Below are 143,695 nucleotides of genomic sequence, written 5' to 3' on the forward strand. Positions count from 1 at the left end.
GTGTGTGTCTGTACCTGTGAGTGTCTGTACCTGTGAGTGTCTGTACCTGTGTGTGTCTGTACCTGTGAATGTCTGTACCTGTGTGTGTCTGTACCTGTGTGTGTCTGTACCTGTGTGTGTCTGAACCTGTGTGTGTCTGTACCTGTGTGTGTCTGTACCTGTGAGTGTCTGTACCTGTGTGTGTCTGTACCTGTGTGTGTCTGTACCTGTGTGTGTCTGTACCTGTGTGTGTCTGTGCCTGTGAGTGTCTGTACCTGTGTGTGTCTGTACCTGTGTGTGTCTGTACCTGTGTGTGTCTGTACCTGTGTGTGTCTGAACCTGTGTGTGTCTGTACCTGTGTGTGTCTGTACCTGTGAGTGTCTGTACCTGTGTGTGTCTGTACCTGTGTGTGTCTGTACCTGTGTGTGTCTGTACCTGTGTGTGTCTGTGCCTGTGAGTGTCTGTACCTGTGTGTGTCTGTACCTGTGTGTGTCTGTACCTGTGCGTGTCTGTACCTGTGAGTGTCTGTACCTGTGTGTGTCTGTACCTGTGTGTGTCTGTACCTGTGCGTGTCTGTACCTTTGTGTGTCTGTACCTGTGTGTGTCTGTACCTGTGTGTGTCTGTACCTGTGTGTGTCTGTACCTGTGAGTGTCTGTACCTGTGTGTGTCTGTACCTGTGTGTGTCTGTACCTGTGAGTGTCTGTACCTGTGTGTGTCTGTACCTGTGAATGTCTGTACCTGTGTGTGTCTGTACCTGTGTGTGTCTGTACCTGTGCGTGTCTGTACCTGTGCGTGTCTGTACCTGTGTGTGTCTGTACCTGTGTGTGTCTGTACCTGTGTGTGTCTGTACCTGTGTGTGTCTGTACCTGTGTGTGTCTGTACCTGTGTGTGTGTGTACCTGTGTGTGTGTGTACCTGTGTGTGTCTCTTCACAGTCTCCGCTGTTCCACAAGGTTTATTTTTACCAGTTTTTTTCTCATCTGATTCTACTGCTGATGTGGAATAGAGTTCCATGTAGTCATGTTTCTATGTAGTACTGTGGAATAGAGTTCCATGTAGTCATGGCTCTATGTAGTACTGTGGAATAGAGTTCCATGTAGTCATGGTTCTATGTAGTACTGTGGAATAGAGTTCCATGTAATCATGTTTCTATGTAGTACTGTGGAATAGAGCTCCATGTAGTCATGGCTCTATGTAGTACTGTGGAATAGAGCTCCATGTAGTCATGGATCTATGTAGTACTGTGGAATAGAGTTCCATGTAGTCATGGATCTATGTAGTACTGTGGAATAGAGCTCCATGTAGTCATGGATCTATGTAGTACTGTGGAATAGAGCTCCATGTAGTCATGGCTCTATGTAGTACTGTGGAATAGAGCTCCATGTAGTCATGGATCTATGTAGTACTGTGGAATAGAGTTCCATGTAATCATGGCTCTATGTAGTACTGTGGAATAGAGCTCCATGTAGTCATGGCTCTATGTAGTACTGTGGAATAGAGTTCCATGTAGTCATGGCTCTATGTAGTACTGTGGAATAGAGTTCCATGTAGTCATGGTTCTATGTAGTACTGTGGAATAGAGTTCCATGTAGTCATGGCTCTATGTAGTACTGTGGAATAGAGTTCCATGTAGTCATGGCTCTATGTAGTACTGTGGAATAGAGTTCCATGTAGTCATGTCTCTATGTAGTACTGTGCACCTCCCATAGTCTGTTCTGGACTTGGGGACTGTGAAGAGACCTCTGGTGACATGTCTTGTGGGGTATGTATGGGTGTCTGAGCTGTGTGCTAGTAGTTTAAACAGACCTCTGGTGGCATGTCTTGTGGGGTATGTATGGGTGTCCGAGCTGTGTGCTAGTAGTTTAGACAGACCTCTGGTGGCATGTCTTGTGGGGTATGTATGGGTGTCCGAGCTGTGTGCTAGTAGTTTAAACAGACCTCTGGTGGCATGTCTTGTGGGGTATGTATGGGTGTCCGAGCTGTGTGCTAGTAGTTTAAACAGACACCACGGTGCTTTCAGCTTGTCAACACTTCTTACAAAAACAAGTAGCAGTGAAGTCAATCTCTCCTCCACTTTGAGCCATGAGAGATTGACATGCATATTATTAATGTTAGCTTTCTGTGTACATCCAAGGGCCAGCCGTACTGCCTTGTTCTGAACCAATTTCAATTTTACAAAGTCCCTCTTTGTGGCACCTGACCACACGACTGAACAGTAGTCCAGGCGGGACATAACTAAGGCTTGTAGGACCTACTTTGTTGATAGTGTTGTTAAGAAGGTAAAAACTAGAGCCTGTAGGACCTGCCTTGTTGACAGTGTTGTTAAGAAGGCAGAGCAGCACTTTATTATGGCCAGACTTCTCCCCATCTTAGCTACTGTTGCATCAATATGTTTTTGACCGTGACAGCTTACAATCCAGGGTTACTCCAAACAGTTTATTCACCTCAAGTTTCTAAATTTTCACATTATTCATTATAATATTTTGTTGAGGTTTAAGGTTAGGTGACTGATTTGTGCCAAATCCCATGGTTTTAGTTTTTGAAATATGTAGGACTACTCCTTGCCACCCATTCTGAAACTAATAGCAGCTCTCTGAGCAAAGTGTTGCAGTCATTACAGTCGCTGTGGAAACTGTATAGTGTTGATTCATCCGCATACACAGACACACACTGGCTTTACTCGGAGCCAGTGGCATGTCATTAATAAATGTTGAAAAAAAGTAATGGGCCGAGACAGCTGCCCTGGGGAATTCCTGATTCTATCTGGATTATGCTGGAGAGCCTTCCATTAAAGAACGCCCTCTGTTCTGTTAGACGGGTAACTCTTTATCCACAATATAGCAGGGGGTGTAAAGCTATAATACATAAGTTTTTCCAGCAGCAGACTATGAGGGCGGCAGGGTAGCCTAGTGGTTAGAGTGTTGGACTAGTAACCGGAAGGTTGCGAGTTCAAACCCCCGAGCTGACAAGGTACAAATCTGTCGTTCTGCCCCTGAACAGGCAGTTAACCTACTGATCCCAGGCCGTCATTGAAAATAAGAATTTGTTCTTAACTGACTTGCCTGGTTAAATAAAGGTAAAATAAATAAAAATCGATAATGTCAAAAGCCGCACTGAAGAACAAAACAGAACAACAAAATTTGTATCATCAGTTTGTGCTGTGCTTGTTGAATGTCCCCTATAAAGTCTGTTGTTAATTTGTTTACTGTAAAATAACATTGTATCTGGTCAAACACAATTTATTCTCAAAGTTTACTAACAGGCTGATTGGTTGGATATTTGAGCCAATAAAGGGGGCTTTACTATTCTTGGGAATTACTTTTGTTTCCCTTCAGGCCTGAGAGCACACACTTTCCAGTAGGCTGAGATTGAAGATAAGGCAAATAGGAGTGGCAATATTGTTCGCTATTATCCTCAGTAATATTCCATCCAAATTGTCAGACCCCGGTGCCTTGTTATTGTTGATAGACAACTTTTCTTTTTTTTTTACCTCTTCCACACTCACTTTAAGGAATTCAAAATGACAACGCCTTTCATAATTTGGTCAGTTATACTTGGATGTGTAGTGTCGGCGTTCGTGGCTGGCATGTCATGCCTAAATTTGTTAATCTTGCCAATGAAAAAAATCATTAAATTAGTTGGCAATATCAGTGGGTTTTTGTGATGAACGAGCCATCTGATTCAATGAACGACGGAGCTGAGTTTGCCTTTTTGCCCAAACATTGAATCAATTGAAGGTGCTTCAAAGCTCATTGCTATCATTCTTTATATAATTTATCTTTGTTTCATAGTACAGTTTATTTGTCTTATTATTCAGTTTAGTCACATGAGTTCTCGAATTTGAAGTACGTTTGACAATTAGTTGTGCAGCCAGACTTATTTACCATTCCTTTTCTCCTCATCCCGCTCAACCATAACATTTTGGAATTGCTCATTAAACCACAGGGGATTTAACACTTTTTTTTACAGTAATTTTCTTAATGGGTGTAATCTTATTAAATAACTGGAATAATAATATAATAATATTATTTCATAAATGTGTCAAGTGCAGCGTCTGGTTGCTCCTCATTACACGCCACAGACCAGCAGCGTCTGGTTGCTCCTCATTACACGCCACAGACCAGCAGCGTCTGGTTGCTCCTCATTACACGCCACAGACCAGCAGCGTCTGGTTGCTCCTCATTACACGCCACAGACCAGCAGCGTCTGGTTGCTCCTCATTACACGCCACAGACCAGCAGCGTCTGGTTGCTCCTCATTACACGCCACAGACCAGCAGCGTCTGGTTGCTCCTCATTACACGCCACAGACCAGCAGCGTCTGGTTGCTCCTCATTACACGCCACAGACCAGCAGCGTCTGGTTGCTCCTCATTACACGCCACAGACCAGCAGCGTCTGGTTGCTCCTCATTACACGCCACAGACCAGCAGCGTCTGGTTGCTCCTCATTACACGCCACAGACCAGCAGCGTCTGGTTGCTCCTCATTACACGCCACAGACCAGCAGCGTCTGGTTGCTCCTCATTACACGCCACAGACCAGCAGCGTCTGGTTGCTCCTCATTACACACCACAGACCAGCAGCGTCTGGTTGCTCCTCATTACACGCCACAGACCAGCAGCGTCTGGTTGCTCCTCATTACACGCCACAGACCAGCAGCGTCTGGTTGCTCCTCATTACACGCCACAGACCAGCAGCGTCTGGTTGCTCCTCATTACACGCCACAGACCAGCAGCGTCTGGTTGCTCCTCATTACACACCACAGACCAGCAGCGTCTGGTTGCTCCTCATTACACGCCACAGACCAGCAGCGTCTGGTTGCTCCTCATTACACGCCACAGACCAGCAGCGTCTGGTTGCTCCTCATTACACGCCACAGACCAGCAGCGTCTGGTTGCTCCTCATTACACGCCACAGACCAGCAGCGTCTGGTTGCTCCTCATTACACGCCACAGACCAGCAGCGTCTGGTTGCTCCTCATTACACGCCACAGACCAGCAGCGTCTGGTTGCTCCTCATTACACGCCACAGACCAGCAGCGTCTGGTTGCTCCTCATTACACGCCACAGACCAGCAGCGTCTGGTTGCTCCTCATTACACGCCACAGACCAGCAGCGTCTGGTTGCTCCTCATTACACGCCACAGACCAGCAGCGTCTGGTTGCTCCTCATTACACACCACAGACCAGCAGCGTCTGGTTGCTCCTCATTACACGCCACAGACCAGCAGCGTCTGGTTGCTCCTCATTACACACCACAGACCAGCAGCGTCTGGTTGCTCCTCATTACACGCCACAGACCAGCAGCGTCTGGTTGCTCCTCATTACACGCCACAGACCAGCAGCGTCTGGTTGCTCCTCATTACACGCCACAGACCAGCAGCGTCTGGTTGCTCCTCATTACACACCACAGACCAGCAGCGTCTGGTTGCTCCTCATTACACGCCACAGACCAGCAGCGTCTGGTTGCTCCTCATTACACGCCACAGACCAGCAGCGTCTGGTTGCTCCTCATTACACGCCACAGACCAGCAGCGTCTGGTTGCTCCTCATTACACGCCACAGACCAGCAGCGTCTGGTTGCTCCTCATTACACGCCACAGACCAGCAGCGTCTGGTTGCTCCTCATTACACGCCACAGACCAGCAGCGTCTGGTTGCTCCTCATTACACACCACAGACCAGCAGCGTCTGGTTGCTCCTCATTACACGCCACAGACCAGCAGCGTCTGGTTGCTCCTCATTACACACCACAGACCAGCAGCGTCTGGTTGCTCCTCATTACACGCCACAGACCAGCAGCGTCTGGTTGCTCCTCATTACACGCCACAGACCAGCAGCGTCTGGTTGCTCCTCATTACACGCCACAGACCAGCAGCGTCTGGTTGCTCCTCATTACACGCCACAGACCAGCAGCGTCTGGTTGCTCCTCATTACACGCCACAGACCAGCAGCGTCTGGTTGCTCCTCATTACACGCCACAGACCAGCAGCGTCTGGTTGCTCCTCATTACACGCCACAGACCAGCAGCGTCTGGTTGCTCCTCATTACACGCCACAGACCAGCAGCGTCTGGTTGCTCCTCATTACACGCCACAGACCAGCAGCGTCTGGTTGCTCCTCATTACACGCCACAGACCAGCAGCGTCTGGTTGCTCCTCATTACACGCCACAGACCAGCAGCGTCTGGTTGCTCCTCATTACACGCCACAGACCAGCAGCGTCTGGTTGCTCCTCATTACACGCCACAGACCAGCAGCGTCTGGTTGCTCCTCATTACACGCCACAGACCAGCAGCGTCTGGTTGCTCCTCATTACACGCCACAGACCAGCAGCGTCTGGTTGCTCCTCATTACACGCCACAGACCAGCAGCGTCTGGTTGCTCCTCATTACACGCCACAGACCAGCAGCGTCTGGTTGCTCCTCATTACACGCCACAGACCAGCAGCGTCTGGTTGCTCCTCATTACACGCCACAGACCAGCAGCGTCTGGTTGCTCCTCATTACACACCACAGACCAGCAGCGTCTGGTTGCTCCTCATTACACACCACAGACCAGCAGCGTCTGGTTGCTCCTCATTACACGCCACAGACCAGCAGCGTCTGGTTGCTCCTCATTACACGCCACAGACCAGCAGCGTCTGGTTGCTCCTCATTACACGCCACAGACCAGCAGCGTCTGGTTGCTCCTCATTACACACCACAGACCAGCAGCGTCTGGTTGCTCCTCATTACACGCCACAGACCAGCAGCGTCTGGTTGCTCCTCATTACACGCCACAGACCAGCAGCGTCTGGTTGCTCCTCATTACACGCCACAGACCAGCAGCGTCTGGTTGCTCCTCATTACACGCCACAGACCAGCAGCGTCTGGTTGCTCCTCATTACACGCCGCAGACCAGCAGCGTCTGGTTGCTCCTCATTACACGCCACAGACCAGCAGCGTCTGGTTGCTCCTCATTACACGCCACAGACCAGCAGCGTCTGGTTGCTCCTCATTACACGCCACAGACCAGCAGCGTCTGGTTGCTCCTCATTACACGCCACAGACCAGCAGCGTCTGGTTGCTCCTCATTACACGCCACAGACCAGCAGCGTCTGGTTGCTCCTCATTACACGCCACAGACCAGCAAATATTCTTTACATCATCAACTTAGGAATCACTGCAAAACGTATTGAATGACCTCTTATACACAATATTAGGCCCAGGCTTTGGAACTGTGGTTTTCCTAGATATGGCTGTTATATTGTGATCACTGCATCCGATGGATTTGGATACTGCTTTAAAGCACATTTCTGCAGAATTAGTAAAGATGTGATCAAACCATGTTGATGATTTCCTTCCTGTGCTGTTTGTAACTACCCTGGTAGGTTGACTGATAACCTGAACCAGGTGGCAGGCACTGGTTACAGTTTTAAGCTTTTTTCTTGAGTGGGCAGCTGGATGAAAGCCAGTCAATATTGAAATCACCCAGAAAATATGCCTCTGTTGATATCACACACATTATCAAACATCTCACACATGTTATTCAGATATTGACTGTTAACACTTGGTGGTCTACAACAGCTTCCCACGATAATGGGTATTAGGTGAGGCAGATGAACCTGTAGCCATATTACTTCAACAGTAGTATTTAACACGAGATCCTCTCTAAGCCTTACATGAATCTGGTTCTGAATATAAACCGCAACACCTCCCCCATTGGCATTTCTGTCTTTTCTGTAGATGTTACAACCATGTATTGCTACCACTGTATCGTCAAATGTATTATCTAACGGAGATTCAGAGATGGTCAGAATATGAATGTCATCTGTTACTGGCAAGTTATTGATTTCATGAACCTTGTTTCTGAGGCAACATATGTTAATTAACGTGGGCTATTTTTTAAACACTTTTATGGGATGCTTGTTTGTTTTTCTTTCTTTACTGATGAAGCTTCGCAGAGGTAGACATGCTCATGTTGTTTATGTTAGTCCAGGGTGAGCTGCACACAGTGGACTTCCTACCAGGTGTAATGGTTTTCCTCCTCTTCGTCTGAGGAGGAGAAGCGAGAAGGATCGGAGGACCAATATGCAGCGTGGTAAGTGTCCACGGTTGTTTATTTAAACACATAAACTGAACACTATGAATACAGAAACAATAAACGTAACGTGAATAACCGAAAGCGAAAACAGTACCGTGTGGTGTAAAACACAGACACGGAAACAATCATCCACAAAACAAACAGTAAAACCCAGGCTACCTAAGTATGATTCTCAATCAGAGACAACTACCAGACACCTGCCTCTGATTGAGAACCATACTAGGCCGAACCCAGAAAACCAACCTAGAAACACAAAACATAGAATGCCCACCCAACTCACGTCCTGACCCATTCAAACAAACAAATTACACAAATACTAGGGTCAGAACGTGACACCAGGGCACACCGCCTCAGTGCTGACAGGATAACTGTGGTTCATAGGTACATGATTACTGAATACAATAGCTGTTTTAAGAGAGTCTACATGGTTCCGGTGCCATTTGGGATGTAGACACTCTGATTAGACAGTCTGCATGATATTTCCCATGAAATTCTTCACCCTTAAGTGCTGCTGCTGAAGGTGAATGATACTGTAACAGAAAAATTATAATAATATATATATAAATAAATTACATCTACTTTTTTATCAACACACAGGTTATAAAATCTCCATGGAGTGAGGTTAAACTGTAACTACCATGCTACCATGGAGTAAGGTGTAACATATCATACTGTAACTACCATGTAGTGAGGTGTAACATATCATACTGTAACTACCATGCTACCATGTAGTGTGGTGTAACATATCATACTGTAACTACCATGTAGTGATGTGTATCACCTTCCTTACCTGCCTGCCTCCCTCCCTCCCTCGCTCCTTCCTTGACTGCCTGCCTCCCTCTCTCCTTCCTTACCTGCCTGCCTCCCTCCCTCCCTCCTTGCCTGCCTGCCTGCCTGCCTCCCTCCCTCCCTCCCTCCCTCCCTCCCTCCCTCCCTCCCTCCCTCCCTCCCTCCCTCCCTCCCTCCCTCTCTCCTTCCTTGTCTGCCTCCCTCCCTCTCTCCCTCTCTCCTTCCTTACCTCCCTCCCTCCCTCTCTCCTTCCTTCCTTGCCTGCCTCCCTCTCTCCTTCCTTGCCTGCCTCCCTCCCTCTCTCCATCTCTCCTTCCTTACCTGCCTCTCTCCCTCTCTCCTTCCTTCCTTGCCTCCCCCCCTCTCTCCTTCCTTGCCTGCCCAACTCCCTCCCTCCCTTTTAATGTAAATAGCCACTGAACCAATCAGACACTGAACCATTCATGTGTGAAAGCCTCTACCTCAGCATCTGATCAGCTCAGGTTCAGGTCAGGTCACCTCATATATCACGTTGATTCAGCCGTGCAATAACACACCAAGTAATCCCCTTAATTCAGATAATGGCCATACATGACTTTCCTCAGCACAGCTTGTCAATAGCAGCATGATCTGACATATTAAAACGCCCTATTGGAGGGAGCTGTAGAGAATGATATGGCCTGATCTGAGGCACTAAGTCACGACTATATACATGACTGTACGTTTAGATCCAGGCATCCAGCTGGGTAAGGTCTACATTTGTACTATTTCCTACACTGTAGAATAATAGTGAAGACATCAACACTGTGAAACAACACATATGGAATCATGTAGTAACCAAAAAAAGTGTTAAATCAAAGATATTTGATATTTGAGATTCTTCTTTAGTAGCCACCCTTTGCCTTGATGACTGCTTTGAACACTCTTGGCATTTTCTCAACCAGCTTCATGAGGTAGTCACCTGGAATGCATTTCAATTAACACGCCTTAAAAGTTAATTTGTGGAATGTTTTCCTTCTTAATGCGTTTGAGCCAATCAGTTGTGTTGTGACAGGGTAGGGATGGTATACAGAAGATAGCCCTAGTTGGTAGAAGACCAAGTCCATATTATGTCAAGAACAGCTCAAATAAGCAAAGAGAAATGACAGTTCATCATTACTTGAAGACATGAAGGTCTGTCAATCCTTAACATTTTCATAACTTTGAAAGTTTCTTCAAGTGCAGTCGCAAAAACCATCAAGCGCTATGATGAAACCGGCTCTCATGAGGACCACCACAGGAAAGGAAGACCCAGAGTTACCTCTGCTGCAGAGGATAAGTTCATTAGAGTTAACTGGCTCTCATGAGGACCGCCACAGGAAAGGAAGACCCAAAGTTACCTCTGATGCAGAGGATAAGTTCATTAGAGTTACCTGTCTCTCATGAGGAAGGAAAGGAAGACCCAGAGTTACCTCTGCTGCAGAGGATAAGTTCATTAGAGTTACCAACCTCAGAATTTGCAGCCCAAATAAATTCTTCACAGAGTTCAAGTAACAGACGCATCTCAACATCAACTGTTCAGAGGAGACTGTGTGAATCAGGCCTTCATGGTTGAATTGCTGCAAAGAAACCACAACTAAAGGACACCAATAATAAGAAGAGACTTGCTTGGGCCAAGAAACACAAGCAATGGACATTAGACCAATCTGTCCTTTGGTCTAATGAGTCCAAATGTAAAATTTTTGATTCCAACTGCCGTGTCCTTGTGAGACGCAGAGTTGGTGAACGGATTAACTCCGCATGTGTGGTTCCCAACGTGAAGCATGGAGGAGGAGGTGTAATGGTGCTTTGCTGGTGACACTATCAGTGATTTATTTAGACGAATTCAAGGCACACTTAACCAGCATGGTTACAGTATCTTGACCCAGCTGGGGTACTGAGTCATAGTTACAGTATCTAGACCCAGCTGGGTACTGAGTCATAGTTACAGTATCTAGACCCAGCTGGGGTTAGATGGTTAGACCCAGCTGGTTAAGGTGAGTCATGGTTAGATGGTTAGACTCAGCTGGTTAAGGTGAGACCCAGCTGGTTAAGGTGAGACCCAGCTGGTTAAGGGGAGACCCAGCTGGTTAAGGTGAGACCCAGCTGGTTAAGGGGAGACCCAGCTGGTTAAGGTGAGACCCAGCTGGTTAAGGTGAATCATGGTTAGATGGTTAGACCCAGCAGGTTAAGGTGAGTCATGGTTAGATGGTTAGACCCAGCTTGTTAAGGTGAGTCATGGTTAGATGGTTAAACCCAGCTGGTTAAGGTGAGACCCAGCTGGTTAAGGTGAGACCCAGCTGGTTAAGCTGAGTCATGGTTAGATGGTTAAACCCAGATGGTTAAGGTGAGTCATGGTTAGATGGTTAAACCCAGCTGGTTAAGGTGAGACCCTGCTGGTTAAGGTGAGACCCAGCTGGTTAAGGTGAGACCCAGCTGGTTAAGGTGAGACCCAGCTGGTTAAGGGGAGACCCAGCTGGTTAAGGTTAGACCCAGCTGGTTAAGGTGAGTCATGGTTAGATGGTTAGACCCAGCTGGTTAAGGGGAGACCCAGCTGGTTAAGGGGAGACCCAGCTGGTTAAGGGGAGACCCAGCTGGTTAAGGGAGACCCATCTGGTTAAGGTGAGACCCAGCTGGTTAAGGGGAGACCCAGCTGGTTAAGGGGAGACCCAGCTGGTTAAGGGGAGACCCCCTCCTCTGCCCTTGTACCTCCTGGTGGTGGTTCACATCCTGTTTTGCTTCATGGAAGATGAAAACACACGGACAACAAATAGACAGAGTGACTACAGTAGAAGCAGGAAGGTCTGGAGAGAATCTAGAGATATAGGTCAAAGGTCTGTGAGGCTGGAGGAAGAGGGAGCAGACAGTGTGACTACTAGAGATATAGGCTACCGTGGGGTCAAAGGTCTGTGAGGCTGGAGGAAGAGGGAGCAGACAGTGTGACTACTAGAGATATAGGCTGGAGGAAGAGGGACCAGACAGTGTGACTACTAGAGATATAGGCTACCGTGGGGTCAAAGGTCTGTGAGGCTGGAGGAAGAGGGAGCAGGGGGAACAGTGTTCTACCCAGAATGGTTCTGAGAAGCTCTCTGCAGTCCAGTAATAGGTGCTTGTCTGAATGTGAACATCGTTTTGGGTTTCATACAGTAACATGTTTGTGACTCTGCAGCCCCTCCGTCATTCGGTGTTTCTGTTTTTATAGAAGGACACGCCCCGACCTACACAACCGCTCTGACGTTTGCTGCAGATCAAATCAAATCAAATGTATCTATAAAGCCCTTCTAGTATCAGCTGGTGTCTCGAGGGTGCAGCAGGTCAGCAGGTCAGCAGGTCAGCAGGTCAGCAGGTCAGCACGTCAGCACGTCAGCAGGTCAGCACGTCAGCAGGTCAGCAGGTCAGCAGGTCAGCACGTCAGCAGGTCAGCAGGTCAGCAGGTCAGCACGTCAGCACGTCAGCACGTCAGCAGGTCAGCAGGTCAGCAGGTCAGCACGTCAGCACGTCAGCACGTCAGCAGGTCAGCAGGTCAGCACGTCAGCAGGTCAGCAGGTCAGCAGGTCAGCAGGTCAGCACGTCAGCACGTCAGCACGTCAGCACGTCAGCACGTCAGCAGGTCAGCAGGTCAGCAGGTCAGCAGGTCAGCACGTCAGCACGTCAGCAGGTCAGCAGGTCAGCAGGTGAAACTACTCACAGTCGTAATATGGCAGTTTTATTATACACTACAGACAAACCCAGCTATATACAACTACCATGAGGCCAGAGAGATAGATGTGTGATGATTCATTTAGACAACTATCACGAGGCCAGATAGATAGATGTGTGATGATTCATTTAGACAACTACCACGAGGCCAGAGAGATAGGTGTGTGATGATTCATTTAGCCAACTACCACGAGGCCAGAGAGATAGATGTGTGATGATTCATTTAGCCAACTACCACGAGGCCAGAGAGATAGATGTGTGATGATTAATTTAGCCAACTACCACGAGGCCAGAGAGATAGATGTGTGTCACCTCTTTTGGAGCTGTAGAGAATGAGGGTCCCAGATGGAACCCTATTCCCTGTATAGTGCACTACTTTAAACCAGAGCCCTATTCCCTATATAGCACACTACTTTAGACCAGAGCCCTATTCCCTATATAGCGCACTACTTTAGACCAGAGCCCTATTCCCTATATAGTGCACTACTTTAGACCAGAGCCCTATTCCCTATATAGTGCACTACTTTAGACCAGGGCCCTATTCCCTATGTAGTGCACTACTTTAGACCAGAGCCCTATTCCCTATGTAGTGCACTACTTTAGACCAGAGCCCTATGGAGAATAGGGTGCCATGTGAGGACATCATGTGCCAGATTGACTGTAAATGGCTGAGATGATCCTGGGCTTTACTATGGGGTCAAAAATACAGATCATAGAGCTGTGGATGGGGATCCAGTCCTCTGACTCTCTCTCTGTCTGTTTCTCCCTCTCTGCCTCTCTCTGCTCTATGTCTCTCTGCTCTATATCTCTCTGCTCTATATCTCTCTGCTCTATATCTCTCTGCTCTATATCGCTGTGGATGGAGATCCAGTCCTCTGACTCTCTCTCTCTGTCTGTTTCTCCCTCTCTGCCTCTCTCTGCTCTATATCTCTCTGCTCTCTCCCTCTCTGTGCTCTCTCTCTCTGCTCTCTCTTTACGTAGCTCCCTCCCTTGCTCTCTCTATGTCGCTCTCTGAGTCTCTGAGTCTCTCTCTGAGTCTCTCTTTGTGTCTCTCTGAGTCTGAGTCTCTCTGAGTCTCTCTCTGTGTCTCTCTCTGTGTCTCTCTCTGTGTCTCTCTCTGTGTCTCTCTGAGTCTCCCTCTGAGTCTCTGAGTCTCTCTGTGTCTCTCTCTGAGTCTCTGAGTCTCTCTCTATCTCCCTCTCTTGCGTTCTCTCCATCTCTTTATATCTCTGTCTCTCCCTCTCCCTTTTTTCTCAAATGTTATACCTTCCCTCCTTACTGACACCTACTGGAGACATGCTGTGTTGCAGCGATGATTCTGTGTCGACCGTGTAGCAGGAATCCCTGGACATGTTGTTACCTCAGACACTTCTGCCTCAGACACTGGTTGCTACTGTACTGCTCACCTGTTTAACTATTGACTGAAGGATTTAACTGGTGTTAGATATGAGATCCTGGGATTATGTTTCCTCCTATTAGAAACGGGTGCCTTGTTGCTTCATCCTTCTACAGTATGAGAACATTTTAAAATGATGAAGTGTCTTGTGGTCCATGATCACAGTCCCCAAAAAGCTGTGTTTGGTCAGGGGTTAACCTCCGTCTGTTGTCGAGGTTACTCTCCTACACAGGCCAGCACTAACATGATTAGCAAACATGATTAGGGTTGATCTATTGGCATTCTCCTTCCTATAATGTTACCATCTGGTCTGTCATCCAGACATATTAACCTCTATAATGTTACCATCTGGTCTGTCATCCAGACATATTGACCTCTATAATGTTACCAGGTTGGTCTGTCATCCAGACATATTAACCTCTATAATGTTACCATCTGGTCTGTCATCCAGACATATTAACCTCTATAATGTTACCATCTGGTCTGTCATCCAGACATATTAACCTCTATAATGTTACCATCTGGTCTGTCATCCAGACATATTAACCTCTATAATGTTACCATCTGGTCTGTCATCCAGACATATTAACCTCTATAATGTTACCATCAAGTCTGTCATCCAGACATATTAACCTCTATAATGTTACCATCTGGTCTGTCATCCAGACATAATAACCTCTATAATGTTACCATCTGGTCTGTCATCCAGACATATTAACCTCTATAATGTTACCATCTGGTCTGTCATCCAGACATATTAACCTCTATAATGTTACCATCTGGTCTGTCATCCAGACATATTAACCTCTATAATGTTACCATCTGGTCTGTCATCCAGACATATTAACCTCTATAATGTTACCATCTGGTCTGTCATCCAGACATATTAACCTCTATAATGTTACCATCTGGTCTGTCATCCAGATATATTAACCTCTATAATGTTACCATCTGGTCTGTCATCCAGACATATTAACCTCTATAATGTTACCATCTGGTCTGTCATCCAGACATATTAACCTCTATAATGTTACCATCTGGTCTGTCATCCAGACATATTAACCTCTATAATGTTACCATCTGGTCTGTCATCCCCATCTGGTCTGTCATCCAGACATATTAACCTCTATAATGTTACCATCTGGTCTGTCATCCAGACATATTAACCTCTATAATGTTACCATCTGGTCTGTCATCCCCATTTGGTCTGTCATCCAGACATATTAACCTCTATAATGTTACCATCTGGTCTGTCATCCAGACATATTAACCTCTATAATGTTACCATCTGGTTTACCTCAGAACAGATTTAATGACTCATTGTTTTCCTATTACAGGACTAAAGGGGATTGACAGTTTTATGATGAGCATGTAAACAATTGGCTGTATGAAAACACCACGACAGAAGTTCAGTTATTTAGCTAATTCATTTAATATGATAAATGTCTGCTAGAAGTAAATAGAAAAATGTGTGACCCCCCCAAGCGCTATGGAAGATATTTGATGTTTCTGAATAACAAACTGAATGTGTGTAACAGGATTCTTCCTGGGAAGGAGAGGAGGATCAAAATGCATCGTGGTTATCTTTATACATATTTAATGAAGATGATAAATGAACAATATACAAAAACAAGAACCGTGAAAACCCGAAACAGCCCTATCTGGTGTAACAAACACAGAGACAGTCCTATCTGGTGTAACAAACACAGAGACAGGAACAATCACCCACAAAACCCCAACACCAAACAGGCTACCTAAATATGGCTCCCAATCAGAGACCATGACTAACACCTGCCTCTGATTGAGAACCATATCAGGCCCAAACACAGAAACAGACAAACTAGACACACAACATAGAATGCCCACTCAGATCACACCCTGACCAAACAAAACATAGAAACATACAAAGCAAACTATGGTCAGGGTGTGACAGTGTACCCCCCCCAAGGTGCGGACTCCGGACGCAAAACCTGAACCTATTGGGGAGGGTCTGGGTGGGCTTTTGTCCGCGGTGGCGGCTCTGGTGCTGGACGTGACCCCCACTTCACCATAGTCTTAGTCCGCCCCATTGTCCGCTTCCGTGGCCTCCTAACCACGGCAACCCTTCTAAATGACCCCACTGGAAAGATGGGCAGCTCGGGACAGAGGGGCAGCTCGGGACAGAGGGGCAGCTCGGGACAGAGGGGCAGCTCGGGACAGAGGGGCAGCTCGGGACAGAGGGGCAGCTCCGTACTGGCTGGCGGCTCTGGCAGATCCTGGCAGACTGGCGGCACTGGCGGCTCAGGACAGATGGGAGACTCCGGCAGCGCTGGAGAGGAGGGAGCACCTGTAGGTATGAGACGGAGAGACAGCCTGGTGCGGGGGGCTGCCACCGGAGGGCTGGTGCGTGGAGGTGGTACCGGATAGACCGGACCGTGCAGGTGCACTGGAGCTCTTGAGCACCGAGCCTGCCCAACCTTACCTGGTTGAATGCTCCCGGTCGCCCTGCCAGTGCGGCGAGGTGGAATAGCCCGCACTGGGCCATGCAGGCGAACCGGAGACACACAGCGCAAGGCTGGTGCCATGTAAGCCGGCCCAAGGAGACGCACTGGAGACCAGATGCGTAGAGCCGGCTTCATGGCACTTGGCTCAATGCCCACTCTAGCCGGGCCGATACGCAGAGCTGGAATGTACCGCACCGGGTGCACTGGGGACACTGTGTGCTTCACAGCATTACACGGTGCCTGCCCGGTCTCTCTCGCCCCCCGGTAAGCACAGGAAGTTGGCGCAGGTCTCCTACCTGGCTTCGCCATACTCCCCTGAGGTATACTATAGGTAGACATAGAAAGAGAGGTATACTATAGGTAGAGATAGAGAGAGAGAAATAGCACGAGAGAGAGAGATAGACAGAGAGAAGGACCGAGGTAGGGAGGAAGAGAGAGACAGAGGGAGTAGGGAGACAGAAAGAGGGGGGGACACACACACAGAGCGAGAGAGAGAGAGAGAGACATGGAGAGAGAGAGAGAGAGAGAGAGAGAGAGACATGGAGAGAGACATGGAGAGAGAGAGAGAGAGAGAGACATGGAGAGAGAGAGAGAGAGAGAGAGAGAGAGAGAGAGCCAGAGAGAGAGAGCCAGATGTTGATCAATATCCCAGGTTGAGATGATCCAAATTCATTTCTGTTCATTCATTCAATATAAACCATTTGGTATTACATATCTGTACTTGATGAAACTGAAATGAGTCATTACATATCTGTACCTGATGAAACTGAAATGAGTAATTACATATCTGTACCTGATGAAACTGAAATGACTATCCTCATTGTTTTGCTTCTGTTATTGATTTCATTACCCCGGGGAGACCTACGACAGATTCTCATATTCATATTCTGAAGAGCCGTGGGCCATTTTTTTTATAGCATTAAAGCCTCAAACTGCCCCGTCGACTGAGTCTAATTGAGTTTTTTTTTTTAAATAGTAATTTTAATCATGTTTGACCTCCCGTCTGCCACAGTGTCATTAAACGGAACGCGCTGCATCAAACCGTGCCGTATTTGATTTCAGACTGAAATGAGTTAAGATGTCGGAAACCGGTGAGCTGAATTTCAATTGGAGCACAGCTAGGGGAGATGCCAACGAGCAGTGGAGGACACCCACCTGGCTGTCAATACAGAAGAGGCAAATGTTGAATATGCATGTTAGAATTGGTCATTGTTTTAACATGCTTTCTGGAGCAGCAAGAGGAACTTCCTCTCCCCTACCTTCAGGCTTATGTTCAAACCCTACACCCCAACCAAGCACTCCGTTCTGCCACCTCTGGTCTCTTGGCCCTCTCACCCCTACGGGAAGGCAACTTCCTCTCAGCCCAGTCCAAGCTCTTCTCTGACCTGTCACCCCTATGGGAGGGCAGCTCCCTATCAGCCCAGTCCAAGCTCTTCTCTGTCCTCTCACCCCTACGGCAAGGCAGCTTCCTCTCAGCCCAGTCCAAGCTCTTCTCTGACCTGTCACCCCTATGGGAGGGCAGCTCCCTATCAGCCCAGTCCAAGCTCTTCTCTGTCCTCTCACCCCTACAGGAAGGCAGCTTCCTCTCAGCCCAGTCCAAGCTCTTCTTTGACCTGTCACCCCTATAGGAGGGCAGCTTCCTCTCAGCCCAGTCCAAGCTCTTCTCTGTCCTCTCACCCCTATAGGAGGGCAGCTTCCTCTCAGCCCAGTCCAAGCTCTTCTCTGTCCTCTCACCCCAATGGTGGAACCAGCTTCCCCCTGAAACAGGGACAGCAGAGTCCCTGCCCATCTTCTGAAAACATCTGAAACCACACGTCTTCAAACAGCATCTTAAATTATCCCCCCCCCCCCCCCCTTCATCGTGAACATTCATGAACTCTTGACCCCCCCCCCCCCCCCTTACTAGCTCTGACCCAGCTGATAGTTACCTGAATGAGGAAAAATGTACTTACTATGACAGTGATATGTGGTTGTCCCATCTAGCTATACCTTAAGATTAACTCTAAGCCTCTCACTAACTGTAATTCTCTCACTAACTGTAATTCTCTCACTTCTCTCACTAACTTTAAGTCTCTCACTAACTGTAATTCTCTCACTAACTGTAAGTCTCTCACTAACTGTAAGTCTCTCACTAACTGTAAGTCTCTCACTAACTGTAAGTCTCTCACCAACTGTAAGTCTCTCACTAACTGTAAGTCTCTCACTAACTGTAATTCTCTCACTAACTGTAAGTCTCTCACTAACTGTAAGTCTGTCACTAACTGTAAGTCTCTCACCAACTGTAAGTCTCTCACTAACTGTAAGTCTCTCACTAACTGTAATTCTCTCACTAACTATGTCTTTCACTAACTGTAATTCTCTCACTAACTGTAATTCTCTCACTAACTGTAAGTCTCTCACTAACTGTAATTCTCTCACTAACTGTAAGTCTCTCACTAACTGTAATTCTCTCACTAACTGTAATTCTCTCACTAACTGTAATTCTCTCACTAACTGTAAGTCTCTCACTAACTGTAATTCTCTCACTAACTGTAAGTCTCTCACTAACTGTAAGTCTCTCACTAACTGTAAGTCTCTCACTAACTGTAATTCTCTCACTAACTGTAAGTCTCTCACTAACTGTAATTCTCTCACTAACTGTAAGTCTCTCACTAACTGTAAGTCTCTCACTAACTGTAATTCTCTCACTAACTGTAAAGTTTCTCACTAACTGTAAGTCTCTCACTAACTGTAATTCTCTCACTAACTGTAAGTCTCTCACTAACTGTAATTCTCTCACTAACTGTAAGTCTCTCACTAACTGTAATTCTCTCACTAACTGTAAAGTTTCTCACTAACTGTAAGTCTCTCACTAACTGTAATTCTCTCACTAACTGTAATTCTCTCACTAACTGTAAGTCTCTCACTAACTGTAATTCTCTCACTAACTGTAAGTCTCTCACTAACTGTAAGTCTCTCACTAACTGTAATTCTCTCACTAACTATGTCTTTCACTAACTGTAATTCTCTCACTAACTGTAATTCTCTCACTAACTGTAAGTCTCTCACTAACTGTAATTCTCTCACTAACTGTAAGTCTCTCACTAACTGTAATTCTCTCACTAACTGTAATTCTCTCACTAACTGTAATTCTCTCACTAACTGTAAGTCTCTCACTAACTGTAATTCTCTCACTAACTGTAAGTCTCTCACTAACTGTAATTCTCTCACTAACTATGTCTCTCACTAACTGTAATTCTCTCACTAACTGTAATTCTCTCACTAACTGTAATTCTCTCACCAACTGTAATTCTCTCACTAACTGTAAGTTTCTCACTAACTGTAATTCTCTCACCAGCTGTTGATAGCGTTCAGGGCTCGGGCACAGCTCTAGGAGGAAATGCCACTTTACATCCATGGGGGGGGGGGCACAACTAGTATTGCTTTAGAGCCCTAAAAACGCAAGATAGATTGTTCCTTCTGCTGTTCAAATGTACAAAAATGGGGTCCCCCCCCCCACTACACCATACAAGCGTATCCAAAACTCTACACATACGTTGCTCCTACCAACACACACAGATCAGCTAGACAGGATGAGCACCGCCAGGCTATCAGAGATTCTTACAGGCTTCATAACTTCCACTAGACAGGATGAGCACCGCCAGGCTATCAGAGATTCTTACAGGCTTCATAACTTCCACTAGACAGGATGAGCACCGCCAGGCTATCAGAGATTCTTACAGGCGTCATAACTTCCACTAGACAGGATGAGCACCGCCAGGCTATCAGAGATTCTTACAGGCTTCATAACTTCCACTAGACAGGATGAGCACCGCCAGGCTATCAGAGATTCTTACAGGCTTCATAACTTCCACTAGACAGGATGAGCACCGCCAGGCTATCAGAGATTCTTACAGGCTTCATAACTTCCACTAGACAGGATGAGCACCGCCAGGCTATCAGAGATTCTTACAAGCTTCATAACTTCCACTAGACAGGATGAGCACCGCCAGGCTATCAGAGATTCTTACAGGCTTCATAACTTCCACTAGACAGGATGAGCACCGCCAGGCTATCAGAGATTCTTACAGGCTTCATAACTTCCACTAGACAGGATGAGCACCACCAGGCTATCAGAGATTCTTACAGGCTTCATATCTTCCACTAGACAGTAGATCTATTTAGTAAATATTTTCTTAACTCTTCTTGAACTGCACTGTTGGTTAAGGGCTGGTCAGTAATCATTTCACAGCAAGGTCTACAGTGTTGGTTAAGGGCTGGTCAGTAATCATTTCACAGCAAGGTCTACAGTGTTGGTTAAGGGCTGGTCAGTAATCATTTCACAGCAAGGTCTACAGTGTTGGTTAAGGGCTGGTCAGTAATCATTTCACAGCAAGGTCTACAGTGTTGGTTAAGGGCTGGTCAGTAATCATTTCACAGCAAGGTCTACACTGTTGGTTAAGGGCTGGTCAGTAATCATTTCACAGCAAGGTCTACACTGTTGGTCAAGGGCTGGTCAGTCAGCATTTCACAGTAAGGTCTACACTGTTGGTTAAGGGCTGGTCAGTCAGCGTTTCCATGGTAAAGTCTACACTGTTGGTTAAGGGCTGGTAAGTCAGCATTTCACAGTAAGGTCTACACTGTTGGTTAAGGGCTGGTAAGTCAGCATTTCACAGTAAGGTCTACACTGTTGGTTAAGGGCTGGTAAGTCAGCATTTCACAGTAAGGTCTACACTGTTGGTTAAGGGCTTGTAAAGTCAGCATTTCACAGTAAGGTCTACACTGTTGGTTAAGGGCTGGTAAGTCAGCATTTCACAGTAAGGTCTACACTGTTGGTTAAGGGCTGGTAAGTCAGCATTTCACAGTAAGGTCTACACTGTTGGTTAAGGGCTTGTAAAGTCAGCATTTCACAGTAAAGTCTACACTGTTGGTTAAGGGCTTGTAAAGTCAGCATTTCACAGTAAGGTCTACACTGTTGGTTAAGGGCTTGTAAGTAAACATTTCACAGTAAGGTCTACACTGTTGGTTAAGGGCTGGTCAGTCAGCGTTTCACAGTAAGATCTACACTGTTGGTTAAGGGCTGGTCAGTCAGCATTTCACAGTAAGGTCTACACTGTTGGTTAAGTGTTTCACAGTAAGGTCTACACTTGTGTATTTGGCGCATGTGACAAATAGTTTGATTTGATTTAGTATATTAATATTTGCACATAAAGGCATTTCTCACATAATTAATTTTACCAACACAAAAAGATCCCACCTTGTCTAGTGTAAGTAACAGTATAAATTTAGAGCGTCCCCTCGCCCATAACCGGGCGCGAACCAGGGACCTTCTGCACACATCAACAACAGTCACCCACGAAGCGTTTTTACCCATCGCTCCACAAAAGCCACGGCCCTTATAGAGCAAAGTGGAACCACTACTTTAAGGTCTCAGAGCAAGTGACGTCACTGATTGAAACGCTATTTAGCGCACACCGCTAACTAAGCTAGCCGTTTCACATCCGTTACACTAGCATATTTAGTTTAGTTGACATTTGGAGAGCTTGTGGTTTCCATCAGGCCTGTTTGTGAAGAAAAATGATCCGACATCCGTACTTTACTTACATAAAAAGGTTGGATGTAAAACCTGTTTAGTGAGAGTGTCGAATTTGGTCAAGAAAAAACTGCAATGGCTTATTTGCTATTTGAGGTTTATTTGATAGAATATACGTTTCGAACTTTGTGAAAAACACTTCTGGTTGCGTTCGTAAATTCACGCTGGCTATTTACTCTGATTTCAGAGCACTCTTGTCTGAGTGTGCCAGAGCGCTGAATAACTGATGAATTTACGAACACTCAACACCCGTTGAAAATGGCCAGTGTCAGTAAACATCGGCAGAAAAAAAGCGTAATGAAATTATTGCCAGCAGCACAGTTACAGTCACCAACACTCTGGATAACATGAAAACACCATAACCATCTCAGCCAGGGTGAGTAAAATGGTCAGAGTGAGATTTTCTCTCATTTGTGTCTGGAAGTAGCTAGCCAGATAGCTTGGGTGCTTGACTGCCTTTGTGAAGTCCGAACGACCGGATCAACCGTACTCCTCGGCCAGAGCATCCGGTGTGCGCTCCGAGAGCGAAACGTCTGAATGTAGGACAATCTGACAACGCCCTGAATTCTGAGTGCACTCTGACACTCCAGATTGAATTTACGAACACACCCTATCGGAGATGTCTGGAGATGGCTATGCATATTCATGATCTGAAGGCTATTAGCATATCATTTTTCTACATTTGAATTACAGGCGGTTGACGTCAACAACCCTCATTGAGTATTGAAATATGCATAAATAATTAACCCGCCATGCCGCTTTGTGGACAACAACTCCCATTGTTTGGACGGAGAGAGACCGGTGTTGTCAGGAAATATTATCAGTTTATCCGTCTTCGGTTTAGCTATTTAAAAAAAATATTATATGAAGTTTAGCTAGCCCAACGTTGCCATGACATCGCCTGCAAGGGTGATCGGGGGTTTGGTCCTTATCCATAAAACGTTACAATACATTGCAGAGTGTTCGATTTGGCTGCTGGGGAGCAAGGAGACCAACAGCTCCGCTAAAACTATTAATAATAACAATTATTTATTGCATTTGTAAAGCGTTTTTAGTAACACAAGAATAATCTCAAAGCGCATAAAATAAAAGTTAAAATAGAACAAGTTTAAAGGATGGGTAGGCCAGCCGATAAAGGTGAGTCTTAAGGCCTGCTTTAAAAGCTCAAACACTGAACAGCCCTGCAGTTGTCAGGAAGGGACTTCCAGCCGCGTGGTGTAAAATGCACGGTCCCCCATCGTTCTGATCCGGGTCCTCGGTGCAAGCAGTTTGGCTTCATGCACCTAGAAAACTATGTGCCGTTTTCAAGGAATTGTTAAATAAATGTTAACTACGCTATTTGAATGTTAATATCATCACTGAATAACATATAACTACAAATGTCCTATTATTATATGCAAAACAATTGCGCACATCTAGCTGAATTACCATCAGCGTTATAGGCCTACAGCAAGTAAACTATATGCTTTTCATGATCAGTAAACATCCATTGATCTTGCAATTTCAGATAGGTGAAGGTTGCCTCACCATAATGTCCCAATATTGCCCACATATTCTACACCGGCATTGCTTGTTGTTTGGGGTTTTAGGCTGGGTTTCTGTACAGGACTTTTTGACATCAGCTGATGTAAAAAAGGCTTTATAAATACATTTGATTGATTGACCCTTAATTGGATATGAGTGATATAAAATAAAAGTGAACTATACCTGAAAAGTATGTGTGGTTTAGGTTAATTTAGCATCCTTCGTGGGCTCTGCCTGTCAAGCAGCTGAAGGGCGCATTTGCCGATGTAACGTTACTGTTTGTTGACTAAACATAGTGGTATGTAGACCTAATGTACCCCACAAGACATGCCACCAGAGGTCTCTTCACAATCCCCAAGTCCAGAACATTCTATGGGAGGCCCACAGTACCACATATAGCCATGTCTACATGGAGCTCTATTCCACATCAGCAGTAGAATCAGATACAAAAAACACAAGGTAAAACTACACCTTGTGGAACAGTGGGGACTGTGAAGAGGCACACGCATACACACTCAAACGCTAGAACACGCATTCAACACACGTACATTGTAATATTGTTGTATGGTGGTATTATTTATTTTGTATTGTAGATATGTAGTGGTCTAAAAATGTTTATATGATGTACTGTTTTATATTGTGTTTTATATGTAAAGTGTCTTAATGTGTTTGGTCCCCAGGTTGAGGTAGCAGGTCATGAGGAGCCTTAATAAATACAAATACATCGCGAGACTTGACGAAACGCCTGAGAAACAGACCAGGCCGGGATTTGAGGAGTCATTGAGAGAAGTGACAAATTCTTCATTAGTTGTACATTTTCTCGAAATCTAAAAGCACAACGTAGATTCAAGCCACGTTCTTAAGTAGTTGAACATGCCATTACTCCAACCTAATTAAAGGGACAAACTGACCCGTTTTAATTTTCGTAAAAAACAACTTTATATCGAAGGAGTGCCTTTGAGTTGACGGACTGCACATGCGCAGTTCGGCAGGAGACGACCACCCCGATTGACTTGCTTCTCCGCATGAGTTTAGCTAGCCAACGCCGCCATGACATCACCTACAAAGTGTGATCGAATATTTCTGTTGGATAAAGCAGTTTTAGTCCATCTTCTCTGGTACTATCTTTGATTGAGGTTTCTCAGACGACCACCACCGTTAAACGGTCATCACTAGTTACCACAGCCACAAAGTCTTCATTATGGCCTTAAACCTTAAATGAAGACCAAAAAAAGCAAATGTTTGTTTTCATATTAAAATGTTGGTTTTTACGATATAGCCAAGTTTTACTTTATGGCTGTGGTAACTAGTGACAACACAGACAAACTCACTAGTCTGGTCCTTCCCCACTATAACAAACTCTGAACTTTGACCCCCCCTCCAGTAGCGAACTCATCTGGTTCTGCAGCTCCTCCTCTCTGCAGCGCAAAGTGAGATCTCCATTCAAACACATCCAAAAACTCCGCACAGGATGAGACTAAATTCTCTGCTATTCAGCCGCTGATCATCACTTCGCTCCATCGAAAGGAAAGTGACAGTGGAAACTGAATCGATTTCAATCGTTTAAGAGAAGCAAATAGCTAAATAAAGTGGATAAGAATTTCCGCTCCGTGATACCGACTGGTGGTTGCTAGCAGGCTACTCCAACAGACTGCAAACATGGCGAGCGCCTCGTACCATATCTCTAATCTATTGGAAAAAATGACATCAAGCGACAAGGATTTCAGGTAAATACAATATTCTAACAATCTAGGCATTTGAAATGACGCTGTGATTCTACACTTTGACTCAAACCGGTATATCGTCCCGTATGAAAACCCTGCAAGTTAGCTAGTTTAGGCCTCAAATCAATTCTGTCGTTTGGCTAGTCTGCTAACGTTCGCTAGCTAGCTAGCTAAATAACAATATTAGCCACTCGCTATAAACACATTCTTGCGAGGAACCCAGATTAACATGTTGACATTATATTTCTAATTTGTCAGTTTTGCAAAGTATATATAGCTAGCTAGTTACATTTAACACTGTCATGTTGCTAGCTAGCTGGCTAACTCGCTCTGACAGTCATTACTGTCAACGCTAACAAGCTAGGAAACTAGCTAACGTTTTGAGGTAGCAAAAGTTATCGAATTTGGCTAGCTAACTCAAGTAAGTGGACTACACTAGTTAGCTAGGTTGTTAACTAAGTAGTTAGCTAGAAAGGCATTGCACATATCCTAGCAGTCTACAGATGCCATATGAATGATTGCTTAGCTAACGTTAGCTAACTACAGTACATCCCATAACATAATTCAGCCTGCATGTTTGTTGTTGGCTGACCGGGGAGTCAAAGTGTAGTTAATTTAGTTAGCTGATTAGTTAGCTTTGAAGCATACCACTACCTCACTGTCAGGTGTTTTATATTAACCATACCAAACACACAATCATAAACAACTTGATTGACTTCCAACCCAAACCGTGAATTAGTCTGCAGCCATATCAACTCCTCATTAGAGAAACAGTTGTTTTTTTCAGAAAATATGATGATGTAAGCCAGCATTCTGCTCTTCACAATTCTGTTACAGTTGTCATGAACTTACATGTATAACTAACTACATAGTGGTAATCTACCACCTAATAAATGTTGCCGTTTTTTTTCCACTATCATCTTAGATGTGTGCACCTGTGGGTGTCCAGTGCTGTGTTCCTGTAGTCTTGTTCTGGTGTTTTCCAGTGTTTCTCACACCTGTAGAGAGAGAGAGGTAGACACAAAGTAATTTGTCACTGACATTTGCTCTGAAATGTCAGATGTTACAACTATAAAACATATGGAATGTAACCAGTCCCCTGACATACTGAGTGTGCCTCAATAATATGTAATATCTGTCCTGCCCGTCTCCGAAACGGTTTACCTTAACCATGCATTAACCTCACCCCCGGGCTCAATTAGAGTGAGCTAGAGTGAGCCGTCTGGTTGGATGAGATTTCCGATGTACGTGTGGGAACTCCTAGCATCTCTTCTTATCAACTTACGCTGCTTCCCAGATTCTCAGTCTTGCCAATAACTCTACAGATCCCAGACTATTTCAGGTTCATAACAATGACTGACGGTGGCTTGTGTTCTGTGGTACCTGGGGTGGAACGGTGAGAAATGGTACAGGACTATTGTACAGGGAGCCTGTTCCACTGTGTGCCCCCATTGCCTTGTAGTTTTGAGGGATTGCCTATGCAGCTGCCAAAAGCACGACTTGACACCAGCACAATGGGTTATCCGTCATGGTTGAGTAATATTTTACATCCACCTCTAGATTCTAAACTCTGAAGTGAGTCAGTCAAGAAGTAGCTGTTGAGAGTTTAGGTCTAACCTCTGAGTCTGGAGATGGGGGTTGAGTCTGGAGATGGGGGTTGAGTCTGGAGATGGGGGGGTTGAGTCTGGAGATGGGGGGGTTGAGTCTGGAGATGGGGGGGTTGAGTCTGGAGATGGGGGGGTTGAGTCTGGAGATGGGGGGGTTGAGTCTGGAGATGGGGGGGTTGAGTCTGGAGATGGGGGGGGTTGAGTCTGGAGATGGGGGGGTTGAGTCTGGAGATGGGGGGGTTGAGTCTGGAGATGGGGGGGTTGAGTCTGGAGATGGGGGTTGAGTCTGGAGATGGGGGTTGAGTCTGGAGATGGGGGGGTTGAGTCTGGAGATGGGGGGGGGTTGAGTCTGGAGGTGGGGGGGGTTGAGTCTGGAGATGGGGGGGGTTGAGTCTGGAGATGGGGGGGTTGAGTCTGGAGATGGGGGGGGTTGAGTCTGGAGATGGGGGGGGTTGAGTCTGGAGATGGGGGGGGTTGACTCTGGAGATGGGGGGTTGACTCTGGAGATGGGGGGTTGAGTCAGAGGTAGGCCTATTTGAGTTCTAACATCACATTATAGAGGGAGTAAAGCGGTGCTCCTTGCTTCTGCACGTTTGCATGATGACATCATTATTGGCAGGGGAAATCAATGGCCTTTCACATTTGAGTGGGAGGTCTAATGTTATCCACTCTGTCATGTTTGTGTAGGTGTGAGTCTTGTTGTCCTCGTCTAATTTAGGGCCCTAATAAAATGAGGGTGGTGGAGAACGAGGACAGAATCCAGACATTAAATGGGTTCATTTGCACAAGATTATCATAAAATATGAACAAAATGTATCGGTGGTTTGTATTTTCCATCAGCTCGGGAATACCCCTGTCTGTGTGTACACATATTGTCTACCACTAAGTGTAGCCGTTAGCGATGATGCTAATAATGACAACAGTCTTCTGGTAGATGGAAAGGCTTTCACAAACACCTTCTCAATTAAGTGTTAACTACAAAGTAGCTTATCTGGCAAAATTATATACACTGCTCAAAAAAAATAAAGGGAACACTAAAATAACACATCCTAGATCTGAATGAATGAAATATTCTTATTAAATACTTTTTTCTTTACATAGTTGAATGTGCTGACAACAAAATCACACACAAATTATCAATGGAAATCAAATTTATCAACCCATGGAGGTCTGGATTTGGAGTCACACTCAAAATTAAAGTGGAAAACCACACTACAGGCTGATCCAACTTTGATGTAATGTCCTTAAAACAAGTCAAAATGAGACTCAGTAGTGTGTGTGGCCTCCACGTGCCTGTATGACCTCCCTACAATGCCTGGGCATGCTCCTGATGAGGTGGCGGATGGTCTCCTGAGGGATCTCCTCCCAGACCTGGACTAAAGCATCCGCCAACTCCTGGACAGTCTGTGGCGCAACGTGGCGTTGGTAGATGGAGCGGGACATGATGTCCCAGATGTGCTCAATTGGATTCAGGTCTGGGGAACGGGCGGGACAGTCCATAGCATCAATGCCTTCCTCTTGCAGGAACTGCTGACACACTCCAGCCACATGGGCCAACCGCACCAGCATATGGTCTCACAAGGGGTTTGAGGATCTCATCTCGGTACCTAATGGCAGTCAGGCTACCTCTGGCGAGCACATGGAGGGCTATGCGTCCCCCCAAAGAAATGCCACCCCACACCATGACTGACCCACCGCCAAACCGGTCATGCTGGAGGATATTGCAGGCAGCAGAACGTTCTCCACGGCGTCTCCAGACTGTCACGTCTGTCACGTGCTCAGTGTGAACCTGCTTTCATCTGTGAAGAGCACAGGGTGCCAGTGGCTAATTTGCCAATCTTGGTGTTCTCTGGCAAATGCCAAACGTCCTGCACGGTGTTGGGCTGTAAGCACAACCCCCACCTGTGGATGTCGGGCCCTCATACCACCCTCATGGAGTCTGTTTCTTACCGTTTGAGCAGACATATGCACATTTGTGGCCTGCTGGAGGTCATTTTGCAGGGCTCTGGCAGTGCTCCTCCTGCTCCTCCTTGCACAAAGGCGGAGGTAGCGGTCCTGCTGCTGGGTTGTTGCCCTCCTACGGCCTCCTCCACGTCTCCTGATGTACTGGCCTGTCTCCTGGTAGCGCCTCCATGCTCTGGACACTACGCTGACAGACACAGCAAACCTTCTTGCCACAGCCTGCATTGATGTGCCATCCTGGACGAGCTGCACTACCTGAGCCACTTGTGTGGGTTGTAGACTCCGTCTCATGCTACCACTAGAGTGAAAGCACCGCCAGCATTCAAAAGTGACCAAAACATCAGCCAGGAAGCATAGGAACTGAGAAGTGGTCTGTGGTCCCCACCTGCAGAACCACTCCTTTATTGGGGGTGTCTTGCTAATTGCCTATAATTTCCACCTGTTGTCTATTCCATTTGCACAACAGCATGTGAAATTTATTGTCAATTAGTGTTGCTTCCTAAGTGGGCAGTTTGATTTCACAGAAGTGTGATTGACTTGGAGTTGCATTGTTGTTTAAGTGTTCCCTTTATTTTTTTGAGCAGTGTATAATGATTGTTAATAATTTATGCAAATCACGTGTACTACAGAAACACCGCTAACCAAACAAGTCTCTTGCTGGTGCCACAGAGTTAAAGGGTATCTACACCCCAAAATGAGCATTTCTTAGATTTGACCCATACCCGTGGTTTAACCATTGTTGTGGACTTAACATCACATTTAAAAAAATGTACGTGTGATATTTGACAGGAAAATCTGAAAAACAATTGAACATAGAAAATGGAATTTGGGGAAAAATACAGTATTTTATAAGGTTCTACTGATGTTTATCTAGTGCGGTGGTGGTACCGTGGTAGTGAAGATTGATTTCCACTATAGAAGATCATTCCCTGGTAGAAAGTGTTTTCCCATGCACCAGTTTAGAGAGAGAGGAGTGTGGGTGCTCCAGCCCATTACCTCATGCCGTGGGGCTGTCGCTCAGTGAGTGTGGGTGCTCCAGCCCATTACCTCATGCCGTGGGGCTGTCTCTCAGTGAGTGTGGGTGCTCCAGTCCATTACCTCATGCCGTGGGGCTGTCTCTCAGTGAGTGTGGGTGCTCCAGTCCATTACCTCATACCGTGGGGCTATCTCTCAGTGAGTGTGGGTGCTCCAGTCCATTACCTCATGCCGTGGGGTTGCCTCTCAGTGAGTGTTGGTGCTCCAGTCCATTACCTCATGCCGTGGGGTTGCCTCTCAGTGAGTGTGGGTGCTCCAGTCCATTACCTTATGCTGTGGGGCTGCCTCTCAGTGAGTGTGGGTGCTCCAGCCCATTACCTCATGCTGTGGGGCTGCCTCTCAGTGAGTGTGGATGCTCCAGTCCATTACCTTATGCTGTGGGGCTGCCTCTCAGTGAGTGTGGATGCTCCAGCCCATTACCTCATGCTGTGGGGCTGCCTCTCAGTGAGTGTGGGTGCTCCAGTCCATTACCTTATGCTGTGGGGCTGCCTCTCAGTGAGTGTGGGTGCTCCAGCCCATTACCTCATGCTGTGGGGTTGCCTCTCAGTGAGTGTGGGTGCTCCAGTCCATTACCTCATGCTGTGGGGCTGCCTCTCAGTGAGTGTGGATGCTCCAGTCCATTACCTCATGCTGTGGGGCTGCCTCTCAGTGAGTGTGGGCCATGGACCTCATGCATTATTCATTGTCTTTCCTCTCTTCCTTCTCGCTGTCCCTCTTGTTTAAAAAGCTTCTTGCGTTCCGATGAGGGGGGGACACACACGTCAGAGATGATCAGTGTTGAGAAGCATAGTATTTAGGAAAAGGTCTTTGTTGAATCACACCAGGAGTTCTGTGATGTGTTAAGATGGAGACAAGATGGTGTCTTAAAGCTGATCGTGTGTGATGTATTAAATTGGATATGATGGTAAGTTAACCCCCCCCCCCCACACACACACACACACTCTTAAGAGATCAGAGCTGGTCTGTCTGGTATCTTCCAATGCTTTAGGCTTCAAGCGTTCCTCTCCTCGGAGATTTTAGCTTGATCTTTGTACTAGTGTTGATTTTGCTTTGGTTTCTAATGTCAGAGCACTTGACTTGTTAACTTCTCTCAGCTCAGTGGTGTTAAAACCCTTCGGAGGGTTTCCTTCTCTTAGCTCAGTGGTGTTAAAACCCTTCGGAGGGTTTCCTTCTCTCAGCTCAGTGGTGTTAAAACCCTTCGGAGGGTTTCCTTCTCTTAGCTCAGTGGTGTTAAATCCCTTCGGAGGGTTTCCTTCTCTCAGCTCAGTGGTGTTAAAACCCTTCGGAGGGTTTCCTTCTCTCAGCTCAGTGGTGTTAAAACCCTTCGGAGGGTTTCCTTCTCTCAGCTCAGTGGTGTTAAAACCCTTCGGAGGGTTACCTTCTCTCAGCTCAGTGGTGTTAAAACCCTTCGGAGGGTTTCCTTCTCTCAGCTCAGTGGTGTTAAAACCCTTCGGAGGGTTACCTTCTCTCAGCTCAGTGGTGTTAAAACCCTTCGGAGGGTTTCCTTCTCTTAGCTCAGTGGTGTTAAAACCCTTCGGAGGGTTTCCTTCTCTCAGCTCAGTGGTGTTAAAACCCTTCGGAGGGTTACCTTCTCTCAGCTCAGTGGTGTTAAAACCCTTCGAAGGGTTTCCTTCTCTTAGCTCAGTGGTGTTAAAACCCTTCGGAGGGTTTCCTTCTCTCAGCTCAGTGGTGTTAAAACCCTTCGGAGGGTTTCCTTCTCTCAGCTCAGTGGTGTTAAAACCCTTCGGAGGGTTTCCTTCTCTCAGCTCAGTGGTGTTAAAACTCTTCGGAGGGTTTCCTTCTCTCAGCTCAGTGGTGTTAAAACCCTTCGGAGGGTTTCCTTCTCTCAGCTCAGTGGTGTTAAAACTCTTCGGAGGGTTTCCTTCTCTCAGCTCAGTGGTGTTAAAACCCTTCGGAGGGTTTCCTTCTCTCAGCTCAGTGGTGTTAAAACCCTTCGGAGGGTTTCCTTCTCTCAGCTCAGTGGTGTTAAAACCCTTCGGAGGGTTTCCTTCTCTCAGCTCAGTGGTGTTAAAACTCTTCGGAGGGTTTCCTTCTCTCAGCTCAGTGGTGTTAAATCCCTTCGGAGGGTTTCCTTCTCTCAGCTCAGTGGTGTTAAAACCCTTCGGAGGGTTACCTTCTCTCAGCTCAGTGGTGTTAAAACCCTTCGGAGGGTTACCTTCTCTCAGCTCAGTGGTGTTAAAACCCTTCGGAGGGTTTCCTTCTCTCAGCTCAGTGGTGTTAAAACCCTTCGGAGGGTTTCCTTCTCTCAGCTCAGTGGTGTTAAAACCCTTCGGAGGGTTTCCTTCTCTCAGCTCAGTGGTGTTAAAACCCTTCGGAGGGTTACCTTCTCTCAGCTCAGTGGTGTTAAAACCCTTCGGAGGGTTTCCTTCTCTTAGCTCAGTGGTGTTAAAACTCTTCGGAGGGTTTCCTTCTCTCAGCTCAGTGGTGTTAAAACTCTTCGGAGGGTTTCCTTCTCTCAGCTCAGTGGTGTTAAAACCCTTCGGAGGGTTTCCTTCTCTCAGCTCAGTGGTGTTAAAACCCTTCGGAGGGTTTCCTTCTCTTAGCTCAGTGGTGTTAAAACCCTTCGGAGGGTTTCCTTCTCTCAGCTCAGTGGTGTTAAAACCCTTCGGAGGGTTTCCTTCTCTCAGCTCAGTGGTGTTAAAACCCTTCGGAGGGTTTCCTTCTCTCAGCTCAGTGGTGTTAAAACCCTTCGGAGGGTTACCTTCTCTCAGCTCAGTGGTGTTAAAACCCTTCGGAGGGTTACCTTCTCTCAGCTCAGTGGTGTTAAAACCCTTCGGAGGGTTTCCTTCTCTCAGCTCAGTGGTGTTAAAACCCTTCGGAGGGTTTCCTTCTCTCAGCTCAGTGGTGTTAAAACCCTTCGGAGGGTTTCCTTCTCTCAGCTCAGTGGTGTTCAAACCCTTTGGAGGGTTTCCTTCTCTCAGCTCAGTGGTGTTAAAACCCTTCGGAGGGTTTCCTTCTCTCAGCTCAGTGGTGTTAAAACCCTTCGGAGGGTTTCCTTCTCTCAGCTCCGTGGTGTTAAAACCCTTCGGAGGGTTTGACCGGTGTGTCTTTCCTTGGCTCTTTGTGCTCTAGCGACTCCTTGTGACAGGGCCGGGCGCCTGCAAGCTGAACCCGGTTGCCAGTGGAACTGTGTTTTCTGCGACACGTTGGTGCGGCTGACATCCGGGTTAAGCAGGCGGTGTGATAAATAGGTAGGCGGACAGGTGGGTCTTGTTTTTGGAGGACGCATGACTTGGCCTCTCCAGCGCCCTTTGAGGAGTTGCGGGGGGGACTGGTGATCTTCACAAAATAGATGGCATCATGAGGAAAGGACAATGATGTGGATATATTGAAGCAACTTCTCAAGACACCAGTCAGGAAGTTAAAGCTTGGTTGCAAGTGGGTCTTCCAAATGGAGGTTGATCCCAAGCATACTTCCAAGTTGTGGCAAAATGGCTTAAGGACAACAAAGTCAAGGTATTGGAGTGGCCATCATAAAGCCCTGACCTTAATCCTATATGTGTGGGCAGAACTGAAAAAGTGTGTGTGAGCAAGGAGGCCTACAAACCTGACTCTACAAGCCTGACTCAGTTACACCAGCTCTTTCAGGAGGAATGGGCCAAAATTCACCCAACTTATTGTGTGATCCCGAAACGTTTGACCCAGGTTAAACAATTTAAAGGCAATGCTACCAAATACTAATTGAGTGTATACTTCTGACCCACTGGGAATGTGATGAAAGAAATAACAGCTGAAATAAATCATTGTCTTAACTATTATTCTGACGTTTCACATTCCTAAAATCAAGTGGTGATCGTAACTGACCTAAGACAGGGAATTTTTACTAGGATTACTAGGGTAGGGTAGCCTAGTGGTTAGAGCGTTGGACTAGTAACCGGAAGGTTGCAAGTTCAAATCCCCGAGCTGACAAATCTGTCGTTCTGCCCCTGAACAGGCAGTTAACCCACTGTTCCTTGGCCGTCATTGAAAATAAGAATTTGTTCTGACTTGCCTAGTTAAATAAAGGTAAATATAACATCATAACCCTGTTGGTCTAACTGGGTCGTCTTTCTCCCTGTGTGTTCCTGTAGATTCATGGCCACCAACGACCTGATGTCAGAGCTGCAGAAAGACTCCATCAAGCTGGACGATGACAGTGAACGCAAGGTGGTCAAGATGATCCTCAAGCTACTGGAAGACAAAAACGGAGAGGTCCAGAATCTGGCCGTCAAATGGTGAGAGATCTCTTCTTCTCTCTGTGTGTGTGTGTGTGTGTGTGTGAGGGTTTCCATTCTAAGCTGTTCCATATGTGACAGAAATGTACATCTCTGTTAGAAACTTAGAACAAGGGGGAGATCTAATGATGCAACAACTATCATGGGTTGTTAATATGAGAGATGGCATAGTGGTGGATCCAATAGAACAGGAGAGAGATGACATAGTGGTGGATCCAATAGAACAGGAGAGAGATGACATAGTGGTGGATCCAATAGAACAGGAGAGAGATGGCATAGTGGTGGGTCCAATAGAACAGGAGAGAGATGACATAGTGGTGGGTCCAATAGAACAGGAGAGAGATGACATAGTGGTGGATCCAATAGAACAGGAGAGAGATGACATAGTGGTGGATCCAATAGAACAGGAGAGAGATGGCATAGTGGTGGGTCCAATAGAACAGGAGAGAGATGACATAGTGGTGGATCCAATAGAACAGGAGAGAGATGACATAGTGGTGGGTCCAATAGAACAGGAGAGAGATGACATAGTGGTGGATCCAATAGAACAGGAGAGAGATGGCATAGTGGTGGATCCAATAGAACAGGAGAGAAATTACATAGTGGGGGGTCCAATAGAACAGGAGAGAGATGACATAGTGGTGGGTCCAATAGAACAGGAGAGAAATGGCATAGTGGTGGGTCCAATAGAACAGGAGAGAAATGGCATAGTGGTGGATCCAATAGAACAGGAGAGAAATGGCATAGTGGTGGATCCAATAGAACAGGAGAGAAATGGCATAATGGTGGGTCCAATAGAACAGGAGAGAGATGACATAGTGGTGGGTCCAATAGGACAGGAGAGAAATGGCATAGTGGTGGATCCAATAGAACAGGAGAGAAACGGCATAGTGGTGGATCCAATAGAACAGGAGAGAAATGGCATAGTGGTGGATCCAATAGAACAGGAGAGAGATGACATAGTGGTGGATCCAATAGAACAGGAGAGAAATGGCATAGTGGTGGATCCAATAGAACAGGAGAGAGATGACATAGTGGTGGATCCAATAGAACAGGAGAGAGATGACATAGTGGTGGATCCAATAGAACAGGAGAGAAACGGCATAGTGGTGGATCCAATAGAACAGGAGAGAAATGGCATAGTGGTGGATCCAATAGAACAGGAGAGAGATGACATAGTGGTGGATCCAATAGAACAGGAGAGAGATGACATAGTGGTGGATCCAATAGAACAGGAGAGAAACGGCATAGTGGTGGATCCAATAGAACAGGAGAGAAATGGCATAGTGGTGGATCCAATAGAACAGGAGAGAGATGACATAGTGGTGGATCCAATAGAACAGGAGAGAAATGGCATAGTGGTGGATCCAATAGAACAGGAGAGAGATGACATAGTGGGGGAAATTGTTTTTACCTGTTCCACGAATATGCGCATATGAAAATCATAACTGACATGCAGAATAGTGGGATAAATTGTATGCTTCCCCAAACTTGAAACTCAACGTGCTGCCTATGAAGTCTTCAAACACTGAACAAAAATGTAAACACAACAATTTTACTGAGTTACAGTTCATATAAGGAAAACGGTAAATTTAAATAAATTCATTAGGCCCTAATCTATGGATTTCACATGACTAGACAGGGGTGCAGCAATGGGTGGGCCTGGGAGGGCATAGGACCAGCCACTGGGGAGCCAGGCCCAGCCACTGGGGAGCCAGGCCCAGCCAATCAGAATTCGTTTTTTAACCCCACAAAAGGGTGTTATTACAGACAGAAATACTCCTCAGTTTCATTAGCTGCCCGGTTGGCTGGTCTCAGACAATCCCGCAGGTGAAGAAGCCAGGTATGAAGGTCCTGGGCTGGTGTGGTTACACGTGGCCTGTAGTGGTGAGACCGGTTAGATGTACTGCCAAATTCTCTAAAACAATGTTGGAGGAGGCTTATGGTAGAGCAATGAACATTCAATTCTCTAGCAACAGCTCTGGTGGATATTCCTGCATTCAGCACGCCAATTGCACGCTCCCTCCAACTAGAGACATCTGTGGCATTGTGTTGTGAAAAATTGCACATTTTAGTGGCCTTTTGTTGTCCCCAGCACAAGGTGCACCTATGTAATGATCTTGCTTTTTTTAATCAGCTTCTTGATAGGTCACACCTGTCAGGTGGCTGGATTGTCTTGGCAAAGGAGAAATGCTCACTAACAGATGTAAACTCTTTTGTTTACACTACAAAGCTTTTTTTTTTTTAAACTGAATTTCTGGGATTTTTAATTTCAGCTCATGAAACACTTGTTACATGTTGAGTTTATTTTTTTGTTCGGTGTAAAATAATTGCCTCCACCTTTCCATGGATTTAGACTAGGTTACTCTTTCCATGGATTTAGACTTTAGGTTACTCTTTCCATGGTTGGATTTAGCCTTGGTTACTCTTTCCATGGTTGGATTTAGACTTGGTTACTCTTTCCATGGTTGGATTTAGCCTTTAGGTTACTCTTTCCATGGTTGGATTTAGCCTTTAGGTTACTCTTTCCATGGATTTAGACTAGGTTACTCTTTCCATGGATTTAGACTAGGTTACCCTTTCCATGGATTTAGACTAGGTTACTCTTTCCATGGATTTAGACTTGGTTACTCTTTCCATGGATTTAGACTAGGTTACTCTTTCCATGGATTTAGACTTTAGGTTACTCTTTCCATGGATTTAGACTAGGTTACTCTTTCCATGGATTTAGACTTTAGGTCACTCTTTCCATGGATTTAGACTTTAGGTTACTCTTTCCATGGATTTAGACTTTAGGTTACTCATTCCATGGATTTAGACTAGGTTACTCTTTCCATGGATTTAGACTTTAGGTTACTCTTTCCATGGATTTAGACTTTAGGTTACTCTTTCCATGGATTTAGACTTTAGGTTACTCTTTCCATGGATTTAGACTAGGTTACTCTTTCCATGGATTTAGACTAGGTTACTCTTTCCATGGATTTAGACTAGGTTACTCTTTCCATGGATTTAGACTAGGTTACTCTTTCCATGGATTTAGACTAGGTTACTCTTTCCATGGATTTAGACTAGGTTACTCTTTCCATGGATTTAGACTAGGTTACTCTTTCCATGGATTTAGCCTTTAGGTTACTCTTTCCATGGATTTAGCCTTTAGGTTACTCTTTCCATGGATTTAGACTTTAGGTTACTCTTTCCATGGTTGGATTTAGACTTTAGGTTACTCTTTCCATGGTTGGATTTAGACTTTAGGTTACTCTTTCCATGGATTTAGCCTTTAGGTTACTCTTTCCATGGTTGGATTTAGACTTTAGGTTACTCTTTCCATGGTTGGATTTAGACTTTAGGTTACTCTTTCCATGGTTGGATTTAGACTTTAGGTTACTCTTTCCATGGTTGGATTTAGACTTTAGGTTACTCTTTCCATGGTTGGATTTAGACTTTAGGTTACTCTTTCCATGGTTGGATTTAGACTTTAGGTTACTCTTTCCATGGTTGGATTTAGACTTTAGGTTACTCTTTCCATGGTTGGATTTAGACTTTAGGTTACTCTTTCCATGGTTGGATTTAGACTTTAGGTTACTCTTTCCATGGTTGGATTTAGACTTTAGGTCACTCTTTCCATGGTTGGATTTAGACTTTAGGTTACTCTTTCCATGGTTGGATTTAGACTTTAGGTTACTCTTTCCATGGTTGGATTTAGACTTTAGGTCACTCTTTCCATGGTTGGATTTAGACTTTAGGTTACTCTTTCCATGGTTGGATTTAGCCTTTAGGTTACTCTTTCCATGGTTGGATTTAGACTTTAGGTTACTCTTTCCATGGTTGGATTTAGACTTTAGGTTACTCTTTCCATGGTTGGATTTAGCCTTTAGGTTACTCTTTCCATGGTTGGATTTAGACTTTAGGTTACTCTTTCCATGGTTGGATTTAGACTTTAGGTCACTCTTTCCATGGTTGGATTTAGACTTTAGGTTACTCTTTCCATGGTTGGATTTAGCCTTTAGGTTACTCTTTCCATGGTTGGATTTAGCCTTTAGGTTACTCTTTCCATGGTTGGATTTAGACTTTAGGTCACTCTTTCCATGGTTGGATTTAGCCTTTAGGTTACTCTTTCCATGGTTGGATTTAGCCTTTAGGTTACTCTTTCCATGGTTGGATTTAGACTTTAGGTTACTCTTTCCATGGTTGGATTTAGACTTTAGGTTACTCTTTCCATGGTTGGATTTAGCCTTTAGGTTGCTCTTTCCATGGTTGGATTTAGACTTTAGGTTACTGTTTCCATGGTTGGATTTAGACTTTAGGTTACTCTTTCCATGGTTGGATTTAGCCTTTAGGTTACTCTTTCCATGGTTGGATTTAGACTTTAGGTTACTCTTTCCATGGTTGGATTTAGCCTTTAGGTTACTCTTTCCATGGTTGGATTTAGACTTTAGGTTACTCTTTCCAATGGTTGGATTTAGACTTTAGGTTACTCTTTCCATGGTTGGATTTAGACTTTAGGTTACTCTTTCCATGGTTGGATTTAGACTTTAGGTCACTCTTTCCATGGTTGGATTTAGACTTTAGGTTACTCTTTCCATGGTTGGATTTAGACTTTAGGTTACTGTTTCCATGGTTGGATTTAGACTTTAGGTTACTATTTCCATGGTTGGATTTAGACTTTAGGTTACTGTTTCCATGGTTGGATTTAGACTTTAGGTTACTCTTTCCATGGTTGGATTTAGACTTTAGGTTACTCTTTCCATGGTTGGATTTAGACTTTAGGTTACTCTTTCCATGGTTGGATTTAGACTTTAGGTTACTCTTTCCATGGTTGGATTTAGACTTTAGGTTACTCTTTCCATGGTTGGATTTAGACTTTAGGTTACTCTTTCCATGGTTGGATTTAGACTTTAGGTTACTATTTCCATGGTTGGATTTAGCCTTTAGGTCACTCTGAAGAAAGGAAAAACATGCCTCATAATATGAAATAAAATATTCCGGTTTCAAACAATGAAGTATGTTATCGAAATGCATACGGCCTAAAGCTCCCATTGTAAAGTGGTGGGAGACGCCCTGACAGATTTTATTCCTGCACTTGAATGGTGAATAGGAGACACGCTTCAATTACCAGTTGAGAAATAAAAATAGTAGCTCTTCTTTTATCGAGCACCAAAACTGTTTTGAACACAAACGAATAGCATTTTAAAATGAACGGGCGTATAGAAGCACATGTTTTACTCCGGCAGGAACACGCTGAGGAGCTGCAGGGGAAACACCACTCTGTAGGTTGTGTTGGATACATAAGATGACAAACCAAAATACACACAGGCCAATTTTAATTGCACAAAACTATGCAAATGAACCTATAGATCAATAAGCACGCCGGTCATTATTTTATTATTTAGTAATGGGATTGTTTTTTTCTCCTGGACACTTTGGCCGGCAACAGTTTAAATGTTTTTATTTTTTTTATTTATTTTAGCTTTTCATGTTTTTCTACAACGAAAACCCTGGTGTCTCTGATTGAACTTAGGGCACCGCTATAGAGAGGTTCAAAACATGGCTGTCAAACACCGAGACTGAGAGAGGGGCTGAATCACCTGACTGACTGGCTTGGGCCCTGTGGGAGACTGTCTAGTCCCGAACCATCTGTCTGCCACTGTGTCTCTCTGCCACTGTCTGTCTGTCTGTTGCTATGTCTTTCTGTCTCTCTGATGCTATGTCTCTGCCTCTGTCGCTATGTCTTTCTGTCTCTGCCTCTGTCGCTATGTCTTTCTGTCTCTGCCTCTGTCGCTATGTCTTTCTGTCTCTGCCTCTGTCGCTATGTCTTTCTGTCTCTGCCTCTGTCGCTATGTCTTTCTGTCTCTGCGTCTGTCTCTATGTCTTTCTGTCTCTGCCTCTGCCTCTGTCGCTATGTCTTTCTGTCTCTGCCTCTGTCGCTATGTCTTTCTGTCTCTGCCTCTGTCGCTATGTCTTTCTGTCTCTGTCTCTGTCGCTATGTCTTTCTGTCTCTGCCTCTGTCGCTATGTCTTTCTGTCTCTGCCTCTGTCGCTATGTCTTTCTGTCTCTGCCTCTGTCGCTATGTCTTTCTGTCTCTGCCTCTGTCGCTATGTCTTTCTGTCTCTGCCTCTGTCTCTATGTCTTTCTGTCTTTGCCTCTGTCGCTATGTCTTTCTGTCTCTGCCTCTGTCGCTATGTCTTTCTGTCTCTGCCTCTGTCGCTATGTCTTTCTGTCTCTGCCTCTGTCGCTATGTCTTTCTGTCTCTGCCTCTGTCGCTATGTCTTTCTGTCTTTGCCTCTGATGCTATGTCTTTCTGTCTCTGCCTCTGCCTCTGTCGCTATGTCTTTCTGTCTTTGCCTCTGTCGCTATGTCTTTCTGTCTCTGCCTCTGTCGCTATGTCTTTCTGTCTCTGCCTCTGTCGCTATGTCTTTCTGTCTCTGCCTCTGTCGCTATGTCTTTCTGTCTCTGCCTCTGTCGCTATGTCTTTCTGTCTCTGCCTCTGTCGCTATGTCTTTCTGTCTCTGTCTCTGTCGCTATGTCTTTCTGTCTCTGTCTCTGTCGCTATGTCTTTCTGTCTCTGCCTCTGTCACTGTCTGTCTCTGTCGCTATGTCTTTCTGTCTCTGTCTCTGTCGCTATGTCTTTCTGTCTCTGCCTCTGTCACTATGTCTTTCTGTCTCTGCCTCTGTCGCTATGTCTTTCTGTCTCTGCCTCTGTCGCTATGTCTTTCTGTCTCTGCCTCTGTCGCTATGTCTTTCTGTCTCTGCCTCTGTCGCTATGTCTTTCTGTCTCTGCCTCTGTCGCTATGTCTTTCTGTCTCTGCCTCTGTCGCTATGTCTTTCTGTCTTTGCCTCTGATGCTATGTCTTTCTGTCTCTGCCTCTGCCTCTGTCGCTATGTCTTTCTGTCTTTGCCTCTGTCGCTATGTCTTTCTGTCTCTGCCTCTGTCGCTATGTCTTTCTGTCTCTGCCTCTGTCGCTATGTCTTTCTGTCTCTGCCTCTGTCGCTATGTCTTTCTGTCTCTGCCTCTGTCGCTATGTCTTTCTGTCTCTGTCTCTGTCGCTATGTCTTTCTGTCTCTGCCTCTGTCACTGTCTGTCTCTGTCGCTATGTCTTTCTGTCTCTGCCTCTGTCGCTATGTCTTTCTGTCTCTGCCTCTGTCGCTATGTCTTTCTGTCTCTGCCTCTGTCGCTATGTCTTTCTGTCTCTGCCTCTGTCGCTATGTCTTTCTGTCTCTGCCTCTGTCGCTATGTCTTTCTGTCTCTGCCTCTGTCGCTATGTCTTTCTGTCTCTGCCTCTGTCGCTATGTCTTTCTGTCTCTGCCTCTGTCGCTATGTCTTTCTGTCTCTGCCTCTGTCGCTATGTCTTTCTGTCTCTGCCTCTGTCGCTATGTCTTTCTGTCTCTGTCTCTGTCGCTATGTCTTTCTGTCTCTGCCTCTGTCGCTATGTCTTTCTGTCTCTGCCTCTGTCGCTATGTCTTTCTGTCTCTGCCTCTGTCGCTATGTCTTTCTGTCTCTGCCTCTGTCGCTATGTCTTTCTGTCTCTGTCTCTGTCGCTATGTCTTTCTGTCTCTGCCTCTGTCGCTATGTCTTTCTGTCTCTGCCTCTGTCGCTATGTCTTTCTGTCTCTGCCTCTGTCGCTATGTCTTTCTGTCTCTGCCTCTGTCGCTATGTCTTTCTGTCTCTGCCTCTGTCGCTATGTCTTTCTGTCTCTGCCTCTGTCTCTATGTCTTTCTGTCTCTGCCTCTGTCGCTATGTCTTTCTGTCTCTGCCTCTGTCACTATGTCTTTCTGTCTCTGCCTCTGTCACTATGTCTTTCTGTCTCTGCCTCTGTCGCTATGTCTTTCTGTCTCTGCCTCTGTCGCTATGTCTGTCTCTGTCTGTCTCTGCCTCTGTCGCTATGTCTTTCTGTCTCTGCCTCTGTCGCTATGTCTTTCTGTCTCTGCCTCTGTCGCTATGTCTTTCTGTCTCTGCCTCTGTCTCTGTCGCTATGTCTTTCTGCCTCTGTCGCTATGTCTTTCTGTCTCTGCCTCTGTCTCTGTCGCTATGTCTTTCTGTCTCTGCCTCTGTCGCTATGTCTTTCTGTCTCTGCCTCTGTCGCTATGTCTTTCTGTCTCTGCCTCTGTCGCTATGTCTTTCTGTCTCTGCCTCTGTCGCTATGTCTTTCTGTCTCTGCCTCTGTCGCTATGTCTTTCTGTCTCTGCCTCTGTCGCTATGTCTTTCTGTCTTTGCCTCTGATGCTATGTCTTTCTGTCTCTGCCTCTGCCTCTGTCGCTATGTCTTTCTGTCTTTGCCTCTGTCGCTATGTCTTTCTGTCTCTGCCTCTGTCGCTATGTCTTTCTGTCTCTGCCTCTGTCGCTATGTCTTTCTGTCTCTGCCTCTGTCGCTATGTCTTTCTGTCTCTGTTTCTTTCTGTGTCTTTGTCTCTGTCTGTCACTGTCTGTCTCTGTCGCTATGTCTTTCTGCCTCTTTCTCTCTGCTTCTGTCAGTCACTCTGCCTCTTTCTCTCTGCTTCTGTCAGTCACTCTGCCTCTTTCTCTCTGCTTCTGTCAGTCACTCTGCCTCTTTCTCTCTGCTTCTGTCAGTCACTCTGCCTCTTTCTCTCTGCCTCCGTTTCTCTCTCTCTCATTCATATCGTTTCACAACACTGAGTATTGGACAGTGTTATTGAATAACTCTGTGTTTGCTTCAGTTTGTCTTATTGCATATTTGACATTTTTTGTCTGTGGATATTTCATGTCAGAGCAGCATTGATTTTTATCTTCCTTGCCCCAGCTAGGGGGGACGTGTCTCTGTGCTTATGAGCCAGCGTCAGTGTGATCGTCTCGGCTCTCACGCTCAACAAACCATTTAGAATTAGGCTTTTAAGGGATTATGTGATCAATAAGAAGATGAATTAAAAATGAATCTCTCTCTCTCTCTAGGCTGTATTTCTCTCACATCTCCAATGTTTAATATAGGATACAGTCACACTGCAAGTTTGCCTGCTTTCGTATCGCTGCCATTTTGAAGTAGTAATCTACTCTGTTGTGTGTCGTGAACGCAGACTGTCACAAAGGCGTTGTGTCTCTTTGTGTTCTGGCTGCACCACTATGTAAGGAAACAAAGATATTATCATTTTAAGGCCTTTTTTAGTATTTTTGTTGCTCTAGATTGCATTAAATGACACTTACAGGTGTTTAAAAAAACACCCCGCAAAGATCTGTCGTTAGAGAGATGACGGTTCAGGCGACACTGACCTGGATGGCCAGAACAAGTAGGTTCAACTGATGTACTGCTTTAATAAACAGGTCTCTTCCTCTCTCTGCTGCTGACGACAAGAGGCCCTAAAACTGTCTGTTTGAGCCGCTCTAGGCCTAACTGGTAACATGGTAGTGTTGTTACTCAGTGTGTTTAATAAACAGGTCTCTTCCTCTCTCTACTGCTGACGACAAGAGGCCCTAAAACTGTCTGGTTGAGCCGCTCTCGGCCTGACTGGTAACATGGTAGTGTTGTTACTCAGTGTGTTTTGATCAAACGACAGCCCTGTTTAAACAAGGGACCCACTTCACATGGCTCAGAGTGGGGTCACAACGTGGTGTTATCATGACATTCGATTAACTCTGGACTAGCTTCTGTTGAAACAAGAGAACCAGTTAGATTGTGTTCCAGCCTGGGCCCGTTGGTCAGTAAGGTGAAGGAGTACCAGGTAGTTTATATTGATATATATATATTGTGTTCCAGCCTGGGCCCGTTGGTCAGTAAGGTGAAGGAGTACCAGGTAGTTTATATTGATATATATATTGTGTTCCAGCCTGGGCCCGTTGGTCAGTAAGGTGAAGGAGTACCAGGTAGTTTATATTGATATATATATATTGTGTTCCAGCCTGGGCCCGTTGGTCAGTAAGGTGAAGGAGTACCAGGTAGTTTATATTGATATATATATATATTGTGTTCCAGCCTGGGCCCGTTGGTCAGTAAGGTGAAGGAGTACCAGGTAGTTTATATTGATATATATATTGTGTTCCAGCCTGGGCCCGTTGGTCAGTAAGGTGAAGGAGTACCAGGTAGTTTATATTGATATATATATATTGTGTTCCAGCCTGGGCCCGTTGGTCAGTAAGGTGAAGGAGTACCAGGTAGTTTATATTGATATATATATTGTGTTCCAGCCTGGGCCCGTTGGTCAGTAAGGTGAAGGAGTACCAGGTAGTTTATATTGATATATATATATTGTGTTCCAGCCTGGGCCCGTTGGTCAGTAAGGTGAAGGAGTACCAGGTGGAGACTATAGTGGACACACTGTGTACCAACATGCTGGCAGACAAGGAGCAGCTCCGAGACATCTCCAGCATCGGACTGAAGACGGTCATAGGAGAACTGCCCCCGGCGTCCAGCGGTAAGTACCACCCTGACCTCTGACCTCTGTACCCCGATCACTTTTCCACTAGACACGGGCCTTCACAAAGCTGATCTTGGATCAGTTTTTCCTTCTCGTTTTAGTTCATGATGAGTAAGGTTATGTGGACCAGAGGGCCCGATCCATGATCTGATGGACTATCCCCTCTAGTGATGGTGTTGTAGTGTGTTAGGTAATGATCTGATGGGCTATCCCCTCTAGTGATGGTGTTGTAGTGTGTTAGGTAATGATCTGATGGGCTATCCCCTCTAGTGATGGTGTATTAGGTAATGAACTAATGGACTATCCCCTCTAGTGATGGTGTTGTAGTGTGTTAGGTAACGATCTGATGGACTATCCCCTCTAGTGATGGTGTTATAGGTAATGAACTGATGGACTATCCCCTCTAGTGATGGTGTTATAGGTAATGAACTGATGGACTATCCCCTCTAGTGATGGTGTTATAGGTAATGAACTGATGGACTATCCCCTCTAGTGATGGTGTTGTAGGTAATGATCTGATGGACTATCCCCTCTAGTGATGGTGTTGTAGTGTGTTAGGTAATGAACTGATGGACTATCTCCTCTAGTGATGGTGTTATAGGTAATGAACTGATGGACTATCCCCTCTAGTGATGGTGTTATAGGTAATGAACTGATGGACTATCCCCTCTAGTGATGGTGTTATAGCTAATGATCTGATGGACTATCCCCTCTAGTGATGGTGTTGTAGGTAATGATCTGATGGACTATCCCCTCTAGTGATGGTGTTGTAGTGTGTTAGGTAATGATCTGATGGGCTATCCCCTCTAGTGATGGTGTTTTAGTGTATTAGGTAATGAACTAATGGACTATCCCCTCTAGTGATGGTGTTGTAGGTAATGATCTGATGGACTATCCCCTCTAGTGATGGTGTTATAGGTAATGAACTGATGGACTATCCCCTCTAGTGATGGTGTTGTAGTGTGTTAGGTAACGATCTGATGGACTATCCCCTCTAGTGATGGTGTTATAGGTAATGAACTGATGGACTATCCCCTCTAGTGATGGTGTTATAGGTAATGAACTGATGGACTATCCCCTCTAGTGATGGTGTTGTAGGTAATGATCTGATGGACTATCCCCTCTAGTGATGGTGTTATAGGTAATGAACTGATGGACTATCCCCTCTAGTGATGGTGTTATAGGTAATGAACTGATGGACTATCCCCTCTAGTGATGGTGTTATAGGTAATGAACTGATGGACTATCCCCTCTAGTGATGGTGTTGTAGGTAATGATCTGATGGACTATCCCCTCTAGTGATGGTGTTATGGGTAATGAACTGATGGACTATCCCCTCTAGTGATGGTGTTATAGGTAATGAACTGATGGACTATCCCCTCTAGTGATGGTGTTATAGGTAATGAACTGATGGACTATCCCCTCTAGTGATGGTGTTATAGGTAATGAACTGATGGACTATCCCCTCTAGTGATGGTGTTATGGGTAATGAACTGATGGACTATCCCCTCTAGTGATGGTGTTATAGGTAATGGTCTGATGGACTATCCCCTCTAGTGACGGTGTTATAGGTAATGAACTGACGGACTCTCCCCTCTAGTGATGGTGTTGTAGGTAACGATCTGATGGACTATCCCCTCTAGTGATGGTGTTGTAGGTAATGATCTGATGGACTATCCCCTCTAGTGATGGTGTTGTAGTGTGTTAGGTAATGATCTGATGGGCTATCCCCTCTAGTGATGGTGTTTTAGTGTATTAGGTAATGAACTAATGGACTATCCCCTCTAGTGATGGTGTTGTAGGTAATGATCTGATGGACTATCCCCTCTAGTGATGGTGTTATAGGTAATGAACTGATGGACTATCCCCTCTAGTGATGGTGTTGTAGTGTGTTAGGTAACGATCTGATGGACTATCCCCTCTAGTGATGGTGTTATAGGTAATGAACTGACGGACTCTCCCCTCTTGCTAGATGTCCTCCTTACATCCTGGTTAATCTCCAGCTGTGTTCAGGCCTTTCCAAGTCATGTGGAGGGAGACATGGAGAAGAGAGCATCTGTTAACAGCTTAGCTGCTTCCCCATCACCTCCAGGCATCAGCCATCTTGGCTGACAGCAGTATGACTCATTTAGCTCACTCAGCCTCTTTCTGTCGCTCTCTGTCTTTCTCCTCTCCTCTCCAACCCCCTCCCCCTGTTTCTCTCCCTCCTCTCCAACCTCCTCCCCCTGTTTCTCTCTCTCCTCTCCACCCCCTCTCTCTCCCTCTCTCCTCTACCCCTCCGTCTCTCCTCTCCTCCACCCCTCCGTCTCTCCTCCACCTCTCCTCTCCCCCCCCCCAGGCTCGGCCCTGGCTGCCAGTGTGTGTAAAAAGATCACAGGCCGTCTGACCAGTGCCATCGCCAAGCAGGAGGATGTGTCAGTTCAGCTGGAGGCTCTGGACATCATGGCTGACATGCTCTGCAGGTTGGTGTGTGTTCTCCACTGTCTGACGATTGGGGTGTGTTCTCCACTGTCTGACTGTTGGTGTGTGTGTGTTCTCCACTGTCTGACTGTTGGTGTGTGTGTGTTCTCCACTGTCTGACTATTGGTGTGGTGTGTTCTCCACTGTCTGACTGTTGGTGTGTGTGTGTTCTCCACTGTCTGACTATTGGTGTGGTGTGTTCTCCACTGTCTGACTGTTGGTGTGGTGTGTTCTCCACTGTCTTACTGTTGGTGTGGTGTGTTCTCCACTGTCTGACCTCTGACCTGAACCCAGGTTGGTGTGTGTTCTCCACTGTCTGACTGCTGGTGTGTGTGTTCTCCACTGTCTGACTGTTGGTCTGGGCCCAGGTTGGTGTGTGTGTGTGTGTTCTCCACTGTCTGACCGCTGGTCTGGACCCAGGTTGGTGTGTGTGTGTGTGTGTGTGTTCTCCACTGTCTGACCGCTGGTCTGGACCCAGGTTGGTGTGTGTGTGTGTGTGTGTGTTCTCCACTGTCTGACCGCTGGTCTGAACCCAGGTTGGTGTGTGTTCTCCACTGTCTGACCGCTGGTCTGGACCCAGGTTGGTGTGTGTGTGTGTGTGTGTTCTCCACTGTCTGACAGCTGGTCTGAACCCAGGTTGGTGTGTGTTCTCCACTGTCTGACCGCTGGTCTGGACCCAGGTGTGTGTGTGTTCTCCACTGTCTGACCGCTGGTCTGAACCCATTATAGACTATAGATGGCCCTTTGTCATTGGATTACTTTATTAGTCAGTTGGATATCTAAATGTATTTCTGATTTCTGCCTGTAAAAATGAGTTTGGGACGGTCCAGGAATGTTCTGGAGTTATGTAACTGTTTCTGGACCAGGACGGTACAGTATATTTGACAAGACGGGACAGGAATTAATTTTCACTCCTGGTGCCAACCTCTAGTCTGCTGGTGAACTTTCACCCCTCCATCCTGTCCTGCCTGCTTCCACAGCTGACCAGACCCTACGTAGTCTATCATACCGCCTGATGACACTACATAACACTACTTAACATAGTGCTAACCTCTCTCCCTCTCCTCTAACAGACAGGGTGGTCTCCTGGTGAACTTTCACCCCTCCATCCTGTCCTGCCTGCTCCCTCAGCTGACCAGCCCCCGCCTGGCGGTGAGGAAGAGGACCATCATCGCTCTGGGTCACCTGGTCATGTCCTGTGGGAACCTGGTGTTTGTGGACCTGATTGAACACCTGCTGTCAGAGTTGTCTCGTAACGACTCCATGTCCACCACCCGTACCTACATCCAGTGTATCGCAGCCATCAGCAGACAGGCCGGACACCGGATCGGTGAGTTTCACGGAGACACACTGGGGAGGCGATAGAAGTCAATGTTGATAACGTAGTGGAATATCTTTCATTTTTCTAGTCGAACGGTTGACACAGAAACCCTGCTGTAATTAGTATTTCAATTTCAGGACATTTTGGACCTTTTTTTTTTTATATTTGGAAATGTCAAACAATTTAGCCAACATTTTCCCAGTTAATTACCCCTTCTTTAGGTGGCAGGGTAGCCTAGTGGTTAGAGGAAGGGTAGCCTAGTGGTTAGAGGCAGGGTAGCCTAGTGGTTAGAGGCAGGGTAGCCTAGTGGTTAGAGGCAGGTAGCCTAGTGGTTAGAGGCAGGGTAGCCTAGTGGTTAGAGGCAGGGTAGCCTAGTGGTTAGAGGCAGGGTAGCCTAGTGGTTAGAGGCAGGTAGCCTAGTGGTTAGAGGCAGGGTAGCCTAGTGGTTAGAGGCAGGTAGCCTAGTGTTTAGAGGCGGGGTAGCTTAGTGGTTAGAGGCGGGGTAGCCTAGTGGTTAGAGGCAGGGTAGCCTAGTGGTTAGAGGCGGGGTAGCTTAGTGGTTAGAGGCGGGGTAGCCTAGTGGTTAGAGGCGGGGTAGCCTAGTGTTTAGAGGCGGGGTAGCTTAGTGGTTAGAGGCAGGTAGCCTAGTGGTTAGAGGCGGGGTAGCTTAGTGGTTAGAGGCGGGGTAGCTTAGTGGTTAGAGGCAGGTAGCCTAGTGGTTAGAGGCGGGGTAGCTTAGTGGTTAGAGGCGGGGTAGCTTAGTGGTTAGAGGCGGGGTAGCCTAGTGTTTAGAGGCGGGGTAGCCTAGTGGTTAGAGGCGGGGTAGCCTAGTGGTTAGAGGCGGGGTAGCCTAGTGGTTAGAGGCGGGGTAGCTTAGTGGTTAGAGGCGGGGTAGCTTAGTGGTTAGAGGCGGGGTAGCCTAGTGGTTAGAGGCGGGGTAGCCTAGTGGTTAGAGGCGGGGTAGCCTAGTGGTTAGAGGCGGGGTAGCCTAGTGGTTAGAGGCGGGGTAGCCTAGTGGTTAGAGGCGGGGTAGCCTAGTGGTTAGAGGCGGGGTAGCCTAGTGGTTAGAGGCGGGGTAGCCTAGTGGTTAGAGGCGGGGTAGCCTAGTGGTTAGAGGCGGGGTAGCCTAGTGGTTAGAGGCAGGGTAGCCTAGTGGTTAGAGGCAGGGTAGCCTAGTGGTTAGAGGCAGGGTAGCCTAGTGGTTAGAGGCAGGGTAGCCTAGTGGTTAGAGGAGGGTAGCCTAGTGGTTAGAGGAAGGTGGCCTAGCGGTTAGAGGCGGGGTGGCCTAGCGGTTAGTGGCCTGGCTGTCGGAGACGGGGGGTGGCCTAGCGGTCAGAGGCGGGGTAGCCTAGCGGTTAGTGGCCTGGCGGTCGGAGGCGGGGGGTGGCCTAGTGGTTAGAGGCGGGGTAGCCTAACGGTTAGTGGCCTGGCGGTCGGAGGCGGGGGGTGGCCTAGTGGTTAGAGGCGGGGTAGCCTAGCGGTTAGTGGCCTGGCGGTCGGAGGCGGGGGGTGGCCTAGTGGTTAGAGGCGGGGGGTGGCCTAGTGGTTAGAGGCGGGGTAGCCTAGTGGTTAGAGGCGGGGTAGCCTAGCGGTTAGTGGCCTGGCGGTCAGAGGCGGGGGGTGGCCTAGTGGTTAGAGGCGGGGTAGCCTAGCGGTTAGTGGCCTGGCGGTCGGAGGCGGGGGGTGGCCTAGTGGTTAGAGGCGGGGTAGCCTAGCTGTTAGTGGCCTGGTGGTCGGAGGCGGGGGGTGGCCTAGTGGTTAGAGGCGGGGTAGCCTAGCGGTTAGTGGCCTGGCGGTCGGAGGCGGGGGGTGGCCTAGTGGTTAGAGGCGGGGTAGCCTAGCGGTTAGTTGCCTGGTGGTCGGAGGCGGGGGGTGGCCTAGTGGTTAGAAGCGGGGTAGCCTAGCGGTTAGTTGCCTGGTGGTCGGAGGCGGGGGGTGGCCTAGTGGTTAGAGGCGGGGTAGCCTAGCGGTTAGTGGCCTGGCGGTCGGAGGCGGGTGGTGGCCTTGTTCTTAACTGACTAGTTAAATAAAGGTAAAATAACTTAGAGACAGGGTAGCCTAGTGTTTAGAGGAAGGTAGCCATTTCCATTTGACTTCTTCTTTTTTTTAAAGAATAACCCCCGAAGGAAGTCATTGTCTCCTTGATGTTTGAGAGAAGCCATTACTTCTGGTCTGGGACGTGACAGTTTGACAGGAGACGGGAGAGTCTCCTCTTTCTGTCCTTATTTACCTGTCAATCTGTCACTTTCTCCTCTCTCTGGAAGAGTGGAGGAAGGAGAGTGTTTTTGTGGAGGGAAATGGAGAGAGAGAGAAGTCGTTGAGGCTAGCCTAGCTCCTCTTTTTCTCTCTCTCTTTTCTCCCACCCCATCAACCAATCACACGCTGTGTTTGATGAGCCAGGGACGGCAGTGATTTAAGATGTGCAAGATTACTTCAGTGAAGAGCAGCACTCCCAAAACTATTTGTCTCCTCGCTCTCCCGCCGGTCTCTCTCCATATCCTGCCATCCCCTGTTTTTAATTAACTTTTCTTGTCATCTTGAAAGAGCTCGCTCTACAATTTTGCTTAAAAAAAACACAAAAGCCTTTATCTAGCTGTAACTTGTAATTTGCTCTTCTCAGTGGGTTCTGGGCTTCTTTTTAAAGTCTGAGGCTTACTTCCCTTCATGTCCCATTTTTAGATGAAAGAATATGAAGCTGTTACTAATGGAGTGACAGCTAACATTCAGTTTGAATGGAATTTTTAATGTGTGTGTGTGTGTCCGTGTGTGTCCTCAGGTGAGTACTTGGAGAAGATCATTCCTCTGGTGGTGAAGTTCTGTAACATAGACGACGATGAGCTGAGAGAATACTGCATCCAGGCCTTCGAGTCCTTCGTCAGGAGGTGAGAGAGAGAGACACGCGTCCTATTTTTTTTTTAAACGTCTTCAGAGTTAGCCAAGGGGTATTTGTTTTTATGTCCAGAGAAACACAGAACGACAGGAAAAAGAATGAATCCCGGAATTCTCAGTGAACGTGGGTAATTTATTCACGTCCACCCTAAAGTGGGTTGACCTGTGTTGTGATTGGATGCTCTCGTCTCTCTCCTCGTCTACGTTTAGCCTCCCACTGTTTCTGTGATGAGAAGCCCTTTCATCCGGTTTATCTGGTGCCTTTTATGGATTATATCAAACAAGTGTTTGGGAGAGAGGGAGAACTAGTGTTGGGAGATGACTGTGCTGCTGTCTGTCCTCCCAGATTACCACGAGGAGAAGAAAGTCTGAGAGATGGTAGAGAGGGAGAACTAGTGTTGGGAGATGACTGTGGTGCTGTCTGTCCTCCCCAGATTACCACGAGGAGAAGAAAGGCTGAGAGATGGTAGAGAGGGAGAACTAGTGTTGGGAGATGACTGTGCTGCTGTCTGTCCTCCCCAGATTACCACGAGGAGAAGAAAGGCTGAGAGATGGTAGAGAGGGAGAACTAGTGTTGGGAGATGACTGTGCTGCTGTCTGTCCTCCCAGATTACCACGAGGAGAAGAAAGGCTGAGAGATGGTAGAGAGGGAGAACTAGTGTTGGGAGATGACTGTGGTGCTGTCTGTCCTCCCCAGATTACCACGAGGAGAAGAAAGGCTGAGAGATGGTAGAGAGGGAGAACTAGTGTTGGGAGATGACTGTGGTGCTGTCTGTCCTCCCCAGATTACCACGAGGAGAAGAGAGGCTGAGAGATGGTAGAGAGGGAGAACTAGTGTTGGGAGATGACTGTGCTGCTGTCTGTCCTCCCCAGATTACCACGAGGAGAAGAAAGGCTGAGAGATGGTAGAGAGGGAGAACTAGTGTTGGGAGATGACTGTGGTGCTGTCTGTCCTCCCCAGATTACCACGAGGAGAAGAAAGGCTGAGAGATGGTAGAGAGGGAGAACTAGTGTTGGGAGATGACTGTGGTGCTGTCTGTCCTCCCCAGATTACCACGAGGAGAAGAAAGTCTGAGAGATGGTAGAGAGGGAGAACTAGTGTTGGGAGATGACTGTGCTGCTGTCTGTCCTCCCCAGATTACCACGAGGAGAAGAAAGGCTGAGAGATGGTAGAGAGGGAGAACTAGTGTTGGGAGATGACTGTGGTGCTGTCCGTCCTCCCCAGATTACCACGAGGAGAAGAAAGGCTGAGAGATGGTAGAGAGGGAGAACTAGTGTTGGGAGATGACTGTGCTGCTGTCTGTCCTCCCCAGATTACCACGAGGAGAAGAAAGGCTGAGAGATGGTAGAGAGGGAGAACTAGTGTTGGGAGATGACTGTGCTGCTGTCTGTCCTCCCCAGATTACCACGAGGAGAAGAAAGGCTGAGAGATGGTAGAGAGGGAGAACTAGTGTTGGGAGATGACTGTGGTGCTGTCTGTCCTCCCCAGATTACCACGAGGAGAAGAAAGGCTGAGAGATGGTAGAGAGGGAGAACTAGTGTTGGGAGATGACTGTGGTGCTGTCCGTCCTCCCCAGATTACCACGAGGAGAAGAAAGGCTGAGAGATGGTAGAGAGGGAGAACTAGTGTTGGGAGATGACTGTGCTGCTGTCTGTCCTCCCCAGATTACCACGAGGAGAAGAAAGGCTGAGAGATGGTAGAGAGGGAGAACTAGTGTTGGGAGATGACTGTGGTGCTGTCCGTCCTCCCCAGATTACCACGAGGAGAAGAAAGGCTGAGAGATGGTAGAGAGGGAGAACTAGTGTTGGGAGATGACTGTGGTGCTGTCTGTCCTCCCCAGATTACCACGAGGAGAAGAAAGGCTGAGAGATGGTAGAGAGGGAGAACTAGTGTTGGGAGATGACTGTGGTGCTGTCTGTCCTCCCCAGATTACCACGAGGAGAAGAAAGGCTGAGAGATGGTAGAGAGGGAGAACTAGTGTTGGGAGATGACTGTGGTGCTGTCTGTCCTCCCCAGATTACCACGAGGAGAAGAAAGGCTGAGAGATGGTAGAGAGGGAGAACTAGTGTTGGGAGATGACTGTGGTGCTGTCTGTCCTCCCCAGATTACCACGAGGAGAAGAAAGGCTGAGAGATGGTAGAGAGGGAGAACTAGTGTTGGGAGATGACTGTGGTGCTCTCTGTCCTCCCCAGATTACCACGAGGAGAAGAAAGGCTGAGAGATGGTAGAGAGGGAGAACTAGTGTTGGGAGATGACTGTGGTGCTGTCCGTCCTCCCCAGATTACCATTTAGGAGAAGAAAGGCTGAGAGATGGTAGAGAGGGAGAACTAGTGTTGGGAGATGACTGTGGTGCTGTCCGTCCTCCCCAGATTACCACGAGGAGAAGAAAGGCTGAGAGATGGTAGAGAGGGAGAACTAGTGTTGGGAGATGACTGTGGTGCTGTCCGTCCTCCCCAGATTACCATTTAGGAGAAGAAAGGCTGAGAGATGGTAGAGAGGGAGAACTAGTGTTGGGAGATGACTGTGCTGCTGTCTGTCCTCCCCAGATTACCACGAGGAGAAGAAAGGCTGAGAGATGGTAGAGAGGGAGAACTAGTGTTGGGAGATGACTGTGGTGCTGTCTGTCCTCCCCAGATTACCACGAGGAGAAGAAAGGCTGAGAGATGGTAGAGAGGGAGAACTAGTGTTGGGAGATGACTGTGGTGCTGTCTGTCCTCCCAGATTACCACGAGGAGAAGAAAGGCTGAGAGATGGTAGAGAGGGAGAACTAGTGTTGGGAGATGACTGTGCTGCTGTCTGTCCTCCCAGATTACCACGAGGAGAAGAAAGGCTGAGAGATGGTAGAGAGGGAGAACTAGTGTTGGGAGATGACTGTGGTGCTGTCTGTCCTCCCAGATTACCACGAGGAGAAGAAAGGCTGAGAGATGGGAGTCTTCATTAGTGGAAACTAAACGCAACTCAACCATGAAGGACTTTTCAATCTCTCTCTCTCCCCAGGTGTCCAAAGGAGGTGTATCCACATGTGGGCACTGTCATCAGCATCTGTCTGAAGTATTTGACCTACGACCCCAACTATAACTACGATGACGAGGATGAAGATGAGAATGCCATGGATGCCGACGGAGCAGACGAAGACTATCAAGGTAAACTCTCTCTCTCTCACACATACACACTCTCTCACACACCACACACACTCTCACACTCTCTCACACACCACACACACACACACACACACACACACACACACACACACACACACACACACACACACACACACACACACACACTCTCTCCTCTCACACACCACACACACACACACTCTCTCACACACACACACTCTCACACTCTCTCACACACTCTCACACACCACACACACACACACACACTCTCTCACACTCTCTCACACTCTCTCACACACTCTCTCACACTCTCTCACAGACACACACACACACACACTCTCTCACACTCTCTCACACACACACACACACTCTCTCACACACCACACACACACACCACACACACACACTCTCTCACACTCTCTCACACACCACACACACTCAAGGTACTGTGAGAGCTCATGGTCATTCAACCTCAGGTTTATTTATTTATCCAGGTTAGTCTCGTTCAGATTATCAACTAGTTTTTTGGTGGTATATCGTATTTGTAAATAGCCACAGGATAGTTTTTTTCAATACCGTCAATTCTTTTTTAATATATTTTTTTATAAATGTGATTGTCTGTAGCTGCTAGTTAACACCTACAGTCAACTTGTTCAAGGCGTTAGGAGATCAAGCAGATGTCCTTCTTCATTTCACCTGACACATTGTTTTCCATTCGTTCCCCAGAACAGTTAAACCAGTCAGGTGTTTTTGTAAAAGAAAAAAGGCACAACAGGAGAAAGAGGGAGCCGGTTGAGTCCGTAGAGTTCTGTGTTTTGAGTCTCCGAGTCTCTGTTGTGCAGCACGTCAGGTGATAAAGTTACACTTGGGATGGAATTCACTACTAGAAGGAATTCACTACTAGATGGAATTCACTACTGGATGGAATTCACTACTAGATGGAATTCACTACTAGATGGAATTCACTACTAGATGGAATTCACTACTAGATGGAATTCACTACTAGATGGAATTGATGGAATTCACTACTAGATGGAATTCACTACTAGATGGAATTCACTACTAGATGGAATTCACTACTAGATGGAATTCACTACTAGATGGAATTCACTACTAGATGGAATTCACTACTAGATGGAATTCACTACTAGATGGAATTCACTACTAGATGGAATTCACTACTAGATGGAATTCACTACTAGATGGAATTCACTACTAGATGGAATTCACTACTAGGTGGAATTCACTACTAGATGGAATTCACTACTAGATGGAATTCACTACTAGATGGAATTCACTACTAGGTGGAATTCACTACTAGATGGAATTCACTACTAGATGGAATTCACTACTAGGTGGAATTCACTACTAGATGGAATTCACTACTAGATGGAATTCACTACTAGATGGAATTCACTACTAGATGTTTACCATCAGATATCTTCTAATGTCTTTCTGCCAGAAGTCACAGAGCTCTGGAGGTTTCTGAACAGCGGCCATTTTGTCCCTGTGCTTCCTGCCTAGTGTGTTGTCTCTCCTCCGTTCTTCTCCCCTCTGCTCCGTGTGCACATGATGCTCTTCTTTCAGAAAAGCATGCGTCACAAATTTGTTCATTTGCAAAAAAAATTCTCTCTTGCTTGTAAATGTCCACACTCACCGAAAATGACATCCAGGAGCTACTAGCTATGCTTGTAACTTTACATCCGGTAGCTACTAGCTATACTTGTGTAACTTTACATCGGGTAGCTACTAGCTATACTTGTGTAACTTTACATCCGGTAGCTACTAGCTATACTTGTGTAACTTTACATCGGGTAGCTACTAGCTATACTTGTGTAACTTTACATCCGGTAGCTACTAGCTATGCTTGTATAACTTTACATAAGGGTAGCTACTAGCTATACTTGTGTAACTTTACATCCGGTAGCTACTAGCTATGCTTGTAACTTTACATCCGGTAGCTACTAGCTATGCTTGTAACTTTACATCCGGTAGCTACTAGCTATGCTTGTGTAACTTTACATCCGGTAGCTACTAGCTATGCTTGTAACTTTACATCCGGTAGCTACTAGCTATGCTTGTGTAACTTTACATTGGGTAGCTACTAGCTATGCTTGCTACATTGGGTAGCTACTAGCTATGCTTGTATAACTTTACATCCGGTAGCTACTAGCTATGCTTGTGTAACTTTACATCCGGTAGCTACTAGCTATGCTTGTGTTACTTTACATCCGGTAGCTACTAGCTATGCTTGTGTAACTTTACATCCGGTAGCCACTAGCTTTGCTTGTGTTACTTTACATTGGGTAGCTACTAGCTATGCTTGCTACATTGGGTAGCTACTAGCTATACTTGTATAACTCTACATCCGGTAGCTACTAGCTATGCTTGTTACTTTACATTGGGTAGCTACTAGCTATACTTGTAACTAGCTATGCTTGTATAACTTTTATGAGCTGGGTTTGCCCGTCTTCGCAATTTAGTTTATGCTCGTTTGCGCTCCTTAGCATTTAGAGATGTGATTTCGCTATTACTTGTCCTAATTCTGTTAGCATTCTGGTAGCAGAGACCCAATGGGCTTTTCTTTTTAGCGCCCCCTTGTGTGCTATGTCGGTAATAGTGTAAATCCCGGGATGGCAGATGAACGGTATGACAATCTGTATACCGCCCAAGCCTGCTATCAGCCTGCTATCAGCCTGCTATCAGCCTACTCTCAGCCTGCTATCAGCCTGCTATCAGCCTGCTATCAGCCTGCTATCAGCCTGCTATCAGCCTGCTATCAGCCTGCTATCAGCCTGCTATCAGCCTGCTATCAGCCTACTCTCAGCCTACTCTCAGCCTGCTATCAGCCTGCTATCAGCCTACTCTCAGCCTGCTATCAGCCTGCTATCAGCCTGCTATCAGCCTACTATCAGCCTGCTATCAGCCTGCTATCAGCCTGCTATCAGCCTGCTATCAGCCTGCTATCAAGGTTTTACACCTTTATTTACATCCCCCTCAGGGACAATCAAGAAAGGTATTGCCACATCTCTAATAATAACCTCCTCCACTTGTTAAGAAGAGGAATATAGGACTCTTCATCACTTCAGGAGATGTGTGTGTGTGTGTGTATGTGTATATATATGTATGTGTATATATATATATATATATACACACACACACATCTCCTATATATATGTGTATTTATAGCTAGACTCTTCATCACTTCAGGAGAGACCTATAGGACTCTTCATCACTTCAGGAGAGGTGTGTGTGTGTATATATATATATATGACTCTTCACCACTTCAGGAGAGAGCTATAGGACTCGTCTCTTCAGCGATCTGCCCCCGTGTGAGAGAAGTTAGAACTAGTTCTATCTATTAAATGTGTCTTCCATTTTCAGGAGTCTTACTGTGTGCAGAATAACCCCCAGTTGTAAGTCCCCACTGCACTGACACGGTTAGTGTGTCGTTTGTTGCTTTGACTGTAAGAGCTCAGCCAGAAAGACAATCTGTTGCTTGGCCATGCATGAGCACTGTGAAATAAACATAGAATAATGGACTAAATATTGAAGGCAGCCAGCCAGCCTCCCTCTCTCTCTCCCTCCCTCTGTCTCCCCTCTGTCTCCCCTCTGTCTCCCCTCTGTCTCCCCTCTGTCTCTCTCCCTCCCTCTGTCTCTCTCCCTCCCTCTGTCTCTCTCCCTCCCTCTGTCTCTCTCCCTCCCTCTGTCTCTCTCCCTCCCTCTGTCTCTCTCCCTCCCTCTGTCTCTCTCCCTCCCTCTGTCTCTCTCCCTCCCTCTGTCTCTCTCCCTCCCTCTGTCTCTCTCCCTCCCTCTGTCTCTCTCCCTCCGTCTCTCTCCCTCCCTCTGTCTCTCTCCCTCCCTCTGTCTCTCTCCCTCCCTCTGTCTCTCTCCCTCCCTCTGTCTCTCTCCCTCCCTCTGTCTCCCTCCCTCTGTCTCTCTCCCTCCCTCTGTCTCCCTCCCTCTGTCTCTCTCCCTCCCTCTGTCTCCCCTCTGTCTCTCTCCCTCCCTCTGTCTCCCCTCTGTCTCTCTCCCTCCCTCTGTCTCCCCTCTGTCTCTCTCCCTCCCTCTGTCTCCCCTCTGTCTCTCTCCCTCCCTCTGTCTCCCCTCTGTCTCTCTCCCTCCCTCTGTCTCCCCTCTGTCTCTCTCCCTCCCTCTGTCTCCCCTCTGTCTCTCTCCCTCTCTCTCTCCCTCCCTCTGTCTCTCTCCTTGCCTTGTTATGAGACTGAATGTTATTATCTACAGTCTGAATGGAGGACTGCTATTGGAGCAGGTAATGCTAGCTGTTTTCAGCAGGCCTCCTGTCATTACATCTACTATAGCTGATAGATGGCTCTCTGTCCTTGTCATCACTAGCAGTGTGTGAGGACTGAGGACCAGACAGGCTTTTGTGATGTCACCTTGTTGAAGCTTTCGCCTGAGTCTTCTCCTGTAACACTGTTCCTCCCAGGCGGGTGCATCTTATACTGTGTTGCTGAGTCTCTCCCCTTCCTCCTCTCTGTCCCCTTCCTCCTCTCTGTCCCCTTCCTCCACTCTGTCCCCTTCCTCCTCTCTGTCCCCCTTCCTCCTCTCTGTCCCCTTCCTCCTCTCTGTCTCCTTCCTCCTCTCTTCCCTGACTCACACACTCTCTGGTTGTCGTGTCTCTCCACCAACCATAGTGTATGCTCCCAGAATGCTGAAGTATTTCATTTATAAAGTGGCTCTTGACAACGAGTGTTTTTTTGGAGCCTGGAGTGTTGCTCGTATCTTCTACAGCACTAAGCTTTAGCACCGTTTGCCAGTCATCCATAAATCATATTCTTACTTATTCCTATTGGCTGCTTCCTTTAATAATGAATGGTGCTGACTGGCTGGCTGTGTGTAGCTAGCTTGTAAACAGGCCCAGGGCAGCACAGTGTTGGGACTAGCCTCCTAGTCTCATCAGGCCCAGGGCAGCACAGTGTTGGGACTAGCCTCCTAGTCTCATCAGGCCCAGGGCAGCACAGTGTTGGGACTAGCCTCATCAGGTCCAGGGTAGGACAGTGTTGGGACTGGTCTCATCAGGCCCAGGGCAGCACAGTGTTGGGACTGGTCTCATCAGGCCCAGGGCAGCACAGTGTTGGGACTAGCCTCATCAGGCCCAGGGCAGCACAGTGTTGGGACTAGTCTCATCAGGCCCAGGGCAGCACAGTGTTGGGACTAGTCTCATCAGGCCCAGGGCAGCGCAGTGTTGGGACTAGCCTCATTAGGCCCAGGGCAGCACAGTGTTGGGACTAGCCTCATCAGGCCCAGGGTAGCACAGTGTTGGGACTAGCCTCATCAGGCCCAGGGTAGCACAGTGTTGGGACTAGCCTCATCAGGCCCAGGGCAGCACAGTGTTGGGACTAGCCTCATCAGGCCCAGGGCAGCACAGTGTTGGGACTAGCCTCATCAGGCCCAGGGCAGCACAGTGTTGGGACTAGCCTCATCAGGCCCAGGGCAGCACAGTGTTGGGACTAGCCTCCTAGCCTCATCAGGCCCAGGGTAGCACAGTGTAGGGACTAGCCTCGTGGCCTCATCAGGCCCAGGGTAGCACAGTGTAGGGACTAGCCTCATCAGGCACAGGGCAGCACAGTGCTGGGACTAGCCTCGTGGTCTCATCAGGCCCAGGGCAGTACAGTGTTGGGACTAGCTTCATCAGGCCCAGGGCAGCACAGTGTTGGGACTAGCCTCCTAGCCTCATCAGGCCCAGGGTAGCACAGTGTTGGGACTAGCCTCATCAGGCACAGGGCAGCACAGTGCTGGGACTAGCCTCGTGGCCTCATCAGGCCCAGGGTAGCACAGTGTAGGGACTAGCCTCATCAGGCACAGGGCAGCACAGTGCTGGGACTAGCCTCGTGGTCTCATCAGGCCCAGGGCAGTACAGTGTTGGGACTAGCCTCATCAGGCCCATGGCAGCACAGTGTTGGGACTAGCCTCATCAGGCCCAGGGCAGCACAGTGTTGGGACTAGCCTCATCAGGCCCAGGGCAGCACAGTGTTGGGACTAGTCTCATCAGGCACAGGGCAGCACAGTGCTGGGACTAGCCTCGTGGTCTCATCAGGCCCAGGGCAGTACAGTGTTGGGACTAGCCTCATCAGGCCCAGGGCAGCACAGTGTTGGGACTAGCCTCCTAGTCTGTGATGATTGAGTGTATCTCTGTCAAACTTCACAGGTCAAATCTCATTGGAAGGATTTGAGGTTAGGCCCTGGAACAACCATGTGATGACAGTATTGTTTGTGGTCGTCAGGTGGTCGTCAGGTTGTCTCTCTAGACTAGTAGATGTGCTGTGTGTAACCTGTTTGAGATGTGGTTGTCAGGTGGTAGTCAGGATGGTAGTAAGGTGGCAGTCGGGTGGTAACCAGGTGGTCGCTCTAGACTAGTAGATGTGCTGTGTGTAACCTCTGTTTAAGATGTGGTAGTCAGGTGGTTGTCAGGTGGTAACCAGGTGGTCGCTCTAGACTAGTAGATGTGCTGTGTGTAACCTGTGTTTGAGATGTGGTAGTCAGGTGGTCGCTCTAGACTAGTAGATGTGCTGTGTGTAACCTCTGTTTAAGATGTGGTAGTCAGGTGGTTGTCGGGTGGTAACCAGGTGGTCGCTCTAGACTAGTAGATGTGCTGTGTGTAACCTCTGTTTAAGATGTGGTAGTCAGGTGGTCTCTCTAGACTAGTAGATGTGCTGTGTGTAACCTGTGTTTGAGATGTGGTAGTCAGGTGGTCGCTCTAGACTAGTAGATGTGCTGTGTGTAACCTCTGTTTAAGATGTGGTAGTCAGGTGGTTGTCGGGTGGTCGTGAGGTGGTAGTCAGGTGGTCGTCAGGTTGTCGCTCTAGACTAGTAGATGTGCTGTGTGTAACCTAATGTTTAAGATGTGGTAGTCGGGTGGTCGTGAGGTGGTAGTCAGGTGGTCGTCAGGTGGTCTCTCTAGATTAGTAGATGTGCTGTGTGTAACCTGTGTTTGAGATGTGGTCGTCAGGTGGTCGTGAGGTGGTAGTCAGGTGGTCGTGAGGTGGTAGTCAGGATGGTAGTCAGGTGGTCGTGAGGTGGTAGTCAGGTGGTCTCTCTAGATTAGTAGATGTGCTGTGTGTAACCTGTGTTTGAGATGTGGTCGTCAGGTGGTCGTGAGGTGGTAGTCAGGTGGTCGCTCTAGATTAGTAGATGTGCTGTGTGTAACCTGTGTTTGAGATGTGGTAGTCAGGTGGTCGTGAGGTGGTAGTCAGGTGGTCGTGAGGTGGTAGTCAGGTGGTCTCTCTAGATTAGTAGATGTGCTGTGTGTAACCTGTGTTTGAGATGTGGTTGTCAGGTGGTCGTGAGGTGGTAGTCAGGATGGTAGTCAGGTGGTCGTGAGGTGGTAGTCAGGTGGTCGCTCTAGACTAGTAGCTGTGCTGTGTGTAACCTGTGTTTGAGATGTGGTTGTCAGGTGGTCGTGAGGTGGTAGTCAGGTGGTCGCTCTAGACTAGTAGATGTGCTGTGTGTAACCTGTGTTTGAGATGTGGTAGTCAGGTGGTTGTCAGGTGGTAGCCAGGTGGTCTCTCTAGACTAGTAGCTGTGCTGTGTGTAACCTGTGTTTGAGATGTGGTCGTCAGGTGGTCGCTCTAGACTAGTAGCTGTGCTGTGTGTAACCTGTGTTTGAGATGTTGGTGTTTTCTACCAGCTAATGTAACTATTGTCATTCGTTCTAATACTTAACACAGTCTAGCAGCAGTTATTATCTAACCTCACATTCCCACCGCCCTTTGACCTCTGACCTTTTTTAAAAAATTTTTACAGGAAGTGATGACGAGTACAGCGACGACGACGACATGAGCTGGAAGGTTCGCCGTGCGGCCGCCAAGTGTCTGGACGCCGTGGTCAGCACACGCCACGAGATGCTGCCTGAGTTCTACCGGACCGTGTCGCCCGCGCTCATCGCCCGCTTCAAGGCACACACACACACACACACACACTACCTCTGTGCTCCTCTAGGTCTACATCTTCCAGGGAGTTTTACCTAGCCGTTGGGCATCTGTTTTGTGTTTGTTTGTTTGCTCTCTGAGTCGAGGCCGAGTTACTAAAAAGTAAAAGCACTTTGATATCAACAGTTGTCACAAAAAGGGCTTTTATCAATACAATTTGATTGGCTGATGTATTGATTGTAGGAGCGGGAGGAGAACGTGAAGGCTGATGTATTGATTGGTGGATTGTAGGAGCGGGAGGAGAACGTGAAGGCTGATGTATTGATTGTAGGAGCGGGAGGAGAACGTGAAGGCTGATGTATTGATTGTAGGAGCGGGAGGAGAACGTGAAGGCTGATGTATTGATTGGTGGATTGTAGGAGCGGGAGGAGAACGTGAAGGTTGATGTATTGATTGTAGGAGCGGGAGGAGAACGTGAAGGCTGATGTATTGATTGTAGGAGCGGGAGGAGAACGTGAAGGCTGATGTATGGATTGTAGGAGCGGGAGGAGAACGTGAAGGCTGATGTATTGATTGTAGGAGCGGGAGGAGAACGTGAAGGCTGATGTATGGATTGTAGGAGCGGGAGGAGAACGTGAAGGCTGATGTATTGATTGTAGGAGCGGGAGGAGAACGTGAAGGCTGATGTATTGATTGTAGGAGCGGGAGGAGAACGTGAAGGCTGATGTATTGACTGTAGGAGCGGGAGGAGAACGTGAAGGCTGACGTATTGATTGATGTATTCATTGTAGGAGCGGGAGGAGAATGTGAAGGCTGACGTATTGATTGATGTATTGATTGTAGGAGCGGGAGGAGAACGTGAAGGCTGATGTATTGATTGGTGGAGCGGGAGGAGAACGTGAAGGCTGATGTATTGACTGATATATTGATTGTAGGAGCGGGAGGAGAACGTGAAGGCTGATGTATGGATTGTAGGAGCGGGAGGAGAACGTGAAGGCTGATGTATTGATTGGTGGATTGTAGGAGCGGGAGGAGAACGTGAAGGCTGATGTATTGACTGATGTATAGATTGTGGGAGCGGGAGGAGAACGTGAAGGCTGATGTATTGGCTGATGTATTGATTGTAGGAGCGGGAGGAGAACGTGAAGGCTGTATTGGCTGATGTATTGATTGTAGGAGCGGGAGGAGAACGTGAAGGCTGATGTATTGACTGATGTATTGATTGTAGGAGCGGGAGGAGAACGTGAAGGCTGATGTATTGATTGTAGGAGCGGGAGGAGAACGTGAAGGCTGATGTATTGATTGTAGGAGTGGGAGGAGAACGTGAAGGCTGTATTATTTGTAGGAGCGGGAGGAGAACGTGAAGGCTGATGTATGGATTGTAGGAGCGGGAGGAGAACGTGAAGGCTGATGTATTCATTGTAGGAGCGGGAGGAGAATGTGAAGGCTGACGTATTGATTGATGTATTGATTGTAGGAGCGGGAGGAGAACGTGAAGGCTGATGTATTGATTGGTGGATTGTAGGAGCGGGAGGAGAACGTGAAGGCTGTATTGATTTTAGGAGCGGGAGGAGAACGTGAAGGCTGATGTATTGATTGTAGGAGCGGGAGGAGAACGTGAAGGCTGATGTATTGATTGTAGGAGCGGGAGGAGAACGTGAAGGCTGATGTATTGATTGTAGGAGCGGGAGGAGAACGTGAAGGCTGATGTATTGATTGGTGGATTGTAGGAGCGGGAGGAGAACGTGAAGGCTGATGTATGGATTGTAGGAGCGGGAGGAGAACGTGAAGGCTGATGTATGGATTGTAGGAGCGGGAGGAGAACGTGAAGGCTGATGTATTGATTGTAGGAGCGGGAGGAGAACGTGAAGGCTGACGTATTGATTGATGTATTGATTGTAGGAGCGGGAGGAGAACGTGAAGGCTGATGTATTGATTGTTGGATTGTAGGAGCGGGAGGAGAACGTGAAGGCTGATGTATTGATTGTAGGAGCGGGAGGAGAACGTAAAGGCTGATGTATTGATTGGTGGATTGTAGGAGCGGGAGGAGAACGTGAAGGCTGTATTATTTGTAGGAGCGGGAGGAGAACCTGAAGGCTGATGTATGGATTGTAGGAGCGGGAGGAGAACGTGAAGGCTGATGTATTGATTGTAGGAGCGGGAGGAGAACGTGAAGGCTGATGTATTGATTGTAGGAGCGGGAGGAGAACGTGAAGGCTGATGTATTGATTGTAGGAGCGGGAGGAGAACGTGAAGGCTGATGTATTGATTGGTGGATTGTAGGAGCGGGAGGAGAACGTGAAGGCTGATGTATGGATTGTAGGAGCGGGAGGAGAACGTGAAGGCTGATGTATGGATTGTAGGAGCGGGAGGAGAACGTGAAGACTGATGTATTGATTGTAGGAGCGGGAGGAGAACGTGAAGGCTGACGTATTGATTGATGTATTGATTGTAGGAGCGGGAGGAGAACGTGAAGGCTGATGTATTGATTGTTGGATTGTAGGAGCGGGAGGAGAACGTGAAGGCTGATGTATTGATTGTTGGATTGTAGGAGCGGGAGGAGAATGTGAAGGTTGGTGTATTGATTGTAGGAGCGGGAGGAGAACGTGAAGGCTGATGTATTGACTGATGTATTGATTGTAGGAGCGGGAGGAGAACGTGAAGGCTGATGTATTGGCTGATGTATTGATTGGTGGATTGTAGGAGCGGGAGGAGAACGTGAAGGCTGATGTATTGATTGTAGGAGCGGGAGGAGAACGTGAAGGCTGATGTATTGATTGTAGGAGCAGGAGGAGAACGTGAAGGCTGATGTATAGATTGTAGGAGCGGGAGGAGAACGTGAAGGCTGATGTATTGATTGGTGGAGCGGGAGGAGAACGTGAAGGCTGATGTATTGACTGATGTATTGATTGTAGGAGCGGGAGGAGAACGTGAAGGCTGATGTATTGATTGGTGGATTGTAGGAGCGGGAGGAGAACGTGAAGGCTGATGTATTGACTGATGTATAGATTGTGGGAGCGGGAGGAGAACGTGAAGGCTGATGTATTGATTGGTGGATTGTAGAAGCGGGAGGAGAATGTGAAGGCTGATATATTGATTGTAGGAGCGGGAGGAGAACGTGAAGGTTGGTGTATTGATTGTAGGAGCGGGACGAGAACGTGAAGGCTGATGTATTGATTGTAGGAGCGGGAGGAGAACGTGAAGGCTGATGTATTGATTGTAGGAGCGGGAGGAGAACGTGAAGGCTGATGTATTGATTGTAGGAGCGGGAGGAGAACGTGAAGGCTGATGTATTGACTGATGTATTGATTGTAGGAGTGGGAGGAGAACGTGAAGGCTGATGTATTGGCTGATGTATTGATTGTAGGAGCGGGAGGAGAACGTGAAGGCTGACGTGTTCCATGCCTACCTGTCGTTGCTGAAGCAGACACGTCCTGCTCAGAGCTGGCTGTGTGACCCAGATGCCATGGAACAGGGAGAGACTCCGCTCACCATGCTGCAGAACCAGGTAAAACACACAGAGAGAGAGAGAGCGAGAGGCACCGCCCAGACCTTAAGTTCTACAAGCCAATGGTGGGTGAGGTTCTTTTAGCCAAGGATCCTAAATATGTGCCGTGTGATATTTCAAAAATACACATTTTCGGGCTGTTTTGGCACGTTCCCTACTAGCCTGGTCTTAAAGATACTACCTGGTTACCTGTATTAATGGTACTACCTGGTTACCTGTATTAATGATACTACCTGGTTACCTGTATTAATGATACTACCTGGTTACCTGTGTTAATGGTACTACCTGGTTACCTGTGTTAATGGTACTACCTGGTTACCTGTATTAATACACACACACACACACACACACACACACACACACACACACACACACACACACACACACACACACAGAGAGAGAGTAGTATGTCTATCTCCTATTGGTAGTTCTAGTATGTATTAGTCAGTATATCTATATCTCCTAGTGGTAGTATGTATTAGTCAGTGGTATGTCTATATCTCCTAGTGGTAGTATGTATTAGTCAGTGGTATATCTATATCTCCTAGTGGTAGTATGTATTAGTCAGTGGTATGTCTATATCTCCTAGTGGTAGTATGTATTAGTCAGTGGTATGTCTATATCTCCTAGTGGTAGTATGTATTAGTCAGTGGTATATCTATATCTCCTAGTGGTAGTATGTATTAGTCAGTGGTATATCTATATCTCCTAGTGGTAGTATGTATTAGTCAGTGGTATGTCTATATCTCCTAGTGGTAGTATGTATTAGTCAGTAGTATATCTATATCTCCTAGTGGTAGTATGTATTAGTCAGTGGTATATCTATATCTCCTAGTAGTAGTATGTATTAGTCAGTGGTATATCTATATCTCCTAGTGGTAGTATGTATTAGTCAGTATATCTATATATCCTAGTGGTAGTTCTAGTATATCTATATCTCCTAGTTGTAGTATGTATTAGTCAGTGGTATGTCTATATCTCCTAGTGGTAGTATGTATTAGTCAGTATGTCTATATCTCCTAGTGGTAGTATGTATTAGTCAGTGGTATGTCTATATCTCCTAGTGGTAGTATGTATTAGTCAGTGGTATATCTATATCTCCTAGTGGTAGTATGTATTAGTCAGTGGTATGTCTATATCTCCTAGTGGTAGTATGTATTAGTCAGTGGTATGTCTATATCTCCTAGTGGTAGTATGTATTAGTCAGTGGTATATCTATATCTCCTAGTGGTAGTATGTATTAGTCAGTATATCTATATATCCTAGTGGTAGTTCTAGTATATCTATATCTCCTAGTTGTAGTATGTATTAGTCAGTGGTATGTCTATATCTCCTAGTGGTAGTATGTATTAGTCAGTATGTCTATATCTCCTAGTGGTAGTATGTATTAGTCAGTGGTATATCTATATCTCCTAGTGGTAGTATGTATTAGTCAGTGGTATATCTATATCTCCTAGTGGTAGTATGTATTAGTCAGTGGTATATCTATATCTCCTAGTGGTAGTATGTATTAGTCAGTGGTATGTCTATATCTCCTAGTGGTAGTATGTATTAGTCAGTGGTATGTCTATATCTCCTAGTGGTAGTATGTATTAGTCAGTGGTATGTCTATATCTCCTAGTGGTAGTATGTATTAGTCAGTGGTATGTCTATATCTCCTAGTGGTAGTATGTATTAGTCAGTGGTATGTCTATATCTCCTAGTGGTAGTATGTATTAGTCAGTGGTATATCTATATCTCCTAGTGGTAGTATGTATTAGTCAGTGGTATATCTATATCTCCTAGTGGTAGTATGTATTAGTCAGTGGTATGTCTATATCTCCTAGTGGTAGTATGTATTAGTCAGTATGTCTATATCTCCTAGTGGTAGTATGTATTAGTCAGTGGTATGTCTATATCTCCTAGTGGTAGTATGTATTAGTCAGTATGTATTAGTCAGTATATCTATATCTCCTAGTGGTAGTATGTATTAGTCAGTGGTATGTCTATATCTCCTAGTGGTAGTATGTATTAGTCAGTGGTATGTCTATATCTCCTAGTGGTAGTATGTATTAGTCAGTGGTATATCTATATCTCCTAGTGGTAGTATGTATTAGTCAGTGGTATGTCTATATCTCCTAGTGGTAGTATGTATTAGTCAGTGGTATGTCTATATCTCCTAGTGGTAGTATGTATTAGTCAGTAGTATGTCTATATCTCCTAGTAGTAGTATGTATTAGTCAGTGGTATGTCTATATCTCCTAGTGGTAGTATGTATTAGTCAGTATATCTATATCTCCTAGTGGTAGTATGTATTAGTCAGTGGTATGTCTATATCTCCTAGTGGTAGTATGTATTAGTCAGTATATCTATATCTCCTAGTGGTAGTATGTATTAGTCAGTGGTATGTCTATATCTCCTAGTGGTAGTATGTATTAGTCAGTGGTATGTCTATATCTCCTAGTGGTAGTATGTATTAGTCAGTGGTATGTCTATATCTCCTAGTGGTAGTATGTATTAGTCAGTATGTCTATATCTCCTAGTGGTAGTATGTATTAGTCAGTGGTATGTCTATATCTCCTAGTGGTAGTATGTATTAGTCAGTGGTATATCTATATCTCCTAGTGGTAGTATGTATTAGTCAGTATATCTATATCTCCTAGTGGTAGTATGTATTAGTCAGTGGTATGTCTATATCTCCTAGTGGTAGTATGTATTAGTCAGTGGTATGTCTATATCTCCTAGTGGTAGTATGTATTAGTCAGTGGTATATCTATATCTCCTAGTGGTAGTATGTATTAGTCAGTGGTATGTCTATATCTCCTAGTGGTAGTATGTATTAGTCAGTGGTATATCTATATCTCCTAGTGGTAGTATGTATTAGTCAGTGGTATATCTATATCTCCTAGTGGTAGTATGTATTAGTCAGTGGTATATCTATATCTCCTAGTGGTAGTATGTATTAGTCAGTGGTATATCTATATCTCCTAGTGGTAGTATGTATTAGTCAGTGGTATGTCTATATCTCCTAGTGGTAGTATGTATTAGTCAGTATATCTATATCTCCTAGTGGTAGTATGTATTAGTCAGTGGTATATCTATATCTCCTAGTGGTAGTATGTATTAGTCAGTGGTATGTCTATATCTCCTAGTGGTAGTATGTATTAGTCAGTGGTATATCTATATCTCCTAGTGGTAGTATGTATTAGTCAGTGGTATGTCTATATCTCCTAGTGGTAGTATGTATTAGTCAGTGGTATATCTATATCTCCTAGTGGTAGTATGTATTAGTCAGTGGTATATCTATATCTCCTAGTGGTAGTATGTATTAGTCAGTGGTATGTCTATATCTCCTAGTGGTAGTATGTATTAGTCAGTATGTCTTAGTCAGTATGTATTAGTCAGTATGTCTATATATCCTAGTGGTAGTTGTAGTATGTCTATATCTCCTAGTGGTAGTATGTATTAGTCAGTATGTATTAGTCAGTATGTATTAGTCAGTATGTATTAGTCAGTATGTCTATATCTCCTAGCGGTAGTTGTAGTGTGTATTAGTCAGTGTGTATTAGTCAGTATGTATTAGTCAGTATGTATTAGTCAGTATGTCTATATCTCCTAGCGGTAGTTGTAGTATGTATTAGTCAGTGGTATGTCTGATATTTCTCCCTCCCTCCGGGTGCTGCTGCAGGTGCCAATGATCGTTAAGGCCCTGCATAAGCAGATGAAGGAGAAAAGTGTCAAGACACGACAGTGCTGCTTCAACATGCTGACGGAGCTGGTCAACGTGCTGCCTGGAGCCCTCACACAACATATCCCTGTCCTCGTACCAGGTAGGATACTACCCTAACCCTGGAGGCCTCACACAACATATCCCTGTCCTCGTACCAGGTAGGATACTACCCTAACCCTGGAGCCCTCGCACAACATATCCCTGTCCTCGTACCAGGTAGGATACTACCCTAACCCTGGAGCCTCACACAACATATCCCTGTCCTCGTACCAGGTAGGATACTACCCTAACCCTGGAGGCCTCACACAACATATCCCTGTCCTCGTACCAGGTAGGATACTACCCTAACCCTGGAGCCTCACACAACATATCCCTGTCCTCGTACCAGGTAGGATACTACCCTAACCCTGGAGCCCTCGCACAACATATCCCTGTCCTCGTACCAGGTAGGATACTACCCTACCCTAACCCTGGAGCCTCACACAACATATCCCTGTCCTCGTACCAGGTAGGATACTACCCTAACCCTGGAGCCCTCACACAACATATCCCTGTCCTCGTACCAGGTAGGATACTACCCTAACCCTGGAGCCCTCACACAACATATCCATGTCCTCGTACCAAGGAGGTTACTACCCTAACCCTGGAGGCCTCACACAACATATCCCTGTCCTCGTACCAGGTAGGATACTACCCTAACCCTGGAGCCTCACACAACATATCCCTGTCCTCGTACCAGGTAGGATACTACCCTAACCCTGGAGCCCTCACACAACATATCCCTGTCCTCGTACCAGGTAGGATACTACCCTAACCCTGGAGCCTCACACAACATATCCCAGTCCTCGTACCAGGTAGGTTACTACCCTAACCCTGGAGCCCTCACACAACATATCCCTGTCCTCGTACCAAGTAGGTTACTACCCTAACCCTGGAGCCTCACACAACATATCCCAGTCCTCGTACCAGGTAGGTTACTACCCTAACCCTGGAGCCCTCACACAACATATCCCTGTCCTCGTACCAAGTAGGTTACTACCCTAACCCTGGAGCCTCACACAACATATCCCAGTCCTCGTACCAGGTAGGTTACTACCCTAACCCTGGAGCCCTCACACAACATATCCCTGTCCTCGTACCAAGTAGGTTACTACCCTAACCCTGGAGCCCTCACACAACATATCCCAGTCCTCGTACCAGTTATGTACAATATAACTTGCACGCAGTGGCAAGTTTATTAGCTACACCACCCCGTTCATAAAAATGTTTTGCTTTTACAGACAGCGAGTAATGTGGCCGTGGCTTCCTAATATAAAGCAGGCAGGCATCAAGGCATTCAGTTACTGTTCCATTAGAATGGGTAACCTACTATATAAAGCAGGCAGGCATCAGGGCATTCAGTTACTGTTCCATTAGAATGGGTAACCTACTATATAAAGCAGACAGGCATCAAGACATTCAGTTACTGTTCCATTAGAATAGGTAACCTACTATATAAAGCAGACAGGCATCAAGGCATTCAGTTACTGTTCCATTAGAATGGGTAACCTACTATATAAAGCAGACAGGCATCGAGGCATTCAGTTACTGTTCCATTAGAATAACCTACGGTGTGACGATTCTAGTATCTCAGAAACGGCCTCCTGAGCTTTTCACTCACGACAGTGTCTAGGGTTTACAGAGAACGGTGAGACAAACAAAAACATCCAGGCAGTCCTGTGGGTGGGAACAGCTCGTTGATGAGATGTCCAAGGAGGATGGCAAGAAATCGTGCAAGCTAACAGGCAAACAGGAAAATAACGTCTCACAACTCACAACTTGTCGGTCCTTGTCACTGATTGGCTATTGCAGCAGACGACCACCCTGGGTTCCTATCAGCTAAAAACAAGAAAAAGCTGCTCCATTGGGCAGGCCATCACCAACACTGGACAATTGAAGAGTGGAAAAACACCAATTTGAGCAATGTTTCAGTGCCCTGAAGAATTCAGGCTGTTCTGGAGGCAGAGGGGGGTCTGACTCGGTACTAGATGGGTCTACTGAATGTGAATCTGAAATTTGTCCCCCAGACACCACACACACACACACGAGGCTGGAAGCAGCGTTGGATCAGCTACAGAGCTACATTTGCCCTGGAGTATCTCTTGCTCAAGGGCACAATGGCAGTAGTTGGCACCCCGAGATTCTGATCTCACTCCTGCCAGACTTTTACCCCAGGCTAGCCTGGGCTCTCACCCAACATCTCTGTGCTGGTCCCAGGAACAAAGCTCCTGCCCCTGGGCATGTTCTTCAGCCTCATCCATCTGGTCTGGAGGTCACTCTCTCTCTGACGGAGGCTGACTGACTCAGACTGTTTTTGGGTTCTTATGAAGCAATGACATTAAATGCCTTTCACGTCTTAGTGGAATGAGAGTTATTGAGTTGACAGGAAATATGCTGAAGTAGAAAGTGAATTATTTGACCGACGTGTTACACTAGAGGAATAGATTGATTGATATCTAACAAAGTCCTGAGGCATGGTTCTAGGGCTCAGGTCCTCCGAGAGAGAGAAGGAAAGAAAGAAGGAATTAGAGAGAGCATACTTAAATTCACACAGGACACCGAATAGGACAGGAGAAGTACTCCAGATATAACAAACTGACCCTAGCCCCCCGACACATGAACTACTGCAGCATAAATACTGGAGGCTGAGACCGGAGGGGTCAGGAGACACTGTGGCCACATCCGATGATACCCCCGGAACAGGGCCAAACAGGAGGGATATAACCCCACCCACTTTGACAAAGCACAGCCCCCACACCACTAGAGGGATAGCTTCAACCACCAACTTACCATCCTGAGACAAGGCCGAGTGTGAAATAGCCCTAGTAAGCCAGTGACTCAGCCCCTGTTATAGGGTTAGAGGCAGCGAATCCCAGTGGAGGGAGCGGAACCGGCCAGGCAGAGACAGCAAGGGTGGTTCGTTGCTCCAGAGTCTTTCTGTTCACCTTCACATTCCTGGGCCAGACAACACTCAATCATATGACCCACTGAAGAGATGAGTCTTCAGTAGAGACTTAAAGGTTGAGACCGAGTTTGCGTCTCTGACATGGGTAGGCAGACCGTTCCATAAAAATGGAGCTCTATAGGAGAAAGCCCTGCCTCCAGCTGTTTGCTTAGAAATTCTTGGGACAAATAGGAGGCCTGCGTCTTGTGACCAAATCAGAGAGAGAGGTAGGAGCAAGCCCATGTAATGCTTTGTACGTTAGCAGTAAAACCTTGAAATCAGCCCTTGCTTTGACAGGAAGCCAGTGTAGGGAGGCTAGCACTGGAGTAATATGATCAAAATTTTTTGGTTCTAGTCAGGATTCTAGCAGCCGTATTTAGCTCTAACTGAAGTTTATTTAGTGCTTTATCCAGGTAGCCAGAAAGTAGAGCATTGCAGTAGTCTAACCTAGCAGTAACAAAAGCATGGATTAATTTTTCTGCATCATTTTTGGACAAAGTTTCTGATTTTTGCACTGTTACGTAGATGGGGAAAAAAACTGTCCTTGAAACATTCTTGATATGTTCGTCAAAAGAGAGTTCAGGGTCCAGAGTAACGCCGAGGTCCTTCACAGTTTCATTTGAGACGACTGTACAACCATTAAGACTAATTGTCAGATTCAACAGAAGATGTCTTTGTTTCTTGGGACCCTAGAGGATTAGATTGGTAGTTTTGCATGTTGTTATTGTAGGTTGCAGCCATAGTGTCTTTCCCTTTAGACAAACACAGGTGATTTATCACGGCTGGTTCAGAGGTAAATGGCATATGTCGAAAAGCAACGGAGAAGATTTAATAACTTGTTCTGTCCTTTCTAAATGACCTTTTTGGGGAGAAACCCATTTTTCTCGTTTCCCCCAATATGCTCCTCCTCTCCAATAGTACCAGTGCACTGCTTCAGTACCCCACCGGTGATACAATGGGATTATTTAGGATCAATTACAACGAGAAGCTTTCTGGTTATTTTGTGTTTTCTCCTTCCCTGAATGCACCAGGGGAGTGGAGGATCTGAAAGAGGCTGGTCATCAGCCTGTTGTATTGACTCTCACTGGGAACCTTTCCTGTGGTCGTATTGACTCTCACTGGGAACCTTCCCCTGGTCGTATTGACGCTCACTGGGAACCTTCCCCTGGTCGTATTGACGCTCACTGGGAACCTTCCCCTGGTCGTATTGACTCTCACTGGGAACCTTCCCCTGGTCGTATTGACTCTCTCACTGGGAACCTTCCCCTGGTCGCATTGACTCTCTCACTGGGAACCTTCCCCTGGTCGTATTGACTCTCTCACTGGGAACCTTCCCCTGGTCGCATTGACTCTCTCACTGGGAACCTTCCCCTGGTCGCATTGACTCTCTCTCACTGGGAACCTTCCCCTGGTCGCATTGACTCTCTCTCACTGGGAACCTTCCCCTGGTCGCATTGACTTTCTCACTGGGAACCTTCCCCTGGCCGTATTGACTCTCTCTCACTGGGAACCTTCCCCTGGCTGTATTGACTCTCTCTCACTGGGAACCTTCCCCTGGCCGTATTGACTCTCTCTCACTGGGAACCTTCCCCTGGCCGTATTGACTCTCTCTCACTGGGAACCTTCCCCTGGCCGTATTGACTCTCTCAGGGGGAACCTGGCCGTATTGACTCTCTCTCACTGGGAACCTTCCCCTGGCCGTATTGACTCTCTCTCACTGGGAACCTTTTTATTTTTAGTAAAGCAGCTCTGTTTTATTTTCTGTTCCCTGAAACACGGTTCAGGTTTCTGACCTCACCAGCACCTCTTCTCTCTGCTGTTTCTCTTCTTTCCTTTTTAATATTCTAATTCATTGGACCAGTTTCCCGGACACGCGTTCCACCCAGTCCTGGACTAAAAAGCACTTTCAATGGAGGAACGAGTCTAGGAATAGACTTCATCTGTGTCTGAGAAACCCTCCCTTCAATGTGCATATTGACTAAACTAACCTAATCTCCTCTCTCTCTCTCTCCTAACAGGAATCATCTTCTCTCTCAACGACAAGTCCAGCTCGTCCAACCTGAAGATCGATGCCCTGTCCTGTCTGTATGTGGTCCTGTGTAACCACCAGCCCCAAGTCTTCCACCCTCATGTCCAGGTGGGGTAATAGTACTGATGTTGATCACATCATGGATTATCTTGAAATAGTCTCAGAACTCTCACTGACGGGGTCCAGCCACAATGTTTTATTTATCTGTCAAATGTCTTTGTCAATTGTGAAGTGACACTTGAATAAAATTGTCTAACCTTTGACCTCCACAGGCCCTGGTGCCGCCCGTGGTGGCGTGTGTAGGAGACCCCTTCTATAAGATCACCTCTGAGGCCCTGCTGGTCAGCCAACAGCTGGTCAAGGTCATCAGGTAAGGTTATCTATTGTAATAATACACGTGTGTATTGATGTGTTCTCTTGTTTAGTAGAATAACTACACGGTTTACCAGAGGTAACTTCAGTTGAGTGTTGCTGTTTTTTTTTCGTTCCGTCTGTACGTTTTTTTTATTAAAATTCTGTTTTAATCTGCTGCAACCTCGTGGCCCAGTATGGGACAATGAATCTTTTGTCAATGTGAAACCTTAGACCTCTGGACCAGCCGGAGAGGGACACCTTCGATGCTTCTCCCTACATCACTGACCTCTTCACCTGCACCATCAAACGCCTCAAGGCTGCCGACATCGACCAGGAAGTGAAAGAGAGGGCCATTTCCTGTATGGGTCAGATCATCTGTAACCTAGGAGACAGCCTGGGGGACGACCTCCCTGGGACGCTGCACATCTTCCTGGAGCGACTGAAGAATGAGATTACCAGACTGACCACGGTCAAGGCCCTCACGCTCATCGCAGGTCGGGAGGGGATAATGTTGAGAAGTCCATACGGCGAATTTTCAGAATCTGTTGAGGGCTGTTTGTTTACTAATAAATCAGTTTCCCTGCTAGATAAGTGTGTGTGTGTGTGTGTGTGTATATACTTTTCATACTTGCTCTCCTCCCTAATCACAGGCTCCACGTTGAAGATCGACCTTCGACCTATCCTCGACGAGGCGGTGCCCATCCTGGCGTCGTTCCTGCGTAAGAACCAGCGGGCGCTGAAACTGAGCACCCTGGCCGCGCTGGACATCCTGGTGAAGAACTACAGCGACAGCGTGACTCCGGCCATGATCGACGCCGTGCTGGCCGAGCTGCCTCCGCTGATCAGCGAGAGCGACATGCACGTGTCCCAGATGGTCATCAGCTTCCTGACCACCCTGGCCCGGGTCCACCCTCTCTCCCTGGCTAAGATCGGGGGGTCGTCCATCCTCTCGGAGCTCATCTCTCTGGTCAGGTCTCCTCTGCTGCAAGGAGGGGCCCTCAGTGCCATGCTAGAGTTCTTCCAGGTATCTATGGTTACCAGTTCCAGTTTGAACAGATAAGGGAATGATATCTAAACGTCTAGGACAGCGGGTAGATGAGTTCAATTGAGGTACTGTGTTCGTAAAATAGTTTGAGAACCGCTTGTAAAATCAGCTAAAAGATGATCAGGTACTTAGGGCCTACTTTGTCCCTATAGATGATCAGGAAGTTAGGCCCTACTTTGTCCTTATAGATGATCAGGAAGTTAGGCCCTACTTTGTCCCTAGTAGATGATCAGGAAGTTAGGTCCTACTTTGTCCCTAGTAGATGATCAGGTGTTTAGGTACTACTTTGTCCCTATAGAAGATGTTTTATAGATTCTCAAACTGTCACTGCTCAATGTTAATTTGTGGATTTATTAAACACCTCTCTCTGACCAAGCAGTTTTGTAGCACTCAGTAAATTGTATTCTGTTCTTCGGGCTCTGGTGCGTACCGGGGACATCCTCTCTGGGTTAGGGTTGTATTAAAAGCTGTTTTACTGTGTCCTCTCCCAGGCTCTGGTGCGTACCGGGGACATCTTCTCTGGGCTAGGGTTGTATTAAAAGCTGTTTTACTGTGTCCTCTCCCAGGCTCTGGTGGGTACCGGGACATCCTCTCTGGGTTAGGGTTGTATTAAAAGCTGTTTTACTGTGTCCTCTCCCAGGCTCTGGTGGGGACCGGGACATCCTCTCTGGGTTACATGGACCTTCTCCGTATGCTGACCGGTCCAGTCTACGCCCAGAGTGCTGCTCTAACACACAAACAGTCCTACTACTCTATCGCTAAATGTGTGGCCGCCCTGACCCGCGCCTGTCCTGATGTAGGTTCACTGTTCTGCTGACCTTTAGACATACTTCCTGTGTTGTGTTTGTATTCATGTTCTCCTGAAGGACTTTCAGATCTCCTTCCTGTGTTCTGTTCTCCTGAAGGACATTCAGACCTCCTTCCTGTGTTCTGTTCCCCTGAAGGACATTCAGACCTCCTTCCTGTGTTCTGTTCTCCTGAAGGACATTCAGACCTCCTTCCTGTGTTCTGTTCCCCTGAAGGACATTCAGACCTCCTTCCTGTGTTCTGTTCTCCTGAAGGACATTCAGACCTCCTTCCTGTGTTCTGTTCCCCTGAAGGACATTCAGACCTCCTTCCTGTGTTCTGTTCCCCTGAAGGACATTCAGACCTCCTTCCTGTGTTCTGTTCTCCTGAAGGACATTCAGACCTCATTCCTGTGTTCTGTTCCCCTGAAGGACATTCAGACCTCCGTCCTGTGTTCTGTTCCCCTGAAGGACATTCAGACCTCCTTCCTGTGTTCTGTTCCCCTGAAGGACATTCAGACCTCCTTCCTGTGTTCTGTTCTCCTGAAGGACATTCAGACCTCATTCCTGTGTTCTGTTCCCCTGAAGGACATTCAGACCTCCGTCCTGTGTTCTGTTCTCCTGAAGGACATTCAGACCTCCTTCCTGTGTTCTGTTCCCCTGAAGGACATTCAGACCTCCTTCCTGTGTTCTGTTCTCCTGAAGGACATTCAGACCTCCTTCCTGTGTTCTGTTCTCCTGAAGGACATTCAGACCTCCGTCCTGTGTTCTGTTCTCCTGAAGGACATTCAGACCTACTTCCTGTGTTCTGTTCTCCTGAAGGACATTTATTGCCTTTTTTGTTTTGGTGTTTTTTTTCAATCTCAGATTTTTGGTTTGATTACTTCCTCTTTTTGTTTATTTTTGTTTGTTCATTATCTTAACATAATGTTTTATAATGTGATCACTGCCCTAAAGCTTTTTTCCATATTTAATGCATTTTAAATAAAGTTTTATTTGTATTTGTATTAGGAGGGTCCTGCCGTGGTAGGCCAGTTCATCCAGGATGTGAAGAACTCTCGGTCGACAGACTCCATCAGGCTGCTGGCCCTGCTGTCACTGGGAGAGGTGGGTCACACTTTTTAAAAGCACAAATACTCAACATTAACAAAAAGGTGTGTGTGTGTGCATGTCCAAGGCATTTTACGGTTGTGGGCCTCCCGAGTGGCGCAGTGGTCTAAGTAGCTGTGTCACTAGAGATTCTGGGTTCGAGTCCAGGCTCTGTCGCAGCCCGGCCGCGACCGGGAGACCCATGGGGCGGTGCACAATTGGCCCAGGGTCGTCCGGGTTACGGGGAGGGTTTCGCCGGCAGGGATGTCCTTGTCCCATTGTGCACTAGCGACTCCTGTGGCGGGCCGGGTGCAGTGCACGTTGACCCGGACGCCAGGTGTACGGTGTTTTCTCTGACACATTGGTGCAGTTGGCTTCCGGGGTTAAGTAGGCGTTGTGGGAAGAAGCAGTGCGGCTTGGTTGGGTTGTGTTTCGGGAGGACGCACGGCTCCTGACCTTCGCCTCTCCCGAGTCCGTACGGGAGTTGCAGCGATGAGACACGACCGATTGGATACCACAAAATTGGGGAGAAAAAGGGGTACAAAATGTTGAGTTTTACTGCTGCTGGTAGTGGGACGAATAGTGGTTTTGATGGTAGTGGGACGAATAGTGGGTTTGATGGTAGCGGGACTAATAGTGGGTTTGATGGTAGTGGGACTAATAGTGGTTTTGCTGGTAAGTGGGACTAATAGTGGGTTTGACGGTAGTGGGACTAATAGTGGGTTTGCTGGTAGTGGGACTAATAGTGGGTTTGCTGGTAGTGGAACTAATAGTGGGTTTGACGGTAGTGGGACTAATAGTGGGTTTGCTGGTAGTGGGACTAATAGTGGGTTTGCTGGTAGTGGGACTAATAGTGGGTTTGCTGGTAGTGGAACTAATAGTGGGTTTGATGGTAGTGGGACTAATAGTGGGTTTTGATGGTAGTGGGACTAATAGTGGGTTTGATGGTAGTGGGACTAATAGTGGGTTTGATGGTAGTGGGACTAATAGTGGGTTTGATGGTAGTGGGACTAATAGTGGGTTTGATGGTAGTGGGACTAGTGGGTTTGATGGTAGTGGAACTAATAGTGGGTTTGATGGTAGTGGAACTAATAGTGGGTTTGATGGTAGTGGAACTAATAGTGGGTTTGACTAATAGTGGGTTTGATGGTAGTGGGACTAATAGTGGGTTTGATGGTAGTGGGACTAATAGTGGGTTTGATGGTAGTGGGACTAATAGTGGGTTTGATGGTAGTGGGACTAATAGTGCGTTTGATGGTAGTGGGACTAATAGTGCGTTTGATGGTAGTGGGACTAATAGTGGGTTTGATGGTAGTGGGACTAATAGTGGGTTTGATGGTAGTGGGACGAATAGTGGGTTTGATGGTAGTGGGACTAATAGGGGTTTTGATGGTAGTGGGACTAATAGGGGTTTTGATGGTAGTGGGACGAATAGTGGGTTTTGATGGTAGTGGGACTAATAGTGGGTTGGATGGTAGTGGGACGAATAATGGGTTTGATGGTAGTGGGACTAATAATGGGTTTGATGGTAGTGGGACTAATAGTGGGTTTGATGGTAGTGGGACTAATAGTGGGTTTGATGGTAGTGGGACTAATAGTGGGTTTGATGGTAGTGGGACTAATAGTGGGTTTGATGGTAGTGGGACGAATAGTGGGTTTGATGGTAGCGGGACGAATAGTGGGTTTGATGGTAGTGGGACGAATAGTGGGTTTGATGGTAGTGGGACGAATAGTGGGTTTGATGGTAGTGGGACTAATAGTGAGTTTGATGGTAGTGGGACTAATAGTGGTAGTGGGACTAATAGTGGGTTTGATGGTAGTGGGACTAATAGTGGGTTTGATGGTAGTGGAACTAATAGTGGGTTTGATGGTAGTGGGACTAATAGTGGGTTTGATGGTAGTGGAACTAATAGTGGTGTTTAACTGTAGTGGGCTGGTATCAGATGTCGTGACTAGTATCAGTAGTGAAGGAATCATTCATAATGTCTCTGTGGTAGGTGGGACACCACGTAGACCTGAGCGGCCAACCAGAGCTCAAGACGGTCATCCTGGACGCCTTCTCTTCCTCCTCCGAAGAGGTCAAGTCTGCCGCATCCTACGCCCTGGGATCCATCGCCGTGGGCAACCTACCGGAATACCTGCCCTTCGTTCTGGGGGAGATCTCGGGACAGCCCAAGAGGCAGTATCTGCTGCTTCACTCGCTCAAAGAGATCATCAGGTAGGACAGTCCGGCGGGTTAGAGAGGTGTGGAACCCACCCGAAAGGTCGCTGGTTCGAGTCCCGGGGTCGGGGTGACTGAACTGGCTAATTGCGCGGGGTTGCTGTTTTCACCTTGTGACCAACATGGCATCTCTGTTCTGTTCTCTCCAGCTCGGCGTCCGTGACGGGTCTGAAACTTTACGTCGAGGGCGTGTGGACCCTGCTGTTGAAGCACTGTGAGTGTGCCGAGGAGGGCACCAGGAACGTGGTAGCAGAATGTCTGGGGAAACTCACCCTCATAGACCCAGAAACCCTGCTGCCCAGACTTAAAGGATACCTGCTCTCAGGTGAGGAACGGGAACGTGGTAGCAGAATGTCTGGGGAAACTCACCCTCATAGACCCAGAAACCCTGCTGCCCAGACTTAAAGGATACCTGCTCTCAGGTGGGGGACAGGAACGCCCTGTTGGTTTTCATTGGCCCGTTTTGATTGACAAGACTTGATTAAAAAAATATATATATAACAATATTTAAATACAGGTTGTTCATTGTGCATGATATGAATAATTTCATGTAAAGAAATATGACCTGGGTATTAGTTTACTATGATATTGCAGGTATGTCATGTGAAATATTAATGTTTCCTGTCTCCAGGATCATCATATGCCAGAAGCTCAGTCGTGACAGCAGTGAAGTTCACCATCTCAGACCACCCACAGACAATAGACCCTCTCCTGAAAAACTGCATAGGTGTGTCTCATCTCTACTATTTCATCTATCCCATCGCTATCTACTGCTAACCTGTCCTCTTTGACTACTGCAATGGTATCTATATCTGAATGTTGTTACTGAGACAGGCAGACTGCAATGGTATCTATATCTGAATGTTGTTACTGAGACAGGCAGACTGCAATGGTATCTATATCTGAATGTTGTTACTGAGACAGGCAGACTGCAATGGTATCTATATCTGAATGTTGTTACTGAGACAGGCAGACTGCAATGGTATCTATATCTGAATGTTGTTACTGAGACAGGCAGACTGCTATGGTATCTATATCTGAATGTTGTTACTGAGACAGGCAGACTGCTATGGTATCTATATCTGAATGTTGTTACTGAGACAGGCAGACTGCTATGGTATCTGAATGTTGTTACTGAGACAGGCAGACTGCTATGGTATCTATATCTGAATGTTGTTACTGAGACAGGCAGACTGCTATGGTATCTGAATGTTGTTACTGAGACAGGCAGACTGCTATGGTATCTGAATGTTGTTACTGAGACAGGCAGACTGCTATGGTATCTATATCTGAATGTTGTTACTGAGACAGGCAGACTGCTATGGTATCTGTATCTGAATGTTGTTACTGAGACAGGCAGACTGCTATGGTATCTATATCTGAATGTTGTTACTGAGACAGGCAGACTGCTATGGTATCTGAATGTTGTTACTGAGACAGGCAGTCTGCTATGGTATCTATATCTGAATGTTGTTACTGAGACAGGCAGACTGCTATGGTATCTGTATCTGAATGTTGTTACTGAGACAGGCAGACTGCTATGGTATCTATATCTGAATGTTGTTACTGAGACAGGCAGACTGCTATGGTATCTGAATGTTGTTACTGAGACAGGCAGTCTGCTATGGTATCTATATCTGAATGTTGTTACTGAGACAGGCAGACTGCTATGGTATCTATATCTGAATGTTGTTACTGAGACAGGCAGACTGCTATGGTATCTATATCTGAATGGTTTTACTGAGACAGGCAGACTGCTATGGTATCTGAATGTTGTTACTGAGACAGGCAGACTGCTATGGTATCTATATCTGAATGTTGTTACTGAGACAGGCAGACTGCTATGGTATCTATATCTGAATGTTGTTACTGAGACAGGCAGACTGCTATGGTATCTATATCTGAATGTTGTTACTGAGACAGGCAGACTGCTATGGTATCTGTATCTGAATGTTGTTACTGAGACAGGCAGACTGCTATGGTATCTGTATCTGAATGTTGTTACTGAGACAGGCAGACTGCTATGGTATCTGAATGTTGTTACTGAGACAAGCAGACTGCTATGGTATCTATATCTGAATGTTGTTACTGAGACAGGCAGACTGCTATGGTATCTATATCTGAATGTTGTTACTGAGACAGGCAGACTGCTATGGTATCTGTATCTGAATGTTGTTACTGAGACAGGCAGACTGCTATGGTATCTGAATGTTGTTACTGAGACAGGCAGACTGTATCTAATGACAAACTGACCCTAGCCTCCGGCACAGATTATTACAGCATAAATACAGTGCATTCAGAAAGTATTCAGACCCCTTGACTTTTTCCACATTTTGTTACGTTACAGCCTTATTCTAATATGGATTAAATATTAGTTTTTCCCCCCTCGTCAATCTACACACAATACCCCATAATGACATCACAATACCCCATAATGACATTTTTACAAATGTATAAAAAACGAAAATATAACATTTACATAAGTATTCAGACCCTTTACTCAGTACTTTGTTGAAGCACCTTTGGCAACGATTACAGCCTTCAGTCTTCTTGGGTTTGGGTTTCTCTGCAGATCCTCCCAAACTCTGTCAGGTTGGATGGGAAGTGTTGCTGCACAGCTATTTTCAGGTTTCTCCAGAGATGTTCGATCGGGTTCAAGTCCGGGCTCTGGCTGGGCCACTAAAGGACATTCAGAGACTTGTCCCGAAGCCACTCCTGCGTTGTCTTGGCTGCCTGCTTAGGGTCGTTGTCCTGTTGGAAGGTGAACCTTCTCCCCAGTCTGAGGTCATGAGCGCTCTGGAGCAGGTTTTCATCAAGGCTATCTCTGTACTTTGTTCCGTTCATCTTTCCCTCGATCCTGACTAGTCTCCCAGTCCCTGCCGCTGAAAAACACCCCCACAGCATGATGCTGCCACCACCATGCTTCACCGTAGGGATGGTGCCAGGTTTCCTCCAGACGTGATGCTGCCACCACCATGCTTCACCGTAGGGATGGTGCCAGGTTTCCTCCAGACGTGACGCTTGCCATTCAGGCCAAAGAGTTCAATCTTGGTTTCATCAGACCAGACAAATCTTGTTTCTCAAGGTCTGAGAGTCTTTAGGTGCCTTTTGGGAAACTTCAAGCAGGCTGTCATGTGCCTTTTACTGAGGAGTGGCTTCCGTCTGACCACTCTACCCTAAAGGCCTGGTTGGTGGAGTGCTGCAGAGATGGTTGTTCTTCTGGAACTGTGGAGCTCTGTCAGAGTGACCATCGGGTTCTTGGTCACCTCCCTGACCAAAGCCCTTCTCCCCCGATTGCTCAGTTGGGCCGGGTGGCCAGCTTAAGGAAGAGTCTTGGTGGTTCCAAACTTCTTCCATTTCAGAATGACGCAGAAATAGTACCCTTCCCCAGATCTGTGCCTCGACACAATCGTGTCTCGGAGCTCTACGGACAATTCCTTCGACCTCATGGCTTGGTTTTTGCTCTGACATGCACTATCAAATGTAGGACCTTATAAAGACAGGCGTGTGCCTTTCCAAATCATGTCCAATCAATTGAATTTACCACAGGTTGGACTCCAATCAAGTTGTTAGAAACATCTCAAGGATGATCAATGGAAACAGGATGCACCTGAGCTCAATGTCTCTTTAGTCTCATAGCAAAAGGTCTGAATACTTATGTAAATAAGGTATTTCTGATTTTTATTTTTATTTGTAAGCCTGTTTTCACTTTGTCATGATGGGGTATTGTGATGTCATTATGGGGTATTGTGATGTCATTATGGGGTATTGTGATGTCATGATGGGGTATTGTGATGTCATGATGGGGTATTGTGTGTAGATTGATGAGGGGATATTTATTTAATACATTTTAGAATAAGGCTGTAATGTAACAAAATGTGGAACAGGGGGAAGGGGTCTGAATAGTTTCATAATTCACTGTACTGGAGACCGAGACTGATGTTTTTACTGAGACACACTGAGGAAATATAGACGAGAGGAGCTTTTCATTTGACTTGTCGTATACTGATGTTCATTGTATATGTGAAAGGTTCATTGTGACCGACTGTGTTGTTCTGTATTCCAGGTGACTTCTTGAAGACGTTGGAGGACCCGGACCTGAACGTGCGGCGGGTTGCCCTGGTAACCTTCAACTCCGCAGCCCATAATAAGCCCTCTCTCATCAGAGACCTACTGGATACGGTCCTGCCACACCTCTACAACGAGACCAAAGTCCGCAAGGAACTCATCAGAGAGGTACGGGACGAACCAAGCTGATGTTTCCTCTCCTTTTCTGCTTCCGTATTCACACCTTCTGTCGTTCTTCATCTACTCTTCCCTTGTTTTCTGTTATCCCTAGGTTGACATGGCTTTCATTGGTGCTTCCCTTCCTTCCTTCCTTCCTTCCTTCCTTCCTTCCTTCCTTTGTCTGTTATCCTTCTGTCATTCTTCATCTACTCTTCCCTAGGTTGACATGGCTTTCATTGGCGCTTCCCTTCCTTCCTTCTTTCCTTCCTTCCTTCCTTCCTTCCTTCCTTCCTTCCTTCCTTCCTTCCTTCCTTTGTCTGTTATCCTTCTGTCATTCTTCATCTACTCTTCCCTTGTTTTCGGTTATCTCTAGGTTGACATGGCTTTCATTGGTGCTTCACTTCCTTCCTTCCTTCCTACCTTTGTCTGTTATCCTTCTGTCATTCTTCATCTACTCTTCCCTAGGTTGACATGGCTTTCATTGGTGCTTCCCTTCCTTCCTTCCTTCCTTCCTTCCTTCCTTCCTTCCTTCCTTCCTTCCTTCCTTCCTTCCTTCCTTCCTTCCTACCTTTGTCTGTTATCCTTCTGTCATTCTTCATCTACTCTTCCCTAGGTTGACATGGCTTTCATTGGTGCTTCACCTCCTTGTTCCTGCTTCCTTCCTCCCTCCCTTCCTTTTGTGTTTTGTTTTTTTAAGGTTTTAAGTTTTATTGACAAAGGATTTACTTGCAATTCTTGTCCTCTGTCGTCCTACTTTTAGTTGAGTTACTTTAGATAAGAGGGTCTTCTCCCCCCAGGTTGAGTTACTTTAGATAAGAGGGTCTTCTCCCCCCAGGTTGAGTTACTTTAGATAAGAGGGTCTTCTCCCCCCAGGTTGAGTTACTTTAGATAAGAGGGTCTTCTCCCCCCAGGTTGAGATGGGTCCCTTTAAACACACAGTGGACGAGGGTCTTCTTAATTACCTGTCTTCTCCCCCCAGGTTGAGATGGGTCCCTTTAAACACACAGTGGATGAGGGTCTTCTTAATTACCTGTCTTCTCCCCCCAGGTTGAGATTGGTCCCTTTAAACACACAGTGGATGAGGGTCTTCTTAATTACCTGTCTTCTCCCCCCAGGTTGAGATGGGTCCCTTTAAACACACAGTGGACGATGGTCTGGACATAAGGAAGGCAGCGTTTGAGTGCATGTACACACTTCTGGACAGCTGTCTAGACAGACTAGACATCTTTGAGTTCCTCAACCACGTAGAAGACGGACTCAAGGACCATTACGACATCAAGGTATCCTGAACAGCTTCCTGACAGGACTCCGTTATGTTTCAACAATAGCCTGCCTGGAAAGAGAGGTAGTCTGTATGTAGATCAGACAACAGGAGAGAGGTAGTCTGTATGTAGATCAGACAACAGGAGAGAGGTAGTCTGTATGTAGATCAGACAACAGGAGAGAGGGAGGTAGTCTGTATGTAGATCAAACAACAGGAGAGAGGGAGGTAGTCTGTATGTAGATCAGACAACAGGAGAGAGGGAGGTAGATCCGACAACAGGAGAGAGGGAGGTAGATCCGACAACGGGAGAGAGGGAGGTAGATCAGACAACGGGAGAGAGGGAGGTAGATCAGACAACAGGAGAGAGGGAGGTAGATCAGACAACAGGAGAGAGGGAGGTAGATCAGACAACGGGAGAGAGGGAGGTAGATCAGACAACGGGAGAGAGGGAGGTAGATCAGACAACGGGAGAGAGGGAGGTAGATCAGACAACGGGAGAGAGGGAGGTAGATCAGACAACGGGAGAGAGGGAGGTAGATCCGACAACAGGAGAGAGGGAGGTAGATCCGACAACAGGAGAGAGGGAGGTAGATCAGACAACAGGAGAGAGGGAGGTAGATCAGACAACAGGAGAGAGGGAGGTAGATCAGACAACAGGAGAGAGGGAGGTAGATCAGACAACGGGAGAGAGGGAGGTAGATCAGACAGCGGGAGAGAGGGAGGTCTGTATGATTTTAAAGGGCAGGTTGTATAATGCATCACAGGGCCTGTATTGAGGAGTGTTGGTTTATGGGGTTGGAAGATAATGGGGATGTTGTTGTTGTTTATCAGATGCTGACGTTCCTGATGCTGGCTAGACTCTCCACTCTGTGTCCCAGTGCTGTGCTACAGAGGCTGGACAGACTGGTTGAGCCGCTACGTGCCACCTGCACCACCAAGGTGAGACCAGACACACTGTCCCTGGTATCGTACCATTCACAGAGACCAGACACACTGTCCCTGGTATAGTACCATTCAGGGATGTGTTAGAGTCCCATCTCTCTCCAACAATCACCTACATACAGTATGTCAAACCCTCTCTCTCTGTCTCTCTCTCTGTCTCTGTCTCTCTCTCTGTCTCTCTCTCTCTCTCTGTCTCTCTCTCTCTGTCTCTCTCTGTCTCTCTCTCTGTCTCTCTCTCTGTCTCTCTCTCTGTCTCTCTCTCTCTGTCTTTCTCTCTGTGTCTCTCTCTCTGTCTCTGTCTCTCTCTCTCTCTCTCTCTCTCTCTCTCTCTCTGTCTCTCTCTCTGTCTCTGTCTCTCTCTCTGTCTCTCTCTGTCTCTGTCTCTCTCTCTGTCTCTCTCTCTGTCTCTCTCTGTCTCTGTCTCTCTCTGTCTCTGTCTCTCTCTGTCTCTCTCTCTCTCTGTCTCTCTCTGTCTCTCTCTCTGTCTCTCTCTCTGTCTCTCTCTCTGTCTCTCTCTCTGTCTCTCTCTCTGTCTCTCTCTCTGTCTCTCTCTGTCTCTCTCTGTCTCTCTCTGTCTCTCTCTGTCTCTCTCTGTCTCTCTCTGTCTCTCTCTGTCTCTCTCTGTCTCTCTCTGTCTCTCTCTGTCTCTCTCTGTCTCTGTCTCTGTCTCTCTCTCTCTCTCTCTCTCTCTCTCTCTCTCTCTCTCTCTCTCTCTCTCTGTCTCTGTCTCTCTCTCTGTCTCTGTCTCTCTCTCTGTCTCTGTCTCTCTCTCTGTCTCTGTCTCTCTATCTCTCTCTCCCTCTCTCTCTCTCCCCCAGGTGAAGGCCAACTCAGTGAAGCAGGAGTTTGAGAAGCAGGATGAGTTGAAGCGTTCAGCCATGCGGGCGGTGGTCGCCCTCCTCACCATCCCCGAGGCGGAGAAGAGTCCCCTGATGAGCGAGTTCCAGTCCCAGATCTCCTCCAACCCCGAGCTGGCTGCCATCTTTGAAAACATCCAGAGAGACTCGTCCTCCGCTAACATGGAGTCCATGGACACCAGCTAAACTATGACTCTCCCACAATCCCCCTCTTCTTCCTTTCATTCCCAAAACATGATGCCGCAACAGCAACAAAAAATACCTGGGAGGGGGGGGGGGGACACCCTTTTATCAATCGTTCCATGATGCATTGCACTGAATCAGCAACAGTTATAGGAGAAAATAAAAAATAATTGAACTTTAAAACACAACAAATTGTAAAACAAAAAAATACAAGTTAAAGAAAGTTTATCTTTAAAGCTTTTAAGCTCATCGTCACATTTCTCATTTCTAAAAAAAAAAATACTTAAAAAAAAAAACACGAAATAAATCAGTTTTTGGTTTGTTCCATCGTTCCTTATTTTTTGTTTTGGGTTTTATAATAATTCCTGAATTCCACAGGTACCTCCTCCATGCAGATTTTGGATGCTGCTGCAGAGTGACTGTTTAATGCTGAGATGATGACATATGAACTGACTTAAATGGAAACGGACTGACTTGCCTACAGCTTCACTCTACGAACGATGGGATATATATATATATATATATATACATACACACGGCTCCTAACATACAAGACAGGAGGCTTGACTAACACGGGATCTACAGGGGTTAAATCAATAAAATTAAAGCATATTGAGTTCTATGGTTTCTGGACGTTCACTTTTTTTTAGTTTTTGTTACCATGGTTCTTACCGGATCAGATTGGGTTGAATTGAATGGGGGGAGGGTTTATTTTTTGAGTTTGTTACCATGGTTCTTACCGGATCAGATTGGGTTGAATTGAATGGGGGGGGGGGTTATTTTTTGAGTTTGTTACCATGGTTCTTACCAGATCAGATTGGGTTGAATTGAATGGGGGGGGGGTTATTTTTTGAGTTTGTTACCATGGTTCTTACCGGATCAGATTGGGTTGAATTGAATGGGGGGGGGGTTATTTTTTGAGTTTGTTACCATGGTTCTTACCAGATCAGATTGGGTTGAATTGAATGGGGGGGGGGGTTATTTTTTGAGTTTGTTACCATGGTTCTTACCAGATCAGATTGGGTTGAATTGAATGGGGGGAGGGTTTATTTTTTGAGTTTGTTACCATGGTTCTTACCAGATCAGATTGGGTTGAATTGAATGGGGGGGGGGGGTTATTTTTTGAGTTTGTTTTTGCAAGAATTGAATGTCATTATCTGTGTTTTATTTGTCTTGTCGGCTGTTGGGTAGAACAAAGCTTGTTTGGTGGGGGGGAGATTCACACGATCAGAAGAGGTGATGTTTAAAAATTGTGTTCAGAAATCTTCTATTAAAGAGGTGTGAGAGACATGGTCAGGACAGGGTGTTCTGTTGAATAAGTGGATAAATATTTAGAAATTATTATTTTTTTGCCCTCATTTTTAATTCGTACATGTCTCTTGCGTCGACTGGTGGTTGGTTGAGCAGAGGTCATTTGACCTTTTGACTCCATTAGCATGTTCAAAACAACCCGATAAGGGAAGGAGCGTGTCTTCGACAGGGCAGCGCCGTACCTTGGGTGAAAGCCCAGCATTAGGAACAGACCTCTCTGTATGTGGACAGAAGTACATTTTGTGAATAAAAAGCGTGAACTGATTTCTTAGCCTCCAGATCCAGCAACAGCAAATTGTATTTGTCCCACGCGCCCAATACAACGGTTGTAGACCTTAGTTTAAACTGACAAGCCTCACGTTATGTATTCCTTGGTGTAGAGTCTCTACCCTCACTAATGTACAGAGGTTATGAGTAAACACAGAAGTTAAAACAGCCAATAGTGAAACATCTCATTACATTATTTTTTTTTGGGGGGGGTGGGGGGTACCTGGAGCTGATGTTACTGCTCTATTCCTTATCCTGTCAGGTGAGTCACAAATGCCTCCCTCTTCCCTATATAGTGCACTGCTTTGGAGGGGGAAGAAAGGTAAACCTTTTTCAGGGCTCTCTCTTATCTGTTTCAACAAAATGACCATCAGTCTGATGTCCCCCCACTGAGAGACAGTCCTTCCATCAGTCTGATGTCCCCCCCACTGAGAGGCAGTCTGATGTCCCCCCACTGAGAGGCAGTCTGATGTCCCCCCACTGAGAGGCAGTCTGATGTCCCCCCACTGAGAGGCAGTCTGATGTCCCCCCCACTGAGAGGCAGTCTGATGCCCCCCCCCACTGAGAGGCAGTCTGATGTCCCCCACCACTGAGAGACAGTCCTTCCTGAAGGAACTGAGAAAGGGAACCGTAACAGTAAGGAGTCCGACGTGGCTGCTGTTGATGTGAGCTCCATGTGCACGACAGAGGAAGGTGCAGGAGTATAGCGTATACACTGACTACAGGTTTATATGTGTAGATATAAGAAGCTATAGGTTTACATGTATAGATACAGTTGAAGTGGGAAGTTTACATACACCTTAGCCAAATACATTTAAACTCAGTTTTTCACAATTCCTGACACAATTTAATCTGTGTAAAAATTCCCTGTTATAGGTCAGTTAGGATCACTACTTTATTTTAAGAATGTGAAATGTCAAAATAATAGTAGAGAGAATGATTTATTTCAGCTTTTATTTCTTTCATCACATTCCCAGTGGGTCAGAAGTTTACATACACTCAATGAGTATTTGGTAGCATTGCCTTTAAATTGTTTAACTTGGGTCAAACGTTTCGGGTAGCCTTCCACAAGCTTCCCACAATAAGTTGGGTGAATTTTGGCCCATTCCTCCTGACAGAGCTGGTGTAACTGAGTCAGGTTTGTAGGCCTCCTTGCTCACACACGCTTTTTCAGTTCTGCCTACAAATTTAATGTAGGATTGAGGTCAGGACTTCGTGATGGCCACTCCAATACCTTGACTTTGTTGTCCTTAAGCCATTTTGCCACAACTTTGTAAGTATGCTTGGGGTCATTGTCCATTTGGAAGACCCATTTGCGACCAAGCTTTAACTTCCTGACTGATGTCTTGAGATGCTGCTTCAATATATCCACATTTTCCTTTCCTCATGATGCCATCTATTTTGTGAAGTGCACCAGTCTCTCCTGCAGCAAAGCACCCCCACAACATGATGCTGCCACCCCCGTGCTTCACGGTTGGGATGTGTTCTTCGGCTTGCAAGCCTCCCCCTTTTCCCTTCAAACATAACGATGGTCATTATGGCCAAACAGTTCTATTTTTGTTTCATCAGACCAGAGGACATTTCTCCAAAAAGTACGATATTTGTCCCCATGTGCAGCTGTAAACCGTAGTCTGGCTTTTTTATGGCGGTTTTGGAGCAGTGGCTTCTTCCTTGCTGAGCGGCCTTTCAGGTTATGTCGATAAAGGACTCGTTTTACTGTGGATATAGATACTTTTGTACCTGTTTCCTCCAGAATCTTCACAAGGTCCTTTGCTGTTGCTCTGGGATTGATTTGCACCTTTCGCTCCAAAGTACGTTCATCTCCAGGAGACAGAACGAGTCTCCTTCCTGAGCAGTATGACAGCTGCTTGGTCCCATGGTGTTTATACTTGTGTACTATTGTTTGTACAGATGAACGTGGTACCTTCAGGTGTATGGAAATTGCTCCCAAGGATGAACCAGACTTGTGGAGGTCTACCATTTTTGACTGATTTCTTTTGATTTTCCCATGATGTACATGGCAGGGTAGCCTAGTGGTTAGCGCGTTGGACTAGTAACCGGAAGGTTGCGAGTTCAAACCCCCGAGCTGACAAGGTACAAATCTGTCGTTCTGCCCCTGAACAGGCAGTTAACCCACTGTTCCCAGGCCGTCATTGAAAATAAGAATTTGTTCTTAACTGACTTGCCTAGTTAAATAAAGGTAAAATAAATAAAAAAAAATGTCATGGGAAAGAGGCACTGAGTTTGAAGATAGGCCTTGAAATACATCCACAGGTACACCTCCAATTGACTCAAATGATGTCAATTAGCCTATCAGAAGCTTCTAAAGCAATGACATAATTTTCTGGAATTTTCTAAGCTGTTTAAATGCACAGTCAACTTAGTGTATGTGAACTTCTGACCCACTGGAATTGTAATACAGTGAAATAATCTGTAAACAATTGTTGGAAAAAGTATTTGTCATGCACATAGTAGATGTCCTAACCAACTTGCCAAAACTATAGTTTAACAAGAAATGTGTGGAGTGGTTGAAAAACAAGTTTTAATGACTCCAACCTAAGTGTATGTAAACTTCTGAATTCAGCTGTATGTAAAGCTCAGTATTTCTTGCTCTAGAGAGTTCAGGTGTGATGAGGTAAATACATCCATCTATGGAAAAATGCGCAAATAAAAGAGGTCAATTTCTGCCTGAATTAATGCTGTCATTCATGATCCCTCTAGTGCAGGGACATTTGATGGGGGCCATAAAAAATCTGAACACAACATGAGGGCCCGCAGTGGCTCATAGGTCTGTGTACCCACATCCATGCTACCCTCCACGCAGCAGGCCAGTACCATAATGCTGCCCTCCAAGCAGCAGGCCAGTTCCATAATTCTACCCTCCAAGCAACAGGCCAGTACCATAATGCTGCCCTCCAAGCAGCAGGCCAGTACCATAATGCTACTCTCCAAGCAGCAGGCCAGTTCCATAATGCTACCCTCCAAGCAGCAGGCCAGTTCCATAATGCTACCCTCCAAGCAGCAGGCCAGTACCATAATGCTACCCTCCAAGCAGCAGGCCAGTACCATAATGCTACCCTCCAAGCAGCAGGGGCCAGTTCCATAATGCTACCCTCCAAGCAGCAGGCCAGTACCATAATGCTACCCTCCAAGCAGCAGGCCAGTACCATAATGTTACCCTCCAAGCAGCAGGCCAGTACCATAATGCTACCCTCCAAGCAGCAGGCCAGTGCCATAATGCTACCCTCCAAGCAGCAGGCCAGTGCCATAATGCTACCCTCCAAGCAGCAGGCCAGTGCCATAATGCTACCCTCCAAGCAGCAGGCCAGTGCCATAATGCTGCCCTCCAAGCAGCAGGCCAGTGCCATAATGCTGCCCTCCAAGCAGCAGGCCAGTTCCATAATGCTACCCTCCAAGCAGCAGGCCAGTTCCATAATGCTACCCTCCAAGCAACAGGCCAGTTCCATAATGCTACCCTCCAAGCAGCAGGCCAATACTCACCAACCATTCTAAAGATGGTAAAAGACATGCCGATTCTCTTCAAAACCCAAACCTTTGCTGTGTTAGCTGACTGCAGCGAGCCTCATAACCCAACATAGATAATAGGTTCAGTTGATGAAAACCCAAACCTTTTCTGTGTTAGCTGACTGCAGCGAGCCTCATAGCCCAACATAGATAATAGGTTCAGTTGATGAAAACCCAAACCTTTTCTGTGTTAGCTGACTGCAGCGAGCCTCATAACCCAACATAGATAATAGGTTCAGTTGATGAAAACCCAAACCTTTGCTGTGTTAGCTGACTGCAGGGAGCCTCATAACCCAACATAGATAATACGTCCAGTTGATGAAAACCCAAACCTTTGCTGTGTTAGCTGACTGCAGCGAGCCTCATAACCCAACATAGATAATACGTCCAGTTGATGAAAACCCAAACCTTTTCTGTGTTAGCTGACTGCAGCGAGCCTCATAACCCAACATAGATAATACGTCCAGTTGATGAAAACCCAAACCTTTGCTGTGTTAGCTGACTGCAGCGAGCCTCATAACCCAACGTAGATAATACGTCCAGTTGATGAAAACCCAAACCTTTTAAAGATGACGTTCATCATAGATTTTCTATCTCTGCAAAGGTCACTAGCTCCTCGACGGTAAACGACTGGCCCATGTCTGTTCAGTTTTATAGTCCTAACAAGTACACCTATCAGCATTGTATACGCGCCAAAGATGGCAGGGACATCCCAGATCATCAAAATATATATTTTTTTATTGTCACACACACACCAGGATAGGTCAGTGAAATGGTTTCACAGGGTGTAGCCATAGTAGTTGGGCACTCCTAGATCAAATTGAGACGAAGTGCCTTGCTCAAGGGCACATCGACAGATTTTTCTCACATCGTCTGCTCAAGTCTTCGAACCGGCTACTTTTTGAGTTACTGGACCAGCTCTTTAACCGCTAGGCTACATGCCACTTGAGAATCAGAATGTAACTTTTGTAAAGTTCCTCAACGTATGTCTCACTTGTCCCCAATTTGTTGCTGATCAGATGAAAAGGGGGGGGGGGGGGGGGGAATCTAATGTTCCACGCGAGCAAGTAAGCTAATTAATTAATTAACGTGGAGGGCCAATTAGAGGGCTGATAATAAGCTTTGGAAGGTTTGAAGGATCATTTAATTAGCTCATTAAGGAGGAGAAGTGGAGTGGACATCTTTACCTCAGGTTGTGTCCCCATTCTCCACCCTTCCCCTGAAGTATGCATGTTTACACTGGTGTGTACACACTTCCAGGGGAAGGAAGGTCAATTGGGATGCTGCCTTTGACTCCGTTGAGGTCCTTGGACTGACTTCACTCTGCCATTGACCAGTAGGGAGCAGTGGTCACCAGTAAATATTATAGATTCAAGCCAAACAATATTTCTGAACTGGTTTTATTTAACCACTAGGCTACGTGGGGCGACAGGTAGCCTAGTGGTTAGAGCATCGGGGCCAGTAACTGGAAGGGAACTGGTTTTATTTAACCACTAGGCTACGTGGGGCGGCAGGTAGCCTAGTGGTTAGAGCATCGGGGCCAGTAACTGGAAGGGAACTGGTTTTATTTAACCACTAGGCTACGTGGGGCGGCAGGTAGTCTAGTGGTTAGAGCATCGGGCCCAGTAACTGGAAGGGAACTGTTTTTATTTAACCACTAGGCTACGTGGGGCGGCAGGTAGCCTAGTGGTTAGAGCATCGGGGCCAGTAACTGGAAGGGAACTGGTTTTATTTAACCACTAGGCTACGTGGGGCGGCAGGTGGTTAGAGCATCGGGGACAGTAACTGGTTTTATTTAACCACTAGGCTACGTGGGGCGGCAGGTAGCCTAGTGGTTAGAGCATCGGGGCCAGTAACTGGTTTTATTTAACCACTAGGCTACGTGGGGCGGCAGGTAGCTTAGTGGTTAGAGCATCGGGGCCAGTAACTGGTTTTATTTAACCACTAGGCTACGTGGGGCGGCAGGTAGTCTAGTGGTTAGAGCATCGGGCCCAGTAACTGGAAGGGAACTGGTTTTATTTAACCACTAGGCTACGTGGGCCGGCAGGTAGCCTAGTGGTTAGAGCATCGGGGCCAGTAACTGGAAGGGAACTGGTTTTATTTAACCACTAGGCTACGTGGGGCGGCAGGTAGTCTAGTGGTTAGAGCATCGGGCCCAGTAACTGGAAGGGAACTGGTTTTATTTAACCACTAGGCTACGTGGGCCGGCAGGTAGCCTAGTGGTTAGAGCATCGGGGCCAATAACTGGAAGGTTGCTGGATCAAATAGAATCTGTCGTTCTGCCACTGAACAGGCAGTTAACCCACTGTTCCCCTGAGCAAGGCAGTTAACCCACTGTTCCCCTGAACAAGGCAGTTAACCCACTGTTCCCCTGAGCAAGGCAGTTAACCCACTGTTCCCCTGAGCAAGGCAGTTAACCCACTGTTCCCCTGAACAAGGCAGTTAACCCACTGTTCCCCTGAGCAAGGCAGTTAACCCACTGTTCCCCTGAGCAAGGCAGTTAACCCACTGTTCCCCTGAGCAAGGCAGTTAACCCACTGTTCCCCTGAACAAGGCAGTTAACCCACTGTTCCCCTGAACAAGGCAGTTAACCCACTGTTCCCCTGAACAAGGCAGTTAACCCACTGTTCCCCTGAACAAGGCAGTTAACCCACTGTTCCCCTGAACAAGGCAGTTAACCCACTGTTCCCCTGAACAAGGCAGTTCCCGAAACTGCAACTAAAACCAAACAATGACAGAGAAAGACTATCAGGTATTTTAGGTCCCACTTCATTGTATAGTCCTTGTAAATGGTCTATATATGCTGGAACTAGCAGCAACAGCTCTATGCTTGGTGAGTGTGTGTGCTCTGTGTGGATTATGTGAGGGAGCTAATGATTGTAGTGTCTGGAATGTGTGATGCTGGTGTGGCCTGTTAGGAGAGCTCTACTCTGGGAGAACACTGTAGGCGGGGCTTAGTCCCTCTGGTGTGGCCTGATGGGAGAGCTCTCCTCTGGGAGAACACTGTAGGCGGGGCTTAGTCCCTCTGGTGTGGCCTGATAGGAGAGCTCTCCTCTGGGAGAACACTGTAGGTGGGGCTTAGTCCCTCTGGTGTGGCTTGATAGGAGAGCTCTACTCTGAGAGAACACTGTAGGCGGGGCTTAGTCCCTCTGGTGTGGCCTGATAGGAGAGCTCTCCTCTCTGTTACCTACCAGGCTGGTCCTCTCTGTTACCTCCTTTCTAGTAGAAGAGGAAGTAACCGAGAGGACCAGCCGGGACAATGTAGAAAGTATCCAGGCTGGTCCTCTCTGTTATCTCTTCTGTGTTTTTGCTGATAGGAATGTTCACAGTCCACTGAGCCACCTCTAAAGCCGTGTTTCTCAACCCTGCCTTCGGGGTCCCCCAGACGTTTCACGTTGTTGTTGTAGCTCTCAACTAGCTCACCTGATTCACCTATTCAAGGGCTCGGTGATTAGTTGACAAGTTGAATCGGGTGGGGGTCCCCGACGCAGCTAGAGTTTTTAATATCTAATCACAAACACAAGGGGCTCAACTCACATATCTCTCAAACACAGGGCTCAACTTGCATATCTCTCAAACACAGGGCTCAACTCACATATCTCTCAAACACAGGGCTCAACTTACGTATCTCTCAAACACAGGGCTCAACTTGCATATCTCTCAAACACAGGGCTCAACTCACATATCTCTTAAACACAGGGCTCAACTCACATATCTCTCAAACACAGGGCTCAACTTACATATCTCTCAAACACAGGGCTCAACTTACATATCTCTCAAACACAGGGCTCAACTTACATATCTCTCAAACACAGGCCTCAACTCACATATCTCTCAAACACAGGGCTCAACTTACATATCTCTCAAACACAGGCCTCAACTCACATATCTCTCAAACCCAGGGCTCAACTTACATATCTCACAAACACAAGGCTCAACTCACAGGTCTCATCTCAAACACAGGGCTCAACTCACAATTCTCTCACCCCCAGGGGTAAACTCATAGATCTCTCAAACCCAGATGTCATAAACACAGGGCTCAACTCACAGATCTCTCAAACCCAGATGTCATAAACACAGGGCTCAACTCACAGATCTCTCAAAGACAGGGCTCAATTCACAGATCTCTCAAACACAGATGTCATAAACATAGTGCTCAACTCAGGTTGGCTTTGGATACCAGTCAGAGGAAATCAGTTCATAGTCTAAGGTAATGTTCTGTTCTGTTAATCAGTGATAATGGTATACCTGGAGGGAAAAAACACATACTGTAAGGCCAAAATCATTTCAAACCTCAAGGTAAAATCCTATAAATCTAGATGATGGTAGCCTAAATCTATTCTGATGCAATCAACTGTCCCTGTTCCTTCAGACTGAGTAGTCCCTGTTCCTTCAGACTGAGTAGTCCCTGTTCCTTTAGACTGAGTAGTCCCTGGTCCTTTAGACTGAGAAGTCCCTGGTCCTTTAGACTGAGAAGTCCCTGGTTCTTTAGACTGAGTAGTCCCTGGTCCTTTAGACTGAGTAGTCCCTGGTCCTTCAGACTGAGTAGTCCCTGTTCCTTCAGACTGAGTAGTCCCTGTTCCTTCAGACTGAGTAGTCCCTGTTCCTTCAGACTGAGTAGTCCCTGTTCCTTTAGACTGAGTAGTCCCTGGTCCTTCAGACTGAGTAGTCCCTGTTTTGTGTGTGGTCTTATTGAAGGAGTACGGCCAGCCCATAGCCCTGATATGGCTAGCTTATGATGTCATAGACAGCTACATTCTTAGGAAGAAAAAAAACTGGTTCTAAGAAGCTTATGATGTCATAGACAGCTACACTCTTAGAAAGAAAAAAACAGGTTCTAAGAAGCTTATGATGTCATAGACAGCTACACTCTTAGAAAAAAAAAACAGGTTCTAAGAAGCTTATGATGTCATAGAAAGCTACACTCTTAGAAAGAAAAAAAACTGGTTCTAAGAAGCTTATGATGTCATAGACAGCTACACTCTTAGAAAGAAAAAAAAACAGGTTCTAAGAAGCTTATGATGTCATAGACAGCTACACTCTTAGAAAGAAAAAAAACTGGTTCCAGAAGTTTTATTTGTCCGTCCCCATAGAAGAACCCATCAGCAGCAGTGGGCTGGCTTAACTGGGACTTTAGAGCTGACCTATCCCCTCCGTGTTAGTTCCCGGTGTCCCTCTGCAAGAGGTAGGAGGGGGCAGAGGCAGGCACTCAGGAGCCTCCTCAACACTCTACCTCCCACTAGCCACCCTGCTCAACGGCCGACATGACCAGCACTCCGGTACGACTCACTACTGAACTTTACACGATCACGTAACTCCGTGTCTTTTGAGGTAAGATGTACGCTATAAGCTTTATTCTGCAGAAACACACTAAACACGTTTGAGTTTGATTCTTCAACTCAAGAAAGGTCTGGCGTGTGATGAAGTGATTTTGATTTTGTCCGAATACTCATCATTACCACGAGGTTGTAGGCAGCATTCCCGAGTTCATGTGAGGGTTAAGGACCACTTGAAATGACTTGAGTATTTCAGAGGTTGTGTTTTGGCAGAGAGACAGGAGTGGACCCGATAACAACCGGGTTATTTCATGGCAAATTTTTAACTTAATCAACAATTTAACCTTAAAAACACTAAGCGGGTTAATTTTAAAAGACTTCTCTTGAATCAGTTTTGTCAGATTACCATCCAAGCAATCATTAAACATGGTTTTCCTCCGCCCAGAGCTGGTATTAAAGCAGCAAAATGCTATTTATATGCAAATATAAATAATAAATAAATAAATAGCTTCCCGCACTAATAGAATCTTACCGGTGCTGCTGGCTGAAAGACTGAATAATTACCATAACGACAGAAAGACTCATTCTAATGAATAGGAATGTTTAGATTCATTCTCAGTTTGGAAACGTCATTTAAAGGTTTTTAAAAGCTATTTTCTGTCTCCCGGCTCTTCTACAGTAGATATGAGGACAACAGCAGCATCCTGAGCTGACAAAGAAACACTTCACGGAAGGAACAAGAGGCTGGTGAGTGGGTTTACAATATATTGATGCTTTTTAAGTTATGAGTTTTTATGTCTCTAAAGACATTGTTCAATATCAGGATTGGATAAACGTTGAGGATAAACAACGTTTCTTTATCTCTAGGGAAGTTGAACACACACTACACAATATCAGGATTGGATATTCCTTGATGCTGCAGATCGTTTCAAGTTGTTTATTGACATTGTTTATCTCTATAAAAGTGGTACAACGTATAGCTTCATAGGCACCAACGATCTATATAACCCTGTTTCCTCGTCCATTCTGAGGAAACATCCATGTGTCTTGTGGACAGGCCCTCGGATCAGCAGCACTTCCTTAAGATGATGCACCTCCCCAGGATCACGAAGAGAACCCAGTCACCCCACAGAGAGACCGTTTCCCCTGTCCTCTCATACTACTCAGAGCCGGCCTACCTGCAGCACCGTAAGGTAGAGTACAGGAACAGCAGTTAGTAAGGCATCTTCATACAGATGCTATCCTCTCTTCTAACACTCTGGAATAGGGTTTAGGGAAAGCACAGGCTTCTTGAAATGATCAATACACAGTGGTTGATTTGTTAGATCCCTAATTGACCCCCCCCCCCCCCTGTCTTCGACCCTCTACGCCCTTCCTGTAGATCTGGAAAAATTAGATAGGGGTTTCAGACAGATTATCATATGAACACAACCCCCCTCTGTGTTTTCATTTGGTTCAGGATGTGACTAGAGATCTGGCCCCGCTGCCTGGTGGAACGAGAAGAGGAGCCCTGGATGAGGAAGACCAGGAAGAGACGCTGAGCCTACGGAGCATGCCCAGTATGAGAAGCACCCTGAGTCACGCCTCAAAGGTGAAAAGGTCACGGGGCTTCCCGAAGAGACACACCATCCCCGAGCTCAGACTGCCCCCTGTTACTAAGATTCATCCTGACCCCAGGTACTTCCTCACTTCTTTCATTGACATGTTTCGATCAAGGCCACTCCTCGACATGCAACACTTCCTGTCCCTGAGGGAAAATGCTTTGGATGGAACTGGAGTCCATATAACCCCATGTCTATATGAGTCAATATAACCCCATGTCTATATGAGTCAATATAACCCCATGTCTATATGAGTCAATATGACCCCATGTCTGTATGAGTCAATATAACCCCATGTCTATATGAGTCAATATGACCCCATGTCTGTATGAGTCAATATAACCCCATGTCTATATGAGTCAATATGACCCCATGTCTGTATGAGTCAATATGACCCCATGTCTGTATGAGTCAATATGACCCCATGTCTGTATGAGTCAATATGACCCCATGTCTGTATGAGTCAATATGACCCCATGTCTGTATGAGTCAATATGACCCCATGTCTGTATGAGTCAATATGACCCCATGTCTGTATGAGTCAATACGACCCCATGTGTATACACAGAGTACACCAAACATTAGGAACCTAATATTGAGTTGCAACCCCCCCCTTTCGCACTCAGAACAGCGTCAATTCGTCAGGGACTCTACAAGGTGTTGAAAGCATTCCACAGGGATGCTGACCCATGTTGACTCCAATGCTTCCCACAGTTGGGTGGTGGACCATTCTCGATATACACAGGAAACTACTGAGAGTGAAAAACCCAGCAGCATTGCAGTTCTTGACAAAAACCAGTGCGCCTGGCACCTACTACCATACCCTGTTCAAAGGCACTTAAATATTTTATCTTGCCCTTTCACCCCCTGAATGGCTCACATACACAATCCACGACTCAATTGTCTCAAGGCTTAAAAATCCTTCTTTAACCTGTCTCCTCCCCTTCATCTTTAACTTGTCTCCTCCCTTCCATCTACACTGATTGAAGTGGATTTAACAGGTGACATCAATAAGGGATCATAGCTTTCACCTGGAATCACCTGGTCAGTCTACAGTATGTAATGGAAAGAGCAGGTGTTCCTAATATTTATCACTCAGTACATGTGTCTTTATGTTTGTCATAGAGCCAGTCTGGAATTGAGGGGTACTGGCTACCTGGGATGTTCCAGACTTCCACCCATCATCAAATCTACCAGAACCCATGAGCCTCTGCACCAGGAACGACCCCCAGGTCCAGCTGGGTACAGGTACCTTTCTCAATGTAGGTTCTAACTAATTACTCACGGCCCAATGTGAGGAAGAGAAGCTACTCACTGTAATTCTACAGGGGCGTCAGGACACACCCCTGGGGGACCCCGCCACAGTACTGCTAATAATGGAGTCTCACGCTTCTCCCCCCCCAGGTGTAGTCTACATACAGCAATCATCCACCCCCAGGTATAGTCTACATACAGCAATCATCCATCCCCAGGTGTAGTCTACATACAGCAATCATCCCTCCCCAGGTATAGTCTACATACAGCAATCATCCCTCCCCAGGTATAGTCTACATACAGCAATCATCCCTCCCCAGGTGTAGTCTACATACAGCAATCATCCCTCCCCAGGTATTGTCTACAGCAATCATCCCTCCCCAGGTATTGTCTACAGCAATCATCTCTCCCCAGGTATTGTCTACATACAGCAATCATCCCTCTCCAGGTATTGTCTACATACAGCAATCATCCCTCCCCAGGTATTGTCTACATACAGCAATCATCCCTCCCCAGGTATAGTCTACATACAGCAATCATAGTCTATATTCACACAACAATCATCCCTCCCCAGGTGTAGTCTACGTACAGTAATCTATTTTCACAGCTTTAGCTACTCTAAATATGAGTGTCTTGTTCGTTAAATTCATGGCAACAAATGAAAAGAGAGGTGAAGAGGAGAAAGAAGTGCCTCGTCAATATCTCCGGCAGCAGACACACGCGGTCTCATTTTCTGCTTATTAATGATTTAAAGGCTGGTTAGTCTGCTGCCTGAGGCAGGAGGAGAACGGGGGAAGCAGGAGGAGAACGGGGGGGAGGCAGGAGGAGAGGAACTCTGAGACATTCATTTAACTATCTGGTACGAGAAAGAGGGAGAGAGCAGTTGGAGAGAGAGGTTAAGAGCCTGAGCTGAACTGGAGAGGTGTGAGGGCCATGCAGATTACACACTCATATATATACACACACACACACACACACACACACACACACACACACACACACACACACACACACACACACACACACACACACCACAATCACCTCTAGCATGGAACGCAGGTGGACTATTAAAATGGGCGTAAAGTGGCTCAATATGAAATAAAAAGGAAGAAGTGCTTCTGGAATGCAGCCAATACGGAGGGCTAGCTTTCTGTCAAACAGCCAATATGAGGGCTAGCTTTCTGTCAAACAGCCAATAGGAGGGCTAGCTTTCTGTCAAACAGCCAATACGGAGGGCTAGCTTTCTGTCGCACAGCCAATACGGAGGGCTAGCTTTCTGTCAAACAGCCAATACAGAGGGCTAGCTTTCTGTCAAACAGCCAATAGGAGGGCTAGCTTTCTGTCGATTACAGCCAATACGGAGGGCTAGCTTTCTGTCAAACAGCCAATACGGAGGGCTAGTTTTCTGTCAAACAGCCAATACGGAGGGCTAGCTTTCTGTCAAACAGCCAATAGGAGGGCTCGCTTTCTGTCAAACAGCCAATACGGAGGGCTAGCTTTCTGTCGCACAGCCAATACGGAGGGCTAGCTTTCTGTCGCACAGCCAATACGGAGGGCTAGCTTTCTGTCAAACAGCCAATACGGAGGGCTAGCTTTCTGTCGAACAGCCAATACGGAGGGCTAGCTTTCTGTCAAACAGCCAATACGGAGGGCTAGCTTTCTGTCGAACAGCCAATAGGAGGGCTAGCTTTCTGTCCAACAGCCAATAGGAGGGCTAGCTTTCTGTTGAACAGCCAATAGGAGGGCTAGCTTTTTGTCCAACAGCCAATAGGAGGGCTAGCTTTCTGTCGAACAGCCAATAGGAGGGCTAGCTTTCTCGTAAAAGCCTGAAATTAGGTTCTTTATTTAATACTATCTACACCACCTCGGATTTACCAGAGTAAATGTCATTATGTCTCCATATTTGCCCCAAATAATCAATTTACTATAAATGATATTGGAGTTTCGGTGTTCCTTTTTAAACAAAGTTAAAATGTCAAAGCATCATTAGTGGAACGAACAAACTGCTAGTGATTCAACTATTGAATTGGTGTTTAATTGAATTGAGATTATCCACCCCTGACACGATAATGACAAGATTCAGAACAAGTCCTAAAACCGAGGATGGATCTCTCCAGGGGTATAAAACACGAGCTTGTTCAGGAGAATACACCGTGCTGCTGTGTTCACTCTGCAAACTGACTCTGACAATACATGTCAATGTACAACATATTATACTCAAAATGCCAGCCATTTTTCACAGAGAGAAAGAGTAAACATGAAATCCCTTTTAAAACATGTTAGAAATCAGAGCACCTACATGTCTCTGTATCTCTCTGCTTTTAATGATGGTAAGACTGAATTCTCAGTCTCTATTCACATTTTGTCTATCACCTGTTGTTGTAGGCCTGAGAAGAAGGGAGATGTTCCCTCTGGACTACCAGAGAAGAAGACTGTTGGTCTGAAGAAGCAGGTAGATGTTCCCTCTGGACTACCAGAGAAGAAGACTGTTAGTCTGAAGAAGCAGGGAGATGTTCCCTCTGGACTACCAGAGAAGAAGACTGTTGGTCTGAAGAAGCAGGGAGATATTCCCTCTGGACTACCAGAGAAGAAGACTGTTGGTCTGAAGAAGAGTTTTAAAAATGAGGACCTCCTCAAAGTACCTGTTGTGACCATGTCCAAGATAATTTCTGATCCACCTCCAACTGAGACCCAACGCATCACGTTCCACAGCCCCGCGCTGCAGGCCATGTACCCGATAACCCCTGACAACGAAACGCAAACCAGGAAGCCAGTGGAAGATAGAAAACCCTCGTATCCCAGAGTCCTCTCTTCTACATCCACCTGCGCTATATCTAACACCATCGGTCCTGAGAAAGTATACAGATTCCAGCCACACCTTCTGAGAGATAACCCCCCTCCATACTCCTCTGAGTGGACCGATCCAAAGGCTTTAACCCAAGGAAGGACTGAGTGGACTGAACCAAGGGCTCCAACCCAGGGGAGGGAAGAGATGCTGTTGATCAGACTGAGCATCACATGGTCCAAGGCTGAGAACAGCAGCAACCTGAGACAGTCCCAGTCTCAGCTCCAGCGTTACCCCATCTGTCCCCTGAAACCAGCCCTGAGAAGACTACCCATCTCCAACACAAGGAGGCTGAGGGACTGGGGGAGACGGGGGACGACGTTGGGGTGTCTGTGGGAGGAGGAGGAGGGGTGTGTCCCACCCCCGGTCCCAGTCCAGCCTCGGTTACTGGAATCCTTTACAGGGTTCAAAGAGCACCTCTGTCGCCAGCTTCTCCACCCCCCCACCCCCCTGGCTCAGCTCCTGGAGAAGGCCTCAGAGGGAGACCATATAGACACACAGGCAGACAGACCGACAGACAGAACAGTAGACAGACAGTATAGACAGACAGGTAGACAGACCGGTAGATAGACAGGTAGACAGACCGGTAGACAGACCGGTAGACAGACAGGTAGACAGGTAGACAGACAGGTAGACAGACAGGTAGACAGATCGTTAGACAGGCAGTATCGACAGACAGTATCGACAGACAGTATCGACAGACAGTATCGACAGACAGTATCGACAGACAGTATCGACAGACAGGTAGACAGACTGGTAGATAGACAGTATAGACAGACAGGTAGACAGACAGGTAGACAGACAGTATAGACAGACAGTATAGACAGACAGGTAGACAGACCGGTAGATAGACAGGTAATGTCCCAGGTTCCTCAGGTGCATACCCTCCAGACCCCCTGCAGTACTCTGCCAGCCCATACCGTGCAGCTGTCTGGATCTCAGGGTCCAGGAGGGGCTCTACCCAGAATCCCCATGACCAGACCAACTCCTTCCCCCAAGCTCCCCCTCCTTCACTCACACAGTAAGAACAGGCATTCAGCATAGATAGATGGTCTGTTTTACATGGAACTGTCACTCTACAGGCCTGTTCTAACTCGGAACCGTCAATCTACAGGCCTGTTCTACCATGGAACCGTCAATCTACAGGCCTGTTCTACCACGGAACCGTCAATCTACAGGCCTGTTCTACCATGGAACTGTCACTCTACAGGCCTGTTCTACCACGGAACCGTCACTCTACAGACCTGTTCTACCACGGAACCGTCACTCTACAGGCCTGTTCTACCACGGAACCGTCACTCTACAGGCCTGTTCTACCACGGAACCGTCACTCTACAGGCCTGTTCTACCATGGAACCGTCACTCTACAGACCTGTTCTACCACGGAACCGTCACTCTACAGGCCTGTTCTACCACGGAACCGCCACTCTACAGGCCTGTTCTAACACGGAACCGTCACTCTACAGGCCTGTTCTACCACGGAACCGTCACTCTACAGGCCTGTTCTACCATGGAACCGTCACTCTACAGGCCTGTTCTACCACAGAACCGTCACTCTACAGAACCGTCAATCTTTAGGGGCGCCGAGACACAGCCCTGGGGGACTCTGCCTTCAGCACTGCTAATAAGGAGGATAATTGTTTTAGCTATACAGAGGATTGCTACGGCCTGGTCTGCTGAGACGAGCACCATCCCAAAACACACAGCATGGTCAGTCCAGACACCACAGAGACGAGGCCTCCTAAATGGAACACTATCCTTATACAGGGCCCATAGGGCTCTAGTCAGAGGTAATGCAACTCTATACGAAATAGGGACTCAGCCATGGCCTGATCTATAGTCATTGACGTTGGTTGTAGTGGTGTGAGAGTTGTTTGTTAGCTGTGACAAGACTGTAAAGTCTGTAAAAATATATGTCCTGTGTAGTTAGCTGCTACATTCTGTTCTCTATGTCCTGTGTAGTTAGCTGCTACATTCTGTTCTCTCTGTCCTGTGTAGTTAGCTGCTACATTCTGTTCTCTATGTCCTGTGTAGTTAGATGCTACATTCTGTTCTCTATGTCCTGTGTAGTTAGCTGCTACATTCTGTTCTCTCTGTCCTGTGTAGTTAGCTGCTACATTCTGTTCTCTCTGTCCTGTGTAGTTAGCTGCTACATTCTGTTCTCTCTGTCCTGTGTAGTTAGCTGCTACATTCTGTTCTCTATGTCCTGTGTAGTTAGCTGCTACATTCTGTTCTCTCTGTCCTGTGTAGTTAGCTGCTACATTCTGTTCTCTCTGTCCTGTGTAGTTAGCTGCTACATTCTGTTCTCTATGTCCTGTGTAGTTAGCTGATACATTCTGTTCTCTCTGTCTGTTCTCTCTGTCCTGTGTAGTTAGCTGCTACATTCTGTTCTCTATGTCCTGTGTAGTTAGCTGCTACATTCTGTTCTCTATGTCCTGTGTAGTTAGCTGATACATTCTGTTCTCTATGTCCTGTGTAGTTAGCTGCTACATTCTGTTCTCTATGTCCTGTGTAGTTAGCTGCTACATTCTGTTCTCTATGTCCTGTGTAGTTAGCTGCTACATTCTGTTCTCTATGTCCTGTGTAGTTAGCTGATACATTCTGTTCTCTCTGTCTGTTCTCTATGTCCTGTGTAGTTAGCTGCTACATTCTGTTCTCTATGTCCTGTGTAGTTAGCTGCTACATTCTGTTCTCTATGTCCTGTGTAGTTAGCTGCTACATTCTGTTCTCTATGTCCTGTGTAGTTAGCTGCTACATTCTGTTCTCTCTGTCCTGTGTAGTTAGCTGCTACATTCTGTTCTCTATGTCCTGTGTAGTTAGCTGATACATTCTGTTCTCTCTGTCTGTTCTCTCTGTCCTGTGTAGTTAGCTGCTACATTCTGTTCTCTCTGTCCTGTGTAGTTAGCTGCTACATTCTGTTCTCTCTGTCCTGTGTAGTTAGCTGCTACATTCTGTTCTCTATGTCCTGTGTAGTTAGCTGCTACATTCTGTTCTCTCTGTCCTGTGTAGTTAGCTGCTACATTCTGTTCTCTCTGTCCTGTGTAGTTAGCTGCTACATTCTGTTCTCTCTGTCTGTTCTCTCTGTCCTGTGTAGTTAGCTGCTACATTCTGTTCTCTCTCTGACAAGTTGGCTTGTGAAGATCACTCTGTCAATGCATGATGTTTTTGTAGTTGTTGTTTTCTCGACAAATCCTGTATTTTGGAGAGCACCATCTTATTCTGTATGCTGATTATTATATTACCATTGTAATATGTACCCCCCCCCCCCCCCAATATGTACCCCCCCCCCATATGTACCCCCCCCCAATATGTACCCCCCCCCCCCTTATATTTCCATGTGTTGAATTGCGACAACGGTTTCTTAACCAGCATTCACTAAAATGTGTCTTTACGATTTTCTCAATTGAAGAAATAAACATTCACTTCAATGGGCTAAAATGGACATTATATGTTGGCAAGATAAGCAATAATTCGGGAGTGAGGGAGGGAGGGAGTGAGGGAGGGAGGAAGTGAGGGAGGGAGGGAGTGAGGGAGGGAGTGAGTGAGTGAGTGAGGGAGGGAGTGAGTGAGGGAGGGAGTGAGTGAGGGAGGGAGGGAGGGAGTGAGTGAGGGAGGGAGTGAGTGAGGGAGGGAGTGAGTGAGGGAGGGAGGGAGTGAGGGAGGGAGGGATTGAGGGAGAATGAGCTGGGTTTTCAGCAACACAGACCCTGGAGTCAATCCCAGGTTTAACACTCTGATAGTCTGGTCAGTCATTAGCCAGCAGACCGGTCTCCCGGGGCCTGGGAGAAAGGCCCCCTACTGCGGACACAACATTCTCCACATTCCTGACTAAAACAGGGACAGGGTATGGGCCCCTACAACAGGGCTAGGGTGGGAGGTGTAGGGTGGGCCCCTACAACAGGGCTAGGGTGGGAGGTGTAGGGTGGGCCCCTACAACAGGGCTAGGGTGGGAGGTGTAGGGTGGGCCCCTACAACAGGGCTAGGGTGGGAGGTGTAGGGTGGGCCCCTACAACAGGGCTAGAGTGGGAGGTGTAGGGTGGGCCCCTACAACAGGGATAGGGTGGGAGGTGTAGGGTGGGCCCCTACAACAGGGCTAGGGTGGGAGGTGTAGGGTGGGCCCCTACAACAGGGCTAGGGTGGGAGGTGTAGGGTGGGCCCCTACAACAGGGATAGGGTGGGAGGTGTAGGGTGGGCCCCTACAACAGGGCTAGGGTGGGAGGTGTAGGGTGGGCCCCTACAACAGGGCTAGGGTGGGAGGTGTAGGGTGGGCCCCTACAACAGGGCTAGAGTGGGAGGTGTAGGGTGGGCCCCTACAACAGGGCTAGGGTGGGAGGTGTAGGGTGGGCCCTTTCAACAGGGCTAGGGTGGGAGGTGTAGGGTGGGCCCCTACAACAGGGCTAGAGTGGGAGGTGTAGGGTGGGCCCCTACAACAGGGCTAGGGTGGGAGGTGTAGGGTGGGCCCTTTCAACAGGGCTAGGGTGGGAGGTGTATGGTGGGCCCCTTCAACAGGGCTAGGGTGGGAGGTGTAGGGTGGGCCCCTACAACAGGGCTAGAGTGGGAGGTGTAGGGTGGGCCCCTACAACAGGGCTAGGGTGGGAGGTGTATGGAGCAGGGTAGGCCTTATGAGCTCTGGTCTAAAGTGCACTATATAGGGAATAGGGCTCTGGTCTAAAGTAGTGCACTATATAGGGAATAGGGCTCTGGTTTAAAGTAGTGCACTATATAGGGTTCCTTTTGAAATGTAACCATGATCTAATAGTGGTTAACTGGGATGAATCCATTTTAAAGGTCCCTAACTAGAACTACCAGTACAGTAGTGGTGGAAACACCAGCGTCATGTCATGAGATTCAACTGAACACCACTAGAGGGCGCTACTGGACTACTGTGAACTGGGATGTCTGCTAGACCAGGCACAACACACCTCTAATGTACCTCAAACAACCACTGTGTGTGTGTGCTCGTGCGTGCGTCTGTGTTTGTGACTGTGCATCAAATAGAGGGAGAGAGACAGAGAGGGCGAGGGACAGACAGAGTGGGTGAGGGAGAGAGACAAAGTGGGTGAGGGAGAGAGACCGAGTGGGTGAGGGAGAGAGACAGAGTGGGTGAGGGAGAGAGACAGAGTGGGTGAGGGAGAGAGACAGAGTGGGTGAGGGAGAGAGACAGAGTGGGTGAGGGAGAGAGACAGAGTGGGTGAGGGAGAGAGACAGAGAGGGTGAGGCAGAGAGACAGAGAGGGTGAGGCAGAGAGACAGAGAGGGTGAGGCAGAGAGACAGAGAGGGTGAGGGAGAGAGAGAGGGTGAGGGAGAGAGGGTGAGGGAGAGGGAGAGAGACAGAGGGACAGTGACAGAGAGAGAGAGGGACAGTGACAGAGGGACAGTGACAGAGAGACAGAGGGACAGAGGGACAGTGACAGAGAGACAGAGTGGGTGAGGGAGAGAGACAGAGTGGGTGAGGGAGAGAGACAGAGTGGGTGAGGGAGAGAGACAGAGTGGGTGAGGGAGAGAGACAGAGTGGGTGAGGGAGAGAGACAGAGAGGGTGAGGGAGAGAGACAGAGTGGGTGAGGGAGAGAGACAGAGTGGGTGAGGGAGAGAGAGAGAGAGAGGGGGAGGGACGGACGGACGGACAGACTGACTTTCTTTCTTTATTTTTCCTTCTGGAAAACACTAAACAAACAAGACGAAGAGCTATCTATCCAAACAGAGATGTATGGATAAACCACTTCTCCAATCTTTTTGGCTCTAAAAAAAAAAGAACAAACTGTAAAAACAAATATAGGATCAAATACAAATCTTAGAATCAACCATTAAAAACTACCGGAACCCACTGGATTCTCCAATTACCTTGAATGAATTACAGGACAAAATACAAATCCTCCAACCCAAAAAATGTTGAAATGTCTTTATTATTTTGGAACTTTTGTGAGTATCATGTTTATTGTTACATTTTTATTGTTTATCGACTTCAAAATCAAATCAAACTTTTATTTGTGGCCAAATACAACAAGTGTAGACTTTACCATGGAAACGCTGACTGACCAGCCCTTAACCAACAGTGTAGACTTTACCATGGAAACGCTGACTGACCAGCCCTTAACCAACAGTGTAGACTTTACCATGGAAACGCTGACTGACCAGCCCTTAACCAACAGTGTAGACTTTACCATGGAAACGCTGACTGACCAGCCCTTAACCAACAGTGTAGACTTTACCATGGAAACGCTGACTGACTAGCCCTTAACCAACAGTGTAGACTTTACCATGGAAACGCTGACTGACCAGCCCTTAACCAACAGTGTAGACTTTACCATGGAAACGCTGACTGACCAGCCCTTAACCAACAGTGTAGACTTTACCGTGGAAACGCTGACTTACAAGCCCTTAACCAACAGTGTAGACTTTACCATGGAAACGCTGACTGACCAGCCCTTAACCAACAGTGTAGACTTTACTGTGGAAACGCTGACTAACCCTAACAGGTAACCCTAACCCTAACCATGGAAACGCTGACTGACCAGCCCTTAACCAACAGTGTAGACTTTACTGTGGAAACGCTGACTAACCCTAACAGGTAACCCTAACCCTAACCATGGAAACGCTGACTGACCAGCCCTTAACCAACAGTGTAGACTTTACCATGGAAACGCTGACTGACCAGCCCTTAACCAACAGTGTAGACTTTACCATGGAAACGCTGACTGACCAGCCCTTAACCAACAGTGTAGACTTTACCATGGAAACGCTGACTGACCAGCCCTTAACCAACAGTGTAGACTTTACCATGGAAACGCTGACTGACTAGCCCTTAACCAACAGTGTAGACTTTACCATGGAAACGCTGACTGACCAGCCCTTAACCAACAGTGTAGACTTTACCATGGAAACGCTGACTGACCAGCCCTTAACCAACAGTGTAGACTTTACCGTGGAAACGCTGACTGACCAACCCTTAACCAACAGTGTAGACTTTACCATGGAAACGCTGACTGACCAGCCCTTAACCAACAGTGTAGACTTTACTGTGGAAACGCTGACTAACCCTAACAGGTAACCCTAACCCTAACCATGGAAACGCTGACTGACCAGCCCTTAACCAACAGTATAGACTTTACCATGGAAACGCTGACTGACCAGCCCTTAACCAACAGTGTAGACTTTACCATGGAAACGCTGACTGACCAGCCCTTAACCAACAGTGTAGACTTTACCATGGAAACGCTGACAGACCAGCCCTTAACCAACAGTGTAGACTTTACCATGGAAACGCTGACAGACCAGCCCTTAACCAACAGTGTAGACTTTACCATGGAAACGCTGACTGACCAGCCCTTAACCAACAGTGTAGACTTTACTGTGGAAACGCTGACTAACCCTAACAGGTAACCCTAACCCTAACCATGGAAACGCTGACTGACCAGCCCTTAACCAACAGTATAGACTTTACCATGGAAACGCTGACTGACCAGCCCTTAACCAACAGTGTAGACTTTACCATGGAAACGCTGACTGACCAGCCCTTAACCAACAGTGTAGACTTTACCATGGAAACGCTGACAGACCAGCCCTTAACCAACAGTGTAGACTTTACCATGGAAACGCTGACAGACCAGCCCTTAACCAACAGTGTAGACTTTACCATGGAAACGCTGACAGACCAGCCCTTAACCAACAGTGTAGACTTTACCATGGAAACGCTGACTTACAAGCCCTTAACCAACAGTATAGACTTTACCATGGAAACGCTGACTGACCAGCCCTTAACCAACAGTGTAGACTTTACCATGGAAACGCTGACTGACCAGCCCTTAACCAACAGTATAGACTTTACCATGGAAACGCTGACTGACCAGCCCTTAACCAACAGTGTAGACTTTACCATGGAAACGCTGACAGACCAGCCCTTAACCAACAGTGTAGACTTTACCGTGGAAACGCTGACTGACCAGCCCTTAACCAACAGTGCAGTTCAAGAAGTGTTAAGAAAAATATTTACCAAAATAAACCATAAAACAACCATAAAAACAACATGATAATGACAGTGACAAGACCATAACAAATGGAGGATGATTGACAGGACAATACTCAACCAGACAGACAGACACAATAAAAACAACATGATAATGACAGTGACAAGACCATAACAAATGGAGGATGATTGACAGGACAATACTCAACCAGACAGACAGACACAATAAAACAACATGATAATGACAGTGACAAGACCATAACAAATGGAGGATGATTGACAGGACAATACTCAACCAGACAGACAGACACAACATTTGGACAAGACTGTTATCAGTAATCCTATGGTGTAGCGGGATGCAATGAAAAATAAGGTCAAATATTGTTTCATTCCATGGGATATGGAGCATTTCCCCCTCATACAGTGCATTCAGAATGTATTCAGACCCCTTGACTTTTTATGTTACAGCCTAATTTTGAAATGTATTCAATTGTCCGTCCCCCCCCCCCATTAATCTACACACAATACCCAATAATGACAAAGCAAAAACAGGTTTTTAGGAATGTTTGCAAATTGAGCAATCGAGGGAGAAGGGCCTTTGTGAGGGAGGTGACCAAGAACCTGATGGTCACTCTGACAGAGCTCCAGAGTTCCTCTGTGGAGACGGGAGAACTTTCCATAAGGAAAACCATCTCTGCAGCGCTCCACCAATCAGGCCTTTATGGCAGAGTGGCCGGACGGAAGCCACTCCTCAGTAAAAGGCACATGCCAAAAGTAACCTCAAGGACTCAGACCATGAGAAACAAGGTTCTATGGTCTGATGAAACCAAGATTGAACTCTTTTTGACATGAATGCCAAGAGTCACGTCTGGTGGAAACCTGGCAACACCCCTACGGTGAAGCATGGTGGTGGCAGCATCATGCTGTGGGAATGTTTTTCGGTGGCAGGGACTGGGAGACTAGTCAGGATTGAGGGAAAGATGAACAGAGAAATCCTGCTCCAGAGCGCTCAGGACCTTAGACGGGGGGTGAAGGTTCATCTTCCAACATGACAGCGACCCTAAGTACACAGCCAAGACAACGCAGGAGTGGCTTCGGGACAAGTCTCTAAATTTCCTTGAGTGGCCCAGCCAGAGCCCAGACTTGAACCCGAACGAATATCTCAACGCTCCCCATCCAATCTGACAGAGCTTGAGAGGATCTGCAGAGAAGAATGGGAGAAACTCCCCAAATACAGGTGTGCCAAGCTTGTAGCATCATAACCAAGAAGACTCAAGGCTGTAATCGCTGTGAAAGGTGCTACAACAAAGTACTGAGTAAAGAGTCTGAATACTTACGTAAATGTGATATTTTTTATAAGAACCTGTGTGTTGCTTTGTCATTATGGGGTATTGTGGGTAGATTTAGGGGATCTGTTTTAGAAAAAGTCTGTAACGTAAAAAATGTGGCAAAGGTCACATGAATACTTTCCTGTATATTCATTTCAATTAATGTTGTTCAATCAAATGTTGATATTTGGATGCGTTGACAACCAAAAACTATTCAATATCACTTTTGAAATAGGATAAATAGCATAATAACCTGCCTCCACCTCAACCAGAAATTAAAGAATGGGATGAAGCCAGTGGTTCAGATGGAACTATCCAACCAGAAGTTAAAGAATGGGATGAAGCCAGTGTCTCAGATGGAACTATCCAACCAGAAGTTAAAGAATGGGATGAAGCCAGTGTCTCAGATGGAACTATCCAACCAGAAGTTAAAGAATGGGATGAAGCCAGTGGTTCAGATGGAACTATCCAACCAGAAGTTAAAGAATGGGATGAAGCCAGTGGTTCAGATGGAACTATCCAACCAGAAGATAAAGAATGGGATGAACCCAGTGGTTCAGATGGAACTATCCAACCAGAAGTTAAATAATGGGATGAAGCCAGTGGTTCAGATGGAACTATCCAATCAGTAGATACATCTCCTATAAATGTTAATATCTGGTTGCGTCTGCAGCCAAACAGAAATCAATATTACTTTTGTAATTCAGCAAATAGACTAAAGTTAAGTTTTACAAACTAATGTAACATTCAACCTTTAAATGAATAACATCCATGGTCACATTTGGAGCCTACAGTAACTACCTGGATACGTTTCTTCGTGTGTAATCTTATAGAGCGTGCTCGTTCCAGGTGGCAGGTCAGAGGTCATCACAGGTCTGTGGAGATCTTCACAATGGGCTCTAATTATCCGTCAGGAATCTACAACAGCATTGATCACTTGCACCGTGTTCTTGTTAATGTAATCTCAACTACAACCCAGGTCATTAGGTTATTAGATGAAGCACAGTGACACCACGTTTATATGTTGTAAGACCTCGAGGGAGGCTGCATCAGGGGTGGAGGGGAAGACCTTGAGGGAGGCTGCATCAGGGGTGGAGGGGAAGACCTTGAGGGAGGCTGCATCAGGGGTGGAGGGGAAGACCTTGAGGGAGGCTGCATCAGGGGTGTAGGGGAAGACCTTGAGGGAGGCTGCATCAGGGGTGGAGGGGAAGACCTTGAGGGAGACTGCATCAGGGGGGGAGGGGAAGACCTCGAGGGAGGCTGCATCAGGGGTAAGGGGAAGACCTTGAGGGAGGCTGCATCAGGGGTGGAGGGGAAGACCTTGAGGGAGGCTGCATCAGGGGTAAGGGGAAGACCTTGAGGGAGGCTGCAGAAACAAACTTTCAAACAAAAATAAACCTATCCTACAAAAGGAAACCTCTCCTACAGCTACCCAGAGTTAAAGGCCTCCTAGAGACAACATCCTCTCCTACAACTACCCAGAGTTAATGGCCTCCTAGAGACAACATCCTCTCCTACAACTACCCAGAGTTAAAGGCCTCCTAGAGACAACATCCTCTCCTACAACTACCCAGAGTTAAAGGCCTCCTAGAGACAACATCCTCTCCTACAGCTACCCAGAGTTAAATGCCTCCTAGAGACAACATCCTCTCTTACAACTACCCACATCAAATGATCAAATCCCTTTTCATATCCAGTATCTATCGTATCACCTCGTAGTTAAATGTGAATGTTTGTAGTTAAACTCAGCAAAAAAAAAGCAACGCCCTCCCTGTCAAATGCGTTTCTTTTCAGCAAATTTAACATGTATAAATATTTGTATGAACATAACAAGATTCAACAACTGAGACATAAACTGAACAAGTTCCACAGACATGTGACTAACAGAAATTGAATAATGTGTCCCTGAACAAAGGGGGGTCAAAATCAAAGGTAACAGTCAGTATCTGGTGTGGCCACCAGCTGCATTAAGTACTGCAGTGCATCTCCTCCTCGTGGACTGCACCAGATTTGCCAGTTCTTGCTGTGAGATGTTACCCTGCTCTTCCACCAAGGCACCTGCAAGTTCCAGGACATTTCTAATGGGAATGACCCTAGCCCTCATCCTCCGATCCAACAGGTCCCAGACGTGCTCAATGGGATTTAGATCAGGGCTCTTCGCTGGCCATGGCAGAACACTGTGGGTACCACATGAGGGAGGAGGATGTTTTCCCTGTAACGCACAGCGTTGAGATTGCCTGCAATGACAACAAGCTCAGTCCAATGATTCTGTGACACACCGCCCCAGACCATGACGGACCCTCCACCTCCAAATCGATCTCGCTCCAGAGTACAGGCCTCGGTGTAACGCTCATTCCTTTTACGATAAACACGAATCCGACCATTACCCCTGGTGAGACAAAACCGCGACTTGTCAGTGAAGAGCACTTTTTGCCAGTCCTGTCTGGTCCAGCGACGGTGGGTTTGTGCCCATAGAGGACGTTGTTGCCGGTGATATCTGGTGAGGACCTGCCTTACGATCAGCTGTCCGTCCTGTCTTCCTGTCTTAGGCGTCTCACAGTACGGACATTGCAATTTATTTCCTTGGCCACATCTGCAGTCCTCATGTCTCCTTGCAGCATTCCTAAGGCATGTTCACGCAGATGAGCAGGGACCCTGGGCATATTTATTTTGGTGTTTTTCAGAGTCAGTAGAAAGGCCTCTTTAGTGTCCTAAGTTTTCATAACTGTGACCTTAATTGCCTACCGTCTGTAAGCTGTTGGTGTCTTAACGACCGTTCCACAGGTGCATGTTCATTAATTGTTTATGCATGGGAAAGTGTTTAAACCCTTTACAATGAAGATCTGTGAAGTTATTTGGATTTTTACAGATTATCTTTGAAAGACGGGGTCCTGAAAAAGGGGACGTTTCTGTCATTGACATGGTACCTTTTGTGTCGTTCCATTCCAGACGTGTTATCCATCTGCACACACGGTGTTCCCGGACATGAACAGTACAGAGGAATACAATGCATGGAAACCAACCGCATTGATGGGCCTCACGTTACTCTATACGTCATGTCAGAACAGGACAATGAAAATAATGCTATTTTTAGCTCTTGTTGCGGGTTTCGGGTTTTCTCTCCGTTTCGAGAGATTACCTCTGGACACATAAGTGGTGTTATTAGGTGTGGCTCACTGCGATTGAAGTTACCTGGTGATTGCAGTCGTGTGGTCGTGAGATACCCGTGAGAGTTGTTTGTCCTTATTGTGTGTCTAAAGTCTAAGCTGAAGCCTAACCTCCGTTTTCAGTAGGTCGCGGTGTAACTTCTTTAACAAAGGAAAACCCTTTGTTGTACCATCACAAGGCAGTTTTTAAAGCATTTCCCTTAGAGGGTCTGAACTGAGTGGTGAAACAAAATATTGTGTGGAGTTTTGTTACATTGAGGTAGGCCTTTGACATATTTCAGAGAGCCAGCCTTACTTTAGATAGAAATAAAACAAAAGGTAAGTACGAGTCTTGGTCACGTCACTCCCAAGATGCTCTTGGGGCACCAAGAGTATATTTACTGTGCACTGTAATCTTCTCGTCTCAATCGAGGAAAGACGAGCCGGACAGAGACAACATGAAGATGCAGATGTTGGTGGTGTTGGCTGTAGCAGCCTTGGTCCCCAGTCTGTCTGAGGGACGGATCCTTTCCAAATGTGAGCTGAAGAACTTGTTGGAGAAGGAGGCCCTCAAATTCAACATGACTGGGGGAGCCGGAGTGAAGAACCTGACAAACAACGATTTTGTGGCTAAAAGTAAGTTACATTACATAAACCCAATGGGGTTTTTTTTTTCCTTAAAAAAATAGGAATTACTTCTTAAATGATGTGGATTGGTTTCCCAGAACACAGATTAAGCCTAATCCTGGACTAAGAATTACTTTTTATTTTTAATCGAGATTCTCAATTGAAATGACTTTTTATTCCAAGACTCGTCTAAATCTGTGTGGGATTGAAGTAACACTACGTGTTTGTTGCCTCTTCCAGTCGTCTGCCTCGTGGAGAAGGCCTCAGGTTTCAACACCAGTTTTGTGACTGCTTGGAGGGATGATGACGGCCCTGATGTACTCCCTACCCGCCCTGCCAAGGTTAATGACCGCCATCGCCCTGAGCCCCCTCCTAGGAGGGGTAAGAGACACGCTGGGGATGATGTTGACCCTACCCACCCTGCTAACAATGATAACCATCCTACCCGTCCTCCCCGCCCTAACTACCCTACCCGCCTTACCCTTCCTAACCGCCCGGAGCAGCCTCCTAAGAGGGGTAAGAGACACGCTGGGGATGATGTTGACCCTACCCACCCTGCTAACAATGATAACCATCCTACCCGTCCTCCCCGCCCTAACAACCCTACCCGCCTTACCCTTCCTACCCGCCCTGAGCAGCCTCCTAAGAGAGGTAAGAGACACGCTGGGAATCACTTTACCTCAGGAGAGGAAAGCTCCAGCGAAGAAGAGACCATGGGGACCCTTTACGGCTTGTTCCAGCTGAGCGATCGTGTGATTTGTTCCTCGGGCTCAACTCCATCGCTGAACCTTTGCCAGATGAACTGCAGTGGTGAGTTCAATGTGTTTGACCTGTCGGAAAAACTCTATGTATTAACGTGCTAAAGATGCACAACAGGATCATTGATAGAGTAGGTGGATGTTAGATTAAAATGGCTGTGTGACAGTGTCAGTTATGCATCTCTAAAATGGCTGTCAGTTATGCACCTCTAAATGGCTGTGTCAGTTATGCATCTCTAAAATGGCTGTGTGACAGTGCCAGTTATGCATCTCTAAAATGGCTGTCAGTTATGCACCTCTAAATGGCTGTGTGACAGTGCCAGTTATGCATCTCTAAAATGGCTGTCAGTTATGCACCTCTAAATGGCTGTGTCAGTTATGCATCTCTAAAATGGCTGTGTGACAGTGTCAGTTATGCATCTCTAAAATGGCTTGTGTGAAAGTGTCAGTTATGCATCTCTAAAATGGCTTGTGTGAAAGTGTCAGTTATGCATCTCTAAAATGGCTTGTGTGAAAGTGTCAGTTATGCATCTCTAAAATGGCTTGTGTGACAGTGTCAATTATGCATCTCTAAAATGGCTGTGTCAGTTATGCATCTCTAAAATGGCTGTGTCAGTTATGCATCTCTAAATGGCTGTGTCAGTTATGCATCTCTAAAATGGCTGTGTCAGTTATGCATCTCTAAAATGGCTGTGTCAGTTATGCATCTCTAAAATGGCTGTGTCAGTTATGCATCTCTAAAATGGCTTGTGTGACAGTGTCAGTTATGCATCTCTAAAATGGCTTGTGTGACAGTGTCAGTTATGCATCTCTAAAATGGCTTGTGTGACAGTGTCAGTTATGCATCTCTAAAATGGCTTGTGTGACAGTGTCAGTTATGCATCTCTAAAATGGCTTGTGTGACAGTGTCAGTTATGCATCTCTAAAATGGCTTGTGTGACAGTGTCAGTTATGCATCTCTAAAATGGCTTGTGTGACAGTGTCAGTTATGCATCTCTAAAATGGCTTGTGTGAAAGTGTCAGTTATGCATCTCTAAAATGGCTTGTGGGAAAGTGTCAGTTATGCATCTCTAAAATGGCTTGTGTGACAGTGTCAGTTATGCATCTCTAAAATGGCTTGTGTGACAGTGTCAGTTATGCATCTCTAAAATGGCTTGTGTGACAGTGTCAGTTATGCATCTCTAAAATGGCTTGTGTGAAAGTGTCAGTTATGCATCTCTAAAATGGCTTGTGTGACCGTGTCAGTTATGCATCTCTAAAATGGCTTGTGTGACAGTGTCAGTTATGCATCTCTAAAATGGCTTGTGTGAAAGTGTCAGTTATGCATCTCTAAAATGGCTTGTGTGACCGTGTCAGTTATGCATCTCTAAAATGGCTTGTGTGAGTGTCAGTTATTGATCTCTGTTGGGCTTTTTGTTTCTCTCAAGCTTTGATTGACGACGACATAAGTGATGACTTTAACTGTGTGAAGACTATCAAACAGACAATGTAAGTGTTTTGGTGTTGAGGTGAATGTACTCCCTCCAGTTTCTTATTGTGTTAACATACTGTGTTTCAGCGCAGCAATTCTTATTCACTTTTACACTGTGTTTTTCTCTCTCCATTCAAACAGGGAAAGTGGTCGCGGTCAACAAACAAAGGCTCTAAAGAGAATGTAAGTATGCAAATTAAAAATGTGTATTTTACATTTTGTAAATGCATTTTATTTCCATCTTATCAACGGGAGTTTATTGGTTCGCATTCAATGTTTTTAAATGAGTGAAACATTCTATGAGAATGTCACTTTAGGACGTCCTTTAGTGAATTTAGAATGTCCTTTAGTGAATTTAGAATGTCCTTTCGTGAATTTAGAATGTCCTTCAGTGAATTTAGAATGTCCTTCAGTGAATTTAGAATGTCCTTCAGTGCATTTAGAATGTCCTTCAGTGCATTTAGAATGTCCTTCAGTGCATTTAGAATGTCCTTCAGTGCATTTAGAATGTCCTTTAGTGAATTTAGAATGTCCTTCAGTGAATTTAGAGAATTTAGAATGTTCTTCAGTGAATTTAGAATGTCCTTTAGTGAATTTAGAATGTCCTTTAGTGAATTTAGAATGTCCTTCAGTGAATTTAGAATGTCCTTTAGTGAATTTAGAATGTCCTTTAGTGAATTTAGAATGTCCTTTAGTGAATTTAGAATGTCCTTCAGTGAATTTAGAGAATTTAGAATGTCCTTTAGTGAATTTAGAATGTCCTTCAGTGAATTTAGAATGTCCTTTAGTGAATTTAGAATGTCCTTCAGTGAATTTAGAATGTCCTTTAGTGAATTTAGAATGTCCTTCAGTGAATGTAGAATGTCCTTTAGTGAATTTAGAATGTCCTTTAGTGCATTTAGAATGTGCTTTAGTGAATTTAGAATGTCCTTCAGTGAATTTAGAGAATTTAGAATGTCCTTTAGTGAATTTAGAATGTCCTTCGGTGAATTTAGAATGTCCTTCAGTGAATTTAGAATGTTCTTCAGTGAATTTAGAATGTCCTTCAGTGAATTTAGAGAATTTAGAATGTCCTTCAGTGAATTTAGAATGTCCTTCAGTGAATTTAGAATGTCCTTCAGTGAATTTAGAATGTCCTTCAGTGAATTTAGAATGTTCTTCGGTGAATTTAGAGAATTTAGAATGTCGTTCAGTGAATTTAGAATGTTCTTCAGTGAATTTAGAGAATTTAGAATGCCCTTCAGTGAATTTAGAATGTTCTTCAGTGAATTTAGAGAATTTAGAATGTTCTTCAGTGAATTTAGAGAATTTAGAATGTCCTTCAGTGAATTTAGAATGTCCTTCAGTGAATTTAGAATGTCCTTTAGTGAATTTAGAATGTCCTTCAGTGAATGTAGAATGTCCTTTAGTGAATTTAGAATGTCCTTTAGTGCATTTAGAATGTGCTTTAGTGAATTTAGAATGTCCTTCAGTGAATTTAGAGAATTTAGAATGTCCTTTAGTGAATTTAGAATGTCCTTCGGTGAATTTAGAATGTCCTTCAGTGAATTTAGAATGTTCTTCAGTGAATTTAGAATGTCCTTCAGTGAATTTAGAGAATTTAGAATGTCCTTCAGTGAATTTAGAATGTCCTTCAGTGAATTTAGAATGTCCTTCAGTGAATTTAGAATGTCCTTCAGTGAATTTAGAATGTTCTTCAGTGAATTTAGAGAATTTAGAATGTCCTTCAGTGAATTTAGAATGTTCTTCAGTGAATTTAGAGAATTTAGAATGCCCTTCAGTGAATTTAGAATGTTCTTCAGTGAATTTAGAGAATTTAGAATGTTCTTCAGTGAATTTAGAGAATTTAGAATGTCCTTCAGTGAATTTAGAATGTCCTTCAGTGAATTTAGAATGTCCTTCAGTGAATTTAGAATGTCCTTCAGTGAATTTAGAATGTCCTTCAGTGAATTTAGAATGTCCTTTAGTGAATTTAGAATGTCCTTTAGTGAATTTAGAATGTCCTTCAGTGAATTTAGAATGTCCTTTAGTGAATTTAGAATGTCCTTCAGTGAATTTAGAATGTCCTTCAGTGAATTTAGAATGTCCTTCAGTGAATTTAGAATGTCCTTTAGTGAATTTAGAATGTCCTTTAGTGAATTTAGAATGTCCTTTAGTGAATTTAGAATGTCCTTTAGTGAATTTAGAATGTCCTTTAGTGAATTTAGAATGTCCTTCAGTGAATTTTGGATGTCCTTTAGTGAATTTAGTGAATTTAGAATGTTCTTCAGTGAATTTAGAATGTCCTTCAGTGAATTTAGAATGTCCTTTAGTGAATTTAGAATGTTCTTCAGTGAATTTAGAATGTTCTTCAGTGAATTTAGTGAATTTAGAATGTTCTTTAGAGAATTTAGAATGTTCTTTAGAGAATTTAGAATGTCCTTTAGTGAATTTAGAATGTCCTTCAGTGAATTTAGTGAATTTAGAATGTTCTTTAGAGAATTTAGAATGTTCTTCAGTGAATTTAGAATGTTCTTTAGAGAATTTAGAATGTCCTTTAGTGAATTTAGAATGTCCTTCAGTGAATTTAGTGAATTTAGAATGTTCTTTAGAGAATTTAGAATGTTCTTTAGAGAATTTAGAATGTTCTTTAGAGAATTTAGAATGTCCTTTAGTGAATTTAGAATGTCCTTCAGTGAATTTAGTGAATTTAGAATGTTCTTCAGTGAATTTAGAGAATTTAGAATGTTCTTTAGAGAATTTAGAATGTCCTTCAGTGAATTTAGTGAATTTAGAATGTCCTTTAGTGAATTTAGAATGTTCTTCAGTGAATTTAGAATGTTCTTCAGTGAATTTAGTGAATTTAGAATGTTCTTTAGAGAATTTAGAATGTTCTTTAGAGAATTTAGAATGTCCTTCAGTGAATTTAGTGAATTTAGAATGTCCTTTAGTGAATTTAGAATGTATTTTAGTTTATTTAGGATGTCCTTTTAGTGAATGTATGCGAGCACCTCTAGGGCTGTAACTGAATATGGACATTTTAATTATCTTGTAGGATCAACCTGCTCTTCCAGAAGGAATGTGTCGCCACGGTGGCCTCCAGCTACTTCTCCAAGTGTTGAAGTGTTGCGATGTTAGACGACAATCCCCCCAATTGCAAAAAGATCCGAATTGGGCTGCCGGTGTTAATACAGCCGTTGTGTGTAACAATTAGTTCTCATCAGCTTCATGTTTTTCAAAGTACACCGGAATAGAATGTAGCATGTAGAAATAATAAAAACGAACATTACATTCATTTGGTTTGTTTCATTATCTGTTGTTGTTGAATTGCAAATAGCAGTTAAAGCAAGGAATACCTTCGATTAAACACTGGGATAAACAGCACATGCACCCTTCAAACAGCACATGCACCCTTCAAACAGCACATGGCCATGGCTAGAATGGATACAGCTTTTGTCAAATTTAAATCAGAAGGTCATTTTTTTATTTTATTTTTTGCATTTTAGCTAACCCAAACTCTTTTCCTGACCTTAAAGTATTTATTTTAGCCTGACACGTTAATTATCCTAACCTGCTAATGAAATGTAAAAATCTGATTTAAAGCTATATCCTTTTTTTTTAGTGAAAATCTCAGCACATGGCACACAGGACCCCAGTCAAGGCAGTCTTCCCACCTGGGTGTTTGTTTTGCTCTTTTATGGGCTGACAGCACAGAGATGGAAAGAGGTCATATCTGGGAAATAACCTGGTTTTTGCATGGACATTACCATTGAGGGCTTCCACCATTTTGAATGTAATCAACTGGGTGGGACTTCCAACCCCATTGGCTGAGCCCTCCTGGTGACCCTGTCGGAGTCATCATGTCCAACCTGGCCATCAGGAGGGTTCAGCCAATCGTGAAGACGAAAATGGACTACTTCAAAATGGAGATGGCGCTCAATGGCGCTGCCCATGCGCTCACGGAGGCCATAATTGGATGGATATAAGGTTACGACATCTTTCCATCTCTATGGGTAACAGACAGATTGATGACTGGTACTTAGTGATGTTCCTCTGAAAGGTCCTACCTGTCCAATAGGGAAGCCTCATAAGAACATAGGCCAAATGATTGGTTGAACTAACACATGAGGTGCTGCGGGCAGAGCAAAATGTTATTGGAGGCCGAGACGGAAGAGGAAGCCAGACATCCCACTCCCTCATTTCTTTCTGGTTCAATGGAAGTCTGTGAACTAAGCAGACCAGACCCAGCTGCTATCACATTGGTGTCTTTGGGAGAGTCCCCCACGCCCGATTAAGCAGAACGGAACTGACCATTATTTTCAATGGGCAACGGCCTGAGTGAATTATCTTGATTTATCCACCATCTTTGTCAGAAATACATGAACCACTGGTCTTCTGTATTGCACATAGAGAATTATAGCTGCCTCAAGATGGATTAAACCCATTTGTGCATGGATATTGCCATTGAAAGCTTCCACCATTTTGAAGTAGTCAACTGGTGGGACTTCCTATGGGTCTTATGATTCCATCCAGGTCATCAGGACCAGCCAATGAATTATAAACAGCCCATGAGTAATAGTCAACTGGGTGGGACTTCCTATTGGTTAAGGAAGGATCACATGATTCCATCCAGGTCATCAGGATCAGCCAATGAATTATAGTCAGCCCATGAGTAATAGTCAACTGGGTGGGACTTCCTATTGGTTAAGGAAGGATCACATGATTCCATCCAGGTCATCAGGATCAGCCAATGAATTATAGCCAGCCCATGAGTAATAGTCAACTGGGTGGGACTTCCTATTGGTTAAGGAAGGATCACATGATTCCATCCAGGTCATCAGGATCAGCCAATTAATTATAGTCAGCCTATGAGTAATAGTCAACTGGGTGGGACTTCCTATTGGTTAAGGAAGGATCACATGATTCCATCCAGGTCATCAGGATCAGCCAATGAATTATAGTCAGCCCATGAGTAATAGTCAACTGGGTGGGACTTCCTATTGGTTAAGGAAGGATCACATGATTCCATCCAGGTCATCAGGATCAGCCAATGAATTATAGTCAGCCCATGAATTATCGTCGTGAGGAAACATTCCATAACAGCAGGTGGCAGTAAATCTCCAACCTTGGCTTTTCACCTGTTCCAACAACACCCTCCAGGGGGCAGTGTGCACCCTTTCAGTTTGTTTACCAACTCATAGAAGTAGTAGAAGAAGAAAATGGACTGCTTCAGAATGGAGATGGGCTCATGGCGCTACCCAAAGCGCTCCCAGACGCCCCAAGGGGACAGATGCACAGAGGACTCCTCTAATCTCTATGGCAGGGGTTCTTAAACTTTTTCAGCCTGGGACCCAAATTAGAAATTCTGTGTTTTCCTGGGACTCAAGCTTATGGAAACATCAGTGCATTTAATTTCCCTTGTACCTAAAACAAATACAATACAGACAAATAACGATGAAATTAAATACCCATATAAATAGCTATTCATGTTTATTCCCCCCCCCCCCCCCCCCCCCATTAAAAACACTCTTACATATCTGTCTAGGTTGGAACTGTTGCTGCTAAAATACAATAAATCATGTTCATTCTGAACTGGAATAAACTGATTAAAGCAAGATGCTTTTTGAGGCATTACACAGATGTAGACCAGAACACACACACACACACACACACACACACACACACACACACACACACACACACACACACACACACACGCACAGTCCTAATGAGAGGTGTGTGACTGGTTGAAGTTTTTTTTTTTTAACTTGTTTTTCAAGTACAACCAAGTTGAGAAACCTGACTCACATAGGTATGTGTTGCCAAACTGGACCAGAACATCTACTGCTTTCTCAGTCAGACAGGAGACCGCTTCCTGCTGTAGAGGAGCTACCCAGAACTGTGTGAGTGTTTTCCTCAAAAATCATCTTGCTTCAATCAATTTATTCCAGTTCAGAACAAAACATATTACGAGTATTTTAAGAGCAACAGTTCCCACCAAGACGTGTTTTCAACAGTCATTTCTACAGGAAAATGCACAGTAGGTCTGATCATGTTTCATCTTCAAATGTATTGTTTACTGACCTCGTATTTTCCGAGTTCCCAGTTGTTTTGAACGCGACAAATGACTGGCAGCGCTTCATCTGCTACAGAACTACAGAACTGCAGCCTGAGAGTCGCGGAGTGAAGGAAACTGCCGAAACTCGTGCAGCTGCCAAACTGAGCAGAGAGTTTAATTGCACTTGACCAAATCAATTGCAGTAATTAATCAACAAAAATATTAATTTACTCTCACACGTTGCGACCCGCTACCCATGCTTTAAAAAAAGGCCGCTCTATGGTATCAAGTTAAGTGGCACTTTTTCACAGAGATGTTTTGGGGACATCAGGTGGTTTTAGGACGCCATCTAGTGGCTGATTTTAGAAGTGCATGAACCAAACGAGGCCACGTCACAGACGTTCAATGACCAACAGCATTGGGAAAGCTTGGCCCAGACAGACAAGGCAGGTCATAAAAACGTTGCTGTGGTACACAAAAAAAAACTATCCTTAATTGTGTTGAGGTAAACTGCGCAGTCATGCTGTGCAACTGGGTAAAGTTATTGGGGAGCCTTTGCATGCGGAGTGTAAAGGAGGAGGCTACTGAGTAAATTATGATCTGGGGTGTTAGCTAGCTAAACGAACCTTAGTTAGCTAGCAATTAGTTTCTTTAAGTTTATCATGTTAGCCAGCCAATAGTCTAATAAGCCTTAGGTTTAAAAAAACTAGCCAGCTAAAGATGTTGACCAGTTTGTATCAACCGGTTTTAATGCTGCTCTGAGAACAGACATATATACTGAGTCATTTTGGGGTTGCTGTTCAAGCTAGCAAACATCTTTAGCTTTTTTTAGTACTTGATTACAAATTCTCTTTCAATGAGAAATTGTATTAGTATAACATAATAAAATGTTCCCATTTTTTTTTTTGCATACAATATAGCTCAGTAGTTGTACTATTTATTTCATAATCTCACACCCTGATCTGTTTCACCTGTCTTTGTGATTGTCTCCACCCCGCCTCCGGGTGTCACCCATCTGCCCATTTATCCCCTGTGTATTTATACCTGCGTTCTCTGTTTGTCCGTGGCCAGTTCGTTTTGTCAGGTCTTACCAGCATGCTTTCCCGTCTTCCTGTTTCTCAAGTTCTGTTTCCTAGTTATTCCTGGTTCTGACCTGCCTGCCTGCCGTCCTGTACCTGCCTGACTCTGACCTGATCACGAACCTCTGCCTGTCCTCCTCGACCTGTCCTTTACCTGCCCCGTGTTTATAATAAATTATCTGAGAACTGTGCTATCCGCCTCCTGTGTCTGCATCTGGGTCATCCTGAGTCTTGATACATAGTCTTTTTTATATACCATACTAACCACCATGCTGGTCACCAGTGTCCAAAACACATTTTGGGTTGCTGGTCACTATTGTCCAAAACACATTTCGGTATGCTGGTCACCATTGTCCAAAACACATGCTGGTCACCATTGTCCAAAACACATGCTGGTCACCATTGTCCAAAACACATGTTGGTATGCTGGTCACCAGTGTCCAAAACACATTTCGGTATGCTGGTCACCAGTGTCCAAAACACATTGTCCAAAGCGAAGGCTGGTAAACAGCAAAAACACTGTGGAGGCTGGTGACGAGTGTCCAAAACAGCTGGTCACCACGTGGTCCAAAACACAACGAAAGCTGGTCACCAGTGTCCAAAACACAATAAATGCTGGTCACCAGTGCCTAAAACACAGTGAGTGCTGGTGACCAGTGCCTAAAACACAATAAATGCTGGTCACCAGTGCCTAAAACACAATAAATGCTGATCACCAGTGTCCAAAACACATGTTGGTATGCTGGTCACCAGTGCCTAAAACACAATAAATGCTGGTCACCAGTGCCTAAAACACAATAAATGCTGGTCACCAGTGCCTAAAACACAATAAATGCTGGTCACCAGTGCCTAAAACACAATAAATGCTGGTCACCAGTGCCTAAAACACAATAAATGCTGGTCACCAGTGCCTAAAACACAATAAATGCTGGTCACCAGTGCCTAAAACACAATAAATGCTGGTCACCAGTGCCTAAAACACAATAAATGCTGGTCACCAGTGCCTAAAACACAATAAATGCTGGTCACCAGTGCCTAAAACACAATAAATGCTGGTCACCAGTGCCTAAAACACAATAAATGCTGGTCACCAGTGCCTAAAACACAATAAATGCTGGTCACCAGTGCCTAAAACACAATAAATGCTGGTCACCAGTGCCTAAAACACAGTGAGTGCTGGTGACCAGCCTAAGCATTTTTCCCAGCAGAGGTACCATCCCAGTAATGCCACTGTGTTGTCTTCAGTGAAGGAGTGAATGTTTCTGCGGTGGCTGTTTGATTTGATTTCTTCCACTGCACTGTGACATATTGTAATGAGTCCAGATGTACAAGAACAATCACATCACATAGCAGCATCAAAACAGATCAGTTATAATGACTTTCCAGATGGAGGTCTGGGCAGGACTGGTGTCTTCCTCCTCGCTGGCTTTCTGTCCGATTCCCCCCTTCTACCACAAGAACTGGTCCCAAACCGAACCCGCAGTCCCGGCAATGTTATTTTAGGCTTATGTGACACAGCTCAGTTGCCAGCCATGGTCCCAGCAATTTTGTGCCCTACAGGCAATATCAAACGGGGAAAAATACGTTCAGAAATGGGTTAAACCACCAGAGATTATCGCGTGGCCACATTAGGTTATCTGTATTACTGGGCTACGTCAGCCAATATGGTAGATGAATAGTATTTTGAAGAGAGCAAAGTTGGAGAGACTTTCTCTTGAGCTATTTTTTTTATAGCCTACCTTTTAAGAGTGCCACCAACAACTGGCGCGCATCGCCCTCGTTCTATAATGTTTGCAAACAAGAGAAAGGGGTCTGCAGTCTACTCTATAGCCAGCTCTATTCAATTCAGACGACACTCACACCTGATATCGCAGATATGACTAGTGAACTTTAATCAGCTAGAAAAATGACGTTTTGCATATAGGATATGGGAGGACGATTTGCAGGAAGATAAAAAATAAATGGGTAATCAGTTCTTATTGAAAATGAAAAGGCGCGAAGCTAGCTCACCATAGTAGGCTAACCTATGTGCACGTTGTGCCTTTTTCCTTTTCAATTATGATATATATTTGGGTTTGCACTTTGACTCACGTTGTTTGATCGCCCTCCACATCTTTCCATTATCAATATTTATTTACAGACACTGTAGTAAACTACAGTCGAATCATATTTAAGTTCATTCCATATTGAAGTTAACTGCCACGTGATTCTCCGCCCATGTATGCTCTACTCTATTTCAATGAGACCACACGTCCAACTAGGAGAGGAGAGGTAGGCTACTGAAGTTGAAACAAGCGAATTCTGAGCGTGTAAATAATGCGACAAAAATGTGATTTTAATACCATATGTACGCTAACGCATACTAAGCAGAAAGATCACCTTTCCAAATAATATGCGGGACAACAAAACTATTTCCGTCCCAAAGTAGTCTGTCTGACCGCCCCGCTCCTGCCCGCAGCATGAAAAAATGCTGACCGTGTCACAATGATCTTTGTCAGGACCCGCAGGTCTGGCGGGGCGCCCCGTGATCAGGCAGCGCTCAACTTCCACAGTCCAGTTCAATGGTGTAAGGACTTAAATAGAGGGATCTTCCAATATGAGACACATGTGGGTTACAATACATACACACACACACACACACACACACAGTGGTTGGTTCAGGTTGGTTCTCTATCTGAGAGAAGGACTGAAGTCTGTCTGTATTGATCTCATCGGGGCTCTTAATCTTCTCCCTGTGCTGCGCTGCAGGGTTCTGCAGTGATTAGTCAACACATGGTGCCAGTGAGGGACCATCCATCACCAGATTAGGAGAGAGGGGGAGGAGAGAGATGCAGAAACAGAGTTTCTCTCCCACTCTCTCTGTCTGAATCATCACAGGAAAGGAGAAATAATCCCGTCTGGGGAGCAGAAATAACTCTCCCAACAAAACAAATCATTGGCAGAGGAGAGGAAATGCTTCTGATTCAACAGACACTATTCTAAACCTGATCTTCAGGGAAATGAGTTCCATGCTTCATCAGTACATCATGTATATGCAATGCTGTGTTTGAGGGGAGTAATTCTATGGAATCTATTTCAGTTATGGAATCTATTTCAGTTCTATGGAATCTATTTCAGTTCTATGGAATCTATTTCCTGTCTATGGAATCTATTTCAGTTCTATGGAATCTATTTCAATTCATTGAAATCTATTTCAGTTCTATGGAATCTATTTCAGTTCTATGGAATCTATTTCAGTTCTATGGAATCTATTTCAGTTATGGAATCTATTTCAATTCATTGAAATCTATTTCAGTTCTATGGAATCTATTTCAGTTCTATGGAATCTATTTCAGTTCTATGGAATCTATTTCAGTTCTATGGAATCTATTTCAGTTCTATGGAATCTATTTCAGTTCTATGGAATCTATTTCAATTCATTGAAATCTATTTCAGTTCTATGGAATCTATTTCAGTTCTATGGAATCTATTTCAATTCATTGAAATCTATTTAAGTTCTATGGAATCTATTTCAATTCTATGGAATCTATTTCAGTTCTATGGAATCTATTTCAGTTCTATGGAATCTATTTCAATTCTATGGAATCTATTTCAGTTCTATGGAATCTATTTCAGTTATGGAATCTAGTTCAGTTCTATGGAATATATTTCAGTTCTATGGAATCTATTTCAGTTCTATGGAATCTATTTCCGGTCTATGGAATCTATTTCAGTTATGGAATCTATTTCAGTTCTATGGAATCTATTTCAGTTCTATGGAATCTATTTCAGTTCTATGGAATCTATTTCAGTTATGGAATCTATTTCAGTTCTATGGAATCTATTTCAGTTATGGAATCTATTTCAATTCATTGAAATCTATTTCAGTTCTATGGAATCTATTTCAGTTCTATGGAATCTATTTCAGTTCTATGGAATCTATTTCAGTTCTATGGAATCTATTACAGTTCTATGGAATCTATTTCAGTTCTATGGAATCTATTTCAATTCATTGAAATCTATTTCAGTTCTATGGAATCTATTTCAGTTCTATGGAATCTATTTCAATTCATTGAAATCTATTTCAGTTCTATGGAATCTATTTCAATTCTATGGAATCTATTTCAGTTCTATGGAATCTATTTCAGTTCTATGGAATCTATTTCAATTCTATGGAATCTATTTCAGTTCTATGGAATCTATTTCAGTTATGGAATCTATTTCAGTTCTATGGAATATATTTCAGTTCTATGGAATCTATTTCAGTTATGGAATCTATTTCAGTTCTATGGAATCTATTTCAGTTCTATGGAATCTATTTCAGTTCTATGGAATCTATTTCCGGTCTATGGAATCTATTTCAGTTCTATGAAATCTATTTCAGGTCTATGGAATCTATTTCAGTTCTATCTATGGAATCTATTTCAGTTCTATGAAATCTATTTCAGTTCTATGGAATCTATTTTAGTTCTCTGCCAGCAGCACACTATCCTGCATCCCACTGCTGGCTTGCAGCTATGCAGGGTTGGTCCTGGTCAGTCCACGGATGGGGGAGACCAGATGCTGCTGGAAGAGAGGCACTCTTTCCTCTGGTCTAAAAAAAAGAAATATCCCAGGGCAATGATTCGGGACATTGCCCTGTGTAGGTTGCTTCCATTCAGATGGGATGTTAAACGGGTGTCCTGACTCTGTGGTCACTAAAGATCCCGTGGTACTTATCATAAGAGTAGTGGTTTTAACCCCGGTGTCCTGGCTAAATTCCTAATTTGACCCTCATCACCTAATCATCCACAACTTCCAATTGGCTAATATATCTCCTCTCCCCTGTAACTAATCCCCAGGTTGTTGCTGTAAACGAGAATATGTTCTCAGTCATTTTACCTGGAAAAATAAGGAATAAATAAATCCAAATTCAATGGAATCTATTTAAATTCTATGGAATCTATTTAAATTCTATGGAATCTATTTAAATTCAATGGAATCTATTTAAATTCTATGGAATCTATTTAAATTCTATGGAATCTATTTCAATTCTATGGAATCTATTTCTCGGAGAGTGGTAGTCTGTTTAGGCACTGATACAGTTACTGTTACTGTGTTGTAAAAACCTTGTCCTTGTCACCGTGCTGCAATAAGGAGTTTGAGGTCGCTAGCTGGTCTATTATAAATCGTTTCTGGATCTTCCTGGTACAGTGTGTTATTATAATGTGGTTGACAGAGATGTCCTCGGGGAGAATTCTTCCCATTCATTTCTACAGAGACAAAATGCTGAATGATGACAGGTGTAGAGATATGTGACACTGATATTGTTGTCTGTCACAACAATACCACACAGAGATGTTTCTCAGTTCGTGAAGCAGGCCCATCAGTTGGATTCTGTTGGATTCTGTTCTGTAAAATACCACACAGAGATCATCAGGTCTTTGCCCCAAATCGCACCCTATTCCTTACATAGTGCAATAGTTTAGGCTAAAACCATATGGGACCTAGTCATAAGTAGTGCACTCTGTACAGGGAAGAGTGTGGCATTTGGGATGCTAACCAGTTCTGCTGTTCCTTTTGATGTTGGGAGTTCCCTGCCCCTCATAGGTCCCTTCCACCAGGCAGGTTGGCGTGACAACAGAGGCCCCTGCCAACATGCAGGTTGGCGTGACAACAGTCATAACAACAGAACACATCCCTCCCACTCACTCTGCTTGGGAGTTACACTGAGAGACAAACCCATGTGATTTACATCTAACATCACCACCATTACAACCTCATAACCCCCACCACCTACCATGGTTGACCCCCCCCCCCCCCCCAACCCAACTGCATTCTGGGTTTTAATCAAAACACACCAGCCCAAGACGCACTGAGGTGTTGATTGATCCAACTGTAATAGTCTCTCTGTCTCTGTCTCCGTCTCTGTCTCTGTCTCTCTCTCCCTCTCTCTCTCTCTCTCTCTCTGTCTCTCTCTCTCTCTCTCTCTCTCTCTCTCTCTCTCTCTCTCTCTCTCTCTCTCTCTCTCTATGTAAATTGAGGGTAATATGTACATGTAGGTAGAGTTATTAAAGTGTCCATGCGTAGATAATAACAGAGAGTAGCATGGTGCAGCTGCAGAACTTTTTCTGTTGCGGATCAGCGTGGCGGATGTGCTGTTACCTACCCTCACCACCTGGGGGCGGCCCGTCATGAAGTCCAGGATCCAGTTGCAGAGGGAGGTGTTTAGTTCCAGGGTCCTTAGCTTAGTGATGAGCTTTGAGGGCACTATGGTGTTGAACGCTGAGCTGTAGTCAATTAATAGTACTCTCACGTAGGTGTTCCTTTTGTCCAGGTGGGAAAGGGCAGTGTGGAGTACAACAGAGAATGCATCATCTTTGGATCTGTTAGGGCGGTATGCAAATTGGAGTGGGTCTAGGGTTTCTGGGATAATGGTGTTGATGTGAGCCATGACCAGCCTTTCAAAGCACTTCATGGCTACAGATGTGAGTGCTACGGGTCGGTAGTGATTTAGGCAGGTTACCTTAGTGTTCTTCGGCACAGGGGCTACGGTGGTCTGCTTAAAACATGTTGATATTACAGACTCGGACAGGGAGAGGTTGAAAATGTCAGTGAAGACACTTGCCAGTTGGTCAGCGCATGCTCGCAGTACACTTCCTGGTAATCCTTCTGGCCCAGCGGCCTTGTGAATGTTGACCTGTTTAAAGGTCTTACTCACATCGACTGCAGAGAGCGTGATCACACAGTCACCCGGGACAGCTGATGCTCTCATGCATGATTCAGAGTTACTTGCCGGGTAGTACGATTCGATCTTAGTCCTGTACTGACGCTTTGCCTGTTTGATGGTTCATCGGAGGGCATAGCGGGATTTTTTATAAGCTTCTGGGTTAAAGTCCCGCTCCTTGAAAGCGGAAGCTCTACCCTTTAGCTCAATGCGGATGTTGCCTGTAATCCATGGCTTCTGGTTGGGGTATGTACGTACAGTCACTGTGGTGGACGACGTCATCATTGCACTTGTTGATGAAGCCAGTGACTTATGTGGTGTACTCCTCAATGTCATTGGAAGAATTCCGGAACATATTCCAGTCTGTGATAGCAAAACAGCAAAAAGTAGTTTAGCATCTGACCACGTTTTTATTGACCGAGTCACTGGTGTTTCCTGCTTTACTTTTTGCTTGTAAGCAGGAATCAGGAGGACAGAATTATTGTCAGATTCGCCAAATGGATGGCGAGGGAGAGCTTTGAACGTGTCTCTGTGTGTGGAGTAAAGGTGGTCTAGAGTTTTTCTCTCCCTTCAGTTACACATTGAACATGCTGGTGGAAATTTGGTAAAACTGATTAAAGTTTCCCTGCATTAAAGTCCCCGGCCACTAGGAGCGCCGCCTCTGGATGAGTGTTTTCCTGTTTGCTCATGGCGGAATAAAGCTCATTGAGTGTGGTCTTAGTGCCAGCATCAGTCTGTGGTGGTATGTAAAACAGCTATGAAAAATACAGATGAAAACTCTCTAGGTAGATAGTGTGGTCTACAGCTTATCATGAGATACTCTACCTCAGGCGAGCAAAACCTCAAGATGTCCTTAGATATCATGCACCAGCTGTTGTTTACAAATATACATAGGCCGCCACCCCTTGTCTTACCAGAGGCTGCTGTTCTATCCTGCCGAGGCAGTGTAAAACCCGCCAGCTGTATGTTATCCGTGTCGTCGTTCAGCCACGACTCAGTGAAACATAAGATATTACAGTTTTTAATGTCTCGTTGGTAGTTTAATCTTGCTCGTAGGTTAAAGATTTTATTTTCCAATGATTGCACGTTTGCCAATAGAACGGATGGCAGTGGGGGTTTACTCGCTCGCCTACTAATTCTCCGAAGGCAGACCCCCCCCCCCCTTTTTCTCTTCAAGCAAATGACGGGAATGTGGGCCTCTTCCCGGGGAAGCAGTATATCCTTCACCTGGGACTCGTCGGACTCGTTAAAGGAAAATGCTTCTACCATTTCGTGGTGAGTAAACGCTGTTCTGATTGTGCAAATATTTGCTAAAGGGAGAAAATAAATAAACATAAATATAGGTTGTGTTTACAATGGTGTTTTATTCTTCACTGGTTGGCCTTTTCTTGTCTCAACAGGTCACAAATCTTACTGCTGTGATGTCACACTGTTGTATTTCACCTAATAGATATGGGAGTTTATCAAAATTGGGTTTGTTTTCGAAATCTCTCTCTCTCTCTGTACTCTAAGTGGTTCCTTATAGTCTCTTCATTTCCCTCACAGCTGATGTCATAATGAAGTATCCTTCTCAACAACTACTTGACATGCAATCATAAAGCCCTTCAGTTTTACATTAGTTGTGTGTTGATGTGCTCTCAACATTGTTCCAGCGAAATCAGACCATTTCTGAGTGTTTCTGGGTGGGTGGGTAAAGTAGAGGTTGAAAAAAAAAAACCTTTCCTGGTCAGAACACAGTCATGCATTATTCAAAGGTAGCTCTCTCTGCTTCCAGTCTGTAGCCGACACAGTTAAATGGAGTCCGTTTTCAGAGTCTGTTGATGTGTAATTCAAGCCACCCCCAAAAAAAAATGTCACCGCAAAAATTAAACACCGGTCATAGCAAGAGGAGGATCTCCTATCACACTGTCTCCTCTGGTCTGATTGGTCCACACTGTCTCCTCTGTCCCCCCTGGTCTGATTGGTCCACACTGTCTCCTCTGTCCCCCCTGGTCTGACTGGTCCACACTGTAACACTGTCTCCTCTGTCCCCCCTGGTCTGATTGGTCCACACTGTCTCCTCTGTTCCCCCCCCCCCGGTCTGACTGGTCCACACTAACACTGTCTCCTCTGTCCCCCCTGGTCTGATTGGTCTACACTAACACTGTCTCCTCTGTCCCCCTGGTCTGATTGGTCCACACTGTCTCCTCTGTCCCCCTGGTCTGATTGGTCCACCATACACACCTCTGATGATTGTGTCCATCACATGATGGGATTTCAACCAGGCCAATAATATAGAACCCCCCCCAGCGTGTTCTATTCTATAGAGGAATCACATACACTCAAAAGACCTTCAGGAACTACAAGAGACATGCCCATCTATCCACCGCTCTGAGGTCTGGACACGCCCATCTATCCACCGCTCTGAGGTCTGGACACGCCCATCTATCCACCGCTCTGAGGTCTGAACACGCCCATCTATCCACCGCTCTGAGGTCTGAACACGCCCCCCATCTATCCACCGCTCTGAGGTCTGGACACGCCCATCTATCCACCTCTCTGAGGTCTGAACACGCCCATCTATCCACCGCTCTGAGGTCTGGACACGCCCATCTATCCAGCGCTCTGAGGTCTGGACACGCCCATCTATCCACCGCTCTGAGGTCTGGACACGCCCCCCGTCTATCCACCGCTCTGAGGTCTGAACACGCCCATCTATCCACCGCTCTGAGGCCTGGACACGCCCATCTATCCACCGCTCTGAGGTCTGGACACGCCCATCTATCCACCTCTCTGAGGTCTGAACACGCCCATCTATCCACCGCTCTGAGGTCTGGACACGCCCATCTATCCACCGATCTGAGGTCTGGACACGCCCCCCATCTATCCACCGCTCTGAGGTCTGAACACGCCCCCCATCTATCCACCGCCTCTGAGGTCTGGACACGCCCATCTATCCACCGCTCTGAGGCCTGGACACGCCCATCTATCCACCGCTCTGAGGTCTGGACACGCCCATCTATCCACCTCTCTGAGGTCTGAACACGCCCATCTATCCACCGCTCTGAGGTCTGGACACGCCCATCTATCCACCGATCTGAGGTCTGGACACGCCCCCCATCTATCCACCGCTCTGAGGTCTGAACACGCCCCCCATCTATCCACCGCTCTGAGGTCTGGACACGCCCATCTATCCACCTCTCTGAGGTCTGAACACGCCCATCTATCCACCGCTCTGAGGTCTGGACACGCCCATCTATCCACCGATCTGAGGTCTGGACACGCCCCCCATCTATCCACCGCTCTGAGGTCTGAACACGCCCCCCATCTATCCACCGCCTCTGAGGTCTGGACACGCCCATCTATCCACCGCTCTGAGGTCTGGACACGCCCATCTATCCACCGCTCTGAGGTCTGAACACGCCCCCCATCTATCCACCGCTCTGAGGTCTGAACACGCCCCCCATCTATCCACCGCCTCTGAGGTCTGGACACGCCCATCTATCCACCTCTCTGATGTCTGATCACGCCCATCTATCCACCGCTCTGAGGTCTGAACACGCCCCCCATCTATCCACCGCTCTGAGGTCTGGACACGCCCATCTATCCACCTCTCTGAGGTCTGAACACGCCCATCTATCCACCGCTCTGATGTCTGGACACGCCCATCTATCCACCGCTCTGAGGTCTGGACACGCCCCCCCCATCTATCCACCTCTCTGAGGTCTGGACACGCCCATCTATCCACCGCTCTGAGGTCTGGACACGCCCCCCATCTATCCACCGCTCTGAGGTCTGGACACGCCCCCCATCTATCCACCTCTCTGAGGTCTGGACACGCCCTGCATCTATTCACCGCTCTGAGGTCTGGACACGCCCCCCATCTATCCACCGCTCTGAGGTCTGAACACGCCCATCTATCCACCGCTCTGAGGTCTGGACACGCCCCTCATCTATCCACCGCTCTGAAGTCTGGACAGGCCCATCTATCTGAACACGCCCATCTATCCACCGCTCTGAGGTCTGAACACGCCCCCCATCTATCCACCTCTCTGAGGTCTGAACACTCCCCCCATCTATCCACCTCTCTGAGGTCTGGACACGCCCATCTATCCACCGCTCTGAGGTCTGAACACGCCCATCTATCCACCGCTCTGAGGTCTGGACACGCCCCCCATCTATCCAACCCTCTGAGGTCTGGACACGCCCCCCATCTATCCACCGCTCTGAGGTCTGAACACGCCCCCCATCTATCCACCTCTCTGAGGTCTGGACACGCCCATCTATCCACCTCTCTGAGGTCTGAACACGCCCATCTATCCACCTCTCTGAGGTCTGGACACGCCCCCCATCTATCCACCTCTCTGAGGTCTGGACACGCCCATCTATCCACCACTCTGAGGTCTGAGTCAGATTGTAACGTGGTGGATGGATACCAGGAAAAACATGTCACACGTGGCCTGTCTGGCCTGTGCCACGGCTCAAGGTACATGAGAAGATGTGTGTGTGTGTGTGTGTGTGTGGACCGAGGTTTGTGGTTTGTTGTGAAGGGTGAACATGAGCCCCAGTCTTAATGAGTGTTGGCAGAATGGAGGCGTGTTTATTGACTGACAGCTCCTGTCTAGGCTACTGGCAGCTGCCTGCCCATGTTACCCTGCTAAACACTGATATGGGATGGGATGCTGCCCAGCGTGTGTGTTTGTGTGTCTGTGGTTTGGTTGTTGGGAGGTTGGAGGAAGTAGCTGCCTTGTTTTAGCCTCTCTCTCTCTCTGTGACTACGACTGACTGAGCCAAGCACTGAGCCTGGCAGACCACAGACACAGACCACAGATCGCAGACACAGACCACAGACACAGACCACAGACCACAGACCACAGACACAGACCACAGACCACAGACCACAGACACAGACCACAGACCACAGACCACAGACACAGACCACAGACACGCCGGTCCACTGCTTGGACTAAACCCTCCTGAACAACACCGGGTTGAAGTAACAGACAGTCCCCTGAGGATGGAGCCGGTCACAGCTGACCCCTACCTCCCCCCTCCCAAACTGTCAATCCAACCCGGCTCGGGCGGCGGCAGCATCCTGTGTCCTGTGTCCTCGTCCCTGATCCTGCCGTTGTCACTGTCCCAGAGGCATTGGTGTGGCCGAATGTCTCCAACCCATCCGGTCCGTCTGTCTGTCTGACCCGTTACCGGCTGTTCCCTCTTGAAACCCTATCCTGAAAGGGGATATTGAGGGGAGCATCCTTGACAAGGTGCAGATATGCAGTGTCCATGCCAGCCACCGCTCCGTAAACACAGGATAGAGAGAGAGACCGATAGAGAGAGAGACCGATAGAGAGAGAGAGAGACCGATAGAGAGAGAGAGAGACCGATAGAGAGAGAGACCGATAGAGAGAGAGACCGATATAGAGAGAGAGACCGATAGAGAGAGAGACCAATAGAGAGAGAGACCGATAGAGAGAGAGACCGATAGAGAGAGAGACCGATAGAGAGAGAGACCAATAGAGAGAGAGACCGATAGAGAGAGAGACCAATAGAGAGAGAGACCGATAGAGAGAGAGAGACCGATAGAGAGAGAGACCAATAGAGAGAGAGACCGATAGAGAGAGACCGATAGAGAGAGAGACCAATAGAGAGAGAGACCAATAGAGAGAGAGACCAATAGAGAGAGAGACCGATAGAGAGAGAGACTGATAGAGAGAGAGACCGATAGAGAGAGAGGTCCGATAGAGAGAGAGACACCGATAGAGAGAGAGACACCGATAGAGAGAGAGACACCGATAGAGAGAGAGACCGATAGAGAGAGAGACCGATAGAGAGAGAGAGAGACCGATAGAGAGAGAGAGAGACCGATAGAGAGAGAGAGAGACCGATAGAGAGAGAGAGAGACCGATTGAGAGAGAGACCGATAGAGAGAGACACCGATAGAGAGAGAGAGACCGAGAGAGAGAGACCGATAGAGAGAGACCGAGAGAGAGAGAGACCGGTAGAGAGAGAGACCGGTAGAGAGAGAGAGAGACTGGTAGAGAGAGAGAGAGAGACCGGTAGAGAGCGAGAGAGACCGATAGAGAGAGAGAGAGAGACCGATAGAGAGACCGAGAGAGAGAAATACCTGTTGCCTCAAGAAAAGGGAAACCAGTGAAGAACAAACACCATTGTAAATACAACCCATATTTATGTTTATTTATTTTCCCTTTTGTACTTTAACCATTTGTACATTGTTACAATGTAACGAACCTCGTCCTCCTCTTCTGAGGAGGAGAAGTGAGAAGGATCGGAGGACCAAAACGCAGCGTGGTAAGTGTCCATAATGTTCAGGACAGACTGACGGCTCTGGCAGCTCAGGACAGACTGGCGGCTCTGGCAGCTCAGGACAGACTGACAGCTCTGGCAGCTCAGGACAGACTGACGGCTCTGGCAGCTCAGGACAGACTGACGGCTCTGGCAGCTCAGGACAGACTGGCGGCTCTGGCAGCTCAGGACAGACTGGCGGCTCTGGCAGCTCAGGACAGACTGACGACTCAGGACAGACTGACAGCTCAGGACAGACTGACAGCTCTGGCAGCTCAGGACAGACTGGCGGCTCTCGCAGCTCAGGACAGACTGGCGGCTCTGGCAGCTCAGGACAGACGGGAGACTCTGGCAGCTCAGGACAGACGGGAGACTCTGGCAGCTCAGGACAGACGGGAGACTCTGGCATCTCAGGACAGACGCCTCTCTCTGGCTGTCTCTCGATTCCACCCTACCTCTCTCTATTCCACCATACCTCTCTCTGGCTGTCTCTCTATTCCGCCCTACCTCTCTCTGGCTGTCTCTCTATTCCACCCTACCTCTCTCTGGCTGTCTCTCTATTCCGCCCTACCTCTCTCTGTCTGTCTCTCTATTCCACCCTACCTCTCTATTCCACCCTACCTCTCTATTCCACCCTACCTCTCTATTCCACCCCACCTCTCTCTATTCCACCCTACCTCTCTCTGTCTGTCTTTCTATTCCACCCTACTTCTCTCTATTCCACGCTACCTCTCTCTGGATGTCTCTCTATTCCACCCTACCTCTCTCTGGCTGTCTCTCTATTCCACCCTACCTCTCTCTGTCTGTCTCTCTATTCCACCCCACCTCTCTCTATTCCACCCTACCTCTCTATTCCACCCTACCTCTCTCTGGCTATCTCTCTATTCCACTCTACCTCTCTCTATTCCAGCCTACCTCTCTCTATTCCACCCTACCTCTCTCTCTGTCTCTCTATTCCACCCTACCGCTCTCGCTGTCTCTCTATTCCACCCTACCTCTCTCTGTCTGTCTCTCTATTCCACCCTACCTCTCTATTCCACCCTACCTCTCTATTCCACCCTACCTCTCTCTGGCTGTCTCTCTATTCCACCCTACCTCTCTATTCCACCCTACCTCTCTATTCCACCCTACCTCTCTATTCCACCCCACCTCTCTCTATTCCACCCTACCTCTCTCTGTCTGTCTTTCTATTCCACCCTACCTCTCTCTATTCCACGCTACCTCTCTCTGGCTGTCTCTCTATTCCACCCTACCTCTCTCTGGCTGTCTCTCTATTCCACCCTACCTCTCTCTGTCTGTCTCTCTATTCCACCCCACCTCTCTCTATTCCACCCTACCTCTCTATTCCACCCTACCTCTCTCTGGCTGTCTCTCTATTCCACTCTACCTCTCTCTATTCCAGCCTACCTCTCTCTATTCCACCCTACCTCTCTCTCTGTCTCTCTATTCCACCCTACCGCTCTCTGGCTGTCTCTCTATTCCACCCTACGTCTCTCTGTCTGTCTCTCTATTCCACCCTACCTCTCTATTCCACCCTACCTCTCTATTCCACCCTACCTCTCTCTGGCTGTCTCTCTATTCCACCCTACCTCTCTATTCCACCCTACCTCTCTATTCCACCCCACCTCTCTCTATTCCACCCTACCTCTCTATTCCACCCTACCTCTCTATTCCACCCTACCTCTCTCTGGCTGTCTCTCTATTCCACCCTACCCCTCTCTATTCCACCCTACCTCTCTATTCCACCCTACCTCTCTCTGTCTGTCTCTCTATTCCACCCCACCTCTCTCTATTCCACCCTACCTCTCTATTCCACCCTACCTCTCTCTGGCTGTCTCTCTATTCCACTCTACCTCTCTCTATTCCACCCTACCTCTCTATTCCACCCCACCTCTCTCTATTCCACCCTACCTCTCTATTCCACCCTACCTCTCTATTCCACCCTACCTCTCTCTGGCTGTCTCTCTATTCCACCCTACCCCTCTCTATTCCACCCTACCTCTCTATTCCACCCTACCTCTCTCTGGCTGTCTCTCTATTCCACCCTACCTCTCTCTATTCCAGCCTACCTCTCTATTCCACCCTACCTCTCTCTCTGTCTCTCTATTCCACCCTACCTCTCTATTCCACCCTACCTCTCTCTGGCTGTCTCTCTATTCCACCCTACCCCTCACTATTCCACCCTACCTCTCTATTCCACCCTACCTCTCTCTGGCTGTCTCTCTATTCCACCCTACCTCTCTCTGTCTGTCTCTCTATTCCACCCCACCTCTCTCTATTCCACCCTACCTCTCTATTCCACCCTACCTCTCTCTGGCTGTCTCTCTATTCCACTCTACCTCTCTCTATTCCAGCCTACCTCTCTCTATTCCACCCTACCTCTCTCTCTGTCTCTCTATTCCACCCTACCGCTCTCTGGCTGTCTCTCTATTCCACCCTACCTCTCTCTGTCTGTCTCTCTATTCCACCCTACCTCTCTATTCCACCCTACCTCTCTATTCCACCCTACCTCTCTCTGGCTGTCTCTCTATTCCACCCTACCTCTCTATTCCACCCTACCTCTCTATTCCACCCCACCTCTCTCTATTCCACCCTACCTCTCTATTCCACCCTACCTCTCTATTCCACCCTACCTCTCTCTGGCTGTCTCTATATTCCACCCTACCCCTCTCTAGTCCACCCTACCTCTCTATTCCACCCTACCTCTCTCTGGCTGTCTCTCTATTCCACCCTACCGCTCTCTATTCCAGCCTACCTCTCTATTCCACCCTACCTCTCTCTGGCTGTCTCTCTATTCCACCCTACCTCTCTATTCCACCCTACCTCTCTATTCCACCCTACCTCTCTATTCCACCCCACCTCTCTCTATTCCACCCTACCTCTCTCTGGCTGTCTCTCTATTCCACCCTACCTCTCTCTGGCTGTCTCTCTATTCCACCCTACCACTCTCTGTCTGTCACTCTATTCCACCCCACCTCTCTCTATTCCACCCTACCTCTCTATTCCACCCTACCTCTCTCTGGCTGTCTCTCTATTCCACTCTACCTCTTTCTATTCCACGCTACCTCTCTCTGGCTGTCTCTCTATTCCACCCTACCTCTCTCTGGCTGTCTCTCTATTCCACCCTACCTCTCTCTGTCTGTCACTCTATTCCACCCCACCTCTCTCTATTCCACCCTACCTCTCTATTCCACCCTACCTCTCTCTGGCTGTCTCTCTATTCCACTCTACCTCTCTCTATTCCAGCCTACCTCTCTCTATTCCACCCTACCTCTCTCTCTGTCTCTCTATTCCACCCTACCGCTCTCTGGCTGTCTCTCTATTCCACCCTACCTCTCTCTGTCGGTCTCTCTATTCCACCCTACCTCTCTATTCCACCCTACCTCTCTATTCCACCCTACCTCTCTCTGGCTGTCTCTCTATTCCACCCTACCTCTCTATTCCACCCTACCTCTCTATTCCACCCCACCTCTCTCTATTCCACCCTACCTCTCTATTCCACCCTACCTCTCTATTCCACCCTACCTATCTCTGGCTGTCTCTCTATTCCACCCTACCCCTCTCTATTCCACCCTACCTCTCTATTCCACCCTACCTCTCTCTGGCTGTCTCTCTATTCCACCCTACCTCTCTCTGGCTGTCTCTCTATTCCACCCTACCTCTCTATTTCACCCTACCTCTCTCTGGTTGTCTCTCTATTCCACCCTACCTCTCTCTATTCCACCCTACCTCTCTCTGGTTGTCCTGTCTATTCCACCCCACCTCTCTCTGGCTGTCTCTCTATTCCACCCCACCTCTCGCTGTCTTTCTCTCTATTCCACCCCACCTCTCTCTGTCTGTCTCTCTATTCCACCCTACCTCTCTCTGGCTGTCTTTCTATTCCACCCTACCTCTCTATTCCACCCTACCTCTCTCTGGCTGTCTCTCTATTCCACCCTACCTCTCTCTGGCTCTCTTTCTATTCCACCCTACCTCTCTATTCCACCCTACCTCTCTCTGTCTGTCTCTCTATTCCACCCTACCTCTCTCTGGCTGTCTTTCTATTCCACCCTACCTCTCTATTCCACCCTACCTTTCTCTGGCTGTCTCTCTATTCCACGCTACCTCTCTCTGGCTGTCTCTCTATTCCACCCTACCTCTCTCTGGCTGTCTCTCTATTCCACCCTACCTCTCTCTGTTTGTCTCTCTATTCCACCCCACCTCTCTCTATTCCACCCTACCTCTCTATTCCACCCTACCTCTCTCTCGCTGTCTCTCTATTCCACTCTACCTCTCTCTATTCCAGCCTACCTCTCTCTATTCCACCCTACCTCTCTCTCTGTCTCTCTATTCCACCCTACCGCTCTCTGGCTGTCTCTCTATTCCACCCTACCTCTCTCTGTCTGTCTCTCTATTCCACCCTACCTCTCTATTTCACCCTACCTCTCTATTCCACCCTACCTCTCTCTGGCTGTCTCTCTATTCCACCCTACCTCTCTATTCCACCCTACCTCTCTATTCCACCCCACCTCTCTCTATTCCACCCCACCTCTCTATTCCACCCTACCTCTCTCTGGCTGTCTCTCTATTCCACCCTACCCCTCTCTATTCCACCCTACCTCTCTATTCCACCCTACCTCTCTCTGGCTGTCTCTCTATTCCACCCTACCTCTCTCTATTCCAGCCTACCTCTCTCTCTATCTCTCTATTCCACCCTACCTCTCTCTGGCTTTCTCTCTATTCCACCCTACCTCTCTCTATTCCACCCTACCTCTCTATTCCACCCTACCTCTCTCTGGCTGTCTCTCTATTCCACCCTACCCCTCTCTATTCCACCCTACCTCTCTATTCCACCCTACCTCTCTCTGGTTGTCTCTCTATTCCACCCTACCTCTCTCTGGCTGTCTTTCTATTCCACCCTACCTCTCTCTGGTTG

General features: G+C 46.4%; 3 protein-coding genes across 17 annotated transcripts; all 3 read left to right on the forward strand.

The window, feature by feature from the left end:
• Nucleotides 1-24,544: 24,544 nt before the first annotated feature.
• On the forward strand, nucleotides 24,545-87,943 carry LOC110516816 (cullin-associated NEDD8-dissociated protein 1). Of its 9 annotated transcripts, none has more exons than XM_090228942.1 (24): nucleotides 24,545-25,246; nucleotides 33,939-34,082; nucleotides 44,286-44,440; nucleotides 46,782-46,905; nucleotides 47,977-48,233; nucleotides 51,001-51,106; nucleotides 54,112-54,257; nucleotides 62,001-62,152; nucleotides 62,917-62,937; nucleotides 65,514-65,632; nucleotides 69,297-69,442; nucleotides 74,344-74,462; nucleotides 74,627-74,724; nucleotides 74,940-75,202; nucleotides 75,359-75,732; nucleotides 76,394-76,549; nucleotides 77,550-77,645; nucleotides 79,625-79,845; nucleotides 79,998-80,173; nucleotides 80,480-80,575; nucleotides 83,915-84,084; nucleotides 85,191-85,355; nucleotides 86,171-86,278; nucleotides 87,100-87,943. In XM_090228942.1, exons 1-24 carry the CDS (start codon nucleotides 25,179-25,181, stop codon nucleotides 87,322-87,324), a joined length of 3,705 nt encoding a protein of 1,234 aa, XP_090085068.1. In that variant the 5' UTR covers nucleotides 24,545-25,178; the 3' UTR covers nucleotides 87,325-87,943. The 9 variants fall into 9 exon arrangements, 6 of the variants coding, with proteins under 6 accessions (XP_090085068.1, XP_090085069.1, XP_090085070.1 ...); XM_090228943.1 differs by lacking the exon at nucleotides 62,917-62,937 and adding an exon at nucleotides 64,677-64,697; XR_016493833.1 differs by lacking the exon at nucleotides 62,917-62,937 and having other exon boundaries at nucleotides 65,493-65,633; nucleotides 69,301-69,442; nucleotides 79,998-80,270.
• A 9,552-nt stretch (nucleotides 87,944-97,495) lies between these two features.
• LOC149970049 (uncharacterized) lies at nucleotides 97,496-106,838 on the forward strand. Of its 7 annotated transcripts, none has more exons than XM_090228934.1 (6): nucleotides 97,496-97,755; nucleotides 98,380-98,447; nucleotides 98,758-98,893; nucleotides 99,160-99,377; nucleotides 100,427-100,549; nucleotides 102,941-104,258. In XM_090228934.1, exons 3-6 carry the CDS (start codon nucleotides 98,786-98,788, stop codon nucleotides 103,968-103,970), a joined length of 1,479 nt encoding a protein of 492 aa, XP_090085060.1. In that variant the 5' UTR covers nucleotides 97,496-97,755; nucleotides 98,380-98,447; nucleotides 98,758-98,785; the 3' UTR covers nucleotides 103,971-104,258. The 7 variants fall into 7 exon arrangements, 5 of the variants coding, with proteins under 5 accessions (XP_090085060.1, XP_090085061.1, XP_090085062.1 ...); XM_090228935.1 differs by having other exon boundaries at nucleotides 97,506-97,755; nucleotides 98,383-98,447; nucleotides 102,941-106,838; XM_090228936.1 differs by having other exon boundaries at nucleotides 97,506-97,703.
• Nucleotides 106,839-116,040: 9,202 nt separating this feature from the next.
• On the forward strand, nucleotides 116,041-121,968 carry LOC110518764 (uncharacterized). The gene is made up of 5 exons (XM_090228939.1): nucleotides 116,041-116,474; nucleotides 116,706-117,275; nucleotides 118,651-118,711; nucleotides 118,836-118,877; nucleotides 121,729-121,968. The coding sequence occupies exons 1-5, from the start codon at nucleotides 116,297-116,299 to the stop codon at nucleotides 121,793-121,795; spliced, it is 918 nt and encodes a 305-aa protein (XP_090085065.1). The 5' UTR covers nucleotides 116,041-116,296; the 3' UTR covers nucleotides 121,796-121,968.
• The last annotated feature ends 21,727 nt before the right edge of the window (nucleotides 121,969-143,695 follow it).

The sequence above is a fragment of the Oncorhynchus mykiss genome, unplaced genomic scaffold, assembly GCF_057628025.1.
Source record: "Oncorhynchus mykiss isolate SJ-2025 unplaced genomic scaffold, ASM5762802v1 scaffold106, whole genome shotgun sequence".
Lineage (NCBI taxonomy): Eukaryota > Metazoa > Chordata > Actinopteri > Salmoniformes > Salmonidae > Oncorhynchus > Oncorhynchus mykiss.

Bases quoted from the DNA above. Each gene is read 5' to 3' on its own strand.
- LOC110518764 (XM_090228939.1), top strand. From the start codon at position 116,297: ATGAAGATGCAGATGTTGGTGGTGTTGGCTGTAGCAGCCTTGGTCCCC. The intron at 117,276-118,650 runs GTGAGTTCAATG...GTTTCTCTCAAG, and splicing joins TTGCCAGATGAACTGCAGTG to CTTTGATTGACGACGACATA. The intron at 118,878-121,728 runs GTAAGTATGCAA...ATTATCTTGTAG, and splicing joins ACAAAGGCTCTAAAGAGAAT to GATCAACCTGCTCTTCCAGA.
- LOC110516816 (XM_090228942.1), top strand. From the start codon at position 25,179: ATGGCGAGCGCCTCGTACCATATCTCTAATCTATTGGAAAAAATGACA. The intron at 80,174-80,479 runs GTGAGGAACGGG...TCCTGTCTCCAG, and splicing joins TAAAGGATACCTGCTCTCAG to GATCATCATATGCCAGAAGC. The intron at 85,356-86,170 runs GTATCCTGAACA...GTTGTTTATCAG, and splicing joins AGGACCATTACGACATCAAG to ATGCTGACGTTCCTGATGCT.
- LOC149970049 (XM_090228938.1), top strand. From the start codon at position 98,741: ATGTGTCTTGTGGACAGGCCCTCGGATCAGCAGCACTTCCTTAAGATG. The intron at 98,894-99,159 runs GTAGAGTACAGG...CATTTGGTTCAG, and splicing joins CCTACCTGCAGCACCGTAAG to GATGTGACTAGAGATCTGGC. The intron at 99,378-100,426 runs GTACTTCCTCAC...TGTTTGTCATAG, and splicing joins AAGATTCATCCTGACCCCAG to AGCCAGTCTGGAATTGAGGG.